The sequence below is a fragment of the Bombyx mandarina genome, chromosome 06, assembly GCF_030267445.1.
Source record: "Bombyx mandarina strain Sakado chromosome 06, ASM3026744v2".
NCBI lineage: Eukaryota > Metazoa > Arthropoda > Insecta > Lepidoptera > Bombycidae > Bombyx > Bombyx mandarina.
The window spans coordinates 14,850,186-14,985,750 of NC_143213.1; the positions used below are offsets into that span (position 1 = coordinate 14,850,186).

The window sequence follows — 135,565 nt, forward strand, 5'->3', positions numbered from 1 at the left end:
ATTGAGAACTTTAAAGTGTTCGTTAGTGTTTTAAGTTAAATAGAATTTAAATTTATACTACACTAAAATTTTATTTATCACGAAACCCAGCGCGTAACAATAGGTTACAGTTATAATCATAAGTACCAGTTATCATCATAAGCATCACAATCAAAAAATCATATAAAATAAAGCTTTGTGAAGCCGGAAACCCTTAGCTATGGATACATGCCTTTTCGAGATAGGTTAAAGTCAGCTGCGGTAGCTCTCGTTTCTCCTAATCACCAGACGGTACTCCTTCACTGCATCCCCTCAGAGAAGTAAAGGCAACCTTCAATCTGATAACAGTCTGCCAATAGCACGTTCTACTATCCTCGTTCAGGTTCCAGATAGTACTGTATGGATGTATGTCGGTCTTAGAGTCCCCAAGTTTTATTAATTTATTCTTGATTGCACACAGAAATATTACTGTCATCTCTCAATAAAACTATCATCGTACATATCTTCCAAGGCAATAAAGCAACTTACCATATACCCTAGAAGCTCAAATATGACCGATATTTGAATTAATTGTTGATTTACCATGGTAGTCAAAAATCCAAATCGCGTGATAGTTTTCAAATCCTAAAAATACACATTTATTATAAAAAAATTATATAAAAATACACATTTATATAAAAATTAATTGCTGTTCGTTAGTCTCGCTAAAACTCGAGAGCGGCTGGATTGATTTTGCTAATTTTGGTCTTGAATTATTTGTAGAAGTCCAGAGAAGGTTCAAAAGGTAGATAAATATGAAAATGCTCGGAATAACATAAAAAAAAATTGTTTTTCCTTTGATGTGTCCCTCGTCGGACGGATTCCTTTTGTTTGTTTTAAGTTTATTTAATACTAGCGACCCGCCCTCGCTTCGCTTCGGAAACATTAAAACACACATGAAATCAAAAAAATAAAATTAAAAAAAAATGAAAAAAAAGTAGCCTATGTTCATCAGGGACAATGTCGGCTTCTAATGGAAAAATAATTTTTCAAATCGGTCCAGTAGTTTCGGAGCCTATTCGAAACAAACAAACAAACAAATCTTTCCTCTTTATAATATTAGTATAGACAAAAGTTTAGGTCTTTTATTTATCGATTTAGGCACTACGAAGTCTGCCGGTCAGCTAGTTAGAAATATATTATCTAGAGCGATGAAAAAGAAACATATTTCTTACTTCGAGTACCTACCGGTTTGAAGAGTGTGAAAGCTTAAGCGTTATTTCAAGGCAATCAAATTTCGTTCTTGTATCAGCATGCGGGTTCCTCATTATTACGTTCTATTTTAGTTAGGCCATGAATAAGATACAGTACATATAATATACATACATATACAAATTTAAATAACGCACATATGTCTGTAAATATTTAAATATATATGTGCTTAATTTCTGAATCTTTTTTTTCACTACACGACATGAATGAGCAGTGAACGAAGTCATAGAAAATCTTCTAATTATAAACTGACCTTAACATTATTAAGCAAGTATTTTTAAGCTATTGCATAGCTTTTATCGCGGGCTTTGAGCGCGGTGACTGAATCAAGAAATTCGGTAACGAAAATTAAACCTAACACCCTCTACTCCGCTCTCTCGCGAGGTCTAGCTTATGAGTGTGAAGGGGACAGTTAATGTTTGCTTTAGCCAATATTTATAAATAAATATATATATATATATATAAATTAATTTCGAATCCCGCCAAGGGAAGATATTTGTATGATAAATATAAAATGTCTTTTCCAGGGTTATGGATGTATATTAAATATGTGTATGTGTATAATAAAAATCTTACATTTATTTCCGTTATCTGGTACCTGTAATACAAGTTCTTTACGAACTTACCACGGGACCAGTTAACGTGGCGTGATTGTTAGTAAATATTTATTATATTTATATTTATAGCGTGGTCTTATTTTTTGTTCTATGTTTTAGTATTCAATTGTTGTTGTCTAAATAAAAAATGCTATATCTAAATAGCTTTACCTAGGCAGTGCCGAGTGCCACACGTGTTTTTTTACAAACATTATAATAAAGGGGTCAATTACCAGTCGTGAACATTGCAACAGCAACAAGCATCCAACCACTTGCTGGAAAGCGTAATAGATGAGGACCGCCAGACCGTACGTCTCAGACATTATGCGAACAAATCTAAAATGATATAAAAAAATTGGCACTGTGAAAGAAACCAATAATTTCAAAAAATGTTTTTTCCTTAAATAAAAGTATAGAAAATAAAGTGTGCTTAAAGAAAATAATGAAGCTAGCAGTGAACACGACAGAGCCACTCCGTAGGCGGCTCATTGAAATGCTCCACGGACCTCTATAACTGCTAAACATCTGATTGTGATGTCAATTTGTCTAAACCTTCCTTTTATGCTTCCTTTTGACATGTCCTTCTTCAAACGAGGCTTGTGGAGAGTATTAAGCGGTAGGCAGCGGCTTGGCTCTGCCCCTGGCATTGCTGAAGTCCATGGGCGACGGTAACCACTCTGAGGGCCGTGACTCCCCCGCAGCATCGTTCTCTCATGTACAATTGTTCTCCATCTGCTGCGATCCTTGGCCACGTGGAGGGTATCGTAGGGCTTGATGTCCAGACAAGATCGAATTTGGTCCGACCTTCTCGAGGGACTACATCTTCTAGGACGTTGGCCCTCTATCTTGCCTGTCACTATCAGGTATTCAAGATTGTGACCCTCCTTAGGAGCAGCAATGTGTCCAAAGAACTCCAGTACTCAGCGAAGGCATAGTGCAGAAACTCTAGTCTAGTCGGCCAGTTCACTGGAATAATTCACTTAATTTGTTTTTTACACGCTAATTCTCTACGCTGAGGAAACGACACTGAAATACACACTTATATACGTTTAAAAATATATAAATCCATCCATCCAGGAGTGTGCTGTGCTGTAAGCGATCCTCGGTCCAGCAATCAGGTGTGACAACTAATGCACCACACAGCCAGTCGATGGTTATCTTCGCTCATGAAAATATTCGCATCGGAACATGAACTAGAGATATTGTCTCAGTACACAGGATATTGTCCTACCTACCCTATTATTAAAGTGTGGTGTTGAATGCACTTCTTCAGCGTATTATCCACTTCTTGTCTCTCTTCTCTTGTGTACTCCAAGGAGTTACGAGGCGCCGGTATGTGGTTCAAATTGTGGATAAAGATCCGGATATGACCCCACAAGTGTATTATCATCATAGACAGTAATAAATCAAATAATATAAACAGTGAGGTGCAGAAAAATGTTTTCTGTACGTTAAAGATGGCCACCAGCATGTACCACTTGAAATCTCCCGTGTAGTCAAAGGGGAGTGCGTAATACACGCATTGCTGCAAGGTCACGTTGTCTGGTCGGGGGTTCTTGTATGCACCCGACCCGATATTGTTGAAAACCGGATTCAGGTTAAAAGTGACCACACAGACGAAAATGGAAAAAGAGAATATGTAGGTCATATTATTTGATATCTTGTGCACAACTTTGTAAGTCTGAAACAGATCAAATTACAAGAATTCTGTGTGATGGATGTAAATTCTTTTTCACTGTAAGTGCGAAATAGTTACTATCATAACATTAATGCCACCCTACACCTTCAGCATTAAGGTCTTTTATTTTATTGTCCCTGTAGGCAGACGAGCATAGGGCCCACCTGATGGTGATTGGTTATTATCGCTCATGGACGTCAACAATGCCAGCGGTAGAAACAGTTAATTTTCAGACTTTACAGCACGAGCAATTCTCGGCAGAAGTGAACAGGATGATGATATCCGTACGGGTATCCAGCTAACTTCTAAGGACCTAGACCAGTGGTAGGACCTCTTATGAGTCCGCACGGGTAGGTACCACTACCCTGCCTTTTTCTGCCGTGGAGCAGTAATGCGTTTCGGTTTGAAGGGTGGGGTAGCCGTTGTAACTATACTGAGACCTTAGAACTATATCTCAAGATGGGTGGCGCATTTACATTGTAGATGTCTATGGGATCCGGTAACTACTTAACACCAGGTGGGCTGTGAGATAGTCCAACCATCTAAGCAACAAAAAAGGACCGCCAGGGGCCGCGACCATCTCAGTCAGAAATGCTTTTTCTAAACTTTTCTATATCTTATTGAATAAGATTATTGCTGTGCGATAAGGACCATCGATCTCTACCTACAACAAATAAACACACCGATATCCAATTTCGAGAATATTAATATCGAATCACCTTCATGGAATATTCGGAATCGTTTCTGTAATGGTACAGATGAATTTTGTTAATGAACTGTTGTCCGACGACATCGTATTTTTTAAAACATCTCAGTATTAATCTGCTCTGTAAAGTGAAAGAAACAATAATTACACGTTTAAATCGTATCGTAATCGTGATATCTGAGACAGACACAATATTACCTTGATAATTTTATCTAGGATCGATATTTATAACCTTGAAGTAAGAATAACATTTTGCATTAATACTATTCACTGAAACCGTTTTATTGTAAGAAAATACTTTTGCATCAATTTTAGAAGAGTAATATATGCACGCCCAGTGAAGAGAAACCAACTCGACGAATTTGGCAGAATATATTATGATGGATTATTTCCTTGTGTTTTTTCTTCTGAACTTAAACTTATTTAGGTAATGTTTAGTTGTGCACGTATATATGTCACTCTCAAAGTCAAACATTGTTCTGCGTCGTTCTCACTGGAAATATGGCTATGTCATGTTACAGGAGTAAGTGCCAGTTGAATTTACAGCCGATTGTTGACGTAAGATAACATAGAACACGGAATGAATTTGTTAGAGAAAGTCTGAAAGTAGCACATGTGACAGAGAAGCTGAGAAGTGCGCGTTTGGGATGGTATGGACATGTGATGAGACGAAATGAAAATGAGGTTGGTAAGAGAGTATTAACTATGAATGTGGAAGGATATAGAGGAAGAGGTAGACCTAAAAAGAAATGGATGGATTGTGTGAAAGACGATATGGGTAAAAGGGGAGTGAGCGAAGAAATGGTATATGATAGAAGAGTATGGAAGAAGAAAGCATGTTGCGCCGACCCCAAGTGACTGGGAGAAGGGCAGGAGAATGATGATGATGGTGTTGACGTAAAATAAATAACTTACGACCGAGACGACGTTCATGACAACAGTTATGATAGTGTGGCCGAGGTCGTAAAAGGTCTTTTTCCCGAAATTGTTCTTCAAGTAAAGGACGCCCGCGACGAGAGTGAAACAGAACTGCAAGACCAGGATGTACCGAAGCCTGAAAATCCTCGTTTTACTATTCTTCTCTTCTCTTTCGGGCCAAAAGTCCATTATCTTGCAAAAGCTTTTCAAAAATTTCATGTATGTGAATTCTTCCACATTGTTAACCTTTCTGGCGAAGGAAGGATTTAATGCTATAAGATACCTTATGATCACAATGTTTTTCTTAGCAACGTTAGTCTTGAAAATTTCTAAATATTTATTGGGTTTCCTTTTGTGTTTGTATTCACATCTCCATAGAAATTTGTTATCAATCTAGGTTAATAATGTTTCTGTTTGTCCTTAATGATTTACTTCTTGACTCCCTAGTATCATCGTCATTCATTGTAATGACTATTATTATTATTATTTTTTTTTAATTGCTTAGATGGTTGGACGAGCTCACAGCCCACCTGGTGTTAAGTGGTAACTGGAGCCCATAGACATCCACAACGTAAATGCGCCACCCACCTTGAGATACAAGTTCCAAGGTCTCATTTATAGTAACGACGGCTGCCCCACCCTTCAAACCGAAACGCATTACTGCTTCACGGCAGAAATAGGCAGGGTGGTGGTACCCACCCGCGCGGACTCACAAGAGGTCCTACCACCAGTAATATTACATTGCGTTATATTGCTAAAGACCTCAGAAGACATCTCCTACTATCCCGGGCAACACCGATGTTCTGCTTAGAAATATTTAAACCTTATTTGTACACCAAAGCGTAACAGTAAGCCGCGTCCGGACTGAAGAGGGGAATTTTAAGTATATTTCAAAGACAATCAGTAAAGCAGTGGACTCTGGAAAGGGGCCTTAAACGCAAAGTGGCTTCAAGATTATTATTTTCGTTTATTCCACTGATGGGTGGTCATCGAGCACCAGTTGCTGACAGGTAAGTGCTAACAGTAACCCATAGACAAAACAGACATGAGCTTTCTTTTGTACTGAGTAACGACTGTCTCACCTTTCTTCAAATTAAAACACAGATGCAAGACAAATAGTATAAACGCAGGTTGTGCAGACTCTAATACCTCCTACTACCGATCAGATCATCTATTTAATCCTAACTTAACATTAGGATACTTACTCTTCAACTTGAGTATTTGGATGGTATAGAAGCATGGTTGAAGCTTAACGATTCAGATTCAAGGAATGAATACGTCGAAAGAAAAAATTATTGTGCATTTAAAGGACCGTTGAAGGTATAATTAAAGATAATTATTAGTCAACTTTAATTATACACTGTACAGGAGGCGCAGGGTTGACTTGGAGACTCTCGGTGTCAAACAAACGAAAACTCAGGTGTGCCACGTGCACTGGTAAGAAAATATCAAGTGAATCGAATGTACTTTAACACAAAGAAGGGATTTTCATAGCGCTGCAATTGCAAGAAGTATCCTCCGAGCGTCCTGGAGCTTTGACATTGTTAAGGTAGACGTGGTATATTTTTAAAAGGCTTTTGTAAAATTGTTATTGGCTGAATGCACTACTAGTAGTTTTATTTAACAAAATATGTTTAACTGTTGGTTTGCCTATAAATAGCTCGAGCGGTGTTCAATATCGGACTCATGTGGTAGGTAAAGGAAAACTGGCTTCGAAAACGTCGGTAATTCTCAACAGAGCTTACTTCACGCCTCATCAACGACTCGTGCTCAGGCGTGAAGGTCGTTAGAAATTGAACCTATTTATAGTAGTCACAGAGCGTTCAAAATAATAATAATACGTGTCACCAGCTCATTATACCCAAAAGAATAACAAAGCGGTATCTTGGCAGCACGCCACTTGGTGCTATTGACGTGTTCTCTATGAAACTAGAAGAAAGCCATACGCGCCAAAACAAATTCACATATCATCTAGTCGAAGGTTCTAAATCGTAACTACAGCTGAATGACTGACTCGGTGATGCCGTGGTTAGCGTCTCTGACTGCTGCGCCGAGGGTCGCGAGTTCGATTCCCACATCGGGCAAACAATGATGACCGTGTGTGACGTTTCTCTGGTATATTATAGCCTTATCTGATTTGTGGGTCTAAGGTTGCTTATTATTGCTATGATTTGGTTGTTAACAATTGATTAGCAATTTCGATTAGTAAGAATACGGAACACGTGTTTAAAAACGTATATAATTTCAAAAGCATTAAGTCCTTACCCACTACTTAGCACGATAATTGCATTAAAAAACTATCGTTGAAAAGTAACTTAAGCAGTCGATAATTACCCCGTTAATTCACGTTTCAAAATCGATGAGTAACAATTTTTTTTTCTCCTACTTATGCTGATAGCCTTGATAGGCTATTTCAGCCTTAACCTGTAGGTGGTAAGCTCACGGGGCTCAAACCGAAGTGTTGCTAACACTGACCCTAGCAAGAGCAGTGCTTCACAGAATCTACCACCGGATCGGAAACGCGACCCACTGAGAAGATCCGGCGAGAAACTCAGTGGGCTGTGTCTATGGGTTAATTTACTCGTCGAGCCCTTCGACGCAAGAGTAACAATAAGAATTAGAGGACGAACTACATATTATTCCTGCTAGAATAAGTAAAGATCACATGAATAAATCATATGGAATTGCCTCTAATATTCATGACCAGAATCTGTAGCTACCATCCTGTGTATTTTTAGCGAACTACTTATTATGCAGTCATCGTGTGGTATTAAATGATACAACGGGAACGTAAATTAATAAATCGTAATTGCGTGATAGAATAATACTGAGTGTTCTTATCCACAAAAAAAACATTTACACGTTCCGATTTTTAAGATTTACCTATCTATATCCTAGGTCTTAATTCAATTGCCACTATTGTTTACAGCTGTCGTACCTCACAGGTTTGCTGTATTGCCAATTTTCAACAAGCAGTGACCGCGTTTGGTCATGTCAATAAAAACCCCAAGTGGGTCGTCGGTCGTGATATTAAATTGTTAAGAACCTCATACACAAGATGAATAGATTCTCACCTGAGAAATACGATCAAAGTCTCAGTTCTACTGGGAGCAGTTAAACTCATAAACATATTGAAATGTAGGACGTACTTAATAGCCCTCCAGTTCTCATTACAAGTAAACGCTTCGCCACTAGACTCCGCGAACGTTTACTCAGACAATAGTGCGCGTTCAGAAACGATAACAATGCTCCGTATCTTCCATTGTGAAGGAATAGAGCTGTCGACAAACCGGGCACATTTTAATATGAATTAATGTTTAATTAACAAACAAAATCAAGATTATTTCATATAAAGGTCATTTAATGACTGCTATACTGTTCTGTGTAATTTTGTCTTAAACCTCGACCTCCTCAAAAAACTGTTACTAGTTTTCTTTAATACTTCCAGAAAGTCGACACCTATTTTTCTATTTAGGAACATAATTTCTAATCCCCTACTTCTGTTCCAGATTTTAATAAAGTTGCCGTGAGTATAAGACGCCCGATGTTCCCATATCGAGTGATGCAACTTTGCCAATACTAAATCCCTATGTAGTACCCTACCTAATCGTAAATAGGTGGGTACCAATTTTTCTAAGGAAATGCAATGTTTGAGAGGAGACACAGTCGTCGTGACTCTGATAACAGCCGAATATCAGTTGGGTAAGTAATATAAGATATTATTCATACGATCATGAGAAACCACTAGTAAAAGATGGTGGATCCACCAATTTCCTTTTTTCTGCATCAAAGCAATCATCCGTTCCCGTTTGAAGTTTGGTTGAAGGTTGGTTGAACATACACTAATTAAAGCTGAATCTCATGTCTAAATGGCGGTTGCAGTGATCACACTGTGGCGTATGAAAAGTCTTAATTTGTAGTTCAAAAAATTGATAGGATTTTTTCGCAAAAAGCATGGAGTTAATTTATAAATTGCGATATGTTAAATGTAGAGCGAAGAAAATATTTTTCAACTCTTCCCGCTCATACAACGCCGAAATAGACATTGACGTATTAATGTCGATTTGTAACTGTTGTCTGTTTGCTCAGGGAGGATATTTAAATGAACAGAACGATTTAATGTACATATTTGAGTGCTAATAAATAAATATATGTAGGTATGTATGGATAATGAAGCAGTTAATACTGACTATGTATAAGAAATTACATGTTTAGAATAGCAATATAGAAAGATTTAAATGCTTCTACAATATCTCCTTCTAAATTAATGATATTTCATTTTAACTTCAATTACATTTACCTTGTGTCCTTGCACCTGTTACCTTGTGTGTCTCCGAATCCTGAACACGCAGGAGCAAGTCACCGTCGTCGCCCTAGACATGTCCTTACGGATCCATGAGATCCAATACCTCCTGCATTAGATACCTTGAGCTCTAACACTAGGAGCAGGCTTAAGAATCCCGGTAACCGTACTCGTCGAACTCGGCAAATAGTTCGACGTGTAACCTAACCCATGCATCAGCCCGCTGAGTTTCTCGCCGGGTCTTCTCAGCGGGTCGCGATTCCGATTCGGTAGTAGATTAATTCGTGAAGCAGCTAGTCTTGAGTTGTTAGGTCTTCTTCGGAGGCACTCGGGTAGCTGTTAGCAAATCCCACCCCTCTAGGCTGAGCCTTGCTCGCCCACCTGTCCTGGTGAAACTGGAAAGGCCTCGGGGCCACCAGTAATACTTCAATAAAAAAAAAATAACCTTGTGTGTGTGTGTGTGTGAGTTGATAAACTTTAACTTTGCTTCTAGAACGTACGAAAAAATAATATAGTTACTCGTACTTTACCAAAATTTAATCTAAAATTACAAATCAATGACAAAGCATGAATAAAAAAAAAACAAGTGTGGCACTCGGGGGCTGTCGCGGTAAAGCTATTGCATAGCATTTTTTATCAACTTATGCAATTATAATTAGACAATAATAATTTAATATTAAAACTATAATAATAAAATAAGACCACGCTATATTTATAAACATTAACAAAAGCAAAACATCAACTGTCTCCTTCACACTCATAAGCTAGACCGCGCGAGAGAGAGATGGGTAGACTTTTCATGATGCGCATGCAATGCGACGTCACGCCGCGTGCTTATTCACAAACACTACACAAGCGCAACGTGTGAATGAGTTGAACGCGAGCTACATGGTAGGCGAAGTGGAGGGTGTTCGGTTTTATTTTCGTTACGGAATTTCTTAATTCGGTCGCCGGGCACAAAGCCCGCGACTAAAGCTATGCAATAGGTTCAAAAAATCACTTCGTTAATATTATTTTCGTCGTCTTTATAAAACAATCAAGCGTTGCTATTTTTGATATTAATAATTTCTACAAACGAATATAAATCGGTGTGTAAAATCTGTCCGTCCCTACTACGGCGTGGTGCCGGCAGGTGTCGGTGAATGCATGGCGTTCTGGGTCGAGCCCCACTTCACATTGCGGCCGTAATGTGATTGCGACGATACAGAAATGCTTGAAATGAAATGAAAAGTAATTAGGTACTGCTGGTAGGACCTTTGAGATGTGAGTCCGCCCGGGTAGGTACCACCACCGTGCCTATTTCTGCCGTGAAGCAGTAATGCGTTTCAGTTTGAAAGGTAGGGCAGCCGTTGTAACTACACTGAGACCGTAGAACTTATATCTCAAGATGTGTGGCGCATTTACGTTGTAGATGTCTATGGGCTCCAGTAACCGCTTAGTACCAGGTGGGCTGTGCGGTCGTTTAACCATCTAAGCCGGTGATTCCCAAAGTGGTCTATATCGACCCCTAGGGGTCTACGACAACCTGCAAGGGGTCTACGTCAGCGGAAAAAAATTTGGGGGTCCACGATAGTGGATCTCAACACATACACTGATAGTACCTATTTACTTACATCATACTATCTTATAATATCAAGACATCATTTGCCGAGGAGATTTAAGATTAATCCTTACAAAATTGACGCCAAATGTTGATAATTTATTATTAAAGCATCAGGTTCATCCTTCTCACTAAAAATATTGAATTATTGCTTATGTTATTTTATTTATAGTTTGTTTTATGTTTATTTTATGTTACGTATGTTTTACATAACAGATAAAAAAAAATATTTTGAGTAGTTTTAATTTAAATTCAATTAATAAATGTATAAATTAACATGTGTTTTTACTTTAAGTTTTTAACACTAAACTTTACTACAGTTAGAAATTTACAGGAAATCAATATCAGGTAAGTAGGGGGTCTACCCAACACGGAAAAATATGGCAAGGGGTCTACGACACAAAAAAGTTTGGGGAACTCTGATCTAAGCAGTAAAAAATAAAATATAAATAAATATAAATATAATAAAGATAAATAGATAAACCATACATTCGCGCATTTTTTTTTAATTTTTTTTATTGCCTTTGTAGGCAGACAGACGAGCATACGGCCCACCTGATGGTGAGTGGTTACCGTCGCCCATGGACTTCAGCAATGCCAAGGGCAGAGCCGCTGCCTACCGCTTTACCGCGCATACACTCATAGAGAAGTTCTTGATGATGGGCAACAACTGGTTTGTCAAATAGGTATGTTCTGTACCCGACACAATGGTACAAGCCAGCCAGTTCAATTTTCAAATTTGCTGCACACTTTGCGAAACTTGACTGAGCACAGCTTTATGATGTAAGACTTTTAGCCGACTTCAAAAAAGAAGGACGTTCTCAATTCGACTATAATTTTTATACGTTTTTTTTTATTGCGTAGATGTGTGGACGAGCTCACAGCCCACCTGGTGTTAAGTGTTTACTGGAGCCCATAGACATCTACAACGTAAATGCGCCACCCACTTTGAGATATAAGTTCTAAGATCTCAGTATAGTTACAGCGGCTACCCCACCCTTCAAACTGAAACGCATTACTGCTTCACGGCAGAAATAGGCACGGTGGTGGTACCTACCCGGGCGGACTCACATCTCAAAGGTCCTACCAGCAGTACCTAATTACGCAAATTATAATCTTGCGGATTTCATTTTTATTACACGATGTTAATCCTTCACTTTGGAAGTCAATCGTGAACATTTGTTAAGTATGTATTTCATTCGAAAATTTGGTAGGTACTCGATAGCGGGATTCGAACACCGGCGCATCGCTAGATACGAGTGCACCAGACGTCTTATGCTTTAGGGCACAACGACGACACTTACGTGGGATTCCTTTGCTATGACAACACTCGCTTGAAACAGCTGAACTTCCGCATTACTTTAGGCGATGCTTGAGAGTGGTCCTTAGTCTTGGCTTTACCCCTGGCCTAGACAATATCTATAAGCGACGGTATTAACTTGAGGCCAGATGGTCCATAACACTGTGCTCTTCACGTTAGTACAGGTTTACTATTTTTATAAATACTATCGGCAACTATTTTTATAAGTAGGTTCGGAAAAATTCGCCTACATACAAGAGAGTTAGCTACAGCCGACATATTGTGAGTGCTAACGCTGTTTGAACTAAAGACTTTATTACGTTACGTTACGATATAAAGTAAGAAAAACAGAGACTCATGCTATCTCGCTTGTTCGCACCGGGTACGCATCATGGCGCCCACGCATCAACCAATAGCCAATGAAAACATTTCGCGCACTTACTATTGCGTTACGGTTAGCTTCTTTAAAAAAGATTACTTCTGCGCAATTAAATAAGTGGAAAACCTGTACCTATAGTATACGAGACAAATAAATAAACAGATAAAATATCACCATTCATTTATTATCTACAACTACGAAACAATTCGTAACAACAGATCAACAGCATAGTATAACATATAATTCAATAAATATTCCTTTATAAAATATATCCATTTTTTGTATTCATAAAACATTCACATGTCTAACAATTCCCTTACAATTATTCAATAAAATCTAGTTTAAGAAAACACTATATTTTTTGATCGATTGGCGAAGCCCTCGTCGGGCCAAAAGCACAGATTAAACAATCATTTGGTTTTTTTTATTCTAGCAACTTTTTTTTTATTTCAGCTTACCTCACCAGAAAGACAGGTTTGACGCAACAAAACAATTCCAATGAATTACTAAAAGTGCAAAATCCAAGACGTCATGAAAAAAAAGCTTCATCGTTCTCGCTGCAACGACCGGTCGACAATTTCATTTCATTTTGTTGCTCGTTTGCAACTGAACCCAACACAACCACTGTCGTTTCCTACGATATAGCGTATATCTGTTCCGGTATTCGCGAACCGATTACAATGGTTGCTGCTTCGAAGTCTAGTTTTTGATCGATGAAAAATCGTTGCGTTTTGTTAATAAAAAAATCGGTAGCGTTCCACCCGTATATTAAAACACTCGCATCTAAAGGTAGTATCGCCAAACGAACAATACACATTTTGGTAGCTTAGTTAACAATATAACATAAAAATTGTATAGTTTTCATAATACTTTCGCAAGCACCACAAAATCTTTAGAAGACGTATTCAGTTTTATAAAACGTAATCATAATTAGATATTGTTAACTAAGCAAAGATATGCTTGGCCCAAGATCATTATTATGACTGACTGACTAATTGTGAATCTAGTTAGCCCGGAGCCCATTCTTTTGACTGTAGCATGGCCAAACGGTAGCTACTTTGGAGACAATAATTTCAGGCCTCACAACAGTTTTCCATTGCTTGCATCGTCAAATCATTGTGCAAACTATTATTTGCGTTATCATCTTACGAATCGCAAACCCATCTTTTTATCGACAACGAATTTTCACACCCTGTATAATGTAATTACGTAACACAGGAGACAATACACAATCAATATAGTTCAAAGAGTTTTAATCGGACACGTAATTTCTAGAATGCGTCTATAAATTAAACACGATTCAAAGTTGAATTGTTTTTGTGGAAATCGTTCTTATTCGACAATAATATTCATATCAAACAAATATTCTTTACATTTTGTTTGTATAATCTGTGCGTAAATAGTGATGTCAAAAATAAAATATGCTACAAATTGTCACAATTCTATATCTAGTAAAAAAAAGGTCAAATAAATTATTACAAAAAATAAATAAATATTTTAATGTTATTATTTAAAAATAAATCATTTTGAAATGCAATTATCCCGTTCTTATTGTATTTAAAATAATTTAAAATAATAATAGTAATATTATGTTGTCACCTTTTTTGTTTTCGGCTTTTTGACTGTGTTCATGCGATATTTTATAGTATCTTGATACAGTTACCTTAACTACAGTTTTAATTGATTAAAAAATATTTTCTACTCGAATGTCTTTGTTTCAGGTCATATTTCGATGCTTCCAATGAACACTACGCTAACTCCAAATTCGTAGATTTACAGGAGGAGCGTTTAAACGAAAAAAATTGATAAAATCTTTATTGTAGATATTATATTTATGGTTTTTTTGTGTAACTAGCTGATTTACTCTTGCTTCGAACCCCATCAATAATGATTAATTGTAATACTTTTAACATAGTGAAGCGATTTGCAAAAAAAACGAAAATTTCAAAATTTTGAGTTAGAGTAGTGATCATTGGAGGCATCGATTTGCTTTTATTATCGTAGTTATGACGAGAGTTTATTGTTCGATTACTTTAATTTCGATTTGATAGAAACACATGTATACACAGGTATGTCTTTAGAAAAATATAGTCATGTGAAAATTATTAATGCTTCATAAATTATAAATGGGAAAACATAATGTAAATATTGATAATCTATTCTTAATTTTAAGTAAAACGCATAAAGGAAAAATTGAAAGAAGAACAGTTATTGCAATTTTAATTTCAAATTATTTTTCTAATTCCTCATTTGACGTTAATTTAATTACGTCACTATTTGGTACCGTGTCGCCTGATATTATATTATTATCATCTTACGAAAGATACAAACACGACCAACGAAGGCAAAATAAAAATTGCTTCAGAAACAACAACAATATAACGATTCTAATTTCAAACTGGACTGAGGGGACTGTATTGTACAGTGACGTCAACGTTCAAGATTACGATTCAAAGAGTATACCAACATTCGCGTTGCGGGCAGTCCGTTTGATTTATTTACAACATATCAATCATCACTTCAACCTATAGCAGTGATTCACAACCACTGTGCCGCGGCACTTTTGTGTGCCGCCAAATTTTACAAATATATAATAATGTTAATAGTATTAAATTATATCATTTAAAAATAAAAATATTTTTAACATGAATAAATCCACAAAAAAATTAATTATTTTATTATTTGCTTTGCAACGCGGTTTTTCTTAGTGCCAAATTATGATGAAGCGGCGTGCATAGCAATAGGAATATGTCTCAAGTCGGCGCACACTTGCCACTTCTGCGTACGAAACGTGTTGTTTTAGTGATAGTTGGGATAAGGTGTTGCATAGTAGTTACTGCACCTTTTCTTTCGTTAAAATTGGCAAATGTATGTGATTCGGTAGTAAGTAAATAATTTTTATCTTTTTCTTTGTGTGCCGCCAAATTTTGAAATCGTTAAATATGTGCCGCAACAAAAAAAAGGTTCAGAATCACTGACCTATAGTATCAACAGAATACTCGCTATATTTCACGAACAATTTTTAATAACCCTGAAACATGCCCTAGTATTTTAATCCTTCACAATAATAAAATTTTGCTACTATATTTTATCAAGATGTAAACATTCAAATAAATAAAATATTTATCTAATAAGATATAACAAAGGTAACATGTCAACAATCAACTTTTAATATAAGTATGTATTTTGAATACATTATTTTAGTACTATGATATTATGTCGAGTTATGGAAGATTCGTTTTAAGTGAAATTTCGTCAATTTTACTGGACAATAAAGTTTTTTTTATTGCCCTTGCAGGCAGACGAGTATACATACGGCCCGCCTGATGGGGAATGGTTACCGTCGCCCATGGATATAAAACCTATCATCTCATTCAACTCGTTTTGAAGTATTACAAGAAAACTGGGGCCCTCTGTTATAGTTATATATAAACTACAAGCCTCCAACAAATCCAATTGTTGTTTAAACAATACAATTTTAAAGTTGACATAATTTCACCTAAGTCTTCAATATTACAAAGACCAACAAAAAATGACCTTGTCACTTTTGTCATTCTCAAAACAACTTAAAAAAAAACAATTTCGTTATCACTCAAGGCAACACTAATAGTTAATTGACTGGTAACATCGTAACTAAAGCCCAGAGTGTTTTCTTAAACTAAAGTGACGTCATCATTGGCTTTTCTTTTCTTGGACCTCTTTAGGACCTTGGATGTAGTGGTAGTTTATAAACCTGGCTCCTTGGGTGAGCTGAGCGCATTCGTTCGTAAAATGACAGGCGAAGAGCAACAGGTTCCTCGGCTGGACCTTCCAAGCGAACCTCATGAACATCAGCGAGTAGAGAGACAGGGCTGGAATTAAAGAGATAAATATTAAAATTGGTGAAGCATTAGTGTATTTTTTATTAATAACTTTTATTAGCTTCAGACGTATGTATGTTAGTATGTAACATGATTTTGACCCCTTACAAAACGTCGGATTATTGGTATACTCGAAATTTGGTATACTTATTAAGGACCGATGACAATTTAATATAAAAAGGAAAAATTGAAAATGAAGAATTGAAATTCAACTAAAAAATTAAAAATTAATAATAGTTTAAAAAAACTAACAAAATACGCTTTTATAGAAAATCCAACGAAAAAATAGAAAATAGCTTTTAATAAGTTTGAATTAAAATAGTGTAAGAAAAAATGATTTTATTCTAAAAAAGCGTGGGGTGCTTTTCAGAATATTATCAATATAACCCTTCTACTCATATATATACTACTCATATATTCATAAAATATTTATAACTACTGATACCATGCACGCCGCGCTTTTTTTTTTAAATAAAATCATTTTTCTTACTCTAGTTTTAATTCAAATTTATTAAAATTTATTTTCTATTTTTTTATTGGATTTTCTTTAAAGCGTATTTTGTTATTTTTTTAAACTATTTTTTATTTTTGCATAGCTAACGATCGATCACAGCCCGAGTAGTCTTAAGTAATAGACTTAGACATACTTAAACCATTAAAAAATTAATGCTCTGTATCTTATTACTAATAATGTAGATATATATTATTATATATGTATATACTTCTTCTTCTTCATTTTCTTTCTTTCCTATTACCCTCTGCTGGGGTGTAGAGCTCGAATTAAATCCTTCCATATACATCGGTCTTGGGCAGTCTGTTCAATTATATTTATTCAATTAATTACATATACATAATTATTTATCAATATTTTTGAGCCATTGGGGCGGGAAATGCGAGATACAGGAGCAAAGTTCACCAACAAAACTAATAGTTGCTTTATTATATCTAAGGCTGGGTGAGTTATCATGTCTTTTATGTTTTCTTATCTTACGAGATTATTCAGAACTTCTGCGCGTGATATTTAATGTCCTCCTTAATTTGAGTTTTATTTTATTTATATTTGCTGTTCCGAACGTTGAACTTCTAGAATAATCTGTGGGAAACTAGGTCAGGATGGGTACATAAATCTCCAGGAGCTTTTATGTGATTTTATCCATGCTACAGTCCTTGTCTCTGACCCTCACAGCGAAATCTGTCTTCGATCTGGGAAGAACTGTCAATTTGATTCAACTTAATATACTATTTATGTATGTTTTGGTTCCCTAACAACAGTATTAATAAATTAGAACATAACTTGTTTTACATGTGTTTGAAACGACTCTACTGTTCAACGTAAAGTAAATATCTGATGTGACAGCTATTGCATTCCACGAAGACTTCCTTTCAAACCTTGCATAAAGAAGAACATGTCAAAAGGCTCAGGAAACACCGAGAAGGGGCATCCATGACTGAGCATGATGGTACAGAAATGCACTGTCAATTAACACAAAGGTCCCAGAGAACAAGAATAAACTCTGATAAAGTGGTGTGATAGTGAAAAGGTGATACCAGGATCATCTCAATCAGGAATTTCTCAGAATTATACATATTTATATCAAGCTGCCATCAGTGATATGAATATAAAATATAGGTCTATTACTAAAATAGGTTACTGCTTAGATTTAAAGAACAGCATATTAATATAGTGTTTATACACATAATTCAATATATTAATATAAAGATTACATTTCATCTCAAATTCTTAAAACAATAGACATAAAAAATACATAAACCATTGTGTATCGTACAGACAAAATTATCTCATGATAAGACACAATATCTACTAAGAGATTATACAATCAAAAACACTGAGATAAAATAAAGTAAACGCCAAGATTTATTTATGTTTTTGTAAGTTAGTCCCTTTCATAAGACTATTTACTAACAATCACTAACAATCACGCCACGTTAACTGGTCCCGTGATAAGTTCGTAAAGAGCTTGTGTTACAGGTACCAGATAACGGAAATAAATGTAAGATTTTTATTATACACATACATATATTTAATATACATCCATAACCCTGGAAAAGACATTTATATTTATCATACAAATATCTCCCCTTGGCGGGATTCGAACCCGCGACCCCCTTGTGTAGTGACCATGTCACTTACCACTACACCAGACGGCCGTTAGTAGCCTATTGATAGTAGCAAGTCATCACTTTATGTGCTTTGTTAGGTAATGGGTTTATTTGGTTTGCTATTTGTTCCTGATAACATGTTATGAAATATTGTAAAGCATTTCCTAGAGCTAGTGGTATTTTCTTCGCTGAAATCAAGAGAACGAAAAGATCACAAACTTGCCAACTAGTGGCGAAATTATCCTATTTTCCTATTCCTATATTTTCAGAACCCAACATAAATAATTGGGTGCTCATTAATGTTACGGAATGCTTGTGTCTCCAATATCCTAATAACACAGTGAATGCAAAATATGATACTGAGAAATTGATGCAATGTCCTATGGTTTCACACCAATGCGGATACCCCACCACCTAGGTGTTACCACTGTAAAGGAGGAAATCCATAAAACACCAAAGACATATCAGGGAAGGCTGAGGAAACATTCAAATAAATTGGTTATTCAATTTACAACATGAAGCTATCCTAAACAGCTAAAACTAAAGGATATTTTATCATAAATATATATATGACCTAATGACAAGTTGCCCTTACTGGAAAACATACACAAACTGCCACATCATACAGCATGACTGCTTATAGCACATCCGGGCTAATTGCAGATAATAATAAAAAATGATTTCTCAAATATTTCCTGAATTCAGATGGGCTGATAACCTTTTAGCAATATATACCTTACTTTAAGATACCTACCTCAGAGGGTAAAAAATGCACAAAATTGTATACACTTTGAAGTTTGACATTCTGTTTAAAGAGTAAAATAAAATTATTAGAGAGAGATAAGAAAATAAAAACCTTTAGAATATCACTGTACATAATGTAAATAAAATAATTAAAACATATTTATATAAGAGACAATGGCAAACGTGTCTCTTATGGTTCTTTTTGGCAGCAGTAGCATTTAACAATTTAAGTTTATTAATTTCCCCAACCCCCAATTTAAAATAGGTGGCCCCTAAACTAATGCATGCAACTTTACAGATGGTAAAGTGTTTAAGATTTAATGGTAATTGTAGTAGTTCATATTTGGTCACAGTGCCAGTACTTCCACAATAACTTGTCTGACTGTGCCGCTTAAAGTACATAGTAATTTAGCAAAATGAAAATGATTTAAAAAAGTTAAATGTGGGATATTACAAAATACTACACTATAGATAATATCGAAGCTTATTGCTTCGATATTATCTATCTTTCTATCTATCAGCCCATGGACGTCCACTGCTGGACATAGGCCTCCCCCAAGTCTCGCCACAAAGACCGGTCCTGCGCTGCCTCCACCCAGCGGATCCCCGCAAACCTCAATAGGTCGTCGGCCCACCTTGTGCAAGGCCTACCCACGCTACGTCTCCCAGTACGATACTGGAGACAATATAATAAGAATATGCTATTAAATAGAACTCACCAAAAGTCATTTTTCCACTTATAAAATTTGGATCCTTCCTTGTATCTGCTATGGCTGCTAGTGGTATACCCCAATTGGCAACAGGGCCCCAGAAGTGTGTGCTAGAATTGATAATAATGCTTATACTATCTACTACAGAATCTAATTTTATTAATACTTTAGATGGAACAGTTCATTGTTCATCTGGCGTTCAGTGGTAATTGGAGCCCATAAACATGAAATTGTTTTCACCCACAAGTCTGTGTCTCAATTGAATATTATCACAGCTGTCTCCCTCTTTAAAGCAGAATGATTTGATGTTTTGCAGCAAAAATTGGCAGGCAGTAGTGGCGACTCGTTTGGGCTGAAGGAAAAACTCACCTCATTAAATAGTCCCTGAACTCCTTGCTTTTCAGCTGGTTCACTAGTTTCCTTGCTAAAGCACTCATTTTAAACTAAAAAGATAAGAATTGTTAATATCCTCGATTTATATTCACAGAAGTGCTATAAAAACTAATGAGTTGAATAAGTTTCTTTCAAGAATGTTACATTTGCATACGAAATATATTCTTTTACATTAGTTCAATTAAATTTACGTTTGGACTACTTAAATAAATTAGTATGAAACGTTTTCAAGGTTATTTCATTATCACATAAATATATTTTAAATCTGTTGTAATAATGTATCGTTATAAACATTAAAAATGTATTTCATGTATTCACCTTTTTGAACTTCTCGGTATCCTTTAATTTGGAAAATAGGACTTTTAATTTGAAGGCAAAGTTATACCCTTCTCAGGCAGAGACTAATTACTAGAGATACTATAATGGATACTACCGCACTGACTAATTAGGGATGTTAAAAAGTCAAATTATCAATTAAGAACTACCTACCTATGTCGTAAGTGTTATGGGATGCCAAACTACAAGGAACTCAGAAATAATTAATGGCGGCTTTGCCTTGCCCCGTCGCTTAGGTCAGATATGAGTATGGCTATATGGTTGTATGTGATATGAGCCAACACTCCACTAGCAAAAGTCATAATCGGATTCATGAATACATTCAATATTTTCATGCACCCAAGATTAATTGGAAATTAACTGTTTTCTTAGTGAAACGGAAAACAGCGGATTTTGATTTCTAATGTCGGAGATTGATAAGTTGGACCGATTAATTGCTTGAAATCTAGTAGAATAGTATTTAGTCGAAAAGTAGATTTTTTTATAATTCAATTTCAGATCGATCTCGAGGCCAACTCCTAACCTATACCTAAAACCTTCTACCTATCTCTAATCTTTCATGTAGTCTATGTTTATGCATCTCTCCGACATAGATAAAACATTTATTACAACATTTACATTTGTACATCTACGTCATCTACTTATTATATTAAACTGTAGAACAAACAAGATTATCGATAAGAAATACACATGTTATAACACAATAAACATGCCTTAAACTACACTATTTTTATACAACAACATATGATATAATATCAAATTAATTTAGTTGATGAAAAATCAACATGATCTTAATCAACATTTAAACAGTTCTAAACAAAATTTTCCCCTACAATAAACAAATGATAGTTCTTATATACAATTAGTAAAAATTTTAAATGGAGAAATCTAAAAAGCTTTGCCGAGCGTGCCTTGGTGTAGAAAACCTAAAGAAAATTGAAAACTCGCAACTTGAAGAAACGTTCAGATTATTAAGTGGTGACCAAGTGAGATACATATAAATTTGCAACACTGAAAAAACCTTATTTAAAATTAGAACAATTTCAGTCTTAAAATTCCCTTTAAAAAATACTTAAACATAATATTACAAAGATAGTGGAAGAAACAAAAAGAATTAGTATATTACAAAGCAAAAGAAATCAAATTATTTATTTGCAAATATTTTGTTAATTAAATTTTTTTGCTTGCTTAGGTGAGTGAACTCGCTCACGGCCCATCTGGTGTTAAGGGGTTACTGGAGCCTGTAGACATCACAACATGGTTGCTATCAACCTTGAGATGGGTTTTGAACTCTGGCATAATCACATTTCTCAATATGAGTACACCAGGCATCTTATCCTTAGCCACAACAACTTCCACTTTACTTGTAACTATACTGAGACCTTAGAACTTATCTCAAGGTGGGTGGCGCATTTACGTTGTAGATGTCTATGGGCTCCAGTAACCACTTAACACCAGGTGGGCTGTGAGCTCGTCCACCCATCTAAGCAATAAATAAAATAAATAAAAATGTGATGTGATATGAGCCCAAACTCACTCGAGAACGCAAGCCCAAACATGGATACTTCAAAAGATAATCTTCTAGTTGTAAACTATAAAGAAACAATTTATTTCAGGTGTTCTCATCTAGAAAACCATATATCTTCTGCCATGTATGTCATGCACAGTTGTTAATATGTCATCGATTCAGAGAAAGATGCCAACACTCAAATGAGGTTCTGGAACAAACATTGAACAGTGAAGTGCTTGATAGTGTAAGTAGATGAGTAAACGAGTCAAATAGAGTCCTTAACAGTATGTTTATGTTAGCTTATTGTAATGCTTTTAAATGACTATAAAATGAGCAGCAGATAATACTTTTTGAGGTGAATCTGTATTAATCCTCTTGCTGGCAAAGCTTTTTTACATAGAGCCACTATCTGCAAACTTTGCGAAATATTCCGTTCATAGTTCATTAGAAACCAATGCGAGCCTATTATAACTCAAAACGCAATAAATGATTTAACATTCCAGGATGATATCTCAACACCCTCACATGTTAAAACCACAGCAGAAAAAGTTGAATATAATGAAAGCAAAAATCCTATTTTAACTGAAGTCTACATTGAATCTGAAAATAAAGAAAGAGATGATACAAACATTAAAGATGAAAACATTAAAGAACTAGTCAATGTTAATATAAAAAATGAATTAAATGACCATGATTGCAAAAATGTTTTTGAATCTAACAAGGGACTGGATGATTTGGATACAGAAATACACAAGAAAAACACCTTAACGAAAGAATTGGTGGAAAATGAAGAAAAAACATTGGTAACCGAATTAAATAATGAAATAAAAAAACGGACACGTAAAAAAAAATTTAAGCAGATAGGAAAATATTTTGAAACAAAACAGAACATGGCCAATTTTGAACATACATATGATTTGAATATAATAACTTTGAGTACCGAAGATCAATACAAAGAGATTTTGAAACGTAAAAATGGCTTTTCGTATCCATTCAGATGCAGCCTATGCTACAAAAGCTATATGGACGATGATAACTTGAATAAACATTTTAAAAAGTTGCATGATCCTGTAAGTGTTAATCGTATGTATTTACAAGCTGTTTGTTACAGGGTATAATATATATTATTATACACACGCAATGAATACCAATCGTTGTCATATGCATTTTTGATGCCAAATTATTATCAATCTAAAATTTTAATCATTATTTTCTTTCCCCCTAAATAAGCTGATAAGCTTTCTGTTTAAGTCATGTAAATAGTTAGAGAACCACTAGACAACTCAACACACAAACAACAAATTTTTAACCCATTTTAGGAAAAGTTTCTTAATTCAGACCACTTTTTACTGCTAGTAGGACTAGTACTAATGAGCCTTTACAGGTACCGCTACCCATTGTTACTGCTGCGTAACCATTGTCAATTCCTTGAAGGGAGGGATAGGTGTTATCCTTTACAATTCACTTATATGTGGGTCATTCACATAGTGCTGTCTATGTGGTCCGGTAGCTACAAAGGTCAGAAAGGCCGTGAACTCTTTCACTTGTTTAAGACATGCCATTTTTGCAGGGAGTAGCTTGGCTCTGCTGAAGTTGGCATTGCGTTGACCTGGCATTGCTGACGTCTATTGACCGTAACCGCTTACCATCAGGTGAGCCATACGCTCGTCTGCCTGCTTGGCAATAAAGATATTTTTTTTGTGTCGTATTTGAGGTTGATATATCGATTACATAAAAAAATTGAGTATATTGTATGAATCCAATAGTTGTTTTCAGAGTCGAGGCGATGAGGTGTGTGATATATGCAAGACACGTTACAGAGACAAGAAAATGTTGAAAAGACACATGAAGACTCATCGCTTGAAGTTCGCCTGCAGACAATGTAAACATGTCTCTATACTTAGGTAATATTTGTGATTCTTTATGCGGTGTGTGAAGTTAATCCAATCAATCAATCCAGGGAAATACAGGTGGACCAGTGGTTCTAGGTTCTTACGTGATCTGTACAGTTTCGTATTGAAGCACACTTGCAGAAGGTCCAACATGAGATTGCTCAGGTCTGTACCATTGGATGCGAGCACTGTGGACGTTAGTATCTACTTAACAGTTTAATTTAACTTGTGCCTTAATAAAGATCATCTCACTCAAATCTTTGTGACCCGGCTGCTTAATTACTAGAGATGAAACGGATATCCGGTAACTATCCGGTATCCGGCCGGAGTTATAGTAAAATTTAAGAAAATCTCATGGTTATACAAAACGGAAATAATACCACAATAGGCTATGGACAACTTTTATTTTTATCATCGCACGTCAAAAGTGATTGCTTTATTAATTAGTTTGTTTATTACTCAAAATTAACAAGTGGCAAATTGTGGTAGAATGAATACTAAATTGTCGTCGTACCGAGTCGTCGCGACCTCCGCCCACGTTTTTTTTATGATTGAAAGATTACTGGTGGCCCGGAGGCCTTTCCAGTTTCACCAGGTCAGGTGGACGAGCAAAGGCTCAGCCAGGAGGCTCCGCCCACGTGCGACAACACCTGAACGCGCATGAATATCTCCGAAAGGGCCGAATATCCGGTGCTCCGGCCTCGCAGCTTGCCAAATATTCGGTATCCGGCCAAACCACTATCCGTTTCATCTCTATTTACTCACCAACTGAATGAAACATTAGCTAACCCGTGTTATCATTTCTCTCTTATTCAAGTTGTGTACTCATTTCAATATTTCAGCTCACAAGCAGTAGAACATTACAACATGCACAGAGGCCAGGTGTACAAGTGTCAAAACTGTGATAAGACTTACGAGTGAGTATGAACATTCATAGGGCTCATAACGACTCACATAAATAGACAGACAGCTGTGTTGACACAAGTGGTGGAACCATTGTATGCTATTAAGATATGATGCAAGTGCTCACTTTTACTGGTACGTCTTGTGAGCACATGGGTAGGTACCGCCACCCTGCCTATTTCTGCCATGAAGCAGTAATGCGTTTCGGTATGAAGGCTTCATGTCTCGAGGCTTAGTCCACTGAGTTTCTCGGCGGATCTTCTCAGTGGGTCGCGTTTCAGATCCGGTGGTAGATTCTGCGAAGCACTGCTCTTGCTAAGGCTAGTGTTAGCAACACTCCAGTTTGAGCCCCGTGAGCTCACCTATACGCTAAGGCAACGCTGATATAGCTCCTCACGGCTATCAGCATAAGTAGAAAAAAAAGTGGTAGGTGGCAGCATTTACGTTGTAGATATCTCTGGGCTCCGGTAACTTTTTAACAGCAGTTGGGGTCTGCCCTTATAGCTGGCGTCGCCGGTGACTGGTGCTTTTTACCGGTGGTAGGACCTCTTGTGAGTCCGCACGGGTAGGTACCACCGCCATGCCTATTTCTACCGTGAAGTAGTAATGCGTTTCAGTCTGAAGGGTGGGGCAGCCGTTGTAGCTATACTGAGACCTTAGAACTTATATCTCAAGGAGGGTGGCGCATTTACGTTGTAAATGTCTATGGGCTCCCGTAACCACTTAACACCAGTTGGGGCCTACGCTTGTACCAAGCGTCGCCGGTGATTCAAGTTGTGTATTGATTTTCAGCAAACAAACCACATACTTAGCGCACATAAGGTACAGTCACCCGTCGAAGTGCATCTGGTGTGAGCTGTGCGGCGAGTCCTACGTCTCCGAGACCGGCCTCAAGTGTCACCAGAACTTGGTCCATAAGGAGGTCAGTTTGTAGGGTGTTTTATATGAACCAAGTAACGCTGATTCGGTGGAGCAGTAGTCAGCGGCCCTGACTGTTGGGTGGAGGGTCGCGGGTTCGATTTCGGGATCGGACAAAAATTATGTGCGATGAACAGATTTGTTTGTTCCTTGTCTGAGGTGTTTATTATCTATACGTGAATTATATCTATTATCTGGGGACTTTTTGGCGGGAACGCGAGGAGTGAAGTGGTGTGATTTGCTTTATTTTTTCTATTTAGTGTTTTTTGAGGTTTAAATGTGTAATAACGGTGGTTTATTAACTGTTTAGTATTTGTGAAAGTGTACAAATGTGGGAAAATGAAACAAAACCGCTGGACGTAGCTTCTCGGGGTCCTTCAAAAAGCTCACTGGAAAAGTCTCAATAAATGTCCACCATTTTACTCAGATTATATTTCATCCCATGTCATCTCATTTCATTTAATTTCTTATCAGTTGATTAATGTCTCAAGTTAATCATCTTCATTTCATTCACTTCATAATATAAAAATAAGAATATAAATTAAATTAAGACTTGACCTAAAGGTCTTAGTTACCAGGTCATAAAATACCTTAAAGAAAAATAAGTGTGTATGTCAGTCTCCGGTACCCATAACACAGAGAATGCTAAATTGGAGCCGAATGACCGTACTTGATTTGTTCCCAGTTATTATTTATTTGTTTACCAGTCCCATTTTTGTAAAACAAATAAATATTTCGACTTCTATCTTTAAACAGAGACGGTTTTTTTTATCTTAAAAAAAATAGATATCAGATACTTTGGCTGTAAAATTTATAATTTAATTGAAGTAACATTTTGCCACAAACCGAATACCATATAAAAATGTTTACAGTTGAAATACCCACCGAACGCTAAATGCGCAAATTGTGAAACACGATTCCTGAATAACGAAGCCTATCGGACGCACAGCATGTCGTGCAACAAGTCGGCGAGCATGCCGGGCGCTGCGTGCGCTCACTGCGGCCGCAGTTTCGACAGCAGGCCGTCGTTGCGCGAACATTTGTTAGAAACTCACGGGAATAAAAAGAATGATAAACTGTACCCCTGTACCAAGGTGAGTCGACTGCGGATTGATGCATATGTGGGTTGAATGTGGAGCAGCATATTCTCTTCTAACTAATCCATAGATACAGCCCACTGAGTTTTTCGTCGGATCTTCTCAGCGAATCCAATTCGGTGGTAGAATATGAGTAGCACTGCTCTTGCTAGGGCTAGTGTTAGCATATTCTCTCAGGTTGAGCCCGTGAGTTCACTTACCCGTCTATACGTATCTGGAATAGCCTCATACGCTACCAGAGAAAAGAGAGAAAAATAAATAAACAAATAAATAGAAGCATACATTCTGGTGTGCAGGGCGACGCTTATGCATGAGTACTGACCAACTACACTAATCTTAATATGTTTTTTTATTGCTTAAGTTAGTGCACGAACTCACGGCCCACCTGACGTTAAGTGATTATAGGAGCCCATAGACATCTACAAATGCCGCCACCCATTTTAAGATATGAGGTCTAAGGTCTCAGTTTAGTTACAACGGCTGCCCCGCCCTTCAAACAGATATGCATTATTAAATATTGCTTCACGGCAGAAATAGGCAGGGTGGTGGTACCTACCCGCGCGGACTCACAAGCGGTCCTACCACCAGTAATTACGTAAGTCTGACCGCTAAGGCTACGTTCACACATAGTCTCCGTGTACACGGTACCCGTTTTAATGGATACGACAAAAAAATATGCTTTGTTCACACATAGGCACCGTATAACGTTCAACCTATCCGTTATTACTGGATACGATGTTCACAAGCAAATTCGTAGTATACCACCGCTATTCTATCAGGATGAAACTTGTTTGTCTAGCTGCACCGCCCGCCAGCCCCCTCACCCCCGCACAGTTTCTATCCGGGAAAAATTATACGGATACGTATTCCGTTCATCCAGTATTTGATAACAAAACGGATTGTCGTAATTTACGGGACCGTTTTTTTTTTACTGTATACTGAATACTGTACCATATGTGTCGCTCATACAACTGCATGCTCCATCGAAGGAAAAAAACGTATCCGACAAAACGGACCAGTAAAACGGAGACCGTGTGTGAACGGGCTCTAACGGGTGTTGCTCGCTCCGGGCATTTCAATATTGCAATAATTGTTACGTTATAATACTCATTGTAAAAATTAATATAAAAAAAAAACTAATATTAAAAAAAAACGTGTGGCACTCGGGAACTGCCGCGGTAAAACTATGGCATAGCATTTTTTATCAACTTATGCAATTATAATTAGACAATGATAATTTAATATTAAAACAATAATAAAACAAGACCACGCTATATTAAACATTAATAAAAGCAAAGCCTTAACTGCCCCCTTCACACTCATAAGCTAGACCGCTCTAGAGAAAGAGAGAGAGATGGGCAGACTTTTCATGATGCGCATGCAGTGTGACGTCACGCCGCGCGCTTATTCACAAACACTACACAAGCGCAACGTGTGCATGTGTTGAACGCGAGCTACATGGTAGGCAGAGTGAGGAGTGTAAGGTTTTTTTCGTTACGGAATTTCATGATTCCGCTCTCAAGCCGCGCTCAAGGCCCGCGATAAAATCTATGCAATAGCTTAAAAAGAAGAAAAAAGACATGCCCGCTGAGTTTATTTCCAGTTCTTCTCAAGACGGAGGCTAGTTTTTGCGAATTGGCGGTAGTTCTTTTTGACGTTCAACAAGTATGTACTTTCATTTATGTTGAATAAAGTTTTTTTGATTTGATTTGCTGTCGGCAGTGCAAGAAGACGTTCGCGCGCGCGTCGCGGCGCGGGGCGCACTACCGGCGCGCGCACGCCGCCCAGCGCGCGCCCGCCGTCGTGTGCGAGCGCTGCGGGAAGGCGCTGCCGGTACCCACCCGACACTATTTACTAAGTTTTTTTTTCTCCTAGCTATTGTAGTAACGTCGAGAGATTTTTTTTTTTTTTTATTGCCCTTGTAGCCAGACAAGCGCACGGCCCACCTGATGGTGAGTGGTTACCGTCGCCCATGAACTTCAGCAATGCTAGGGGCAGAGCCAAACCGCTGCCTACCGCTTAATACTCTCTACAAGCCGCGTTTGAAGAAGGACATGTCATAGCGCTCGGGAAACACCGTGGAGGGGAGTTCATTCCATAGCCGCATGGTACGTGGCAAAAAAGACCTCTGGAAAGGCACCGTAGAAGACCGCAGTAGCTCCAGATAGTACGGATGAACTCTACTCCGGTTATTATAGATTAACCGAGCTAGTAGGTACGCTCACGGGGCTCTCATCGGGAGTGTTGCTAACACTTTCCCTAGCAAAATCAGGGCTTCGCAGAATCTACCACTGGATCTGAAACGCGACCCGCTGAGAAGATCCGGCGTGAAACTCAGTGGGCTGTGTCTGAGGGTTAATTTACTCGCCAAGCCCTTCATGGCAAGCGACAGGTTCGACCGAAGACCGGTGCTTGAGATACCTAAAAGCACCGTTAATGGATCGAGAGGATCCGTAATGACGTGCTTAAGACTATTTACTATACAATCCACTTCTAACTCACGTAGAAGAGTTTCAAAATTGTGGCTTTATTAGAACGACTAGTATTGTAAGCCCGCCCCGGTCACCGTCCTCACGGATCCACGACGAGCGAACTAACCCATAGGGGTTCCATGATCATCCATCCATGACCCATGTCTATACACAGCCCACTCAGTTTCCCGCCGGATCTTCTCAGTGGGTCGCGTTTCCGATCCGGTGCTAGATTCAGCAAAGCACTGCTCTTGCTAGAGCCACTGTTAGCAATTCTTTCAGGTTGCCAAGAGCTCGTCTACCGGTTAATGAGTAGTTGGAATAGTCCCTTAGGTAGGGATGTACAAAATAGGTTGCTACCATGACCCTGGCCGTTTTCATTGGGTAACAGTCGTATATTCTAGTTTGAAAGGTGAAACCGGCCTCATGTCCCAGGATTGCGCGGCGCTCGCGTCGAGATGTCCGCGGGCTCCACTAAATACTCACCGTCACTCACAATCAACCCTCTTTCAAAAATTTTGTTTTTTAAATTTTGATAAATTAAGGATATTAGGATATGACGGATTTGGCTAATTCCTGGGTTTTTTTTAAATGATTTCTAAAAACGTCAGCGTTGTTGACGCCATTCTCTTCATCATTATCATTGCCTTTAATAGTAACAGTAATTAAGACTCACTTTCCCAATAAATTCCATTTATTACATTTCAAGTGTACAACGATAACAACAGAGAGCTCCGCTCCGTTCGGCTGCTCGAGTCGGAATGTCTTGTGCGTTTTTTTTTTTTTTTTTCCTACCTAAGCTGATAGCCTAGAGAGGCTATGTCAGCGTAACCCTAACTTTAGTAGGTGAGCTCACGGGGCTCAAACCTGACGATGTTGCTAACACGAACCCTAGCAAGAGCCGTGCTTCGCAGAATCTACCACCGGATCGGAAACGCGACCCACTGAGAAGATCCGGCGAGAAACTCAGTGGGCTGTGTCTGAGAGTTAATTTACTCGTCGAGCCCTTCGTCGCAAGCGACGGGTTCGACGAGAACGGTGACCGGTGCTTGAGGTAGCTAAAAGCACCGTTAGTGGATCGGGGGGATCCGAGATGACGTGTTTTGGGCGACGTCGACTGCTTTCCATTCTGTCCGCAGGATCGGGAATGTAGTTACCGGCGGCCACGATGAGAGGGTTCTCGTGTCGTGCCGCTTTATCGAAGTGGCGCATGGACGCCGACTGCAGATACTTACTGATGGACTCTAAGTCCAGGTCGTCATGGAGGTCGACGTTCCTGACGAACCACGGGGCTCCGACGGCTATCCTGCAAAAACGGGATTGAATGATTTGGAAGGATTTTAAGTGTATGCGGGCCGCGTGAGCGAACACTACACTTGCATAGGTCATGACGGGGCGTATGCAAGTTTTGTAGAGTGTCACCTTATTTCTAAGGGACATTTTACTTCGCCTACATATCATCGGGTAGAGACGTCCTAGAATGAAGGCGGCACGATCGCGTACCGTCTTGATGTGGGGGCGGAATGTCATCCTACTGTCGAGGGTGACGCCTAAATATTTGACCTTCGGGGCCCACGGTATGGGCTGGTCGAACATCGTGATTGGGCGAACGGCGGGGGCGGAGGTGTTGACGCGCCTAGTCGGGAGGGGGATGCTCAGCGTGGTGTTCGGAGGGCGACCCCTTTTGAAGAGCACCGCTGTGCTTTTCGTGGGGTTGATGTCGATGCGCCACTTCCGGAACCACTGTCCCATGGTGGTAGCTGCGGTCTGAAGTCGTCGATGAAGCAACGCCTTCTTCCTACACGAGTAGTAGATGGCGGTGTCATCGGCGAAGAGCGCCAGATGGGTCTCCGGAGACCGGGGTATATCGTTGATATACAAACTGAATAGTAACGGGGAGAGGGCGGAGCCTTGCGGGACTCCGGCTGTGACGTGACGGGGCCGGGAACGCGTTCCCTCGACTCGATATCGGAACGAACGGTTCGACAAGTAGTCTCGTATGATGAGCACGAGTCTGTCTGGCACTCCCATGTTATACAGTTTGTATATCAAACCGTTGTGCCAGACTTTGTCGAACGCCTTCGCTATATCGAAGAAGAGGGCTCCTGTCGGAATGGGTTTCCGCCTGTTCAGCCCTAGTAAGATATGCTCCGTGAGGCGGTGCACTTGATGGACGCACGAGTGTCTGGCGCGGAATCCAAACTGCTCGTCTATAAGAATTTTATTCGCGGATACGAAGTCCCAGAGGCGTTTACGAAGGAGCCGTTCGTATAGTTTGCCTATCGCCGGGAGGAGACTGATGGGGCGGTAACTCGCGGTTTCGTTCTTTGGTTTGCCCGGCTTATGTATGCCGATAACGTCCGCTTCTTTCCACGCCGCGGGAAAGATGCAGTTCGTCATAGCAGCTTTTAGTATGGTGGCCAACATCGTTATCAGTTGGGCTGGTAACAATTTAAGCGCGCGGTTGCGGATGCCGTCGGAGCCGGTCTTGTGCGACAATAGTCACTCGTATTTATAGTAGCTTAGTCATAAATTGTCTTGACTACCGTCTCAAATAGTTGTTGACATAGCCTAACTGCAGTGCCTAAGACTAACAGTGCCGTGCGCCGATCCGATGTTTTACCATTACCGAACATTACCCCGGTAATGATTGTGACTCCGTTACGTTTCGTTTGTAGAACACGACCATACTGAGGTACCACATGCGCACGCACACGGGCGAGCGACCCTTCCAGTGTCCGGACTGCCCCAAGGGCTTCGTCAAGCAGTCCTCACTCAAGGTGAGAGACGGTGTGCTCTGTGGCCCTAATCTCAGAGTGTATTGTGTGAAGTCCTGCCCCCACCCTACAGACGTAAGGAAAAAAAAAACTTACACATTCAAACCCAACAACAACATACCTCCATGTCTTCTGCCTCAAGCCAAGTAAGCTCAAGTCAAGCAAAGAGTATTATGTAGAGAATATTGTATATATTAATAGTTTTGAAGTCGTCGCGGCTTATAAGATAAGACGCCCGGTGCATTCGTATCGAGCGATATTCGGATTTCTCTAATGACATACGTACTTAACAAATGTTCACGATTGACTTTTAAGCCGAAGGAACAATACCGTGTAATAAAAATCAAAATTATATGCGTAATTACTGGCGGTAGGATGTTTTGTGAGTCCGCGCGAGTAAGTACCACCACGCTGCCTGTTTCTGTCGTGAAGCAGTAATGCGTTTCAGTTTGAAGGGTAGGACAGCCGCTGTAGGTACTTTTAAAGTCCCTAAATTTCATTTCGGCATTTACCTTTATGTAAGCAACAAAAAAAGTTTGAATAAAGGGTAGTGATGGATCAAGCAGACTCATTAGAGCCGCCGTCAGACACGCTACCTTCATATCAACGATTACCTTTTCGATTTAAAAGCAATCACAGACGTGATTCCGTAAAACTCATGGCAACATGTGTTGGTACGTAACTCGGAGTGGTCCCTGGACAGAGCCACTCGACGGTGCACACGAGCGAGCGATCGTTCGCCTGCGAGCTCTGCCCCAAGACCTTCAAGTGGCGGTCCGGTCTGCGCACCCATCAACAAACCGTACGTAACAACATCTCTAGAATCGTTCTTCTAATTTCAGCGTAACAATAACACTATTATTTATTTACTAGCCGTACTCGCCCAATTCGCTGGGCATTTAAAATTAACATTATTATTTATTGTCATTGTTATTAGGGAGTCCAACACTCATATAAATATTGGCCTATCCATTAAGTACATGTATTTTCTACATGGACACACAATTAATTGTAAGATACTGTTGATTACTGTTGCCGATAAACGGCGACAGCTGTCTTAAAAGAACTCATTTTGCCGATATTTTTAAATTTCGAAAATAACTATTCAATATCACATTTATTTCGTTATCTTATACACGAAGGGCAGTTCGGTTTTAGCGACCTTTTTTTTTACTTTTTTTTTATTTTAAATATCTTTTAAACATCATGAAATAAATTTAATAATAGCTTAAAAAAACTAAAGAAATACGCTTTATAGAAAATCCCACTAAAAAAAAGAAAATAAATCTTAAATTATTTGTATTTAAAAATAGTGTAAGAAAAAATGATTGGATCTTTTTCAGGATATTATCGAAATAACCCTTCTACTCATATCTGTTCATAAAATATTTATAACTACTGATACCATGCATACGGATATAAATTATGGGCACCTTTCCTAGACCACGCGACGACGGTAACAACTATAGTATACTATACAGTATACTATAAGGCACCAAACTATCTTAGAATTATATTCTTAGTGTCGTCCATAGCTAAGTCGTCTCTCTATCTTTTTAAATTCATCATCTAGCTAAGCATAATCATATTTAATTTATATGTAGCAAGTAAATAGGAAATACCTTTATTACCTTACAATAATGCTACGAATTGATTATAAATTATTATCCAACAGGTACATTTGGGTATAAAACTTCCCGCTAGAAGAAAAAACCAACCTCAAGTCGCAGTTCCAACGATTTTCTGATTATGTTCGACTCATTAACTTAATGTAATTAAAAATTAAATTATTTCATATCAGTCTCGTGTTTTATTTCTGATCGATTTATCTTAGTTCATACGCAAGTACTATCTGTGAATGGGATAGAAACTACACAGCAAAACTAAACGTATTTACGGCCCATATGTTCGGGGCCCACCTGGTATTAAGTGGTCACACTGAGGTTGGAGTCACAATTATGTCGTATGTCGCCCGTCGTTGGTGGAGATAGCTGCGACGGTCGTGTCTACTTTGAGAGCTCGCAACACCACACCACTAGTGAGTCCTACACATATATATGTGTATAGCCATTGCAGACAGCGCGTCACTTCATTTTACTAGAAGTACATTTTCCAATAATTGAATTATAAAAAACAAAAAAGCTAAGTACAAAAGTGTCACCTTACCTTTAAGCGTGTTTCTTTATGTTTTTTTTTTGTAGCTCTATCCTTTAGCTTTAGAGTTATAAATAGAAAAAGTTAGGAATTGGCTTTTTTTTTATATGGTAAAAGACAAACCGGTGAAGTACTAATTTCTCTCCCGTTCGCCAACCCATTCAATAAAAAAAAAATGGAAGGAAGTGCTTAGTTTTCCTTCATTAAGGCCAAAAATTAAAATATGATTTTATTACATAAAATAATTATAAATCTTGAAATGCCATCGATTATAATCAATTCACAATCATAGACTTTTAATTTAATTAGACCCAAAGATTTTTTTTTTTTTTATAAGAAACTTCACTGTTACATTTATTTTGACAGTTAACAAACCAAACTCAAGCTTCAACCACATTCCGCGCTTACAAAAAAACAAAAAAATAACCCAAAATGTAATACTATAACCAATTTCAAATACAAAATGAACGTTTTCAGAGGCCTAGTAATTCTGTACATGTCGCTATTCGTACTGATATACTTCGGTTTTGTCGGAGCCCTGTTGTATGTTAGGAGCACATTCTCGGATGAGTACGTAGATATATTCGTATAAGGTGCCTTTCAGGCTATTCACTTCGGCACCGCCTTATGTTGTATGCTTTAGAGTTCCTTTTTCTATGCATAGAGTGCATTTTTTTTCTATTTAATGCACCTTTTTTCTTTCCTACCTTAGCTGATAGCCTTGAGAGGCTATTTCAGCGTAACCTTAACTAGTAGGCGAGCTTACGGAGCTTAAACCTGACGACGTTGCTAACACGAACCCTAGCAAGAGCCGTTGTTAGCAGAATCTACCACCGGATCGGAAACGCGACCTACTGAGAAGATCCGGCGAGAAACTCAGTGGGCTGTGTCTATGGGTTAATTTACTCGTCGAGCCCTTCGGCGCAAGCGACGGGTTCGACGAGAACGATGACCAGAATGCACCAATTGCCCATCTGCTTTCGAAATTTCATCTAATTTAATAATTTTTCATACATTGATCGAATATAAAAAGTTGTCTGAAGAATAATTTCATTTAATTTAAATCGCAAAGTGAACAAAACGTGACTGCATCATAACTGGCACAATTGCAAGAACTACTAACGCCATCTATCTAGTGTCAACGCATTGATAAACTATAAACTTTATTCTATTACCATTTCGAGAAAGCGGCACGACACGAAAACCCTCTGGTCGTGGTCGCCAGAAACTACTTTCCCGATCCTGCAGACCGAATGATAAACAGTCGACGGCGCCCTAAACCCGTCATTTCGGATCCTCCCGGTCCACTAACAGTGCTTGTAGGTACCTCAAGTACCGGTCATCGCCCTTGTCGAACCCGTGGCTTGCGACGAAGGGCTCGACGAATAAATTAATCCATAGGAACAGCCCGCTAAGTTTCTCGCCGGATCTTCTGTGGGTCGCGTTTCCGATCCGGTGGTAGATTCTGCGAAGCACTGCTCTTGCTAGGGCCAGTGTTAGCATCGTCCTCAGGTTAGAGCCCCGAGAGATTAGATAAGAAAAAAACTACCTTCATAGATTTTATGAACAGAAATTGAATTTCATCTTTCTTTTCAGCTTCCAAGACGAAACATATACATGAGTAAAACAACGCTTCAAAATACCACTTTATTTTAATAAAATGTAAAAAAAGGCACGTAATTAATAAAATGTAAAATGGACGGTTCATTCAGAGGTATATCTTTGACATTCTTAAACACGAATTACATAATTGTCATACACAAAGATTTATATACATCGTGTTTCTTTTTCTTTTTTTCTTTTTGTTGTAAATATTCTCAACGATTTATATACAGAATCAAATAGTTGAAGACATGAGTGGATAAAGGAGATATTATGATACAATTTTTTATTTTGAGAAAACGGGTAACAAACTTTTGTTACTTATTTTTGAGATATTATGGTGTTTGTAGCTGTTATTTTTATTATTTTAAGCGGGAAATTGTAGTACTTCCATATCTTTACCAATATGTAGGATATTGTTGTTTAGAATCGTTTAAAATTAAAGAATACGTTAAGTGTTTATGTCACTTTCATGTGATAATATTTTTTCTTCGTCCATAACTACTTCATCACATGCAATTCCTAAAGATAGCCTTTAAGCCCGACGTTTAACATCTAATATGGTTTATAAGCACAGGACACCTTCATTCAATATCAAAACTCAAAAATCTAAAAAACGGTACTTATCCCCTTCATCCACTTGTGTCTTCAGTTAATAAAATAAACTTAAAGTCTACCATATGTTACTTAGCATTCAGTTAGTCGAAACTTTTACATCGAGAAATGAAAGGCTATGTGGTTTAAACGACATCTCACTGAACACGCGACATTTATTTTTGTAATTAAATTTGCGTTTTATTAGGTACTAACTGATCCGTCAGACTTCGTAGTGCCTAAATAAAAGACCTAAACTTTTGTATAAAATAAACTTGAAACAAACAAAAGGAATCAGTCCGACGGGGGACACATCAAAGGAAAAACAAAATTGTTATTTTTATTTATTTCCGAGCTTTGTCTTAATTATCTACCTTTTAAAACTTCTCTGGACTTCCACAAATAATTCAAGACCAATATTAGCCAAATCGGTCCAGCCGTTCTCGAGTTTTAGCGAGACTAACGAACAGAAATTCATTTTTATATATATAGATAGATAGATAGATAGATTACTATCAACAATTCGATGTTTTTAATTTAACTTTAACTAAGTTTACTTCATTCAAATAGCTGAAGAAGTTTTTTTGTTATGATATTTTTTTTCCAAATTTTAAGCCATTTAAGGCTCTCCTGTAGATTTGCAAAATGTCGCTTAAAAAAACCAAACAGCCTCTCACCTCTCGATATAATTATACAAATAAATGAAACATTTGTGATGTTGAAATAAATACATTAAATCTGGTTATTTTCAAATTTAATTGTTTTAAGAAACATATAAGATTCGTGCGTGTAAATAGAAAATAATTGGGAGGCGCCTCCACTGTGGCCAATCCTAGCTACTGCTTCCTGAATGACTAATGTGGACTGTCTCAAGTACTAACACATTGTACACTTTGCGACCCACCGGTGGGCCTAGCATACCATACCGTTCGGGCCAAGCCAAAATCATAGAATCAGTACCTAATTTTTATCAATTTGAGATTTGATAATATTTATAAAATGCTCTAAATTGTTACTGAAGACAAAAATTAGCGACTTTGATCGTTTCGCTGAGATATTTTAAAAGGCTCACGGGTGACCCTCGCGGCCCGAATGGTTCAGTAAGATAAGGCTCACCGGTGAGCACCGCGGCCTGTATGAAAATACTCAATTTTAATACGCTTTTTTTCATATGGCGTTCAACGTGTTAAGTGGACAACATACAATGTCATGTGTGGAGTATCATCTCATCTCATTTTATCTGAATTGATTAATGTCTCAAATTAATCATCTTCATTTCATTTCATTTCACTCCTTATTATCATTTTTCATAAAAATAAGATCATAAATTAAGACTTGACAAGGTATTAGTTACCAGTTCATAAATTCCCTTTTAAAAAAAAAGTATGTGTGAAGCACAAGTACGGTACTGTTTTGACGTTTCCCATACTCTGACAAGTGACATTGTCAGTCTGTGCTATTGTCTATGACAGCCCAGTTTGCTGGCACGCGGGTGGGAGCGCCGCGAACTATCAATATGTTCCAGAGTCATCTATATGTTTGTTGAAATTGTTATTCCGTAAATCAGAGTTACGTAGCGTGCGTAACATGTCTCAGCATTACAAATAAAACCAACGAATATTCACACAACTATCGTGCTAATTATTGTAAAATTATTGTTACGTAAAATCTAAAAGTACTTATACGACAATACTAAAATATAATATAAATATAAAATGCAATGTAACAAAAAAATGGACGGAAATCTATTATACATTAGTACTATTACTTAAAAACATATTGTTTTTATCCGAAAATGACAAGATTGCAAATGGTTCTAAAAGATTTGACCGAATACGATGGTATTCGGTCAGCATGACGTTGCAGAGCGACGTTGCAGCATGACGTTGCAGAGCGTCATTGCAGCAAGACGTTGCAGAGCGTCATTGCAGCATGACGTTGCAGAGCGTCATTGCAGCAAGACGTTGCAGAGCGTCATTGCAGCATGACGTTGCAGAGCGTCATTGCAGCAAGACGTTGCAGAGCGTCATTGCAGCAAGACGTTGCAGAGCGTCATTGCAGCATGACGTTGCAGAGCGTCATTGCAGCAAGACGTTGCAGAGCGTCATTGCAGCAAGACGTTGCAGAGCGTCATTGCAGCAAGACGTTGCAGAGCGTCATTGCAGCATGACGTTGCAGAGCGTCATTGCAGCATGACGTTGCAGAGCGTCATTGCAGCAAGACGTTGCAGAGCGTCATTGCAGCAAGACGTTGCAGAGCGTCATTGCAGCAAGACGTTGCAGAGCGTCATTGCAGCAAGACGTTGCAGAGCGTCATTGCAGCAAGACGTTGCAGAGCGTCATTGCAGCATGACGTTGCAGAGCGTCATTGCAGCAAGACGTTGCAGAGCGTCATTGCAGCAAGACGTTGCAGAGCGTCATTGCAGCATGACGTTGCAGAGCGTCATTGCAGCATGACGTTGCAGAGCGTCATTGCAGCAAGACGTTGCAGAGCGTCATTGCAGCAAGACGTTGCAGAGCGTCATTGCAGCAAGACGTTGCAGAGCGTCATTGCAGCAAGACGTTGCAGAGCGTCATTGCAGCAAGACGTTGCAGAGCGTCATTGCAGCATGACGTTGCAGAGCGTCATTGCAGCATGACGTTGCAGAGCGTCATTGCAGCATGACGTTGCAGAGCGTCATTGCAGCATGACGTTGCATAGCGTCATTGCAGCATGACGTTGCAGAGCGTCATTGCAGCATGACGTTGCAGAGCGTCATTGCAGCAAGACGTTGCAGAGCGTCATTGCAGCAAGACGTTGCAGAGCGTCATTGCAGCATGACGTTGCAGAGCGTCATTGCAGCAAGACGTTGCAGAGCGACGTTACGACGTTACGTTACAGCATGATGTCACCGCGCGATGTTACAGCATGACGTCGCGACGCCGAAAAGTTATCGGAAAGTTATGGTTAGTACATAATATTTTCTAAGCGTATAACGTAGACACGCCTGTGGTACAATCTAAATTAACACACATAAAAAGTATGTATCAATTTGATGTACAAAATTAGTCTAAATAATGAATAACAGAGAATGTAACACTGTACTGTTGGTGCGACTCTGGGTTGCTAACCAAGGTGAGACCGGCTCATTGAAACATCGGCGCAGAATTCGATTCGCCTTCTTGCCTTTTTGTCCCTACCTCCTAGACTATAATTGAAATCTAAATCCAGTGTCCGCGGGCTACTGGACTACTGCACGTGTGACAGTCGCTCTTGTTCTGTGCGCTTAGTGCGAATTTCTTAAAGTTCTCGATAACGTAAAAGTTAAGCTAAATTTGTATGCAGTTGAAACAGCGCCCCTAGCGGCAAACGTATGCAAACGATCCCATTCCATTCAAATATGAGCTAACTTTTACGCTATCCAGAACGTTAAAAAACTAAGTACACTGTTGTAGTGATTGCTTTTAGAATTAATTTTTAATATCAAGTTAGTACCGTTCTAAAGGGTACAGCCGCTTCAGTCGAAGGTGAGCGTGGGCACTACCGCAGGCCGACCAGCGTGGCCACCAGCGCGAGCAGCAGGGCGGGGCTGAGCCCGAGGGTTGCGGCGCCGGCCAGGCGGCACTTGAACATGTCGATGCGCGTCTCCTTGTCGAGTATGATGTTCTGGAACTCGGCCTCCACGATCTGCCCGTCGTAGTACGTGGTGGGATCCTCGAACGGGTACTCGAAGCCCTGCAGGCACTCGCACTTGTACCCGCCCGCCTCGTAGCCGCGGCCCAGGATCGGGACGCACTGCAAACAGCAACACGTCAGTACGGGACACGCACGGGGCGGGGGCGACCCCCTAGTGCAGCGGTCGGGGAACCGGGGTAAATTACCCCAAATGGGGTAAAATGAAATTTTGGGGGGTGAAAATGAAACTTTTGTGAGTAAAAAGTATATATTGAAGTGAAACATCTTTAAAATCGTTAAATTTTTAAGCTATTGCATAGCTTCTATCGCGGGCCTTGAGCGCGGCGACTGAATCAAGAAATTCCGTAACGAAAATAATCTGACACCCCCGCTGCGCCTACTATGTAGCTCGCGTTCAACACATTCACATGTTGCGCTTGTGTAGTGTTTGTGAATAAGCGCGCGGCGTGACGTCACACTGCATGCGCATCATGAAAAGTCTGCCCATCTCTCTCTCACGCGGTCTAGCTTATGAGTGTGAAGGGGACAGTTAATGTTTTGCTTTTGTTAATGTTTATAAATATAGCGTGGTCTTATTTTTATTATTGTTTTAATATAAAATTATTATTGTCTAATTGTAATTGCAGAAGTTGATAAAAAATGCTTTGCAATAGCTTTACCGCGGCAGTCCCCGAGTGCCACACGTCTTTTTTAGTTATTGTTTTCTTTTCAAAATTATCATGGGGGCTATAATATGAAAGATGCTAAAAAGAAGCGATTTCGTTTTTTTTTTGTTCTTCGCCATGGGGTAGTATCAACTTACACAAAAATATTTTGGGGTAATAATTAAAAAAGTTTCCCGACCGCTGCCCTAGCGCGACCCTCTCACGGGGCGGGGGCGACCCCTCACGCGCGGCCCTCTCACATATACTCACATAAGACGAGCTCCTGTCGCATTTATCCGTTCCCTTGAATGCGTTGGACACGTAGTACTTGTCCGGGCACTGGTTGATGTCCAGAGACAGCAATGACATCGTCACCGCAACCGCACCTCTATAAGCAATAGATACCATATTTAACGGTAAGAAGACATTGTTTTGTGAATGAAGGAAGTGGCAGGCTCGTCACTCCCGACGTGGAAGCAGTATCAAATGTCGATCGAAAACATATTAATAATGCTCTGCATGCAATATAACTCAATTAAAGATCAGGGGTCAATGTCTTTGCTATCCATTGCCCGTTTAAGAAATATTATATATTTACTGCAGCATGTATATATACGATTTACCAATAATATTTAATAAAGTAATTTGCTTATATTAAGATTTATGGATAGCACTTTCCCGACTTCAGTAACAATTGCCTTGCCCCCTATTATATAGTAGATATTCTTGTCTAGTGGACGTGGAGGGTCAAATCAGAAACTATGAAAGATAACGAAATTAAACAACTAAAATCGTTTAATAAATGATTACCATGCTGTAATTTGCTTTTTGTTTTAATGCAAACTAGTGGTCCCGCAGTAGTCGAAATTCGACTGTAATTAATTGAAATTATAAGTTTGATAATTATTAAGGTTCTATTGTCAAACACTAATAAACTTCTATAATCACAGATTTCGCCAAGACTACACTATAGACAAATCATATTAAAGATTAGCCAATAATAGCCTATTTTCTATTTGACCACAGACTCTGAGCAATAACAAAAGTTTGAAAATAAACATATAGCATATATATGTGTGTGTGTGTGTTAAATACACGGTAGTGTGTGTAATGTCTTTTTTATTGATTTAATGTACTTTTTTACTTTAATTAAAAAAAATTAGCATTTTGCACTCCTTCTCGACATTCTCTATAAGTGGAAAATTCCATACTCCTCCGCGCAATTTTCGTAAAAAGGGGTACAAAATGTTTGCTTCACGTATTAATATATAGATACGAGTTTAGAAATAACGATATTATATATTTATGTCGAGACAGAGGGTGAGAGTTGAACAATGACGTCATTGTTTAAGTGCGCGCGTTTGTCGGGAGAGTAGCAGAGTACTAACTTGAACTCGAGTTTGACTTTGACGCTGTCCCAGCCGAAGAAGGGCGCCGCGTAGGTGACGGCCCACTGCGGCACGCGCCCCCCGCAGTCGTAGTAGGGCTGCGTCCAGTGCCCGTGGCGCAGCGCCGCCGCCCGGTACCGGTGCGGGAAGCGCTCGTAGTGCTTGAGGTACTTGCCGGCCTCCGAGTCGCGGATGTTCATCTTGAGGAAGTATTGCTCCAGGCTGTCGAAGTTGCTCGACCAGCGCTGCTTCAGGAACTGGAACCAGGGCTTGTTCGTGTACACTTCCTCTGTGCACGCGAACACAAGGGAAAGTTAATACATGTTTTCTTTTTAAAGTACAACTTAAGCATTGCTATTCGAAACCCAATCAAATGAAATAATACTTGAGCTAGCTTTAGTTTGAAAATATCGTCTACCGAATGTTCATTACGCTTCTTTAACATCGCGCGTGCGTCTTCATTTTTTTTTTTTTTTGCTCCAACACTGTTTGTGCATTAGCCAGCGTCAAGTAACAAGATTTTTATAATTTCGGCGTTTTAATTATTTACAGTTTATGAATGTGGCGGTAGCCATCAAAGAACACAAGATATTTGACAGATGCCTGAATCTCGCTTACGACATTTTCAAAATAAGCTTACATATATACAAGTTCCGAACAATAACATTCGGACCGTCGGTCTACCGAGCAATATCACCCGCTCGGTGGAAGATCTTCCCTGCGTCAACCTTCCCAAAATGAATAATAAAGAACTAAGGAAACTTAAGCAATTGGCATGAAATTAAATTAGATGACACGTTAAGGTATGGTATTATCTCAGTAAAATTGTGGTCATTTACTGAGATTTTTTCAGTGGACTTTTTGGAGGATCCCGAGTAGTTACGTCCAGCGGCTTTGTTTCATTTTCCCACATTTGTGCACTTTCACAGATATTGAACAGTTAATAAACCACCATTATTACACATTTAAACCTGAAGAAACTCTAAATAGACAAAATAAAACAAATCACACAACTTCACTCCTCGCGTTCCCGCCAAAAAGCCTTTATCTATATATAGGTTTATTTATGATGGGATGGGGACACAAATGAGAGACCTGTGGAGTTGAGTCGCGCCAGGTCCTCGAGACGGAACTTCCTCACGTTGAGCTCGGTCTTGTAGGCGAAGGGCGCGAAGTACGTGCGGTTCGGGAACTGCTCCCGGTCCCAGTACGTGCCTGCAACCAGCACCGGCTCAGATTAACCATCATTACAAAAATTTACATTATGAAGTCGTCGTGGCCTAAAGGATAAGACGTCTGGTGCATTCGTGTTGAAGCGACGCACCGCTGTTCGAATCCCGCAGGCGGGTACCAACTTTTCTAATGAAATACGTACTTGACCAATATTCACGATTGACTTTCACGATGAAGGAATAGCATCGTGTAATAAAAATCAAAACCTACGAAATTATAATTTGCGTAATTACTGGTGGTAGGACCTCTTGGGACTCCGCACGGAAAGGGACCTGCCTGTTTCTGCCGTGAAGCAGTAATGCTTTTCGGTTTGAAGGGTTGGGCAGCCGCTGTAATTATTCTTGAGACCATAGAACTTATATCTCGAGGTGGGTGGCGCATTTACGTTGTAGATGTCTATGGGCTCCAGTAACCACTTAACATCAGGTGGGCTGTGAGCTCGTCCACCCATCCAAGCAATAAATAAATAAATAAAACATGAATCATAATTAGGAAAATTTATATTAGTTTCATTGAGACTTCATGAGTTCCGTAATAGCATGCACGTCCCGGAGAGCCGCCATGCACATCTCAAAGTCGACAACATTTACGCTATGCGGTCCATGGACTCCACCTACCACCGCGTGCTCGCACCACTAAAACTCAACAAAGAACTCACCGGCGGACCAGATCTTGGAGTCTCCGAGCACGATGGCCAGGGTCTCGCCTATCATCTGGTCTTCGGTCAGGGGTTTGTCGGCGACTCGGTTCCCGCTAAACACTTCTTGTGGATCCGACACCTGCAAGCAACGAGAACAGTATGTCAAACACGAAAATCTATAGAATTCATAACGAAAACGAATCATTGTGTAGAGCGTGGACTGTAATTTGTACTGGACGCTTCAATAATTTATACTAATATTATAAAGAAGAAACATTTGTTTGTTTGTATTGAATAGGCTCCGAAACTACTGAACCGATTTGAGAAATTCTTTCACTGTTTAGAAGCTACACTATTCCCGAGTGACATAGGACATCTTTTTTGAAAAAATTAGGGATCTTTACTAAACCTCCAATAATGTAACCCAAGGTTTAAAAAAAATACCTAAAATATTCTTTAAATCGCGTGCCCTGCGAAAACTATTGATAATGAATAAAATAATGTACTACGACTTTTATTATTTACAAAAAGTATCACGATAGCATATGTCTAACTATTATAGTTATGCCGCAATAAGTGTTCTTTTATTTAAAAAAATAAAACAACGTCAAATATGGTTGAAGTTTTTGTTAAAGACCCGAGCGGAGCCGGAGCGAGCCGCTAGTTAGATATATTCAGAGAGAAGGTTATTTTTATTTTATTTTAATGTAGTTACAACACGTGCACGTACGACCTGAATTTTTGATTGACTTACAATGAATGTTTTGCCACAATTATTATTGTTTCAAAATTCAAAAAAACAGTCATAAAAACTTCGGTTCGGTTTCGGTTTGAAGGTTGAGGCAGCCGTTGTAACTATACTTGAGACCTTAGAACTTGTATCTCAAGGTGGGCGGCGCATTTACGTTGTAGATGTCTATGGGCTCCAGTAACCACTTAACACCAGGTGGGCTGTGAGCTCGTCCACCCATCTAAGCAATAAAAAAAAAGAGAGAGAGGCGACATCTAGTGGCCGGCGGCTACCTGCAAGAACGCGCTGATGAAGTTGGCCAGCCTCAGGGCCATCTTGGCTTGGTTCTCCAGCTGCTTCTCGACTCCGAACGCCAAGTCACCGTTCAGGACCAGGTCGCTGGGGTTGTACCTGAATTATTCATTTAATTAGACGAAGGCTTGCTGATAAGAGCTACAAGGTTGTAATCTTACATTCGAAAAAACCAATAAAAATATGTCAGGAGATAAACCTCTATTATTATTTTTTTACGCAAATTAAATTTTGCGGGTTTGATTTTTACTATTCCTTCACACCTTGGAAGTCAATCGTGAACATTTGTTGAGTATGTATTTCATTAGAAATATTGATACCCGCCTGCGGGATTCGAACACCGGTGCATCGCTCAACACGAATACACCGGACGTCTTATCCTTTAGGCCACGACGACTTCAGTGTAGGCTAGGCTAGGCTGCGAAAGAATGAGATATCATATTTCTGAAGGTTTCATTTTACGTTATGTAATGGAATACAATGGTGAAGAAAATTCTTATATACAGGCTGCTTCACAAAGGGTATATCAAACTTGTAGATAGTGTTGTATTCGATTAAGAGATTAATTGATATGACAAAAGTTGCCAAATAAATAGTTTCGGAATAAACAAGTATTTGATCGTAATTAATAAATCAAAAGATGCGAATTTGATTTTTTGTGTTGTAAGCTTGTCCGAATCTGCTGATAGGTTACTCTTGGATCAGTCTCTATTATCATACACCGCACAACACTGATGTTATCTTCAGTCTTCGCCGTAGAAGGTCGTCCTTCACGGAGAGCATCGTGGAGATTGGTGCGACCACGTTTAAGCTCATTAAACTAGTTATAAACAGTGGCCCGAGAAGGGGCTTCATCGTGAAAGGTCAATTAAAGTCTGTCATAACATTCTTGTTGACTTAAATGACACCGAAAGTCATAAAAAATCATAGTACGAAAATTTTCTTGCGTTAAATTAATACTGGCTTGACATAGACAAATTTCAATTTGCAAATCGTAAAACAAATGACAAATGAATGAACTTAGTACCCAATAATATTAGCAAAGAGTTCTATTTTCAAAATTTAAACTTATTTTTTTTTATATTCTTTAAAAGTGGCCAGTTTTAAACAACTATCAGTGTCGCCCTCGTAGCGATCCCCTTCGCGAGAGCAGTGTGGACTGACCGGGAGCAGTTGTCCGGGCGCACGCCGCGGATGAAGTTGAGCATCTCGTAGACGTTGGGTCGCGGCGCGTGCAGCGCGGCCGGCCCGGTGGCCGCCTGCACGTACTCGTGGTAGCGGTCCCGGTACACCGCGCGCAGGAACGCCGGCGCCTTCTCCAGCTCCGACGGCAGACCCTGGATCCCTGGGGACGCACGACGCCACATTAGCGTTCACCTTTTTTTTAATTTTTTTTTATTGCTTTGCCGGGTACCGCTTCTCGGGTTCCCGCCAAAAAGTCTAGCAAGGCCTAGGTGGTAGGACCTCTTGTGAGTCCGTGCGGGTAGGTACCACCACTCTGCCTATTTCTGCCGTGAAGCAGCAATGCGTTTCGGTTTGAAGGGTGGGGCAGCCGTTGCAACTATACTGAGACCTTAAAACTTATATCTCAAGATGGGTGGCGCATTTACGTTGTGGATGTCTATGGGCTCCAGTAACCACTTAACACCAGGTGGGCTGTGAGCTCGTCCACCTATCTAAGCAATAAAAATAAAAAAGTGAAGTTGTGTGATTTATTTTATTTTGTCTAATTAGTGTTTCTTCAGGTTTAAATTTGTAATAACGGTGGTTTATTAACTATTTAGTATCTGTGAAAGTGCACAAATGTGGGAAAATGAAACAAAACCATTGGATGTAACTTCTCGGGATCCTCCAAAAAGTCCACTGAAAAAATCTCAGTAAATGACCACCATTTTATTGAGATTATATTTAGTCCCATATCATCTCACCTCATTTCATTTAATTTCATTCCAGTTGATTAATTGTCTCAAATTAATCATCTTCATTTCATTTCACTTTATATTATCATTTTTCAGAAAAATATGAATGTAAATTAAAATAAGACATGACTTAAAGGTCTTAGTTACCAGGTCATAAAATCACTTAAAAAAATAGGCCTTGCTGATCTAGATTGTGTATGTACTACATGGGCAGTCTTCAGGCAGTGCTCAGGTTTTGATGTCTATGGACTCCAGTAATCACTTCAGGTCATTAAAAAATCTATAAATAAAATAAATATTCGTTGTGTTCAGTTTAAGTCATAATAAGTAGGTAAAATAAGCTATTGCTTTATCAGATTTAAGAGTTATCCGTTTAAAACCAAACAAATATATTATTTTCCATACATATAAATGCAAAAATAAGTATATTTAGTTATTTTTTTATATCTAACTACTCTACCGCTCTTCATGAACACATCTGCACATGCACATGCACACACCTCATCAAGGATATAGAAAAGGACTTACAACACTTTTTATCGAGTAAAATTTTCTTCAAAGGAATATAATTTATTATGTACATCAATCCGAGTTAAGCAGCGAGTGAATCTTATATAAGTTAAGACTCACATCCAATCTTGGAGCAGTCGAAGTTGTTGTAGTACTGGTCGGAGGTGGCCCGCTCGATGATCTCCCCCAGGTAGGGGCGGCGCACGATGCTGGGCAGCCGGTACCCGGGCCGGCAGCGACACTGGTAGCCGCCGCGACGGAAGCCCCACCCGTCCAACGGCTCGCACTACGCGAACAACAATTCAATATGTATATCCAATATACTCATAATATTGTTAAGCCGGTAAGAGCAACGCCATCTATCGTAGAATCGCAGAAACGAATATTAAAAGAACCGAGAAAGCTTGAGAAGCACAACGCCATCTATTGTCAAATTGCGGAAACGCATATCGAAACTACTCGACTTGTCAGGAATGTTCTTGATAATTCTAGGGATGTCGTCTCGACTATAAAATTCTGCAGGGATGATACGAAGGCCGTTAGTAATCGGATCTACTCGAAGCGAAACACCGAACGGATCACTTGAAACGAAGTGGAAGAAGTAAGTAAGTGTAATTCACTTCTTCCACAGTGAGTGTTCTAAGTTAAATACAGTTTTAAGTTGTAACAATGTGATACCTTTTGATTTGCTTTACAAAATCACCGGTACATAACATCTTACATACTTTAGCGCTATTTTCATACTTCAGGGGTAAAATTCCGAACAATTATCCATTAATACTAGTAGAATATTTCAGGGTTTTTTTTTAAATTAAATACGAAAATGAATGATGTAATTTTTTGGATTTAAAATTAATTTTCGAAATTATTACATACCTGTTTTATTTCTAAACGGAAACAAAATGGTCGTGGTAATTGTTTTTGTTTTTTTTTTAACTAAGCTGATTGTCTGAGAGACCATTTCAGCGTAACCGGGCGAGTAGGTGAGCTCACGGGGCTCAAACCTGATATTGTTGCTAACACTGGCCCTAGCAAGAGCCATGCTTCGCAGAATCTACCACCGGATCGGAAACGCGACCCACTGAGAAGATCGGGCGAGAAACCCATTGGGCTGTTGCCGCCTCGAGGCCCAATCTTCGAATCTCACCGACAATAAATACAAAACGTTGCTGCCAATAAGAAGTTGTCTTTTGCCTGCAATATCAAGGGCACCGCCATGCCACAGCCTACCACTCACACCTACTGTCCACAAACCTCGTTTGAAGAAAAATGGATGGATGGTCTGTATCTGTGGGTTAGTTTACTCGCCGAGCCCTTTGTCGCAGGCGACGGGTTCGACGAGAACGATGACCGATCGTGGTCATGACCGCCGTCTCACCTCTGTTGTTTCTTTGCATCGAGCCGTCGATGCGAACTTGTTCGGTCGGTCGTTGCCCGGACTCGGAGGACACTGGTTTATGTCGATCCTCTCATAATCCATTTCCATCACCACGGCAGCTGTGTAACTGTTTAAGAGTAGCATTATTAGCATCTTCCAAGGATTTTTTATAGAAAATATCGTTTGTTTATTTGTTTATAAAGATTCGGATCCTAATCCATTGTGTTTGTTGACTCGGGTGGCCATAACAGTTTTCATTTGTAACAAGTGCGTGCTTTATTTGACTGTATAACGTCTGAAGGCACACGCAAAACATGCTTGTAATGGTGATTTGCCCCTGATGCAGATGAACATATGCTACACAGGGAGCAAATAGGTAGGTTTTCGGTAGGCAGTGGCTTGGCTCTGCTCCTGGCATTGCTGAAGTTCATGGGCGACAGTAACCACTTACCATCAGGTGGGCCGTATGCACGTCTGACTACAAGGGCAATAAAAAAAACAAAGCTAAGCTGCTGCCAACCGCTTAGTACTATTTTCAAACCTTTCCTTTCAAAAACATGTGAAAATAATCAGGAAATACTGAGGCTAGAGCCATGAGGGAGAGAGAGAGGTAATGGCAAAAATATCTCTGAAAGCAAACTATGGAAAGAACAGTCCGACAGTAGTAATGAGCTCTGCTGCTCTTGAGGGTGGTAACATAGAAAGGAAATGACAGAATCATCTCAAACAATTTTATGGACTTCTATTGACACAGTACCTTTACGAGGCTCAGCTGATTAAATAAAAAATACAGATCTATTTTATTACTAACCGAAAACTACCATTTAGATTTTAAATTTAAATTTAGATTTTACCATTCAAAAAGCATATTCCTATAAGTCTAGTTATTATTTAGGAATGTCAAATTACTGGCTGGGAACAGCATTTTATTCATTTTACCACGTAATGTACAGTATGTCTCATAAAAAATCTTATAAAACATTTAATTAAGGACTGAAAGAACATTTCAGTAGGATCATTATTAACACCAAGAAATGTTTAGACTATCCATGTCACAACATGTGATTGGTAGTTGATTGGTATCCAATGTACACAACCTAAGTATCATGTTGACTAATGTTATGAAACTTCAAACATTATGTAGAAGAATAGCATAGCATAAAAGACCTAATGATGAATATCCAGTTTCAACTTTTCATATTGTAGTTGGCTGTTGTAATCTATATCTTATGTAAATAATGAAACCCGGTCACATTCCCCTGTACTATTACAAATTGCAAGAAAAACATTAACTTCTTGAAATTTTAATTTAAATGACAGAATATACCTTGAGGTACCAACAACAGCTGTACTATGATACATCATAATCAGCTGAATGGTTTAAATATGCATATAAGAGAAACAAATATTTATATGTATATATAGATACTCTTGTAAGTGTGTTTGCCACTGAATTACCACATAACGGCTGAACCAATTTTTGTAAATAAGAAATAATAAGTTTGGGTGTGGTAATTTTTTTTTTTATATACTTACAGCCATTAATTTAATTAATATATTTGGAGGTAGTATTCTATTCTATATATAGCTTTGTTTTTTTTTCTACCTAAGCTGATAGCCTTGAGAGGCTATTTCAGCGGAATCTTAACTAGTAGGTGAGCTCACGGGGCTCAAACCTGACGACGTTGCTAACACGAACCCTAGAAAGAGCCGTGCTTCGCAGAATCTACCACGGGATCGGAAACGCGACCCACTGAGAAGATCCGGCGAGAACTCAGTGGGCTGTGTCTGGGAGTTAATTTACTCTCGAGCCCTTCGTCGCAAGCGACGGGTTCGACGAGAACGGTGACCGGTGCTTGAAGTACCTAGAAGCACCGTTAGTGGATCGGGAGGATCCGAAATGACATGTTTGGGGCGACGTCGACTGCTTTCCATTCTGTCCGCAGGATCGGGAATGTAGCTATCGGCGGCCACGATGAGAGGGTTCTTGTGTCGTGCCGCTTTATCGAAGCGGTCAACTTTGTATATACTTGTGATCAGCACTCACTCAACATACCCACTAATGACAATTTTTGTTCTTGAAACTGGGATCTCATGAATCTCATCAAGTTTGGTGCAGTATTCATTATTTCTAAAAATGGTAGTATAAACTCACGTGGGGTATTCAATATGTCTGAATTGCGTGTGTCGAGGGTATATATCAGCAACAGGCGAAACCGCACCCACTAACCACTTGCTCAGCCGACCACAATCAAAGTATGGACGGGTCCAGTTCACTGGACCAGGAGTCTGTGAAAAAAAGACTATACTTTGAGGAGTGGAGTTTGACAACTCAAAATATTGACTATGATGTAATTAGTTATACAATATTCAAATTAAAATATGGAGATAATGATAAATAGTATGGGATTTTTTTTTGATGCACAAAACAAATTACAACCATAGAAATTATAAGTTTAAATATTTAACATAACAATCTGGATTGTAATTCCAAACACTATTAACTTAGTTCTATTAAATAACAAATTATAGCCAATTTCTGGCACAATGGCAAACCTACATTACGGTTTAAAGCATTTGATAGCATTGACTCTAATCTACTGAACTTATATTTTTAAGTAGGCATCAGTATTAACGTGCAGTTGAGATTATCCCTAAAGATTGAAAGATTGTAAAAATAAAGTAAAAGTTACTAATCAACTGGGATACTCAGAAAATTTGTACTTGGAACAATTACTTTAATGAGTGCCAATCACAAAAGATTATATCCTATTCTATTCAATCAGCCCACAGACGTCCACTGCTAGACATAGGCCTCCTCTAAGCCTCTCCACAAAGATTGGTCCTGCGCTACTTCCATCCACCAGGTCCCTGCAAACCTCAATAGGTCATTGGTCCATATTTAGTATTAAAAAGAATATATCACTGAAATTATAACAAACCTCATCATTCCCTGGTGGACCATGAAATGTGAATGTTTCGTTTGTATTGTTAGCATATCTGATCTCTACTTGATATGTAGTCTTAGTATCGTGACGTCTTTCCACTCTGTCAGGTAACCACACCTTATACCACTCATTGGTCCTATAGAATTCTGACGTATAGTCTTTCGATAAGCTATCTGGTTCAAAAGCACCTAAATCTTCAATTATAAAAGTGTTCATAGTAGATATTTTTTGTAAGTGTACAGGATCGTTGAAATCATCAGCTCGGAATGCTCTGGGAGCAAAACGCGGCAGAGTCTTGTTAAAGAACCCTCTGTACGACGAGGTATACGACATATTTGGGGAGAAATATATTGCACTAGCGTTTATGTAGGGATTGGCAGCCACATCGGCAACGGCTGAAAGGAAATAATACATCATACCAGGATCGTAGGTATCATTGATAGCTGGTCTAATAAATCTGGTTTGGAGAACGAAGCTCCAGAAAAAAGCTCTATTCATGGCCATATTGTGCAAATGCAGCATCGCGGTACGGTTTGGGAATACCGGGTTGATGTTGATCTCTTTCACGTCGGGATGGTGAGAAACAGAATCTTCGGAGAGGTACAAGTCATCGAGGTGACTAATATAACAATTTTCGCTATTAATCTTGTCCATCTTCCCTCGGACTTCGTCAAAAGCATCGCGTATTTGCCATTCGTACTGACCGGCCACACCCCACAACAATGCACAAAGCGATATTGCTAACAAACTGCAGTTTATTTTCTCCATTTTCTCTTAAACTATATGCTTCTTTTGTAGAATTATAAATTCAATGCAATAACAAACACATTTTAATACATAAACGCTTCTGCTTTCAGCAGTTAATATTCCAATGCAGTGACCAATTTTACTGCTTTCGCCGCAAACCCAACGAACATTTTGTTTGGTTTTGTTGTCATTTCATTATTTCTTTGACCGAAGTGAACAGGTACAAGAACATCGCCCATAATGCCAAGTTGCTTATAGTTTTCAAGCAAAAAGTTTCAAGAAAAAATAACATGCAACCTTACACTTTTTATTTAATTTTTCACTTTACTTTATTTTATATTCGTGAATAAATATTAGACGTGCGTATTCCCTTAGAACTGTTTGGTGTCTGACTGTGTTTTATTATTTTTTGTAATTATTATTTCGTCTATTTAGTGTTCCTTCAAGTTTAAATGGGTAATAACGGTGGCTTATTAACTGTTTAGTATCTGTGAAAGTGCACAAATGTAGGAAAATATGCTCCATTTAGTAGGATCCTCCAAAAAAATCCACTGAAAGAGTCTCAGTAAATGACCATCATTTTACTGAGATTATATTTCATCCCATATCATATCATCTCATCTCATCTCAATTTCATTTCATGCCATTTTTCATATTAATCAACTTCATTTCATTTCATAAAATCATATTTCATAAAAAAAACTTATAAAAGATTAGACTGTATGGTGTGATATCCTTGCCTTTCCATTTGGAAAAATAAAACGACTACTACATTATGGTTAACCTGAAAAACTAAACAAATTATTTTAATAAAATTATTAAAATTAAAAAGTACACAACATTGGTTCCATAGATAAATTTGAAATCATATAAATAAAATCTGCTTAACCATGGCTGGGACTATTTTCCGTACGTTTAGCTTTTTCTATTATTTAAGTGAATGTTGAGATGTTTTGGGTAAAAAAACATTTCTTTTTCAGGTTTGCTTTTGACCAATACCACTTCAGGCCACAAAAATATTACAACTATTGTAAGTCCCAACATAACCAAGTAACCTTTTATTTTATTTAATCAATAAATAAATTAATGACTATAGGGCTGCTTAGATTCTCTGGCTAGACGTTTTTATAGAGCCTTTTTTGTGATTAGAAGGTTTTTGATAAAGTCCAGCAAAAACATTTTTATTTATTACATAGATAGGTGGACGAGCTCACAGCCCACCTGGTGTTAAGTGGTTACTGGAGCCCATAGACATCTACAATGTAAATGCGCTACCCACCTTGAGATATAAGTTCTAAGGTCTAAAGAATAGTTACAACGGCTGCCCCACCCTTCAAACTGAAATGCATTACTGCTTTACGGCAGAAATAGGCAGGGTCACCACCGTACCTACCCGTGCGGACTCACAAGAGGTCCTACTTCCAGTAAAAACTTACTGATAGTTATGTGATACCTACTATTGCTCGCTCTTTCGGTGTGCTCCCCACTGAGACCTATGCATGCTTATGGTTGATGATCTACCACAAATTCGACTTATAATATGTATAAGCCCATTACATGACCTCCAGGTTGAAATAAATGATTATATTCCCCTATTATATTGAGCTAATGTAAAGATTTATGTGTTATTTTGTCCTTGATTGATAACAGACTCAATAAACCACTCAATAAAACAAAAAGTTATGGATCAGTGTGAGGCCCTCAAAATCAAACTGGTTTTTATTCAAATGACCTTTACAGGTACTTTTAAATTGTCTCATAACTTACAGATTTAAAATTATGTTTCACTGTCAGAAATAATTTCAAAAAACTGTGTGCATTCTGTCACATTGCATAATAAATTATATAATTTTTAGAGATCCATAAACACAGGAACGATATCCTATGCAGCCAGGAAAGGTACAAGAGCTAAGGCACGTGCAAAAAAAATTCAAGTTGAAGTCACAAAAGTTGGTTTCATTCCGCACAATCAAAGAGGAAGAAAGTGAGTTTCTAATTTAACTGCAAAGCAACTGTGAACATAGATAGGTAATGTTAATACAATATAAAGCTGCCAACCATTGGTTAATATATAGTTTATTATTATTAACATTATATATATTAATATTATTATTATTAAAAAAACAAACTTGCTTGCCAGCAGCCATTTATGTCACATTTACAATATTCTAGACCGCTCCTGCAGTTCATATTCAACTCTGTATTAAATGCCATTGGATGGATTAAATTATATTAAAACAAAAAAACTAAAGTCTGGACTAGTAATATCTTGAAACAACACTAAAAGTTAACCATGGGCAGCTCGAGCTTTATATTTAACAAATCACACTGATGATCTAAACATTAACTTGACATTTAAATACTTTGAATTATTTGTCCTCACACTGACATATAGAGACAAATAGAGAAAAGATGAAAGAGAGCTATGAATAGAAAACAGCAAAATCAGCTGCTATAAATTCATTCATTCAAAATATATTCATGTGTATAATAGTATTATAATAAAATTTTAGGGTAGTTAAAACAGTGGTGAACAAGCATTTCAGCGATGAGCACAAAGCGATACCCATCGACGATGTGTATCCTATGAAGTATTACAAATGGGTGGTCTACACGGCTGAGGATGCAGTCAAAGCCCACCAGGAGACCCACCACCCGACCATGTTTAATGCACCTGATGCCTTCATCTTTGCAAAAATTGAATTTAACATGACTGGTATAAAACAGGTACTGTGTTGAGTTCTTTTGTTCGAAACAGTAATGATAGTAGTAATTATTACATGATTATATTAGGGCTGTAGAATATTAAAGCTAGAATATATTTCTATGCGAACCCAATGTTTGTGAACACATTACATATATTTAAATCAAAATAATGACATCCTGTCACTTACGTAGGGGATGGAAATACACCAGATTTATTTTATTGCTCTTGTAGGCAGACGAGCATACGACCCACCTGATGGTGAGTGGTTACCATCATTTAATGCCGGGGCTGAGCCAAGCTGCTGGCTAGTGTATTGACAATATCAAATGTGGCATATTTTGATTGACAAGAGTAGATTTTAAATAACATTTACTCAAGCATGACAAAAGCAGCTGCAAGTAGTGAAACATAAAAAAATCCTATTTATATTTACGAAATTATTTGAAATATGTAATTTTTTTCATAGACTCGATTCATGGATAGTTTCACTCGTTTGTCCTTGCTGCCTCATCCTTTCCCAAGAGAAGAAGAACGCACTATTCTTGCATTCTGTAAAGGAGCAGAGTTAATCAAAGAATTACAAGATGCAGGTGCTACAGTGGCTGGAGGCACAGATATTGTTAAGAAGATACAGGTTAGTTATACCCATAATAAGTTAAGTTTGTATGATAGAAAATGATGTTGTTGTAGATTTTTTGTTCACCTCGTTTGAAGAAAGACATGTCATAGCGCTCGGGAAACAGGGGAGGGGAGCTCATTCTAGCCGGATGGTACGTGGCAAAAAGAAGATATCTGGAAATGCACTGTGGATGACGACAGTGGCTCCAGGTAGTATGGATGAACTCTACTCCGGTAGCGGGCGGTGCGATGGTAAAAACGAGATTATGGTATCATCTCAAAGAATTCCTCAGAGCACTCCCCATGGAACATACGATACAAAATACAGAGAGAACTGAAGTCCCTCTGCAGACCCCGAGTTTTCAAATGATCTGTGGCAGAAATAGACTGAATATTTCTATAATATCAGTAATAGTCCATGCCCCATGCATGTTTATACTTTTGGCATTAGTAGATTATTCATCTGATTGTAATCAGTGTTTTGGTATAATGAGGTATGCAAGTCATTTCAATAAATGAGTGTTTCCAATAGCTTATTGATAAACACAGCGTGACACAAAATTGCATGTTAGTGACGGTAAGAATATGGTAAGAATTATTTAAGTGAACCAAGTATTTGTTTCCAGGATGGTCAGATCAAATTATTTGAATATGATTACGTTGTAGCCCATCCAAACATATTGACGGATTTAGTGCCAATCCGTGGTCTCATGAAGAAGCGGTTCCCTAACGTGAGGTCTGGAACCCTGGACCCTAATCTGAAGGAGTTGGTGAAAAAGTTTGCTGGAGGTATCCAATATAAAGTAATAAAAGACGAAGCGCAACCGAGTTTTGGATCTGTAGAAGTACCAGTTGGCCGGGTAAGGTCTAGCTATGGAAATTAAAGAACTATAAGTATGAGTAATGAGTTTAAACTAATTTGATATTTATTTTAAGTTCATCTTAAACTAATACCCCTATTTGTGAGTTAACTAGTTTGGTGCAGTCTATGAGGGAACTATCCATATCGTGTGACTTATCCTCTTTGAATTATAGTATTGTATTTTTAATAATGTAGTATCTTTTATTATTTATTTAGAGTATTAAGCGGTAGGCAGCGGCTTGGCTCTGCCCCTGGCATTGCTGAAGTCCATGGGCGACGGTAACCACTCATCATCAGGTGGGCCGTATGCTCGTCTGCCTTCAAGGGCAATAAAAAATAATAATAATAAAAAAATAGTATTCTTCTTCTTCTTCTGGTCGTTCCCTTAATGCTGAGGATCGTGACTGTATGTCAATCTTCTCCTCTCGGTCCGGTTCTGCGCCATATGTACCGCTCCCTGCATCCGGCCTCCAGTCACCTCCTTGAGTTGGTCCACCCATCTAGCGGGCGCTCTTCCTCTAGCGCGCTTCCCCTCCATTTGTCCGAGAATGATGAGTTTCTCCAGGCCGTGCAATGGGGATCGCATTATGTGCCCAAGGAAAAATTTAATAATAATAAAAATAGCATATTAGTTACTTAATCTTCGTTTCACGGTGTATAATCAGTGCATTTTTAAACATTTTCAGTTAAATATGGAACCAAAGCAAGTAGCTGAAAATATTGGAAAATTGCTAAAAGACGTGCAGGCTGTCCGCCCCAAGAGAGATGGGCTCTTCGTAACAAGGTAATTCATTACTAATAAATAATTAAATTAAATATAAAAGTAATATTTGATGTGAGGGCAGAAATTGATCTTTTTAGTATACATTCACTACACTAAACAGGAGAGTTAAGAGTGAATTTTTATTTATAAAAGAATATTGTATGAAAATTTAGTGTCTATAACCAAATTAAAATGAAATTAATGTAAATCTTGATACGTCACTGATTATGGTCGAACTTTGATAATTACGTTAATACTAGTAATAATAAATTACGGAACCTTCAAAATTATACACCTCTATGGCACAGTGGCGCCATCCTACTTTAGACAGTAATCAAAATTGTTCAGTAGCAAACTTGTAGTAATTACGGCCGTCTGGTGTAGTGGTAAGTGACATGGTCACTACACAAGGGGGTCGCGGGTTCGAATCCCGCCAAGGGAAGATATTTGTATGATAAATATAAATGTCTTTTCCAGGGTAATAAAAATCTTACATTTATATCCGTTATCTAGTACCTGTAACACAAGTTCTTTACGAACTTATCACGGGACAAGTAACTTGGCGTGATTGTTTAAAAAAAAAAAAAAATGAAAAAAAAATATTTATCGACGCAAAAATTGAAAACAATTTATTACTTACAGATGCCTGTTGGTAAGTCCTCCATCTCCGGAGCAATTAATGATTGATCCGTTCGTGTTCGTAGATAGAACACTGTCGAAAGAGGTTCAAGATGATAGCGATGACGAAGACGAGCCCGTGGCGGCTACAGCGTAATGTTATTATTAGTCTAGTCTGTAGATATGTAGATTCTGTGTAAAATAAAATGCTATTTGTAATTTTCGTTTTATTGCAAAATACGATTATGCTGTAGGGTTGACACGTCATTTCGGATCCTCTCGATCCACTAACGGTGCTTTTAGCTACCTCAAGCGCCGGGCCTCGTTCTCGTCGAACCCGTCGCTTGCGACGAAGGGCTCGGCGAGTAAATTAGCCCATAAACACAGCCCACTGAGTTTCTCGCCGGATCTTCTCAGTGGGTCGCGTTTCCGATCCTTTGGTAGATTTGCGAAGCACTACTCTTGCACAGTAGCGGATTAAAGGTCCAGAGCACCCTAGGCAACATTTTATCGGCGCCCCTGTACCGGCCATAAATGGCCATCATAATACCTACTATAAATTTTAACTAGTTGTTTTTGCAATTACGATGACGTTGTATCATCAAACCCTAGACTTTAGTAGAGCAGGACATTTAGTTCTTAATCGTCGATATGTTATTTTCTATTTAAATTTCTATTTCTATTTTCTATTTAAAAATTCTGAGCTCGCGCGCCCCTTGTAACTACACGCCCCTAGGCACGTGACTAGTTTGCCTTACGGATAATCCGCCTCTCCTCTTGCTAGGGTTAGCGTTAGCAACGTCGTCAGGTTTGAGCCCCGTGAGCTCACCTACTAGTTAAGGTTACACTGAAATGGTCTCTCAAGACCATCAGCTTAGGAAAAAAAGGTGCATAGATTATAGGTACACTTAATAAAAGGTGCTTGAGGAGCCTAAAATCACAGATAATTCGGGCGACGGCTGCTTTGCCTTGCCCCGTCGCCGGGGTCTGATAGTTTTAATTAGCGGCGGCCACGATAAGAGGGTTTTCGTGTCGCGTCGCTTTGCCGAAGTAGCTTTTTGACGCTACTTTATTATATATTGGTATCATTTCCATTGGATAACCGGGAGAGAGTTATGTGCATACGAGCCGCGTGAGCGACCACTACACTTACATAGGTCATGACGGAACGTATACAAGTCTTGTAGAGTGTCATCTTGTTACGTAGAGATAATTAAGTTCGCTTGTAGATCATGGGATAAGCAGATTGGAACGAATAGGAACGCGCCTCGGTCGCGTATTGACTTAATGTGGGGATCGAGTGTCATCGCTCTGGGGGGGGTGACGCCTAAGTAATAGGGGTATGAAATTTCTATTTTAATGGTTACTTCGAACTGACATAGAACCTTCATGGTTCGAGATTTTTGAGTGAATCTTTTTTGAAATGGTGGTATGAGGTTCTTCTTTTAAAAATATGCAACATTCGATTAAGTATAAATTTTCAGTGGTTTTTTATTCAGCTTAGATCAGAAAGATGGATATTTCGAAAATTCGAGTGATTTTTTAATACGACGCGGAACTAACGCTGCTTACGCTGCAGAAACAGCTCGCAATATCAATGTTGCGTTTGGAGAGGGAACTGCTAATCAACGCATCGTGCGATTTTTGTTTAAAAGATTTCGTGATGGAAATTTTGATTTGAAGAACGAACCACGTGGAAGACCGCTCACACATGTGAATAACAATGAATCGAAAGAGATGGTGCCAAATGAAGCCAAACTACCCAGGAATTAGCGGCATGGTTTAGCGTTACCTTATCAACAATATTGACTCATTTGCGTCAATAAAAAGGTAATGGTAACTGTTTGGTGGTCTCAGCAGGATGTTGTTCACTATAGCTTTCTCTGATCTGGTCAAGCAATAACGGCGGATGTTTTCTGTGCCAAACTCCAGGAAAACTTGCAGTGAAACATCCCTGACTCTTGAATTGATCTTCACTATTATTGCTCCATGATAACGCGAGACCTCATAACCTCCTAACCTCATAACCTCATAAGTTTTAACTCTACATGCAATTAAAAACCATTCGTCACCCTCCATATTCGCCAGACCTTGCTCCAACGGACTACCATTTTTATTGTGATTTGGACAATTTTCTACGTGATAAAAAGTTTTCTTTCCAGGAGGCCGTACAAAATGCTTTCACACAGTTTGTAGAATCTAGATCAGCAGAGTTATATCGCAATGGCATAAATGACCTTCCTATTATGGCAGCAATGTATTGATAATAATGATAGATATTTTGACTAAACATATATTATGTTATATGAAAAAAAAAAAAAAAAATTCAAATTTTCAGTTCAAATCGGCAATTTCATACTTTAACCCCTAATACTTAGCCTTCAAAGTCTACGGTACTTAAGGGCTGGCCAAAAAATTTAATCGCGAGAATGGAGTTAATTAGCACGCCTTAAGTATGCGTGACTAGATATTAGCAGTGGTGTCGGGAGGGCTGATAACATTAAAAAAAACTGTCTTCGTCCACGGGTCTACGGTCAACGGTTTGCATTCCAGGACAATGTTCGTGTTCGGTATTCATGTGTATGTGATATTGAATGAACAAATAAAAAAAATTGCAAACGATACCATTACAGAGTACTTATTACATCCTTTGGATTTACTAATGCCGGCCACTCACATGCGGGCAAATATTCGTATATTGTACGAATGTTTGCGCGCATGTGAAGGGCCGTCAAACATTCATTCGCAAACTTAGCAGCTGTGCAAATGGGTTCGCATACTCAATTTGCGAACCCGTTTGCGCTTCCTCCCACACTTGTTTACGAATGTCTCACGAATTTCTCCTCCTTTTTAATTCGTTAATAGAACATTGAAGAGAAAAAGAGTTTTGAATTCTTTCCCAGACATCATTAACAGACATGCTGTTTTTATGGGATTCCTTTTTATGAAGATACGCTACACAGTAGCACGAACTATGAAAATGGCGATACGTCCGTTACCTTCGCAATCGTCAGCGCAACTGGGCAAGCGAATGTGTGGGAGACTACGCGAAGGTTCGAGGTTCGCGCGCTTTGATGTCTGTTAAAAAACCGACACAGCTTGGAAAACCACGAATGCAGCGAAAACTTTGAATAATTATTTGCAAATATCGTCCTACAGTTGCGGGTTTGCGTATTCGTGCGCATGTGAGTGACCGGTGTTAGTTATGCACTCGAAAAACATACCAGATAGACCAAGATAGGCATGTATTTTTTTTATTGCTTAGATATATGGACGAGCTCACAGCTCACATGGTGTTAAGTGGTTACTGGAGCCCATAGACATCTACAACGTAAATGCGCCATCCACCTTGAGATATAAGTTCTAAGGTCTCAGTATAGTTACAACGGCTGCCCCACCCTTCAAACCGAAACGCATTACTGTTTCCCGGCAGAAATAAACAGGGTGGTGGTACCTACCCGCGCGGACTCATAAGAGGTCCTACCACCAGTAAATATGTCTTAAATATTGATTGTGTTATCTGTGATTATGGAGTTGTACGGTCAAAATGGGACTTTTTGGCGGGAACGCGAGGAGTGAAGTTGTGTGATTTGTTTTATTTTTATTAAATAGACATTTAGTGTTTCTTCAGGTTTAAATGTGTATTATCGGTGGTTTATTAACTGTTTAGCATCTGTGAAAGTGCACAAATGTGGGAAAATGAAACAAAGCCGCTGGACGCAACTTCTCGGGATCCTCCAAAAAGTCCACTGAAAAAATCTTAGTAAATGACCACCATTTTACTAAGATTATATTTCATCCCATATCATCTCATTTCATTTAATTTCATCCCAGTTGATTAATGTCTCAAATTAATCATCTTCATTTCATTTCACCCCATATTATCATTTTTTATAAAAATAAGAATATAAATTAAAATAAGACATGACTTAAAGGTCTTAGTTACCAGGTCATTAAATCCCTTAAAAAACGGTCAAGATGTCCAAATTTTGACACTTCTGACAGCTGATCCGAGTTATGTCAGAATAGAATTCTCACAACTGATTTACGTTCGAAAATTTATTACATGAAATTTCAATTAAATTTAATATTTTTCGAATTTTCGGTAAAAAAAGAATGGATATGCTAGTAGTGTAACAATTTAAAAATAAAATATATGGATGAAACTTTTGGCAGTAAACATTTTCAAAAAATTAACTTTTACACTTTTGGGAACTGTTCGGAAATCGAACGTACCCGAGGGGCGTAAAACAATCCGCCATTTTGTCCCTACAACAATTTAGACTTTTATTATTTCGATAGGTACATGATAGCGCTTTCAATCAAAATAATCACAATTAAAAAGTGATGTTAAAAGAACCGTGCATCGTTTTATAAATCTGTGATATTTGTGTCCAATATTATTTTTATTTACGGTCATCTTGACGTCTCGAAACTGACCGATTTTTGACGTCGACTACAGAGCTCCGGATAAACCAAAATGGGCACAAGAGAGGATGAATATGATTATTTGTTCAAAGGTAAGACTTTTACTCGCCTGTTTCTTTTAATTAATTTTCGCAGTCAACGGAACTCTATGTTATTTTATAACTTATAAATGATGAATCCCATTGTTTGTAATACTATAGTGACGTAGAAAAAATGTCTTATTTAGATTTCTCCTTTGTTTTGTGTTTTAATTCTCAGTACTATATTAGAATCAAAATGTATGCATCAAATCAATTATAATTTCAATCTCAGACCAAAAATAATATTGTATTTTAACATCAGCTGATTGTATGAGTCGATCGATTTTTTTGTAATTTCCCGTTCTCATGACTCATGTATGCCTCTTTTGTAGTCTAATAAAGAAAATGATTGTTCTATTTTTCGATTATGTTAACAATAATTTAATAAAATATAGCATTCTATAACCACTAACCTATAACGAATTGTCTTTATTAGTAAAATAAAATAGTAAACACGCTATTATAGCTTATGATCATCAGCATCGCGACTCGCGATAATCACCTTGAGTTTAGTAAATAAGTAACTTTATTTTAATTTTAGTTGTACTCATTGGAGATTCTGGTGTGGGTAAAAGCAGTCTTCTGTCGCGTTTCACTAGAAATGAATTCAATTTAGAATCTAAATCTACCATAGGTGTGGAATTTGCAACAAGAAGTATAGAGGTGAGTATCGAATTCCATTAAATAATGTAATTGTTCAGAAATTAAGAGTCATTAATTATATCTGTTATGAAATAAAAATAGGGGCGGCAACTAAAGTTTTAATGTGAATAGCTTAAAAACGATGTCTAATATCTCAAACACCAACAAAAGTAAACCTATTTTGTTTAAAATGTACTACAAAATTACATTATTCATATTTTATAAACGGATGTTTTTCTCAAATTCACATAATATATCAATATATTCACAGATATAAGTGTAAGTACCTATCATTTCAATAGTGTGAATTCTTTCAGCAAAACATATTTTGACAATATGAACCCTCTTATGGTCAATATTAAGTATGTGTGACAAATATATTTTTATGAAAATGGCTTGTCTTATCTTTAATCAGTGAACCTTGTAATTCATTAGCAAAAAACTTTAAATTTATTCAAATATAACAGTAGTTGAGATGAGTCATCTTTATTTAGAATAATTTCAATAGTCATTGTATATACAGCTGTTTACCCTGCTACAAATAAAACCAAAAATCACTGTTGTAATAGTAATTTTAAATCATATTTTCCCTTAGTTCATTGTATGTACTAGTTTCCCTTTTTGTGAAATTATTTCCAATACACACATATTTATATTAGTCATGAAAAATGTAGTAAAATTTTGTTGGACTGGTTTAAAAAAATGAGATGTCATAGAAGTATATGGACAAATTAAGAGACTCCCTGACCTTTGTGTTAGTTTTCAGACTATTTATGTTTTTTATGTTTTCTGTATAAACTTTAAATTGTTAAACAAACAATATAAATTCTTAAACCTACAATGTTTTCACTATTTAGCTTCTGTCCCACTGTCAAGTAAATCTTTCTTAAAACTTTGAAAGGCTTAAAAAAAACAAGATTTTATTCTACTTGTGTACCAATTGCAATCCTGTCAGTTGTAAATGATAGAAAAGATGTTGGTTAATTTTAATTTTTGTTATTTATTTATGGAAGTTCCAGTTTCCATCTCAAATTGTAGGTGTCAAAGAATGTCAATATTATCAATATTATGAATCACAAACATGAGAAAAGCTGTACAAAATGATTTATATGTAACTCTCATTATTTTGTGAGCATGTGAGAGAGATCATAAGATATTCTCGTCCCCTATCCCTTTTCTGTATGACCATTTCAAAAATATTTTAATAATTTTTTTTTACATCCAATTTTGTGGGTGTTTTAAAAATGGAGATTTCCTTTTACGTAAATATTATACATCTTATTGGATTGGAGCATAGATAAATTGTGGTATGTTCACAGACTGGACAGCTTTGTGAAGTAGTTTTTGTGAAACTCAACATTTCCACTCATATTCAATTCTCAGGTCTGTCAAGTGGTGGTAGAACCATCCTGTCTATTTTCTGCTATTATTCCAAGTTAAAATATGACACAACTATGACACAATTTAATCGAGACTTTTTAATCACATAATACATCTAAGGAATAATAAATAAAAATATCATGTTTTGATTCTTCCTACTGCCAAGGGAACAATGTTGAGTTGTAAATTCGAATTTATAGTTGTAAGTGAGCCTTTATTTAAAATCCTGAATCGTGATGGCAAGGAAATAATTTATTAAAGCCCGCTGGGACCAATGAACTAAGCTTTTTTTTATTGCTTAGAAGGGTGGACGAGCTCACAGCCCACCTGGTGTTATGTGGTTACTGGAGCCCATAGACATCCACAGCGTAAATGCGCCACCCACCTTGAGATATAAATTCTAAGGTCTCCAGTATAGTTACAACGGCTGCCCCACCCTTCAAACCGAAACGCATTACTGCCTCACGGCAGAAATAGGCAGGGTGGTGGTACCCACCCGCGCGGACTCACAAAAGGTCCTAACACAATTAATTACGCAAATTACAATTTAGCGGGTTTGATTTTTATTACACGATGTTATTCCTTCACTGTGGAAGTAAATCTTGAACATGTGTTAAGTACGTATTTCATTAGAAAAATTGGTACCCGCCTGCGAAATTCGAACACCGGTGCATCGCTCAACACGAATGCACCGGACGTCTTATCCTTTAGGCCACGACGACTTCAAAATCGAAGGCTATATCTTGTTGTTGTTCACCAGGTCGACGGTAAGACCATAAAAGCTCAGATATGGGACACGGCCGGGCAGGAGCGGTACCGCGCCATCACGTCGGCGTACTACCGCGGCGCGGTGGGCGCGCTGCTGGTTTACGACATCGCCAAGCACCTGTCGTACGAGAACGTGGAGCGGTGGCTGCGCGAGCTGCGCGACCACGCCGACCAGAACATCCTCATCATGCTGGTTGGCAACAAGAGCGATCTCAGGCATCTTAGGTACGTCTCTAGTTACGTCCAATCTAGACAACACTAGCGAGCTCCAATCTAGACAACACTAGCGACCTAAAGGATTAGACGTCCAGTGCATTCGTATGTAACGATGCGCCGGTGTTCGAATCCCGCTGGGAAGTACCAATTTTTCTAATTAAATACTTTCTTAGCAAATATTCTCGATTGACTTCCACAGTGAAGGAATATCATCATGTAATAAACATTTAATCCGCAAAATTATAATTTGCACAATTACTGGTGGTAGAAACTCTTGTGAGTTCATACAGGGAAAATTAAGTAACCCCGCCATCATCAAGACATGAGATCGAAATAAATCACTCCAAAATTCTAGATAATCCCTAAAGGCATCGGTTTTAGAAATATGACAAGTTTGTTTTTTATTTAAAAACCAAACTTCATTGGAATTCATACTCATTGAAATACAGAAACAACTTGTCACCTAAACATCCGTGATTTTAGATGAGATTTCCACTTATATTGTTATCTGCAGTCTCTGTACGAAAATATTTACTTAAAAGATTCTAAAACAAGTACAGCAGCTAACATGAAGGTCTAATAATATAGTCTAATACAATAATATGGTTTTTTAATGAATCTTTTTAGTAATGTTTAATTATTTTTTTGGCTATATGTCTGGTCAGGGTGTGTTCAAGTGTCACGAAAGCAGAGTCAGAGGGCGAATGTTTATTTTCTTTCTTTATACGCTTACTAGCGACCCGCCCTCGCTTCGCTTCGGAAACATTAAAACACACATGAAACCAAAAAAATATAATATTTTTTTTTTTTTCATTGCATGTTCTCGAAATACGTATTTATTAAAACAACTAGCGACCCGCCCTCGCTTCGCTTCGGAAACATTAAAACACACATGAAACCAAAAAAATAAAATAATAAAAAAATTTAAAAAAGTAGCCTATGTTCATCAGTGACAATGTCGGCTTCTAATGGAAAAATAATTTTTCAAATCGGTCCAGTAGTTTCGGAGCCTATTCGAAACAAACAAACAAACAAATCTTTCCTCTTTATAATATTAGTATAGACAAAGAGAGCGGCGTTTATTATAAATCTTATGTAAAATAAAAAAATAAAACATTAATTCGAGAATTTACTTAATATTTAATATTCGTTTTTTAAACATTGAGAGTCATTCAATAATTGAAAGGTTTCTTACGATACCGTCCAATTACCGTCCAATGTTCCCCCTCAACCGATTTTATTAACTGTGATATTTATATCACACATATTCCCAGTGGATGGTATAAAATTTCAAGGCTAATAAATATTTGACAATAAAGAGATTAGGTGTGGTTAAACATATTATGTTCCCATTCATTTCTAATATACTTAAGTATTTTCATTCGATTAAATGAAGAAAAGCACAAACAATGAAGCCAAATAAAAGGTTTTTTTTTGCTTAGATGGGTGGACGAACTCACGGCCCACCTGATGTTAAGTGGTTACCGGAGCCTATAGACATCTACAACGTAAATACTGCCACCAACCTTGAGATATGAGTTCAAAGGTCTCAGTATAGTCACAACGGCTGCCCCGCCCTTCAAACCGAAACGCATTACTGCTTCACGGCAGAAACAGGCAGGGCGGTGGTACCCACCCGCGCGGACTCGCAAGAGGTCATACCACCAGTATCACTTGATCCCAAGCGGTCCTACACAGCTAAGTGTTGCGGTGCGCGTTCGCAGGTCCATCCCGACGGAGGAGGCGAAAGCGTTCGCGGAAGCCAACGGACTTAGTTTTATCGAGACGTCGGCCCTGGACTCCACCAACGTCGAGCCGGCCTTCCAGAACATTCTGACCGGTCAGTACCCACGAGTGACGTAGTGCTTATCGAACGTTTTACATGATGGCGGCGGAGGACATTCGTGCCCTTGAAAAACACTTCGCAGGTTCGAGACATGCTTAGGTACGATGAAATGTACATTTGTACTAACTAGTGGTCACCCAGTCGAAATTCCACTATAATTATTTGAAATTAAAGCTTGAATAGTATTATTGATTCTATTGTCGAAGACTATACTTCTTTAATCACAGATTTCACCAAGACTACGCTATAGACAAATAATATTAATCTATTCCCAATTTGACCACAGACTTATAACAATAACAAAAGTTTGACAATAAATAAAGAGTATATAATAAATGTGTGTGTTGTGTCAAATACATGGTAGTGTGTGCAATGTTTAATTTATATTGATTTAATTATTATTTTTGGCATAAACAAAAAAATATTAACATTCTGCACTCCTTCTCTATATTCTCTATAACTGTGGGAAATTGCATACTTTTCCGTCTGCGTAATTTTCATAAAAAGGGATACAAAGTTTATGCGTCACGTATTAATATATAGATGAGCGCAAAAGAAAGCTGTACAAACTTGATATCTACATCGATTTGGTCTATAACTCTGGCCAACACCAAGTGGCTTAAGCAAGAAATATATTTGTAGTAAATAGAATTCTGTGTGTACTGTCAACGTTTCTTTTAACGGTAGACTGGCTCTGCTCCCGGTATTGCCGACGTCCATGATCGACGGTAACCACTCACTCCCAGGTGGGCCGTATGCTCGTCTGCCTATACGCCAATAAAAAAAATATAAGCCGGACTGTGCCTTAATTATCCTTACTTAAAATTTTACGATATTTAATTACTTCTAATATATTAAAAATATCATTTTATTTATTTCTATATTTTCATATATTTTGTGATTAATGAAAACACGTTAGTTTACAGGGAGTCTATTTTAATTCTTATACTTTTCATAATTTACGATTACGATTTCGATTTGAATATACCTGACGTTCGATTGACTATGATGTGATACGCTGAATGACTCATTAAAATATTAGTGAATATTTCGGAACATCGATAGAATGAATATTACATTGTAATGCAAATTAGCGATACCGTTACGAAATCGTTCGCTTTGCTAATGTCAATGAACGCCCACACTGATGTCATATTATATGTATTCATATATTAGTTGTTTGAAGGTTAAAGGGACGCACAATTTTAAAATGAACATATTATCGTAACTTAGTGTTCAATATATCGCACCCTTAGAATTATAGAGACCCAATTGGAAATTTTTGGATTTCGAGTTTAATTAAATGGACATTTATTTTTCACTGGTGGTAGGACCTCTTGTGAGTCCGCACGGGTAGGTACCACCATCCCGCCTATTTCTGCCGTGAAGCAGTAATGCGTTTCGGTTTGAAGGGTGGGGTAGCCGTTGTAACTATACTGAGACCTTAGAACTTATATCTCAAGGTGGGTGGCGCATTTACATTGTGTAGATGTCTATGGGCTCCAGTAACCACTTAACACCAGGTGGGGTGTGAGCTCGTCCACCCACCTAAACAATAAAAAAATAAAAAAATAAAAAAAATATGGAAATGGTAGTGCAAGATAGAGGGGGAAGAGGTCAACCGAAGAAGACATGGATGGAGTGTGTGAATGACGATATGAGAGAGAGAGAGAGAGGAGTGAGTGTTGAGATGACGGCTGATAGAAGAGAATGAAAGAGAAAAATTAACTGTGTAGACCCCGCATAGTGGGATACAGTGGAAAAAAAGAAAAAGAGACTTTAATTAAAAAATGGACCTACCCTTTTCAGCGACTCTTAATAATCAAACGACCAAAAATAGATCAATTTATCAATGTAATGCCAATACCTAGTAATACATAACGGTAATAATAGTAACATATGTAATATACAGTTGAGGAAAAAAATCGCCTCCACAGAAAATTGTAAGTAAATGATAATTTCTTGTTATTTTATAATTCATATGATATTTTTATGAGTTTGGAATCACAACGATTCTAAAGAAGTTTCACTTCAATATATATACATTTTACTCACAAAAGTTTCATTTTTACCCCCCAAAATTTCATTTTAGCCCATTTGGGGTAATTTACCCCAGTTCTCCGACCGCTACTATAATTCTAAAAGTTCGACATACACCAGTGTGCTTAGCGCGAATTTTAACTTCTCGATCGCGTAAAAGTTAACTCAAATTTGTATTGAGATTGAAAAGCAGGGTACGCAAATCTACCCTATTAGATTCGGTTACCTGAGACTGAATTGTCCAATGACTTCGATATCCAATTGGTCCAGTCCAATTTTTGTGGCGGTAGGACAGAGTTCCGAATACAATTTTAAAAATGGTATTCTTAGTACACGATTTTACTTTCTTCACCGTCCGAAGTCGATCGTTAACAATCGTTACGAGTACATTGCGCGTTTAGTTGTCGAGACCACAACGAATGTGGAGCTCGAGCGACGTTAAACACGCAACAGCATCAATAAATCATAAATTCAACGAGCGCTTTGTCTCGTAACGGTAGTGGTCGGTGCAACGTCCCGCCGGACACATAAACTCATGGTCAGGAAGTGGACAAGTCGTGATCATAAATACATTTCTACGGAGACGGAATTCGAGTACAAATTGTAAATAGTATGCGTTGCTCTTGTCTCATGGGCAACTCCGGGATGTCGAGTGACGCGATAATGCAGAAGCTCCAATCTTAAAGGCGGGAAACGAATTTTTGTTAATACATACCTTTCTAAAATATGATTGGCTTCACGATGAAGGCAAATAGGCAGCGGCTTGGCATAGCATTCCTAATGTCCATTACCGACAATAACCACTTACCATAAGGTGGGCCATATGCTCAGCTAACTACGAGGGCAATAAGTAAAACTGTTATATATAAGATTTGACATGACACTAGGGAGTGGGTAGTAAAATATAGGCCGACATTGTATTTTTTTTCTTTAACACCTTATCCACACCTTACCTTACCCACAGTTACAATTTGTTACTAATGTTATATATATAATTGATAGATTTTGATGAGAGCTGACGATTAAAATTTAAATGAACGTTGTACTTTCACCGAGTCAAAAGCTTTACTAAATGGAAATTTCAATACCCAGTAAAATGGCCTCCAAAATGGCGGGGCTGTCCCCTCCCCCGCGCGCGATTTGTTTTTCAGTCCTTACTTACCGTAATAAACTCTTTGATTGTTTATCTATCCAGTGGTATAATTGAAATGTGGGTGGGGATTATAGATATATAGCTACAACACGAAACTGTATCCCCCGATTTTGTTATCATTCGTCTCTTTGAATTGTGCCCCTAAGGAAGCAATTTTAGAGACTCACTCACGTCAAAATAAATATGTAGTTATTCTGTATGTTTGCGTATTGCGTATTGTAATAATTGTGTGTGTTTGTGTGCAGAGATCTACAGGATCGTGTCGCAGCGGCAGATGCGCGACCCGCCCGAGGGTGACGTCATCCGGCCCGACGCCGAGCCCGCCGACGTGCGGCCCTCGCAGGCCGACAGTGTGCGGCGCCAGTGCTGCCAGTAGAGTCAGTACTTACACCAGCGAACAACTCGCTGATGACGGCATTGATATGCTAAATTCTTTATTGTTTTTAAGTGAAACCTCTTTAGAATCGTTGTGATTTCAAACTCGATGAAACGAAAAATAAGTACATAGAGACACAAACACATAAATGTATAGGATTCAGCCGGCGAGAGAATGAGATAGAACACATTAGAAGTTGTCAGTGTAGTGGTTTTTTATTACAGCGCCATCTATGAGATTTTTAATACTAACGTGCGTATGAAACCTCTTGTAGTGAATTTTAATTTAGGATTATACGTAAAGTTAAAATATAAATTCATACCTCATACTATAAAAGATGATTTACAATTATTTACTAATGACAAAATTTTACATTTTTTATTATTGCTTAGATAGGTGGACGAGTTCACAGCCCACCTGGTGTTAAGTGGTTACTAGAGCCCATAGACATCCACAACTTAAATGCGCCACCCACATTGAGATATAAGTTCTAAGGTCTCAGTATAGTTACAACGGCTGCGCCACCCTTCAAACCGAAACGCATTACTGTGGGGTGTGCAGGGTGATGGTACCTACCCGCGCAGACTCACAAGAGGTCCTACCACCAGAGATATAAGTTCTAAGGTCTAGAGTATAGTTACATATACTTAGACATTTAGGATAGTTGTATTTTAATTTTTGAAGGTTTCACTTCTACCACGTGTGAATTGCACAGATGTTGTTTTATTTTTATTTTCAGAACAGAGTCCGATCACCGTCAGAGCCGGCGTGAGAATATCCAATGGCTGAAAATGAAAGAAAAAAAAATGCAATAATTTATGAATCATTCCCAAACAGTGGTGTTAACAACGTAACAGTGATGCCAATGCGAAAATATCTTTATACTAACGGTCGATTGTCGAATAAAGGTCTGCGATATTTTGAGCATGGCAACTTACTACGTCTTACGTGAAAGGAACGATGCTAAATGGATGTGTATTAAATTACGGACGTGGTAATTTGTAAAAAAAAAAACTTGCTTCACAATTCGCTTAAGCTCGTGTCGTTCACGTGGGACATTAAAAATTCTAAAGCGATTAAGAGTGGCTCATGTAGATAGCTTTGTTTAATTATTGATATATAGTATCCGACATAATAAAGACGATCATTCATTTCTAATTCATTTCTAAAGCAGTGTAAAATTTAAAATATTAACTTTTGAGATACATTTTAGTTTTAATTAGCAATTGAAAATTACTGGAATTATTATCTTAAACGTCAGTAGTATATACATTTAATTAGATAGTTTATATTTTTGAGATATGCCCTTTTCGAAATTGCATATTCAATTGGTTTATACAATACTTTTAAAGTTGAATGTCTCCCGACATGCTACAAGATATGTTGGATAGTGAATGTACGTCTTTATGTTGTTTCGTTGAGTGAAGCCCGATCTCTAGGAACATGCTTCAATCGTTCAGAGCAAACACAATGCGATTATACCTTGAACATATTTTATTTACACATAACACCTTATTGTTTCTGTAGAAAATAATATGTATTTATTTAGTAAAATGATTGAATCGACGGAAAGTTGATTCTTTGTTGATTAAATACACAATGCAATACATTGAAAAGGTTATATATTGTTAATGAGTGTTTAAATACTTGCCCTGCAGTTTAAGAGCTTTAACCGTTGCTATTCCAATGCATTCAATATTGACAATTTGTGGCATTTACAGTTTGCATTCAATTGTATGTCACCGAGAAGACATTAGTTGTGACCAGTCGAATTCACGCTATTCTTAATTGTATTGTATTGTGTAGTGTTACGTTTCATATTTGAAAAACCCGATAAATAGCAATAATTTAAAAAAAAAACGAACGTTAAAAATAGCACACGATCTTAGCTTCGTTAAAAGTAACGTGTTCTTTTATAATAAATATTTACTTTAGTGTAATAATATGTAGTTACTGTAATAACGAGATAGCTTTTTTAAAAATGAAAACAGTTTTTTTTATTATTATTATTATTTTACTTTACGGATATATTATTATGTGCCTTCTGTAAAACCGGCGTTACATAGGTATTTGAAAATGCTTTGTTCTTGTGATTATTATTTTTTGCCTAGGGTTAAACGTGAATGCATCGGGGCTGATAACGTTATCGCAATACTCAGTGCGCGTCACCCGCCCCCCGCGACCCCCTCGTCCGGCGGGGGGTTGGGGGGCGGGGCGAGGCCGCGTTCGTTGTATCGTGAATGCTCTCCCACACAAGCACGCCCTCGGCACCGCGCCTGCGTGGGAGTGCACCCAGAAATTATATAATTGTATTATGGTCTTACATATGCATGGTTATTTTTAGTGCCTACCTGTAATTACTTTATTAAAGACAAAGATAATAAAATAAAATAAAATTTATTTTCGTTTTCAATGTCTTGTCCGATTCAAAGTTTAACTTATGTTATTATGGTTATGTAATTCTATTGTGTCTTCTACTGTGACTGTCGAGGAAGTGTCAAGTGGTCGAGAGTAGGAGGAGTAGTAGCGAGAAGTAGTCAAGTGCTATTCGTAATCGTAACATAGGGCCAAAACTTTTATTACCAGTGCTACAAAGTTGAAACTGCTGGCACATTAGATTTAGGGGAATAGGGACTAGAGGTAGGATAGGGGCAAATCTGGGATGTTACAATACTGTCCGATTGTTAGAGATTTAACTTTGTTGAAATCCTAAAGTTAGGTACCTACCTAACAACTAAATAGTGCCAGCCCTATCGAAAAACTATTGTCCCCATAAGTAACCCGATTCACCCCAACGCCTATCCCTATTCATCCAATAGGGGCAAGTAAGTTTTTGTAACTACAGCTCGATCAAGCTAAGTTTGCACCTCGCATCGATTACGTCACGATGCCGCTTAGGTACGGTCTGAAAAAAGGATTCGCTATGACTTTAAAAATGTAAACAAATGTTTGTTAGATTTTACTTTGCATTTATTGTTTTTAACAATATATTATACATGGGTACATTAGAATATAGCGATATCGGGTTTTTGTATTAAGACCACCCGGGGTTCTTGCACTTTTTAAATTTGTATCTCAATTGCTCAGTAATAATTTTCCTTTATGTTTCTTTTTCAGGATTATGTTTCTCCTTTCACTATGTATCACCTTTCCTTTCATTTTGTTTACCACAACAATCCTCTCGAAGTAAAAAACACACAGGAGCTGACAATAGTTCATCCAGCTATAATTCTACAGATTGGTATGCGAACCCGACCCGAGTTGGCTATGTTAAAACCTTGTGTATGGTGAATCGGGATGTGTATGCTGCTCTCCACTTTGTTGTTTGATGAGAACTTTTTTTTTATTGCTTAGATGTGTGGACGAGCTCACAGCCCACCTGGTGTTAAGTGGTTACTGGAGCCCGTAGACATCTACAACGTAAATGCGCCACACACCTTGAGATATGAGTTCTAAGGTCTCAGTATAATTACAACGGCTGCTCCACCATTCAAATCAAAACGCATTACTGCTTCACGGCAGTAATAGCCAGGGTGGTGGTACCTGCCCGCGCGGACTCATAAGAGGTCATACCACCAGTAAAACATCATAGTAAAACCTTAGTACGATAAGTGGCCCTAGAGTAAGATGCATCATAATATGTAGCTACTTCAATGAATGGCTGTCACAGTATTTCGTGGGGTACTTACAAGAGTAAACTGCAACATTAAAGCTGAAAAGATATCAGATAATTTACATTCGATCGCGCAACACGCATTGATCGTGAAATGAGTGTGTTGTTCAAGGTTAACGACCTCCTCAGATAATTGACGTATTTCACAATTTATCATTCGCCGGCCGCTTCCAACAGTTCCAACCAACGCAGCGCAACTTTTTGTAAGTAGGTACGTGTCACTGTGTTTTTGTATAAAAAAATGAACTTTATTAAACAAATTTTCATAACAACTTTTTTATTTATTTATTAGTATTTTCTTCGGCTTTCGTGAGTCTTAGAAATAATTAAAACTATTTATATGTACTCGTCATATACTTAAATACCCACGTCGTGTAATACAGCAGTATTTAAATAATGACTACGTTCGAAACTACGAAAATTGAATTAGTATTGGATTAGTATTGGTAATTGGTATGTTTTGGGGGTATTGGTATTTTAGTATAATAGATGGAAAATAAAAAAGAATTATTATTAAACGCGAGATTAAACAATAAAAGTGAGTTTCTAGTTTAGTTCATTGATAACTATTACAAATTGTTAAAGAAATATGCCCAAGTAGTAGGTTTGGTGATAGTCAATTAATTAAATAAGTCTCAGGTGATTAAAGGTTAGATCAGGGTATACATATAAGTACACAGTACACCCGATACTTTGATTACGATTAAATACGTAATCAAAGAACATGATGAGTGATTATAATCAAGAAGGTCCTTCACCTACTACACTGCACTCACTACTTTTAAAGGACAGTGTATGTATTCAAAATCATTTCATTTTGAAGTCGTCGTGGCCTAAAGGATAAGACGTCCGGTGCATTCGTGTTGAAGCGATACACCGGTGTTCGAATCCCGCAGGCGGGTACCAATTTTTCTAATGAAATATGTACTCAACAAATGTTCACGATTGACTTCCACGGTGAAGGAATAACATCGTGTAATAAAAATCAAACCCGCAAAATTATAATTTGCGTAATTACTGGTGGTAGGACCTCTTGTGAGTCCGCGCGGATAGGTACCACCGCCCTGCTTATTTCTGCCGTGAAGCAGTAATGCGTTTCGGTTTGAAGGGTGGGGTAGCCGTTGTAACTATACTGAGACTTTAGAACTTGTATCTCAAGGTGGGTGGCGCGTCTACGTTGTAGATGTCTATGGGCTCCAGTAACTACTTAACATCAGGTGGGCTGTGAGCTCGTCCACCCATCTAGGCAATAAAAAAAAAAAAAAAAAAAAAAAAAAAAAAATCAAAAGTAGGTAAAATAAACAAGGAATCCCCCATACAAAATTAAATTGTTTTTGTATGGAATGAGATCCGAAGTTGTGACTAAGTGTATAATCTATGGTTGTGACACAACACAGTGTTACCGAGCTAATTGGTTTAACAGAGTAATAGTAATTTTTATCAATACGTGAACATTAAATTTGAAAACAAACCGTACGTTCTCTTTACTTATTTTTATTAATAATATCGTTTTCTTTGCATTTCTGTAATGCTACTGCCACTCCGGCGTCTTAACGCGTTAATTAGTGCGCTAAATTGGCATTACGCACCTAGCTGTAGAAAAATGTAAATTTCCTGTGACAGCACTAAACAAAATGCCATGCCGGTTGGGCTTTGTTGTTTTTTGTTTGTTTTCGTTTATTCATTTGGTTTTGATGAACATCACATTGAGTTATTTAAAAAACTAATGGCATTTTAATTTTTTAACATCGCTTATAAGTTCACGTTGATGTTTTTCGAGAAAAGACTCTGTTTACAAAATTATTTTGGAAACGTGTTTTTTGTCCGTGTTAATTTAAATATTTGCTGTTAAGAAATTTACTCCTCCTGTTTGGTCTTGTTTTTATTTGTTAATTTTAAGTTTTTGTTGTTTAATTTTTGTTGCGTCTTTTGCTAAAATTTTATCATGCCCGATACTCATCGTACTTGTGAAGTTTGTGGTATCAAAGAAAGACATCTTAATGAAAAACGGTTTTTCGCAAGGTTTCCTCTGGATGTCAATAGGTGAGTAAGTGAACTCCTTATTTGAATTTCTTTAGTAGATGGGTTGCGAGGGGTTGGAAGGGGGGATGGAAGTATCTTCGTTTTTGAATCTAGAACGATGAAACTTTTTGATGATGATTGATGATTTTTTTGCTTTTAGTCATACATATGTAAATAATAATGTAATTTAAAGTTTTTAAATCTTCACCCTGGAGGTGGTAAAATAACAATATGGGATAAATGTATGTATGTAAATATACAAGGTATTGTGGGCACAGCTAGTAAAAAATACTTTAATAAATAATAGATACTTAAATTTGAAAAATGTATATATTTTAGTTGATAACAAGACCTATTTTAATTTAGTAGTAAAACTAATATTCATTTTAGATGTAAAGAGTGGGTAAAAATAGTTGGCAAAGAAGATCTGGCTTATCTTCAAGTACATATGCTACATGATTTAAAACATGTTTGTGAAGTACATTTCTCAAGGCGAGACTTTACAAAATCAAAGAAGCGCTTAAAAAAACGAGCTGTACCCAAACTGAACTTAACACCGCCACCATTGAGAGATGAAATTCTTTTTCAATTTTTGCAACTTAACTCACAAGGTAATTGGGTACATATTTTCCATTTGGCACATTTTTTGCAGGCTTGAAATTTTTTTTTGTGTATAAAAATCATTTCCAAGGAAAAAAATTATACTGTGTAAATATTAGTGTTAGCTCAGTTGCTACCTAAAATGCTCACTTCTCACACACATGTCTACTGCATGGACTAAAGATAGTTTGTAAGTCTATTTATATCTAGACCACACTTTGAAATTCAACATGCTCTTGAGTGTAGAATAATTCAAAGTAAATTAAAAAATGTATGTTTTATATCAGCGGATGTCACCCCACAAGGCCAGTTTGAGGTTCAGGCAGTTCCTAGTGCTTCAATGCCAGCATCCTCAAGTCAGCCTAGCAGTCTAGAGAAAAGTAAGAATCAAGATTGTTTAAATTTATATCAGCAAGAAAAGAAATTCTAAATTTTAATCTTAATAGACTTGTGTAATAATTTAAAATAATTAATTTTATTTTTCAGCGGATGTCACCCCACAGGGCCAGTTTGAGGTTCAGGCTGTTCCTAGTGCTTCAATGCCGACATCCTCAGGTCAGTCTAGCAGTCTAGAGAAAATAGAATAAGAGTAAGAATCGATTTCATGAAAGAAATCATAAATTTTAGTTGTAATGAAGATCTGTAAAAATAGCTAAAAATTCCTACTAATATTATAAATGCCGCTTGTCTGTTACGCTTTCACGTCTAAACTACTGAACCGATTTTGATAAAATTTGGCACAGATGATTTGTAGACAGAGAGAAAGGACACAAAAAACCCGGTATTATGTTCTCAAATGATAGTACGGGGACACGCCATACAACTGAATCCCATGCGGGCGAAGCCGCGGCCGGAAGTCTAGTTTAAATAAATGAATATTATTTTTTCAGTGCATGGTTCTGGTTGTGTTTATTTAACAACACAATATGTTTGGTCACTGTTTAGCTATTTTTTTTAATATTATTTGTTCGTACTGTACTGTTGATTTCCCAAAAAAATAAAAAAAAATAAACATAAGATTATAATACATATGTACTTCATATATTTTTAACAGACGTCACCACACGAAGCCAACAGAAGGAAAGTGAAAGTCAAATAAGAAAAAGAAAATTAGAAGATGTTGGTGAGTTTTGTATTTGTTATATATTTTTAACGCTATCTATTTGTAGCACCACTTTTTACGATTGGTCAATTAGTATTCATGCAATTTTTTGTTTTAGATGTAACACCACGGAAAAGGAGGCTCTTAAGTGAATTGAGAAAAACAAAGTGCACATTGGCATCATTAAAAAAGAGCGCGAAACTAATAGACAATTTATCGTCAGAATTTCTAAAAGAAATTGTCACGTCCGCGTTGAAAAATCAAAAGCGTAAGTCAAACAAGGTAAACGATGGACTATTAAAAATAAAATATCAGCATTAGCCATCTTCAAGCGTTCACCAAAAGCTTACCGATATCTGCGATATCTCGCACCATTTCCGAGTATCAAAACAATGCAAAAGTTAATGACAAAAATACCTGTTGAGCCAGGTTTAAATACAGCTGTACTTGACTACCTGAAAAAACTAGCTCCCTTTAAAAAAATAAGAGCAAAATTATGCTCGCTAGTCTTTAACGAAATAGCGTTAAAAGAAAGATTAACTTATAGTAAAGCCACAGATAAAGTGGAAGGGTTTATCGATTATGGATATGAGAGGAAAAATGAGCTAGCAAACCATGCCTTAGTCTTCATGTTACAAGGTATTGGGAGAAAAATTAAACGAGTCGTCTTAATAGATGATAATTCAAAGGTGGCAATCTGTGCATTTGGACAAAAAAATGTTATTGATATGTCAGTATAGATTTATTTGAATATAATCGTCTCCTTCAAAGAATTCGGTTCAAAACCTGCATTAAATAAAGGTTAATACTTAACCTGTTATTTATCTAAGATGTCGTTCAGAAGAGTTTTGTGACTGCCAATGGAAAACAAAGTCAATAATTCGTTTTTCTGATTTACCAATAACTGTCCAAAAGTCACATTGCCGGCTTTGATAATAGACGACTCAAACAACCCCCTGCATTCTATTTTGTAAGAGGCACAGTATCTTAGAAAAATTACCAGTTTTAATTAAAGAAATTAACAACTCGGGATTTCAAGTTTTATCAACAATATGCGATCAAGGGCCCACCAATATGGGAGCGTTAATACTGTTAAAGGAGTGGAACAATGGTGGGCATAATTATTTTGAATTTGAAAATAAATAAAAAATATAATTTATGATATTCCACATTTATTAAAATCACTGAGAAATAACTATTTAAAACAAGGATTTCTGAAAATGGAAGTTTGGGGAGTTTACGACGAAAGGAAAGATCTTCCACCGAGCGGATGATATTGCTCGGTAGACCGACGGTCCGAATGTTGTTGTTCGGAACTTGTATATATGCGCTTTATCTTGAAAATGTCGTAAGCGAGATTCAGGCATCTGTCAATTATCTTGCGTTGTATGATGGCTACCCGCCACATCACTCCCCTCCGAGACTGGAGGTCGTGTCATTTTTAGTTAGCGTTGTCCGTGCTGAGATTAGCTTGCAAGGGCCAGTGCTGCTCGAAGCCTGCGGTGAGTCGAGGCTGAGCTTGATGCTGCGTGCCTGTCGCCAGTGCTGCTCGAAGTTTGCAGTGAGTCGAAACTGAGCTGAATGCTGCGTGATTGTCGCCAGTGCTGCTCGAAGTCTGCGGTGAGTCGAGACTGAGCTTGAATGTTGCGTGCGTGTCGTGCGTAGTCCATGTGATGCAGAGCTGCCACGCCGGAGATGTGTGACCCCAAGCGTTGATGATCCGGTCGTGGGCTGCGATGAACTGTAGCGGCGTGATGAGGCAGTGAAGTTGCGTGCCGTAGGACCAGGAAGCGCGGTGAGTCGGCTGCGATGGTCCTGTTGAGCCTGCGATGCTGGCTTGCTGTGGGACGACTGTCAATGACGTGCTTTTATCTGCGAGAATGCGGGGATTGTGGTAGCCGACTTTCTTTGATGCGCTGAAGATGAATCAGAAGGTTGCGTGTTCACATCTCGTCGCAGGTCACCAGTTTGGGAATATATATACGACAAAGGGAAGATCAAGCAGCATCAAGCTCAGCCTCGACTCACCGCAGGCTTCGAGCAGCACTGGCCCTTGCAAGCTAATCTCAGCACGGACAACGCTAACTAAAAATGACACGACCTCCAGTCTCGGAGGGGAGTGATGTGGCGGGTAGCCATCATACAACGCAAGATAATTGACAGATGCCTGAATCTCGCTTACGACATTTTCAAGATAAAGCGCATATATACAAGTTCCGAACAACAACATTCGGACCGTCGGTCTACCGAGCAATATCATCCGCTCGGTGGAAGATCTTCCCTTTGTCGTATATATATTCCCAAAGAAGAATTGAAAGGTCAATGGAGCCATTTAGTTGAGGTAGAGGAACGAAATAGAGTTTTTTTATATCTTAGCAATCTCAAATCAACTCATGTACAACCAAAGTACAGAGCTAAGATGAAAGTTAAATATGCCGCACAAATATTTAGCTGCCACTGTTCTTAAATGATTAGCCACAAATGTGGAAAATGTTCACCGATCAGATGAAATATTATAGACTGCTTTGTTAATTGAAAAATTCAATAAACTTTTTGATTATACAAATGGACCATCAGGGGATGCTGAAGTAAAAAAAGTTATACAGGAAAACATATCTGCTAAAACAGACCATTTCTGTTTTAGCAGATATGTTTTCCTGTATACCTGTATACTGGTTGGACAGAATTTAGAAAGCAACTGTTTACTTTAACATTTTTCAACCATAATGGTGTGGAAGCAAAAAATGTAAAATTTGTTCAAGGCTACACATCATATCATTAAAATCGCTGCGTGATATTTGGCTGGAAGTGCAGGATTTAGGATATAAGTATTTGAATCTACAGCAGTTAAATCAGGATACATTAGAAATTTTATTTGGATTAATAAGACAGCATGGTCAAACAAACAAGCATCCGACGTGCTCTACTTTTATAGCTGCTATGAAAACCTCTATAATATCAGAACTTACCGCCCCTCACAGCAAAAACTTCAATTGTGAGGAGGACAAAAAGAAACTCATGACGAATTTTCATGATTTAGTTTTCGGCTTTAAAGATGGAGACAATCAAGGTCAAGATATTAATGAGTCTTCTAGTAAAGTTTCCACAGAAAATGAAAATGAGGTTCTGAGTATACCTGAAGAAGAAGAGTATAAAGAAATAGTATGTGACCTAGCAAAAATTTAAAATCAACCAGTGGTCGATATAAGTGGATATCTAGCTTCTGTTATTCTAAAAAAAATGATTGCCAGGTTTGTAGAGCAACTTTGACAGCTGCATATCCAGAGGAAAATAAGATTAATGATTTAATTAAATTAAGGGAGTGGTGGCAAGATAAGAAATGTTTGACATCCATCATTGCAGTTGTGTCAAACTGTACACACTGCGGTTACAAATTTTGAACAGTTTTGTATCCCTAACCTACATAATAACAATGCTTGCCAGTGGACAATTACTATATTTTATTCAAATTGTAATACAGTGTGGTTATGCATTAATCATCGTCAACAAATGTCAGACATATTGTTTACAAAATTGGCTCTAATGCTGATTCGGCGACAGTGCCAAATAATTAATTTAATTCAAGTTTCAAAAGTAGAGGCTTTGGCGGACGCGTACAAAAGGGGTCAACAATATGGTGTTTCAAAATAATTACATAATTAGTTTTTATTTGTTTCTTGTAGAAAGAAGTAAACTTCGGGTTTGAGTTCAAAAAAAGTATACATGTAGAGATTTTCAACTTTATTTGATACTAGCGACCCGCCCTCGCTTCGCTTCGGAAACATTAAAACACACATGAAACAAAAAAATAAATAAAAAAAAGTAGCCTATGTTCATTAGGGACAATGTCGGCTTCTAATGGAAAAATAATTTTTCAAATCGGTCCAGTAGTTTCGGAGCCTATTCGAAACAAACAAACAAACAAATCTTTCCTCTTTATAATATTAGTATAGACTATTATAAAAAATTACTCTTGAAATGTAAATAGAAACGAATCGTTTTTTATTTATCACATAGATGTTCAAAACCTAGTTCATTATAACATTATAAAACAAGGTTGAGAATCTCTACATGTATACTTATTGTACCTTGCATAAAATTAAGTAAATATTGGTTTGTATTGTAAAATAAAAATTAAACATTACCGATACAAACTTTACATTTTTTGTAAGCGTTAAAATTCTACTTACAAATTTCATTAAAATTATACTAAGTAATAAAACATTGTTTTATTTCTTTTTAAAAAATCATGTTTTAATTTCAATATGCAATCCTTGATATCGACAAAAATATCGATAATATTCGCATCATTATTTATTGAACGTCGATATTAATGGTCATCACTATTTTTGACAGTGGTAGGATTTTTGTTGTCTGTGGTTGTTTTGATGTTGCCACCAGATCGGATCTGATCCCATACATTTTCATTTTGTGACGTTTTCTATGAAGTGTGGACTCTTAAAACGTAGTGATTATTATACTCTTTGATAGCCCTTTATCCCCCCTCGAACAAGAAAGTTCCCGTGTTAGCCTAAAGGGCGTGTTTTTAAACATATAAGGGCTTTTCCAGCCCTTAAATTTGGAAATTAAGTGTAGTAGCGCCATCTATTGTCGAGATTTGAACTTTATTCAGAACAACTATTATTTGGGTTGCACTTCGAAAGGCGCTGCGAGCAATTGCAGCATGTGTAGTAATGGCGCGAAATTTAAAATTCCAATTTCAATAAAGTCTTAAATTACATTTGTTACTATAATAAAGTTATTAAATTTTGTGTATTTATACAGCCGTAGCTAACTTATATTTTGGAGTTAAAGCGACATAATTTTAGTTATTCAAATTAGTTCTGAAAACATTTAAAATTTAAGTTTTTAAATTTCGAGATTTTACTACGTATGCTACAGCTGCAGAACCTATTGTTACGGTGGACGATAATGTCGAGAAAATTCTAGAACAGGGGTTCCCAAACTTATTTCGTCTACTGCCCATTTTGTAAATAAATTATTTTTTAACGCCCCCATCTTTTCACCTACCTACCTACGTATAAAAACCACTATGGCGAGAGCTCAGTCGGTGTCTAAGTCTTCCTAGATGAAATCACAAATCGCCTCCCAAGCCTCTACATAAAGCCCTCATTTTTTTTTCTGGGTCTCTTACCGCCCCCTTTTACGCCTGCAGTGCCCACAAGGGGGCGTTATCGCCCACTTTGAGAAAGGCTGTTCTAGAAGGTGTGACCAAGAAAATATTCTCAAACTTTCTTGAATATCCTAGAGCCTAGCTCTTTGAATATATAAGAGCCCGGTGTCGCCCGCTAGAGTTAGTTCGATTTGAACAGCAAAACAAGCGATTTTAAAACGAAAAGAAAAGAAGTAATTCTTCATAAATTTCTCCACAATAAACACCAAGCAGAAGCGTAAATCCTAAGAGTATTTTTAAAACTCATACAATAATTTGTTGAAGAAATATACATAGGTAAGAAGCTATCGATACTAATATATAAATCTAGAGTGGTTTTTACGGATGTTCCGTTATAAGTACTGAACCATGCATCCGATTGACTTCAAACTTGGTATCCATGTAGAAAATAAATGTACTTAATGGATAGGCTAATATTTATATGAGTGTTGGACTCTCTAATAATAATGACAATAAATAATAATGTTAATTTTAAATGCGTAGCGAAACGGGCGAGTACGGCTAGTATATTATATATATATATAGTATAGAAGATTGGTTGAATGGACCTGTAATATTACGGTGTTGTCAGTTAAAGAGGTAATGGCTCAAAAATTCGCTATAAGCTGAATTATCTATTTTCTTTATTTTTTAATGTAACAAATACATACACTTAGTAAATATATGTCTTCTTTTAAACCTGAACTGATACTTTGACATGGTAATAAAAACTAATTTAATATTTATAAAATAATTTATTAAAAAATAATTTTCTATAATTGTCATTATCGAATTCCCTGAACTAAAAAATTCCGTGATTTTACCACTGAAGTATGAAACCTATGAAAATGAAACCTCAACAAAAAATGCGTGCCACTGTGACGTCATCTGGCCGCAAAACACGGCGGTTTTAGTGCTGCCTAGAAGATTTTAATGCTATATACTTTAATAAGACGTAAGTATATTGTTAGGTGCAAAGATACTTTGATTTAGATGTGTGAAATCGAAGACAAGTTCGTGTTTCTGCCAAGTAAACGATATAACGATTTTTAAAAGTTGCTACACCGATTTTATAATGTTGTGGTTTGACAACTCAGAGACCGCAAAACATAAACATATGGCCATGGAGTTAATAAATACCTACAGTAACTCTATGCATATGGCGTAGTACAGTGCCATCTGTCCATCTGTAGCATGCTAAATTTTATCGTCGTTTCTTACACAGTCCGTCAGCTTTCTAGCAGCCAATGAGGTGAATGAAGTTAGCCCCTCAACAAAATTTTTTTTTCCTATTTTATACTTATTTTCTATTAATTGGTTTGTTCATCATTTGTTCATGATTGTTCACTGTTAATAATTGTTTGTTCTGCATTAATTTATTTAAAAATATACCTACAAGTTAGCCCCTCTAATGCAATCTTTAATATTTTTTCATCCTTAATGACTCGTAAATATTCATTTTCGATTGTTCTTATATAAAACACTATTGTTCTCTTTCGAAATTACTCGTTTTTTGTTTAATTTACTATTTTTATTAGTTGAATAAATGTATGCAAAATATGTGTACTGCGCATGCGTCAACTATAATGCCTAAACTTTCTACGCGGTTTTAATCGTAAAAAAAAAACAAATATAAATCCTGAAGGAGCAATTAATTGGTATACAGTTTAATTAAAAAACTTAAAAAATAAATAAATGAAATAATGTGCATTGGCGTTAAGTTAGACCAAATACGTTTTTTCCATCCTTATCGTTATGAAGGTATAAAAAAGGTAGGGAGTTCACATAGGTAATATAAACAAATAAGTAAATATGTTCATTATTTATCTTTCAAGAGATAATGTAGGTATACATTATAATAACTTTTTTACACAGTCGAAATTATATTCCTAACATTAGTAAAATAACATTTTAATAGGATAAGTAAGAGGATGGAAAAAATGTATTTGGTCTAACTTTCAGGATTTATAATTGTTTTTTTTTTCACGATTAAAACCGCGTAGAAAGTTGAGGCATTATAGTTGACGCATGCGCAGTACACTTATTTTGCATACATTTATTCAACTAATACAAATAGTTAATTAAACAAAAAATGAGTAATTTCGAAAGAGAACAAACGTATTTTATATAAGAACAATCGAAAATGAATATTTACGAGTCATTAAGGATGAAAAAATATTAAAAATTGCATTAGAGGGGCTAACTTGTAAGTATATTTTTAAATATTTTTTTTAAATAAATAAATGCAGAACAAACAATTATTAACAGTGAACAATCAAGAACAAATGATGAACAAACGAATTAATAGAAAATAAGTAGAAAACAGGAAAGAAAATTTTTTTTGCGGGGCTAACTTCAGTCACCTCAGCCAATGCTAACAGTGGCAATATCTGCGAAAATGAAAAAGCGCTCTACAAAAGAAGCAATCAACTATCATTTTTTTAAGGGATTTTATGACCTGGTAACTAAGATCTTTAAGTCATGTCTTATAAAATTTTCATTTATATTATATTTTTATGAAAAATGATATTATGGAGTGAAATGAAATGAAGATGATTAATTTGAGACATTAATCAACTGGGATGAATTTCATTTCAGTCCATATTATTATTTTTCACAATAATTAGAATATACATTATAATAAGACATGATTTCAAGGTCTTAGTAACCAGGTCATAACATCACTTTAAAAAAAAAGCGCGTTTCCCGAAATTGTGGAGTATATTATATTTTTTTAAATTTAACCGATTTTTACGTACTACCTTGATTGATTGTTACTTTCCACGACATTTAGGCTGTTGTACTTTGCCAAAATATGGTAGGGAAAGGAAGTGTAAAATGCTCAAAATGCGGCATAACATCAAAAGAAGATTTTTCCTTAACCTTCCATAGGTTTCCTCTTCCGTCCAAGCATGGGTCTCTGAGGTAAGTAGATCAAACATTTACTTTAGATACACGTCCTCCCGATTTTACAAGTTCTCAGTTTTTGCACTATTCCGACCTGAATTATGCAAAAAGTGTACTTATTTAATATTATTTTGAAGATTGCTTAGAACTTTGTTTTTTAATTTAAAGTAAAATAGCTTCATACTTTATACCTGTGTACAATAAAAGCATTATTTTTTTAGGGCTAAAGTTTGGGCTAAATTTTGTTTTCCTGATGGTGATTGGACATCCAATGAATCATTAGAAAATTTGAACGCACAGCATAGGATGCTATGTGGCAATCATTTTGATGATTCTTCATTTACCAGCAGCAACAGGAAAAGACTTAACAAGTTTGCTATTCCATCTGAAGCTCAAAGTATACTTTCCCAATTAAGAGAAGAACAGTGTTGTCCATCTAGAGCAAGTCATGACATCCAAGTTAGTATTTACCTAGTTTACTTTATAATCATAAAAATATTGCTCTAAAAATTATAAAACAGTTTAAGGGCATTAAACTTCTTGTCTCGTGATATTATTCCATAACAAATCAAAAGAATATTGATTTGTATCTTTTTCATATTGAAGGAAGTCTTCTCCCAAGTAAAACGTATTCACTGAACCTATATAGAATAGGTATATATATTAGGATACACTTGAGGGATGTAGATAATGAATTTATTCTGATTATTCTGATCACATTGGTTATCTTGACATAGTAATTGATTGAATTTCAAATTGTGAAAAAAAAAGAAACATCACTTTTAAGAAAATATTTTGTTCTAAAATAATAATAATAGCATGTAAAGCTACATATTCGATTGAAAGAATTAAAGTTACCAAAAAATTACTTTAAAGGAATTAATTTTCTGAATTTTTGATTTAAATTTGAAATTTGTGATTTAATTATTTTTGTATATTTTCCAGGAGCCATCAATGAGCAAAGGTATTTTGAAGGACTTGGATATGAAAAAGTTCACTGAACTTACACCTAAAAAGCAAAAGCTGCATAAGAGATGCAGAAAAATCTATCTGAAATAATGAGGCTCTGAAGAAAGTATAAAGGTGTTAAAAAACCCAAAAGATCTATATTAAGTGTACTAACATCAAATGAACCTACTAATGAATTATTAAAAAGCAAATTAAGTAGGTCATTTTATTTACTATTACAAAGCCAACTGAAAAACGTTCTAAGAAAATTAACTGGACGGAGATGGACACTGGATGATAAAGTGTTAGCCTTAAGCATTTGTAAGAAATCAAACTTTTGTTATAGATTATTGAGTAGGTTATTTTGTTGATCCAATTCATATTTTATGTGAAAGTAATGAAGAGCTAGGAGATATGCCTCCTCAGTGTTTTGGTGAAATGCAAGCATGTGCTAATGTTTGCAAAAAATTAAAATGAATTTATATACTTTATTAACTTGGAAAATTTGGACAAAGATTGGCTAATGGGATGTGAAGAACATTACGCAGTCAATATTGAAACAATTATTAAAAATTCAATTGCTATCTGTAGGCTTAGTGCGAGTTTCAAAAATGGAATCGATTGACTCGCATCGAGTGTACGCTCTTCACGGTGAAACGTGCGGAGCTCTGTAGGCTTAGTGCGAGTTTCAAAAATGGAATCGATTGACTCGCATCGAGTGTACGCTCTTCACGGTGAAACGTGCGGAGCTCTGAGTGCGAGTTACTCGATTTGCAGGACGTTTATTCATCTTGAGAAGCGATATTTTTTTCTTTTATATTGGTAGCACGCAAGGTTTTTTTTAAGGCGTTTAATTGAAATGCCAAGCTTTCTAACGATATTTATAATTAGTCGGGTAATGGGTAATGTACCTGTGCTTAGTGCGAGTTTTTTTAATTACTCAGTCGATGTTAATGTTATGTTTAATTTGTGTGAGTTTGTATCAGTGCCACCTAGTGGTAAGCTTATGAATCTCATTTTGTGGGAGAGAGAAGGTTTGTTTATGTTGCTGTCTCATGTATCGAATAGCTTTACCGAAGTGAGGCTCTCGATTATTGTATGCGCGAGTGCGAGTTGCAAATTAATGGATTTTGAGAGTATTTCTTCACTTTCAAGCAAGTTAAGTAGTCACTAAAAATTTTGCCGTGAAACCAATACAATATCAAGATTTTTTCTTTCGTTTTTAATAATAATGTTGTTTTTTAAGGTTTTATCTATTCTAATGGTTTAGACACATATATTTTTTCGGTTAGAAAATTTTATAGACGTCTAGCTAGTTGTAAATACATATTAATTCTTTGCTTTTTCATTTAATTCTTATTAAATCATTGCTTTTTTTTAAAGAGTTGTTTGATGAGAGAGAGAGAGCGAGATAGAGTTGCTTTTTTTTTATTGCTTAGATGGATGGACGAGCTCACAGCCCACCTGATGTTAAGTGGTTACTGGAGCCCATAGACATCTACAACGTAAATGCGCCACCCACCTCGAGATATAAGTTCTAAGGTCTCAGTATAGTTACAACGGCTACCCCACCCTTCGAACCGAAACGCATTATTGCTTCACGGTGGAAATAGGCGGGGTGGTGGTACCTACCCGTGTGGACTCCCAAGAGGTCCTACCACCAGTGAAAGAGTATTCTTTATTGTACACAAAATGAATAAATATTGTGAAACATTTTTTCTTGGTCTTATCGCTAAGAGTGATCTCTTCCAGACAACCATTAGATGGGCAAGAATAATTTCGAAATGAATTGCACACTGTGTATCTATCAATTATAGATATATATACACACACGCACATACACACGCGCACACACACACACACACACACGCGCGCAATATACATATTTACAGGTACATACGTACAGATTTATATTTATAAATTATATAGAAATTTGAACAATGTAATAATAATTTTGCTTCTTTACACATTTATAAATAAGGATGGATGCTCGTAATAATTTTAGTATATTTGGGCCACCTAATGAAGATTATCAACACTATTACCGTAAATACAATCATTTTATACACGTTCAACGGGTAAAAGATTAAACCTATGTAAAACATAATTTCTTTAATTAAAAAAAGCTGAAATAATTACCTATTCCAAGATTAATTATGTTAAGTATGTCTCAATATGTAATTACAATTAAATAAATTCTATAATAAACTTCTAATTCTAATACTTCTATTAAAGTTACTAAAAAAATATGTTTATGCTGGGCAGTTTTCGTGTATTTTAAAGGTTACGCCATTACGGCAAAGTTTGTTTACGAAATTGCACCCTTAGAATGGAAGTGGTATAACTAAAAAATTTAAGATTAGTTTTATATTTCAAAACACTTATGTATTATTATTAAGAACCTACATTTTAAGTAGGTAATACGTGCAGCAAAAATGTTGGACTCCTTTTTACGAAAATTGCGCGGACGGAGAAGTATGAAATTTCCCACACTCATAGAGAATATAGAGAAGTAGTGCAGATTGCTAATTTTTTTTTTTAATTGTGCATAAACAATAAAAAAATAAACTAAATGAATAAAAAAACCTTACACACATTACCATGTATTTGACACACACACACACATGCATTTATACTTTTTTTGTTTATTGATTTATCAATCTGTGGTCAAATTGAGAATAGATTAATATTTTTTGTCTTTAATATTATTTTTCTATAATGTAGCCTTGGCGACATAGAGCAATGATTATTATAGAAATGATGATAATAGAAAGGTGACAATAGAACTATAATAATGTTCAAACTTAAAATTTAAATAAATTATGGTCAAATTTCGACCACTGGACTACCATTAGTAGATAATAATAAAATCATTTATTGCCTTTCACACAGATTTAGATTATTACAGGCAGCCTACAAGGAAACAACAAAAAAACAAAACACGATTATATCATTTCTGGCAAGCAGCTCAACATTTGCACTTGTATATTATTAATAGGAATTTTATTAAGAATATTGACAATTTATGAGGAATTTGACAAGTACGGATTAGTTATAGATATATGTAGTTACATATTGTAAATTAAATTAGTTTTATAAGTGCAATATAAAATAATTTAAATGATAAAATGATAAAGCCATACCTTTTTCCAATGTGACGATTAGAGGGTATCCTATTATTCTTTTCTATATTATTCTATCAGCTTATAAAATTAAACAGTCTCTTTTAGTCTAGAAAAGGACAAAGTACTCTTTCTGTCTTTTTCAAATAAAATGGCATGCCTTAAAGTGTTTAAACCGAAAAACTAAAAAAATACAACAAAACAAATAACAAAAATACAACAATAAAAAAAAACAATTATTGTATTACAATATTGAAGTTTACCAGAAACTAAGAATTTTGGGTTGAGCCACTTTAATTCTAAAGGTACAAAATAGTATTGAACACGTGACATTACCCGAATAATTTTGAAAGTAGTGGTTCCCATTAAAATGCTGTTAAAATGCGTTGTATTTCATTTAGACGGTCTAATGCCAAAACATCACGTGCTACCAATATACGAGAAATAATATTATTGCTGCTCTCGGTGAATAAACGCCCTGCGAAGCGAGTAGCATATCTCAACTCACACTCACAATTCTTCATTTTTCACCGTATAGAACGTAAACTCGATTTGATTTTGATTTATTCATTTACAATTGAACAACTAGGAAAAAAAGATGAAAAGACATTTTGGAGGGACCGCGAGGAGCTAAATTGTGTGAATTGTTTTATTTTGTCTATTTAATGTTTCTTAGTTAATGCGTATTTAATATTTCTTCGTGTATAAGTGTAATTTTGAGACCGTCCTGGCCTAAAGGTTAAGGCGTCCGGTGTATTCGTATCTTGCAATGCACCGGTGTTCTAATCCCGCCGGCGGGTATCAATTTTTCTAATGAAATACGTACTTATCAAATGTTTACGATTGACTTTCACTGTAAAGGAATAGCATCATGTAATAAAAATCAAACCCGCAAAATTAATTTTTGTAATTACTGGTGGTAGGACGTCTTATGAGTCCGCACGGGTAGGTATCACCACCCTGCCTATTTTTGCCGTGAAGCAGTAATGCGTTTCGGTTTGAAGGGTGGGACAACCGTTGTAACTATACTGAGACCTTAGAACTAATATCTCAAGGTGGGAGGCGGCATTTGCGTTGTAGATGTCTATGGGCTCCGGTAACCACTTAAGATTAGGTGGGCCGGGAGCTCGTCCAACCATCTGTGCAATAACAAACTAACGTGGGTTTATTAACTGTTTAGTATCTGTGAAAGTGCGAAAATTTTAAAAAATTAAACAAAACCGCTGGACGTAGCTTCTCGAAGTCTTCGAAAAGGTACACTGAAAAAAATCTCAGTATATAATCAGCATTTTGCAGAGATTATATTTTATCCCATATTATCTGATCTCATTTCATTTCATTCCATGCCAATTGATTAATGTTTCAAATTAATCAAATCCATTTCACTCCATATTATCATTTTTCATAAAAAAAGATTAGGCTCTATGGCATGATATTTTTGCCTCTCTAGTTGGAAAAATAAAACTACTAAAGAAATACTCGATCGAAACGTTAAAATCCACTAATTTGTAACACGCACTCGCACAAATGTCATTCGTAGTACTCATTTCGGTAAAATTACTCGGTTACGAGATCACAATGTTAATATGAACTCGCACTCACAAAATAACACCGAGTACGTTTGCCGCTAGGGGCGCTGTTCCAATTGCATACAAATTTGAGCAAACTGGCTCGCTAGTGAGAACGTTACAAAACTCGCACTAAGCACACTGAGTGCGAGTTACTCGATTTGCAGGACGTTTATTCATCTTTAGAAGCAATAATTTTTTCTTTTATATTGGTAGCACGCAAGTTTTTTTTTAAGGCGTTTAATTGAAATGCCAAGCTTTCTAACGATATTTATAATTATTCGGATAATGGGTAATGTACCTGTGATTAGTGCGAGTTTTTTTAATTACTCAGTCGATGTTAATGTTATGTTTAATTTGTGTGAGTTTGTATCAGTGCCACCTAGTGGTAAGCTTATGAATCTCATTTTGTGGGAGAGAGAAGGTTTGTTTATGTTGCTGTCTCATGTATCGAATAGCTTTACCGAAGTGAGCCTCTCGATTATTGTATGTGCGAGTGCGAGTTACAAATTAATGGATTTTGAGAGTATTTCTTCACTTTCAAGCAAGTTAAGTAGTCACTAAAAATTTTGCCGTGAAACCAATACAATATCAAGATTTTTTCTTTCGTTTTTAATAATAATGTTGTTTTTTAAGGTTTTATCTATTCTAATGGTATAAACACATATATTTTTTCGGTTAGAAAATTTTATAGACGTCTAGCTAGTTGTAAATACATATTAATTCTTTGCTTTTTCATTTAATTCTTATTAAATCATTGCTTTTTTTTAAAGAGTTGTTTGATGAGAGAGAGAGAGCGAGATAGAGTTTTTTTTTTTTTATTGCTCAGATGGATGGACGAACTCACAGCCCACCTGATGTTAATTGGTTACTGGAGCCCATAGACATCTACAACGTAAATGCGCCACCCACCTCGAGATATAAGTTCTAAGGTCTCAGTATAGTTACAACGGCTACCCCACCCTTCGAACCGAAACGCATTATTGCTTCACGGCGGAAATAGGCGGGGTGGTGGTACCTACCCGTGTGGACTCCCAAGAGGTCCTACCACCAGTGAAAGAGTATTCTTTATTGTACACAAAATGAATAAATATTGTGAAACATTTTTTCTTGGTCTTATCGCTAAGAGTGATCTCTTCCAGACAACCATTAGAATGGGCAAGAATAATTTCGAAATGAATTGCACACTGTATATCTATCTATTATAGAAATATATACACACACGCACATACACACGCGCACACACACACGCACACACGCGCGCAATATACATATTTACAGGTACATACGTACAGATTTATATTTATAAATTATATAGAAATTTGAACAATGTAATAATAATTTTGCTTCTTTACACATTTATAAATAAGGATGGATGCTCGTAATAATTTTAGTATATTTGGGCCACCTAATGAAGATCATCAACACTATTACCGTAAATACAATCATTTTATAACCGTTCAACGGGTAAAAGATTAAACCTATGTAAAACATAATTTCTTTAATTAAAAAAAGCTGAAATAATTACCTATTCCAAGATTAATTATGTTAAGTATGTCTAAATATGTAATTACAATTAAATAAATTCTATAATAAACTTCTAATTCTAATACTTCTATTAAAGTTACTAAAAAAATATGTTTATGCTGGGCAGTTTTCGTGTATTTTAAAGGTTACGCCATTACGGCAAAGTTTGTTTACGAAATTGCACCATTAGAATGGAAGTGGTATAACTAAAAAATTTAAGATTAGTTTTATATTTCAAAACACTTATGTATTATTATTAAGAACCTACATTTTAAGTAGGTAATACGTGCAGCAAAAATGTTGGACTCCTTTTTACGAAAATTGCGCGGACGGAGAAGTACGAAATTTCCCACACTCATAGAGAATATAGAGAAGTATGTAGTGCAGATTGCTAATTTTTTTTTTTTAATTGTGCATAAACTATAAAAAAATAAACTAAATGAATAAAAAAACCTTACACACATTACCATGTATTTGACACACACACACACACATGCATTTATACTTTTTTTGTTTATTGATTTATCAATCTGTGGTCAAATTGAGAATAGATTAATATTTTTTGTCTTTAATATTATTTTTCTATAATGTAGCCTTGGCGACATAGAGCAATGATTATTATAGAAATGATGATAATAGAAAGGTGACAATAGAACTATAATAATGTTCAAACTTAAAATTTAAATAAATTATGGTCAAATTTCGACCACTGGACTACCATTAGTAGATAATAATAAAATCATTTATTGCCTTTCACACAGATTTAGATTATTACAGGCAGCCTACAAGGAAACAACAAAAAAACAAAGCACTATTATATCATTTCTGGCAAGCAGCTCAACATTTGCACTTGTATATTATTAATAGGAATTTTATTAAGAATTGGTTACGCGCGGATTAGTAATAGGATGCTAATGAATTATTGGGATGGCGCCACCTTTGGAGTTTGTCAGTAACTAATTACCGCGACTATCCAAAGCGGGGTTCTACCCGATCGATCACGCTTTACCGCTAGCTGCCTAGATGGCGGCACTTGTATATTGTGTGGTGCTTGTGCTTACGAAAAGCTACGTGAGCTTCGTCACCCCCTCCCGCCGCCCGCGTGCATCCATCGCCGACGCCCGCACGACAGTCACTGGCAAGGTCTACAGGTGAGTGCAAGTTCTTTTAATTTATTGCCATTTTATTGCTGCTTCCGTGTAATCATTCGCCCGCCCGCTCGCTTATGTGTATTTAATTTATATCTTTAGTTTGATTACTAGCTTTTGTTTACCGCTATATAGTTTTACCGCTCCGCTAATTATAAGTGACAAACATTTGTCACATACCGCTTAGGACGGCTATTTACACGCCTTTCTACAACCCCGCTATATATGCTCCCGCCGCAGGAGGGCTATTTACACGCCCCCTTGCTACCCCATAGTTTGGTCCTGCGAGCCTGGATTAGATCCAGCTTAAATTTTAATTAAAATTAGAATTAATTTATGATTACCCCCATTCGTCATTTTGTTACAGTATTGTATTGTATGTAAAAGTTAATTACATTCATCGCTATTAGTAATAATAACTCGTAACCGCATATTGAATTATATTTATTAACGTAGTTCATTTAGTGTTATTTTTTTAGTCAGTTATTTCATAACTTCATTATGGAAAATAGACAACTAAAGAAACTTATCGCGAAGAATAATTTAGTATTTGCACAAATTAATGATTTATATAATAAATCAAAAAATATTTCGGAGTTTGATTCGGAATTAATTGAAACTTTTCTTGCCGAATCAGAATCGATTGATGACATGCGTGTTAGATTTGAAAGCAATTTGGATGATATCAATGATTTAAATTTAAAGCAAAACCCCGAAGTTGAGCCTGAATACGCAGCTTTATCGTCTTTTGACACGTTATATAATTACGTAAGACGCGCTCGTAACAAAATTACAATTGGTGATTCGTCAAATGTAATGAGAACTACCGCCGCCATAAATATAACATTGCCAACAATTTCACTTCCTTCCTTTGACGGACGCTCTCTTGAAGGATGGGAAACATTTTACCAGGCTTTTAAAGCTAACATTCACGATAACCCGCAACTGTCTGATGCGCAACGTGTGCAGTATTTAATGGGCAAATTAACACATAGTGCATTAAAGTTAACCGCTGGTATAATACCCACAGGTGAAACATATAATATTATTTGGTCGAATCTAATTAGTAAATATCAGGATAAACGAGCTTTAGGATGTCATTATCTGAATAATATATTAGATTTAAAAAATTGTTCACCTACCGCAAATAGTTTAAATATGTTCATTGAAAAAATTTCATCTTCGATTGCCGCTTTAAAACAATTAAATTTACTCGATTTAACTGATTTTATTTTATTACAATGCTCACTGAGAAGGTTGGATCCTCAAACGTTACATTCTTTTGAAGCATCGGTTCGTGGTATTGAAATACCCACAACTGAAATGTTTATTAAATTCATACAGGATCAGATAAAAATATTAGAACGCTCTGCACCGAAGTGTAACATAGAGAAATCTAAAAATCACAAATCGTTTATTTCTAGTAGTTATAATGACCCAGTCCGCACTGAAAGGGTTAACAAACCGGTTTCGTTATCTACGTGCGATCTTTGCTCGAGCTCGCACCACACGCAGTTATATCGTTGTAATGAATTTAAAAATATGATTTCACCGCAAGCACGTTATGATTTTATTAAATCGCACAAGGGTTGCATTAATTGTTTAAGCTTATCGCATACATTAAAAGCATGTCAATCAAAGTTAACATGCAATAATTGTAAGAAATATCATCATACTTTGTTGTGTTTTGGTAATAAACGGGCGAATCGAAAAAGTAAAAGCGTACCCAGTCCATCGGATGACTACGCTGATATGGACAGGCAGGTCAGTCGGTCGCAGGTACATGGAATTCCGAGTGATGCCGCGCGGCCCGATTACGGTCGGTCCCAGGTTCAATCTCAACCTGTTGTTCAGAGTTACGATCATCATGATGCCGCTTCGAATACTTGTTTACACTCTAACAGAACGATACAACAACAAAATAATACGACCGCTACCACGTTGACTCACAGTTCGGAAATAAAATCGAATAGTAATATTTTATTATCAACCGCTCAAATATACGCTCACTCGAATAAAGGGGAACGTAAAATAGTTAGATCTTTAATAGATAATGGTTCCCAAAATAATTTAATAACTGTCAATTGTTGTAAATTACTTAAATTACCGATTATACCTTTAAATAATTCTTATATTAGAGGTATTGGATTAACCGCTCGCCCGATTCACGGATATGTTTATTTAAATATTGAATCTAGATTTTCTCCTAATAAATATTATATTCACGCTTTAGTAGTAGACTGTATTACAGATAAATTACCCGCTTATTTTATAAATTCCTCAAATATGAATCATATACGTAATTTACCGCTTGCCGATTCAAATTGGAACGTTCCAGGTGTGATTGATATGGTGTTAGGTGCTCAGTTATTTCCATATATATACTTAGGTAATCGTATAGATACCGGCTCACTAGCGCCACCTGCCGTAGAAACAACCTTCGGTTATGTTCTTATGGGTGACGTACCTGAAGTGAGTTACACCGGCATTATGAAACCGCAACATGATAATTTTTCTGTTATAAATGATAATAATACCTCTTTGTGACTATCTAGTACAGTTTATATTGATAATCCACCCGCTTTCGAAAATACTAAAATTCATTCTGCATTCACTTTAAATAAAACTTTTTCATCTATAACGCATAAAGACCTTGAGTCATTTTTACATAAATTTTGGGAATTAGAGGAGATTCCTCATGAGCGTCATCTTAGCCCTGAGGAAGCCGAGTGTGAAAACAAATATATTTCTACAATTACCCGCGATAATGATGGCCGATATACGGTTGAGTTACCATTTAGTAGAAATCCCGCTGACCTTGGCAAGTCTTATACTGTTGCTCACCGCCGTTTTCTTTCGCTCGAACGTAAGTTTGTTCAATTACCCTCACTCCGCGATGATTACGATATCGTTATACAGGATTACATTAGTAAAGGTTATTTAACTGAAATTAACGACACCGCTAAGGAAACCGATAACGGTTATTATATACCGCACCATGCAGTTATCCGCCCAAGCAAGACTACCACTAAACTACGTGTAGTTCTTGATGCTAGTGCTAAAACATCTAGTGGACTGTCACTTAATGACGTCTTGCATACTGGTCCAAATTTACAGGCAGACTTATTTTTGCTTTTACTACGCTTTCGTTTGTTCCCTGTGGCACTGTGCGCTGATGTGGAACAAATGTACTTACGCATTAGGGTGACCACAGACCACCATAAATATTTAAAAATATTGTACCGCTTTAAAAATGATAAACTTCGCATTTTCGCTTTTAACTGTCTGCCCTTTGGTTTAAAGTCATCACCTTATTTAGCAATGCGTACTATACGTCAATTAGCATCAGAAGAATGTTATCGTTATCCGGAAGCCGCTAGTGTAGCTGAGTCTCAATTATATATGGATGATCTCGTCACATCCCTACACGAAGATATTTCAGCTATCAAACTATCGAAACAACTAATTTCACTCTTTAAATCAGGAGGTTTTAATTTAACAAAATGGGCAAGTAACTCCACTGCCTTTCTTAATAGCCTTCCAGAAACGCACCGCTCTTCTGTAAGCTTCTCTGATGATGCTAATAATACCATGAAAGTTTTAGGCCTTGCGTGGCTTCCCGCTAATGACTCATTTTTTATGACGAGCTCAAACACTAATGAAAAGTGCACTAAAAGAACAATATTATCTTTAGTCGCACGCTTGTTCGACGTGCTTGGTTTAGTTGCTCCAGTTATACTGTTCGCTAAATTGCTTATTAAGGAACTCTGGAATTCTAAAATAGACTGGGATGATACACCTCCAGATACAATTATTTACCGCTACTCTTCACTTGTGAAAGAGCTTCCATTGCTTTCAACTATAGCAATACCGCGCCATATTGGAGTTTCCAAAGACTGTGAAGTAAATATTGTTGCATTTTGTGATGCAAGCTTGAACGCTTACGGTTGCGTTGTTTATTTACACATTACAGATCCCACAGGAGATATTACTTTAAGATTATTGTGCTCAAAATCAAAGGTTTCTCCGGTTAAAATAACTACATTAGCTCGCCTTGAGCTTTGTGCCGCTCTTGTTTTGTCAAAATTAGTTAAACTTATTTATAACGCTTATAATTCTTTACATCCTATCACCGCTATATACGCTTTCTCAGATTCTACAATTGCTCTTTCTTGGATTAAATCTTCCCCGCATAGATGGTCAATATTTGTAGGAAACCGCATCGCTCAAATTCAGGAGAATTTATCACCTGACCGCTTTTTTCATATTAATGGTAAGGAAAATCCTAGCGATTGTGTGTCACGAGGTCTTTTACCGTCACAAATTATTAATAACTCGCTTTGGTGGCAGGGTCCTTCTTGGGCCTGCTATCCTATTTCACAATGGCCTATTGAACCTTTTGTACCTTGTAAATCTGGAAGTGACATACCTGAAATGAAAAAATCTGTAACACTTACCGCTTTAACTGTTGTCGAAGATTCCCCAATATATCAACTTGGGTTGAGAATTTCGTCATGGTCAAAACTTCTTCGCTGTGTTGTTTATGTACTTCGATTTATAAGAAAATTACCGCGAAACAAGTTTGTAACCGCATTCGATTTAAATACTGCTGAGAAAGCTATTATTCGAGCTCTTCAAGCTAAATATTTTGGTCATGATATTGCCAGCATTAGAAAATTAGATTTACCTTCGAAAAATATTCGTAAACTTAGGCCATTTATTGACGAAGATGGAATTTTACGTATTCAGGGTAGACTTTCGAACTCTGATTTACCGTTTGAAACGCAACACCCCGCTTTATTGCCAAAACACGATCACATAATAAATATTATTGTTGATTATTTTCATAATACAAACTTGCACACCGGTCCGGACCTTTTGATGTCCATTATTCGTCAACGCTTTTGGATATTGTCCGCTAGAAACGTTATAAGAAAAAGAGTGCATATGTGTAAATCATGTTTTCGTGTATCACCTTCACACCCAACTCCCATGATGGCTGACCTTCCGTCAAGCCGTGTAATGGAGGCCAAAGCTTTCTGTCACACGGGAGTAGATTACGCGGGCCCATTTAAGATAACGCTTGTACGCAAACGTGGTCATCATTCACAAAAGGCTTACATTTGCCTGTTCGTATGCTTAACGACAAAGGCTATACATATTGAGTTAGCCTCGGATTTGTCAACGGACTCATTTCTTGCCGCTTTCAAACGTTTTATATCTCGTCGAGGTCCAGTTTCTTTCATGTATTCAGATAATGGCACTAATTTTGTTGGCGCAAAGGCTCGGTTAGATGAAATGTATAAACTTCTAGTTTCAAATAATTTTATATCCGCATGGAATGATGAATTAACTAAATACCGAATCATTTGGAAGATGATCCCGCCTCGGGCTCCACATTTTGGAGGTTTATGGGAATCAAACATTAAATCCGTTAAAACTCATTTAAATAGAGTAATAGGCGCACAAATTCTCACTTACGAAGAGATGTTGACTGTGTTGAATCAAATAGAATGTCTTATGAATTCCAGACCTTTATGTCTTTTATCCGCAGATCCCAACCCCGAAATTCTCACACCCGCACATTTTTTGATGTCCACTCCTTTGCAGTATTTACCCGCGTCTGAATTGTCCGCAAATCAGATGAGTCTAACTAATCGCAAAGCGTTGTTAGATAGTTTGGTTAATTCCTATTGGAGGAAATGGAGATTAGAGTACCTGCATACGTTGCAAGTCAGACAGAAGTGGTGTACATCAGATAACCCCGTGAAGGTTGGGACAGTAGTTCTTATTCATCAAGATGACATTCCACCGCTCCGCTGGCCACTTGGCGTTATACAAGAGGTGTATCCAGGTGCCGATAACATTATACGCGTTGCTTTGGTAAAAACGAAATCTGGATTTCTTAAACGTCCAGTTGTAAAATTATATCCGCTACCGCTAGAATAAATTAGAGTACCGCATGTCATCAACCGCTTCAACTCTACTCGTAAACATTCATGATGGCTTATTATTAATTAAAATTTGTTTCTTTTCAAATAACTTCCCGCTATTTAAGCTTTATGCTTCCTATCTTAATATCTTTATATATTTGTTGAAAGTCCTGCGAACTTTCAAGGCGGGCAGGATGGTTACGCGCGGATTAGTAATAGGATGCTAATGAATTATTGGGATGGCGCCACCTTTGGAGTTTGTCAGTAACTAATTACCGCGACTATCCAAAGCGGGGTTCTACCCGATCGATCACGCTTTACCGCTAGCTGCCTAGATGGCGGCACTTGTATATTGTGTGGTGCTTGTGCTTACGAAAAGCTACGTGAGCTTCGTCACCCCCTCCCGCCGCCCGCGTGCATCCATCGCCGACGCCCGCACGACAGTCACTGGCAAGGTCTACAGGTGAGTGCAAGTTCTTTTAATTTATTGCCATTTTATTGCTGCTTCCGTGTAATCATTCGCCCGCCCGCTCGCTTATGTGTATTTAATTTATATCTTTAGTTTGATTACTAGCTTTTGTTTACCGCTATATAGTTTTACCGCTCCGCTAATTATAAGTGACAAACATTTGTCACATACCGCTTAGGACGGCTATTTACACGCCTTTCTACAACCCCGCTATATATGCTCCCGCCGCAGGAGGGCTATTTACACGCCCCCTTGCTACCCCAAGAATATTGACAATTTATGAGGAATTTGACAAGTACGGATTAGTTATAGATATATGTAGTTACATATTGTAAATTAAATTAGTTTTATAAGTGCAATAAAAAATAATTTAAATGATAAAATGATAAAGCCATATCTTTTTCCAATGTGACGATTAGAGGGTATCCTATTATTCTTTTCTATATTATTCTATCAGCTTATAAAATTAAACAGTCTCTTTTAGTCTAGAAAAGGACAAAGTACTCTTTCTGTCTTTTTCAAATAAAATGGCATGCCTTAAAGTGTTTAAACCGAAAAACTAAAAAAATACAATTATTGTATTACAATATTGAAGTTTACCAGAAACTAAGAATTTTGGGTTGAGCCACTTTAATTCTAAAGGTACAAAATAGTATTGAACACGTGACATTACCCGAATAATTTTGAAAGTAGTTGGTTCCCATTAAAATGCTGTTAAAATGCGTTGTATTTCATTTAGACGGTCTAATGCCAAAACATCACGTGCTACCAATATACGAGAATTAATATTATTGCTGCTCTCGGTGAATAAACGCCCTGCGAAGCGAGTAGCATATCTCAACTCACACTCACAATTCTTCATTTTTCACCGTATAGAACGTAAACTCGATTTGATTTTGATTTATTCATTTACAATTGAACAACTAGGAAAAAAAGGTGAAAAGACAATTTGGAGGGACCGCGAGGAGCTAAATTGTGTGAATTGTTTTATTTTGTCTATTTAATGTTTCTTAGTTAATGCGTATTTAATATTTCTTCGTGTATAAGTGTAATTTTGAGACCGTCCTGGCTTAAAGGTTAAGGCGTCCGGTGTATTCGTATCTTGCAATGCACCGGTGTTCTAATCCCGCCGGCGGGTATCAATTTTTCTAATGAAATATGTACTTATCAAATGTTTACGATTGACTTTCACTGTAAAGGAATAGCATCATGTAATAAAAATCAAACCCGCAAAATTAATTTTTGTAATTACTGGTGGTAGGACGTCTTGTGAGTCCGCACGGGTGGGTATCACCACCCTGCCTATTTTTGCCGTGAAGCAGTAATGCGTTTCGGTTTGAAGGGTGGGACAACCGTTGTAACTATACTGAGACCTTAGAACTAATATCTCAAGGTGGGAGGCGGCATTTGCGTTGTAGATGTCTATGGGCTCCGGTAACCACTTAAGATTAGGTGGGCCGGGAGCTCGTCCACCCATCTGTGCAATAACAAAGTAACGTGGGCTTATTAACTGTTTAGTATCTGTGAAAGTGCGAAAATTTAAAAAAATTAAACAAAACCGCTGGACGTAGCTTCTCGAAGTCTTCGAAAAGATCCACTGAAAAAAATATCAGTATATAATCAGCATTTCGCAGAGATTATATTTTATTCCATATTATCTGATCTCATTTCATTTCATTCCATGCCAATTGATTAATGCTTCAAATTAATCAAATCCATTTCACTCCATATAATCATTTTTCATAAAAAAAAATTAGGTTCTATGGCATGATATTTTTGCCTCTCTAGTTGGAAAAATAAAACTACTAAAGAAATACTCGATCGAAACGTTAAAATCCACTAATTTGTAACACGCACTCGCACAAATGTCATTCGTAGTACTCATTTCGGTAAAATTACTCGGTTACGAGATCACAACGTTAATATGAACTCGCACTCACAAAATAACACCGAGTACGTTTGCCACTAGGGGCGCTGTTCCAATTGCATACAAATTTGAGCAAACTGGCTCGCTAGTGAGAACGTTACAAAACTCGCACTAAGCACACTGTTTAAAAAGATTTTGTAAAATAAAAAAATGATGAATTTATGAAAGTAGCATCCAAAAATCACGGAAGACAAAAATAAGTATATTGAAATACGTTTAATATTAAGTTGTGATGATGTATGTAAAAGTGTAAATCGATTAAACATTCAACCATTTCATTAAATTATAAAAAATGCATTAATTTTATTGCGATTAACTTATATTGCAACTTAACTATTAATTGCAGTCCTAGTGATAAAACAATTACAGTTAACTCAGATTGATGTCAGATTGCTTCGTTAGAAGTAATAGTGTTCTGTGGTTTCGTATGTTGCCGTCTCGCTCGCACTTGCATATATGCCGGAAAGGAATGAAAGTTTTATGTCGGCGATAAAACTTTAGCATGCTAGCTGTGCTGTTTTGGATATCAAAATAAGAGTACTTGTTTTTCTTAGACTACTTACCTCTCAATTACAATCTATTTTAATTGTGTTGCTGACTCTAAAGTTCGTAACATACTACCGCATACTACCGTTCGTAACATTTATTTAATTACAAACTTCATTCCTTGTGATCATTTATTATGTCTTATCATACATTACATTGTAAATGCAAACTTGAAAAAAAATCAATTTTCAGAAATCGATCTTTTGGACCTCGATTTTTTTGTGAATCGATTTATTACGGTTACGATTCGAATCGATTTTAAAATCGATCTTTTTTGTCAATTATCGCCATTCCTAGATAATCTACGATCTAGAGTAAATTATACTACTACTGTCTACTAATGGAGTTCCTTAGTAGTTTTATTTTTTCAACTGCAAAGTAGTAGGAAGGCAAAGGTGTCATACCATACAGCCTAATCTTTTTTAAATTAGGTCCTCACATATAATTCATATAAAATTAGTGTTTTGTCGTACTGACCAGTTTGATCTGAAATATCTCCTCTTTTGTTGTTTTACAGTAAATCCTGTAGAAATGGCAATAGATCTATACTTCACCGCGGGATCGGCGCCGTGCCGCGTCGTGCTGCTAGTGGCAGCCGCTTTGGACCTACAGCTCAACCTTAAACCTCTTAATTTGTGGGAGGGAGAACAGTTGCAAGCCGATTTCTTAAAGGTAAACAAATAAACTCCGAACATATCTTCCTTATTGATTGCCTGTAAGTGGCCACGGTCTTAACTATACTATTACGCTGGTAAGAGTAACGTCACCTATCGCCGAATAGCCGAAACGAATATCAAAGGTACTCGTAACATCTAGAACGCTCGAGAAATGCAACGCCATCTGTTGTCAGATAGCGGAAGTACGCATTGAAAGTGCTCGACTTGTGAGGAATGTTCTCGACCATTCTAAGGATGTCGTATCGACTATAAAAGCGTTGCAGGGTGGCACGTGGTCAGTTGCGATTCCGATCCGGTAGTAGATTCATTCGCGAAGCAATTGCTCTTGAGTTGTTAGGTCTCCTTCGGAGGCGCTCGGGCAGTTGTTAGCAAATCCCACCCCTCCTGGCTGAGCCTTTGCTCGCCCATCTGTCCTGGTGAAGCTGGAAAGGCCTCCGAGCCGCCAGTAATCTTTCAATCATAAAAAAAAAACGCGGTCAGTCAGTAATCGGAACTACTCGAAGCGAAACAGCGAACGGATCACCTGAAGCGAAGCGGAAGAAGCGAATTGAGAATTTTAAAGTGCTTGTGAAGTGTTTTAAGTGTTCTAAGTAATAAATACAGTTTTAATTTATACTTCAGTGGAATTTTATTTATCGCGAACCCCAGCACGTAACAATACTATAAATTTGTTAACATTATCTTCCAGTTGAATCCTCAACACACAGTCCCTACAATAGTGGACGAGGGCTTCCCTCTGTGGGAGTCGCGAGCGATAAGCAGATATTTAGTCAACAAGTACGGAGGAGACAGCAGCAGTCTCTATCCGAAGGATTTGATGGCAAGGGCCCTCGTCGATCAGAGACTTGACTTCGACATTGGAACTCTGTACCCTAGATTCGCACAATATTTTGTAAGTTACTTTTTTAATATAAGACGTTTTTATAGCATTCAATGGCAGAAGGGCATAACCATTGAGTCTATTTTTACAGTACAACATCTGTCTCACCTTTCAAACCAAAACGCAATACTGCTTCACGGCATAAATAGGCATAGTGTCCGCACGGGTAGGTACCACCACCCTGCCTATTTCCGTCGTGAAGCAGTAATGCGTTTCGGTTTGAAGGGTGGGGTAGCCGTTGTAACTATACTTGAGACCTTAGAACTTATATCTCAAGATGGGTGGCGCATTTACGTTGTAGATGTCTATGGGCTCCAGTAACCACTTAACACCAGGTGGGCTGTGAGCTCGTCCACCCATCTAAGCAATAAAAAAAAAAAAAAAGATTAAGTTATTAGGTGGCTTTTTTGTCTTTTAGATACTGTGATGTATGTTAGTTGAGAGAGAGGTCAGTAGACGGATCCAACTCGGCTGGGCAGCGTTCGGTAAACTGCACAACGTCTTCTCGTCCAAAATACCTCAGTGCCTTAAGACAAAGGTGTACAACCAATGTGTGTTACCAGTGGTGACTTACGGCTCGGAGACGTGGTGCTTCACTAGGGATCTTTTTAGAAGGCTCAAAGTCGCGCAGCGAGCTATGGAGAGGGCTATGCTCGGCATTTCTCTACGTGATCGAATCCGAAATGAGGAGATCCGTAGAAGAACGAAGGTTGCTGACATAGCCCGTAGAATTAGTGAACTGAAGTGGCAATGGGCCGGCCACATAGCACGCAGAGAGGACGGTCGATGGGGCAGAAAGATCCTGGAGTGGCGACCACGTACTGGCAAGCGCAGTGTGGGACGGCCACCTACTAGATGGACCGACGACCTAGTAAAAAGCGCTGGGTCTCGTTGGATGCAGGTGGCAATGGACCGGTCGCACTGGAAATCTATTGGAGAGGCCTATGTTCAGCAGTGGACGGCGATAGGCTGAAATGATGATGTTAGTTGAAGTGAGCAATATTATTAGCCCCTCAAAAGCAGTGCACATCATTTATGGGTGGTCTACAATAAAATAAATATGAAATCTTAATTCGTATGCTATTATTACAGCAGAATTACCCGTAGTCTGTTATAGCTCCCAAGGAGTTGATAGATACTATTTCGGTGTGTATATTTACTAAGTGGATCCTTTCCATTTCAGTATCCTCAAGTATTTGGCGGAGCGAAACCCGATGCAGCATCCCTTAAAAAATTAGAGGAAGCTCTAGTATTCCTCAACGCTTTCCTGGAAGCTCAGAAGTATGTAACCGGAGACGTATTGACTATCGCCGATCTCAGCCTTGTGGCTACCATCTCTACTATTGACGCGGCTGATATCAGTCTGAAGAGTTACCCTAATGTGGAGAAGTAAGTCTGTCTTTACATTTGTCTGTTTGATGAGGAATTGTGCTTGAGCAAGTAGCAAGTACTGTGTTTTAATTAAATTTTAAAGACACTGTAGTGTGTGAAATAAATAATTATTGCTCTTAAGATCGATAAAATTATCGTCACTACTCGTCCGAATGGCAGTGGTGAAAGAGGTGGAGGTTCGTTTTTTATTTTTTTATTAAATTTTTTTTTATTGCTTAGATGGATGGACGAGCTCACAGCCCACCTGGTGTTAAGTGGTTACTGGAGCTCAAGCATCAACAACGTAAATGCGACACCCACTTCGAGATATAAGTTCTAAGGTCTCAGTATAGTTACAACGGCTGCCCCACCCTTCAAACCGAAACGCATTACTGCTTCACGACAGAAATAGACAGGGTGGTGGTACCTACCCGCGCGGACTCACAAGAGGTCCTACCGCCAGTAATTACGCAAATTATAATTTTGCGGGTTTTGATTTTTATTACACGATGTTATTCCTTCATCGTCGAAGTCAATCGTGAACATTTCTTAATACATATTTCATCAGAAAAATTGGTACCCGCCTGCGGGATTCGAACACCGGTGCATCGCTACATGACATACGAATGCACCGGACGTCTTATCCTTTAGGCCACGACGACTTCAAAACTATACTATACTGAGACCTTAGAACTTATATCTCAAGGTGGGTGGCGCATTTACGTTATAGATGTCTATGGGCTCCAGTAACCACTTAACACCAGGTGGGCTGTCCACCCATCTAAGCAATAATAATATAATAATAAAAACCGACCAAAGATAATCTCATGTTTTTTTTCAGATGGTTTGAGCTCATGAAGACAACTGCTCCAGATTATCAGAATGCTAATCAAAAAGGTATAAATGAATTCAAGAAGTTGATAGCGCAAATGAAGGCCAAAACCGAACTTTGAGTATTAGGTGTAATTGTATGGTACTTATGTACACCAATTTATAATATTTTACCTGCTTATATACAATTGAACATGCCCAGAGTTCACCAGAGTAAATAGGGGTACTTTTTATAATAAATATATACTATATAAATGTGATTTTTTTTTCTTGTTGTTATCGCAGGATATCGGCAAACTAGCACATTGTTTGGATGGAATTCAGTGTTTAAGATCTTCACAGCGTGAAACGAAAAACGCTTTTTTTTTCATATCTGTGCATTTTTCACTCACTCATGACTTTGGCCCCTTTTTTATAATTTTCAAATTTTTATCAAACTTATTGTCGGACTAAAAATATATTACTTCACTTCCACAAACCGACTTCTGATTTGTCCCGAGCGTAGACATTCAAAATTCAAAAAGAGGGAAATTCTTCTAGCATACTACGAAATGACTCGAAGTTTTTGTGAAAAGACTTTTTTATTTACAAACTTACATAATACATATTATGCAAAATAGGAAAAATACTTGCCCAAAGTAAATGTACAAATGTTGATTAAATAATCCACATTTGTTAAGCTATTATACCGAGATATGAATGGCGGCGCATTACTGCTGCATCATAGAGCGATAGTAGCCACTTAAGACCGTGTGAGATCTAGAATCTTTTGCCTTAGAAGGTAATAAAAGAGGTATATAAACTTTATCCAGTAACTTAATATAAGAGTTGCTTAGACCGTTCGATTTGGTAAAACCATACAGTTAGTAGTTGTAGGTACTTAATAATTCCATGGGTTAAACTCAAAGGATGCAGATGACAGTTTCACACAGACACAGCCTACTGAGTTTCTCGCTGGAGCTACTCAGCGGGTCGCGATTCGGATCCAGTGGCAACACTTCTCTTGCTAGGATTAGTGTTAGCAAATTCTCTCAGGTTGAGCCCGTGAGCTCACCGACCCGCCCGGACGTAGAATAGCCTCTTAGGCTACCAGCGAATAGGTACAGAAAATAATAGAGTTCAGCGATATTTTTATTCCTTAAGGAAACCACTGTCTCACCATAATCGCTAAGGTAGAAATAAGAAGCATGGTAGGTAATGAATAAAAAATGCATTTTTCATTAATAGTTTTATTTGTGCCTTAAAAACTATAAACTTAAAAACGAAAAAAAAGAGCATCAAAACCATTCGTGACTTGAACAAACATTGTGAACGTGATAGTGGAATATTGTGAAATTCAATAATACAAAGTCAACTGGAATATCAAAATGGGTATCACATGACAAAAAACGAAACGTATCGATAAAATGCGAACAGATCATATTAAATTTATTAATTTACTTTCAGGCAAAGGGCGACTGTTAAATTCAGCCTAATTTAATAATGTATTATTTTAAAGAATATTTTTAATATAAGCAAAGACGTTTTAATTCTGCCTAGTTGGTCAATTTTAATTCCAGCGACGTTATTTTGAATAAGTTTTCATTTCGTGTTGATAAGTGTTCACTTTTTAAGCATGCTGTTGACAAGTCCCTTGAATGCCTCCAGTCCTTTCTCGTTGGCCTCCTGGTATCCCGGAGCTGTACTCTTAACCGTCTCGTACCATCTGCAAAACAGTACATATTAATTGAATTGAATATTCATATAAATTAACATTAATCATTTCATGTGGTTTTTTATTTTTATTGCTTAGTTAGGTGGACGAACTCGCGGTCCTCCTGATGTTAAATGGTTACCGGAACCCATAGACATCTACAATGTAAATGCCGCTACCCACATCGAGATATGAGTTCTAAGTTCTCAGTTTTAATAGTACAACGACTGCCTCACCCTTCAAATCGAAACGCATTACTGCTTCACGGCAGAAACAGGCAGGGCAGTGGTACTTACCCGAGCGGACTCACAAGACGTCTTCCCACCAGTATATGCATTTCTTTATTAATATAAAAAAATGCTATGGAAAACGGGAGTTTTTTATTTATTTGATTACTGGGTAGTTGGTATGGAAACGAAATCATAGACAAGATGATGTTAAGGGGATACTGGAGGCACCCAACTTGAGGCATAAGATCGAATGCAAAATGCCGATGCCGCCTGTACGACTATTACCCGTCAAACTGGAATGCAGTCCTATAAAGCTACCAAATAATATTACACCAGTATTCGTCTAATACATAAAGCTATGAATCATCGTTATCTCAGACACGTCTATCACACAATATCCATGAACAGAAAAAAATTATCGTTGTTATGAAGGTTATCGAAATAAAACAAACTACCTCTTAACGTTGGCGTATTTCTTGAAGTCAATGTCAGAGGCTTCCAGGCTGGAGACACTGGCGATGAGACTCAGGTCGGCGACTGTGAGGTTCGGTCCGGCCACGTACTTCTGACCTTCGAGGAACTTGTCCAGCAGCTGCAGGGCTTCCTGGACCTTCTCGTTCTTGGCCTTGTCGGCTGGGGCACCGGCGAATACTTGGGGATACTGGGGACAGTCAAATAGTGTTGGAACAAGATAGAGACAATCTACCTTGACCGGGTTCGATCTCGAGCTGGGATCGGACGGTTGGGCGAGAGTGCTGGGAAACTCGTTTAGTGTTTGGGCCTTTACTGCAGGCGCTTATGATCTATGTTGTCATACGGATGACCCCGGACAGAGATCGGACGTCGGGTGTAAGGGTGTAAGGTGAGTCGTTTAGTGCAGTAGGGCCCTAAAATTTCTTGGGCCCGCAGTCTGCTCCCACCTGTAGATCGCCAAGTCCCACATACCCTAGCGCACTCTAGGCGCGGGGACCTCGTAGGAGGTTCGGCCTCTAACCCGAAAAAAAAAGACATTTCAAGGAGGCCCACCCTCTCGGCGCGGGAACATCGTAGGATAGTCGTTGTCAATTTAAACAAGATTCCACTTAAGGTGGATAAGATACTTTAGAGTTATATATATTTTTTTTTATTGCCCTTGTAGGCAGACGAGCATACGGCCCACCTGATGGTGAGTGGTTACCGTCGCCCATGGACTTCAGCAATGCCAGGGGCAGAGCCAAGCCGTTGCCTGCCCTATGTCCTGGTGTACTATAAGACTTTCGTTTGAGTAATGCGAACAATAGGAAGCACGAGATTCGAGACCACATCTAGAACCACCATTCATCCTCTAGTATTCGCAACAGCGCATGATACTTACGAAATAATCACTGAATCTCTGGTACAAAGTTCCGATGTCGAAATACAACCGTTGGTCAACAAGGGCACGAGCTTTGGGGTCTTCGGGGTACAGACTGCTGCCCTTAGCGTACTTGTTCACCAAGTAGGTGATGATGGCGCGGGACTCCCAGATTGAAAGACCATCGTCGACTAGGGTCGGGACCGTGTGTTGAGGGTTAAACTGGAATAAGAACATGATTTCACTCAATTGCTTACTTCTATACTAATATATAAATCTACAGCTGTTTTTATGGATGTTCCGTTATAACTACTGAACCATGCATACGATTGACTTGAAATTTGTATCGATGTAGAAAATATATGTACTTCATGGATAGGCTAATATTTATATGAGTGTTGGACTCCCTACACCAGTGGCGGGAGCGTTAATGATAAGAATCTTTGTTGAAGAGAAAAAATAATGTTAATTTTAAATGACCAGCGAAGCGGACGGGTCCCGCTAGTTGCTAATATAAACAGAATATTTAGGTAATTGTTTCTGGGTAAGCATTTGATTAAATCTTAAACATTTTTTTATTGCTTGTTTGGGTGAACGAGCTCACAGCCCACCTGGTGTTAAGTGGTTACCGGAGCCCATAGACATCTATAACGTAAATGCCGCCACCCACTTTGAGATATGAGTTCTAAGGTATAGTTCCATATTTGATGGTAATAATCCTAAACCTGCGGCACAGTATTGCCACATTTCTAATGCAAAAAAAAGTCGGACTGTGATGCGAACAGTTTATTGTACACATTACAAAATGTAACTATTCTACGAATTCAAGTTTCGAGAATTTTATGACATACCGGTCGTCCGGAATTTGTTTGACGGCTATTAACCAGTTTATACCGATAACAATATACTTTTTTTATTTCTCAGATGGGCGAACGAGCTCACAGCCCACCTGGTTTTAAGTGGTTACTGGAGCCCATGGACATCTACAAGGTAAATGCGCCAACCACCTTGAGATATAAGTTCTAAGATCTCAGTATAGTTACAACGGCTGCCCTACCCTTCAGACCGAAACGTATTACTGCTTACGGCAGAAATAGGCAGGGCGGTGGTACCTACCCGCGCGGATTCACAAGAGGTCCTACCACCAGTAAAAATGGTTACCGGTTAAGTGGTTACCGGAGCCCATAGACATATACAATGTAAATGCCGCCACCCTCCTTGGAACATGAGTTGTATGATCTCACTTTTAACAGTACAACTCCTGCTCAACACTTCAAACTGAAACGCATTACTGCTTCACGGCAGAAATAGGCAAAGTGGTGGTACCTACCCGTGCAGACTCACAAGACGTTCTATCACCAGTCCATTTTCGTTCATCTTAGCGAGCTATCGTAAGTTTAACTTAAAAATACCATGGGCCAAAGTAAATGCCAATTTAATACTATAACAATCTAGCTTTTAAGTTGAAGATTAATTCATCCAAGGTCTAAGATAGATAAGAAATTTTAAAAACAAAAATGAAAACAAACAGCTCTATTATTCAAGTACTTAGTTCATGGAAACTTTCCAAATATGCATGGCTTTCCCATCGATTCGGAATACACGTTACTACCGAGAAGAATCGGTAAGAAACTCAGGACTTGCTTTTTCCCAAACATACTAACAGAAATATACAAAATATCTTGTATGCGAAATGTGATAAGTAGGACCAGAATTAGATGAAACAGGTTTTCATTGTTAGGCGTTAAGCATGGATTAATTCAGTCCTGTTCCTACATAAAAATGGAGAGGTTTAAATAAAAATATGTTTAATAATGCGACTTTCTTAGCCCAATCTACGCTAAAACTCTGACACATTGATTTTATAATAAAATAGATAAGCAAAATCTGAACCTTCCCGATGCCTCTAGACTTGAAGCGCGCTTGCGCAGAAACATACATTGGGTCATTAAATCCGCTATAAAACATATACGATCGCTGGTGTAGTTGAGAATGAAGTCATGAGCCCGTGCGGGTCGATAGTATAGATTCCAACTTAATTCTCCAGCTTGATTCCGCAATCGTTCGTGGTTTGAATTAATATTGAAAGGAAATTTAGAGCTGAATTTGGGTAGCGGTTTACTTGTGATTTCTTTGTCAATGAGCTCAATAGCCGAAGAGATTTCAAAGTAAGACAGTACCTGTAATTATGCCTACCATATAATATATACCTAACAACAGATACAACCTGCGGCTAAATTAAAAAAAAAAAAAATTTAAACATAGTTTGACCAGTTCTCATGGAACAACTGCGACCGCCTTAAAGTTCATTCAACCGACGCCATTACATCACTAGCCAAATTGACCTTCAGATCTTAAATATGGGAAATTCGGTTTTATTGCTATCAACATTAAGTTTATACCTCTTCGTGGCCGTTCGTACGGATACTAGTTAATTAAGGAAACGCTGGCGGCATGCCATGCATTCTGTACTCGAGTATTTGTGCCTTTAAATAAATGAGTTCGACTTTCACAGATTTATGTTCAGTATGCTTAGTGCGAGTTTTGCCCACTGAGTTTCTCGCCGGATCTTCTCAGTGGGTCGCGTTTCCCATCCGGTGGTAGATTCTGCGAAGCACGGCTCTTGGTAGGGTTCGTGTTAGCAACATCGTCAGGCTTGAGCCCCGTGAGCTCACCTACTAGCCCGGTGACGCTGACATGGTCTATCTAGACCATCAGCTTAGGTAGAGAAAAAAAAGGGTGTTTTAAAGTTCTCGATCGCGTAAAAGTTAAATCAAATTTGTATGGTTAGAACAGCGCCTCTAGCGGCAAAAGCAGGCAAACGTTCAAACTACATACGAATTTCAGTTAACTTTTACGCTATCGAGAACGTTAAAAAACTCGCACTAATCATACAGTATCCTAGAAATCTCTCGATCTAGATAACGCAGGTTCGAAACCTTCGTAACGTGTTCTAATGGAAAACTTTTTATCAGCCTTTGTTGATTATCGATCGGTTATTGAGCAATCGTTCTCTATTTCATTATCAGTGTTATTGAATAGTTACTCAATTGCTCGGATTAGAGATAATTTTTCGTTTAGTACATTTGGCTACGGAGAAATTAAAATCATTAATACCAACGATGATACGTGCCTAGTGTTGTGATGTCTGCAATTTAATTGACTTTGTAGACAGTCTATATGAAGCTGTGTAGTCGCCGTCGCTCATGGCTATCAGCAATTTGAGGGATACAGTAAAGTCACTGTCTACACATAGACAAGGACATAGTGCGCTAGTGAAAGAGAATTAATTCCAGAGCGGTTTTATTTATTTATTCCTACCTATTCTAGTAACCGCGAGGAGTTAAGGATGGTCGGTCTACTTAGTGAAAAGGATTCATGTCATTGAGCGCAGTGGTTATGAATGAACCTTAATTTATAGACCAAACTTCAGTTTGTTTCCATTAGTCCAATGGGCGTATACTATTTGCGGCCAACGACCTTCAAATATTTCTCATTGAGTTTCCGCCCGTAGCTTCGCCCATGAGAACTACACTGTATATTCTTTCCCAGACCTCAAACTATTTTCATACCGAATTTCTTCAAAATCATTTCAACAGTTTAGACATGAAAACACAACAGACCTTGATTACGTTGCTTTCATATTAAACTACATAGTATAAAACAAAGTCGCTTTCTCTGTCCCTATGTAGGTATGCTTATATCTTTAAAACTATGCAAAGGATTTTAATGTGTTTTTTTTTAATAGATGGAGTGAAGAGGAAGGTTTATATGTATACTAACATCATTAAAAAGTGGAGAAATACTGTTATTTTTGAGGTTTCTAATGTGATCTCGTAAATAATCAATAATAAAATTTCATGTTTCCGAAGCGAAGCGAGGGCGGGTCGCTAGTGCTTGATATTTAACTTTTAATATTTAACAATATTTTAATAAAACCTTATATTCTGCTCCAAATTAATGCGTGTCTACTTTGGAAAACTAGGTACACGAAAATCGGTTCTAGAGAAGTGCGAACATACAGACCGACAAAAAAGAAATCTAAAATCGCCGGCTTATGTTGTATAACTATATATTTTTTATTGCCCTAGTAAGCAGACAAGCGTACGGCTCACCAGATTGCGAGTGGTTACCGGCACCCATGGACTTCAGCAATGCCAGGGGCAGACCCAAGCCGCTGCCTAACTTTCTTCTTGTAACTCTACTTATAACTTTCTTTCTATTTTTATTACTTTACTTCAATGTACGTACAGACACACCGGATTCTACTGTTTTATTATGTTACAGAAGAAGAAGGAATGTTACAAGGAAATACACATAATTAAGTTGACTAATTAAATGTTTACTGTTTGATCGTTGTAATTTTCCTTACAAAATTCAAAACAAATAATCATTGTAATTGAGTAAATCAAGCTTTTAACGTTGAACAAGTTAAATATCAATAATATACCTATTTACAAACTTCTATCTATATAGGTACTTTAAGTAATTGATTCGTTATGTTATTGTATGGTAAACAGGAAAAAAATTACAAAGAAACTTAAAGTAGACAAGGATGCTGAACAATTAAAACAAATTATACAATAAAAAATAATACTGTAACATATTGATTGAATAATCTTTTTGCCCAGAATTTACCTAAAATCGCCTTTTCGCATTAAAACTGTACAATTTCCAAAAATATTTGAAATTGAACTATGCGGAATCATTTAGTATCACCAGTATTTTTCTCATAAATACTGTCAAACAAGCGTAGTTTAGTATTAGTTTTTTTTAGTTTATCAGTGTTTTGACTACTATAACAAAATTAATATTTAATTTTAAGTTACTTTAAAAGACAGATAATGTAACTGGTAACAAATCTATGTATAAGTATATAAAAATGAATTTCTGTTCGTTAGTCTCGCTAAAACTCGAGAACGGTTGGACCGATTTGGCTAATTTTGGTCTTGAATTATTTGTGGAAGTCCAGAGAAGGTTTAAAAGGTTTAAAATTAGATAAATATGAAAATACTCAGAATTAAATGAAAATAACAATTTTGTTTTTCCTTTGATGTGTCCCCCGTCGGACGGATTCCTTTTGTTTGTTTTTTCCAAAACTTTAGGTCTTTTATTTATCGATTGAGGCACTACGAAGTCTGCCGGGTCAGCTAGTAAAAAATAAATGTTGCAAATATGATTAGTATTAAAAATAATACATGTTAAACCTTTAAACCCCTCTCCTGTAAAATTAGTAAATTTTGAGATTATACAGTTTTAATGCAAGAAGACGAAATGTTACCAAAATTGTACGTAATACTTCAGTAAACATTGTCATCAAGTTAATACCAGGATTTTAGTAACGCGATTTCAAAGCGCGTAAAATAGACCTACCTTCAAATATTCTGGTTTGAGCTGTTCCCCGTGGTGTAGGTCTACCAGTTTGAGGTTCAGGTTTAAGTTGAGCGCCTTCGCCGTCAGCAGTACAGCCCTGCAGGGTGCAGAGCCGGGAACGTAGTACAGGTCGATGGTCATCTTACTGTGGACATGATAAGAATTAAATAAACGATGAAGGAGATTTAACGGGACGAACTCGGACATGCAAGAACTAATAATAAGAAAGTAGATCTTGATGAGTATATTTACTCTGTCCACTTCGTGATCTGTGCACTACTCTATGCTAATATATGTGTTGTTAATTATGTGTCTGTAAAGTAATGTATGATTATTGTATATATTTTACTGGTGCTAGGACCTCTAGTGAGTCCGCGCGGGTAGGTACCACCACCCAGCCTATTTCTGCCGTGAAGCAGTACCTAATGCGTTTCGGTTTGAAGGGCGGGGCAGCCGTTGTAACTGTACTGAGACTTTAGAACTTATATCTCAAGTTGGGTGGCGCATTTACGTTGTAGATGTCTATGGGCTCCAGTAACCATTTAACACCAGGTGGGCTGTGAGCTCGTCCACCTATATAAGCAATAAAAAAAAATCTACTGGAGTCCACAGACAACAACGTGAAGGTTAATTGATACTTATGAGATCGAAGACTTGTGGACTTATTGTCATATAAGGTTGGATTTATTGTCATCCTACCTTCTAAACAGAACCCATGCTTGCTTAGTGGAAGAAATTAATAATTTAATGTGATACCTACTCATACAGACTGACAAACTTTCTACAAATAGTCGTAACAGAAATTAGGAGTAAATTTAGAATATTATATTTTTAGGATATTGCTAACGAATGACGTGCTATCCTACCTACCAGGCATACCTAAGTTATGACATAAGGATCTATACTCTATACCTATGAATATATTAGAAATACGATTAATCGAACGAATAACTCTAATAATAATTGTAACTATACTGAGATCTTAGAACTTATATCTCAAGATGGGTGGCGCATTTACGTTGTTGATGTCCATAGGCTCCAGTAACAACTTAACACAAGGTGGGCTGTGAGCTCGTCCACCCATCTAAGCAATAAAAAATAAAAATAAAGTCGGACAATTAATTTTCAGATTCATGTCGGATACTTTGTCAGAACTGCTACAGCTTGTAACAGCAAAGTTTTAATATTTTTTCTCGAGCGACGTGCGACCTCTTGACACACAAACATTTCGATTTCAAATGGAATCCAAAGTCGTGGTCAAAGGTGATTAAAATACTAATACTGCCGACCTCCAGTATACAAAATAGAGTAGACTAAATTAAAAGAAAATAATTATTTGCCCTTTCCAGGAAACAAGATTAGACGTTCGTTTAAAAATCATAACATTATCACAGGTACATTCACAGGTCAGTCTTTTGTTGAAAAGTAATCGAATAAACATTTTCGAGAGACAATTTTCAACGACATGTCAAGGATTTGTTTTGTAACGATGCCGGAAATTGTAATCGAAGGTAAACACCGAAATAAAAAAAAAAGGTAGCCGGCAGTAATTTACTTAGGTTTCTGTAACTTCGATTTGTCTTTTGATTAATTTTTTTTATGATGTTAGAAAAACTCCTTAGTTTTTTTACTATCTCTGATTATGTTGTTGTATTTCACCTGGTTTAGGTTAAGGTAGTTTTGACGTTAATTTTGTTTTTTTTTGTTTTATTATTATTATCATTATCATTATTGCTTTTGTTTTATTCCGAGATGGTAGTTATTGTTTTTATTTAATTCTTGTATACTATATGAAATAATAATAATAATGGATGCAAAATCTGAATTAAATGAAATAAATAAATAAAATAATATAGGGTATATAGATACTGTTGCATTTACGTACTTCATAGTTTATACGTAGCATTAGCGAGCTAGGGTTCGACACTAAATGAGGAATCCCGAAGTGTGGAAGGTACCTAATTAATTAATCATAATTCGTGGAAATAAAAAAATTGTAGTTTCCGGGCCGATTTTTGCGAAAACGATTTTATATAGACAAAAACTCAACACAGGTGCCTAAGTTCATACTTGACCCACTAAACAAGGGGAAACTAATCCTATGCGTCACTTGCAATTAGATTCGTTGAAGGTTTAAGCCATGCTAATAATAATTAGCAGTCTTCTGAAGTTCTTTGAGATATTTGAAAACGTTATCTAACGTATTTTCATATTATTATATTCTTGGCGTGCTATTAGCACATCAGTTTCAAGTGGGAATAGTTCTCAATCATCATACAAATATGGTTAGTTAAGCTACAGCTGTATCAGACGGACCAAGATACGTCCGACATTTCACAAAGTTCTTTATCTGAAATACGACTTTAAATAAATCTGTATAATTCCATCGAAAATCTGAGATAGATTGTTACAACCTCCGATTCGGGCCCTCGGCATGTGTAAATGCTTTACCACATAAACCAGGCTGCATATACGTCTCCGCTGTTGTCCGGCATGCTTCCATATCCTTCTATCTAAAACCGGTATTCAGGACGCATTTAGCAGAATTTCTCGAAGGTTCTACCACTAGTAAATTGAATTTGTAACAAAAACTATTATATAAGTTTGGCTGAATAGACTGCAATCATATTGTTTGTCTTTAGACAACAGGTTTCGCGTTTAGGTAGTCTGGTACGTTCTAGTGACCAAATGACCTTCAAGTTAGAACACGACTTATGTTCTATACCTACATACAATATGTAATCTTAATAAGTAATAAGTATACTTAATTTATTTAAAAAAAAGATTTTGTGTGACTTATATAAAAATATTTGTATTTTTAATTAACGGTAAAAATGTTATTACAATGAATTTATTGCAATTATTATATTTTCTATATTTCGCCTAGACAAGAAAAAAATATGCCTTCGAGCGAAGCTATTCATACAATGGATAGGTTGTTTGGTTGGCTGACAGAGTGATTTACTATGTTTTTTTGAGATCTGGTACACAAATAGTATCAGATATGTATAACAAACACGAAAAACCATGACTCGTCAAACGATTCGGCATTATTCTTCCATAATATCTCACACTGTTAGATCATGATTATTTTAATAACATTACATTGCTTATAATTGGAAACTACAAGTCATCTTTGAAGACAACTACCAAGTAAAAAAAGGTTACCAGAAAACGCCGCGCCGTGATAGACTTATTTGTTTTATTTTATTTTATTACCGATTTCAAATGGCTGAGTTATCTTTTGAATTTAAATAGACACACTTTACTGTGATTAGTGATGTATGATACGAATGATGAATGTAAGCCCGTTTAAATTTAAAAAGAATCATGTGAAAATACCGGCCGGCGGTTTCTGTAGCGAATTTGTTTGTGTTACTGATAAATATACAGTTATCAGCTCAACACGAACAAAATGTTATGATTTGATTATTTCAATAATATTATTCCAGGCTCAACAAAGCAATTGACCTAAAAGATCGATTAAAAACACGTCTAGACTGACGGTGATACTGAATTCACCATATTAAAAACGATTCCAAATTATATTTCAGGTTTAATGTTTGTTAATATTTCAATTTAAAAACTGGAACGGTTCTGAAGAGTTGGATGAAAAGAAATTCTAATAGCTTAACAAGGGTTATAGTCTGGTTAAATTAGTTTTTCCACAATTTTTCTTACACATAGCACGCAAAAACCCTGGTAACCTGAAAAGGCTCAACGGTATAATAAAAGGGCGAATACGTAGAGGCCGAAACCCAAAGCGGTGTTTTTAGCAGCCGAAAAAGCTTTCCAACAAAGCTCTTCACGAGACAAAACATAGGAATAGGTGGAGAGAAACAGTGAGAAAACTATAAAAGAGTCACGATTCTCAACAACGAAGGAACGACAGATTAAGAATACATTACAATTTCGTTAAATGGCACTATGGCCACAGATCCCACGGTCGGGACAGAGCATCTCTGAAGCCGCGCGCGTCTCCCATAGGGTGCGGTCACAGCGTCAAATACTAAATCGACGATACGACCTTGTTGCGGAGGTATTTTGTTGTATCGGGACGGTGAAGGTGGCAAGTTTACTTTGTGAATTCTATCGGTTCTGCCACTCACTGAATACCACGTGGACAGTGAGCTCCTCTGCTCACCTAGAGTAACTAATATAAAATAGCAGTGGACACGAAACTTGAAATTGTAGGGAAATTTCCGTAAATCAGAGTTACACACGAAAATACAAATTCGTTAAAATAAAATAAAAAAATACCGATATGTTATTAAAACTACGTTTAATTTTGAGTTTGTTTTTGTATTTATATTATTTCTAACGTTTCTAAAGATAGATTAAACCTTAATGTATTTTTAATTATGTCTACGTTTCGGAGAAGTCGAACAAAATGCAACGCATTGCTCAGTATCAAAATAACCGGATTTTCCGGTGGTAGGACCTCTTGTGAGTCCGCGCGGTTAGGTACCACCGCCCTGCCTATTTCTGCCGTGAAGCAGTAATGCGTTTCGGTTCGAAGGGTGGGGGTAGCCGTTGTAACTACTGAGATCTTAGAACTTATGTCTCAAGGTGGGTGGCGCATTTACGTTGTAGATGTCCATGGGCTCCAGTAACCACTTAACACCAGGTGGGCTGTGAGCTCGTCCACCTACTTAAGCAATAAAAAAAATAGCGCAATTAACGTATTTCAATTTTATTTATGTTTGAAATCTGAAGCGAACTTGACAATTAACTAGTTGATAAAAAATATACATTTTTATAAATCATGAACCAGTTTCGATATCCGTTATTCTCTTTGCATGTCGACCACTGAAATCGGTTCATTTGCTTTCACTTCCTACAAACACGAATTACCAAATAATATATCGTACAGCGTGGGTACAAAACTGTATCTATTAAAAAATACAATTGGAAAAAATGAGCATGGGCACGAACATATTATTCAATTATTTTTAGGGTTCGCTGTGTAATAAAATAAAAAATTAAATTCTACTTTTCTAAAACTAAATCGTTTCAGAATAAAATATCCAAAGGAAATGATATAATAAAAAACTTACGCAAATTTGTAAAATAACTTTTAAAACTTAACAAACACAGGTCCGTTAATGGCGGCGTCTAAAAACTTAATAAACGCGAGAGTAGGGATACCATGTTTTATAGTTACGAGCGAATGCATGACGCATGGCGAAGGACGTATTCAGTAAGTGTTTCCCCCAAAGAGGTTGTAGTGACTTGCATATTTCCAACAAAATGATATCAACAGCAATTGTTGACTATACTAAAACTTGGTTTAACTATTGTTTACGTGAGTTTTTGGTGTAGTTTATAAAGCAATATTTTGTTTTCATAGTAAATTATATCTATGAATATCTCTTTGATAATACGTTCCATTCAGCAAACAATATTGATGTTAGTTAAGTCCTTAAGGCAATGAAACAAATCTATATAGTTTATACAAATGTATGTCCGTATTTCTAAGTAAAAGAAAGGTGAGTAGTTTATGGAATATTATGGTAAATATAATATTCGCCCTATTGTAGCTTTGTACATCAGGAACGGTTATGAATACCGTAATAAATGTATTTTATAAAATAGATCGCTTGGTAATGTATAAAGACGTAAAATTGAGAAAAAAAATGTAGGTAATTAACCTTTCTTTCCTCTGAATGTTGTTTAAACTGAATATTGTGAATATTATATATATATTTGTATATACAATTTACACTTAGAGTATGTTTTTTTGTGTTTGTGTGTTTAACTTATATTGCAATGCACCTACTATTCTATTATTTACTTTTTTTTATATTATTATATTGCTTAGATGGGTGGACGAGCTCACAGCCCACCTGGTGTTAAGTGGTTACTGGAGCCAATAGACATCTACAACGCAAATGCACCACCCACCTTGAGATATAAGTTCTAAGGTCTCAGTATAGTTAAAACGGCTGCCCCGCCCTTCAAACCGAAACGCATTAATGCTTCACGGCAGAATTAGGCGGGGCGGTGGTACCTGCCCGCGCGGACTTACAAGAGGTCCTACTACCAGTGTGGATTACTTATCATTCTGCGTTACTTTTGGTTGACTAGTAGAGTATGCCTTAGGGATTAGGTAAGTCCGCCAATGTACAATAATACGTGAAGTGTAATGAATACAAATAAAATCAGTTTACTGTATAGTAAATTTCCGCACTCAGGCACCTCGCTCGTAAAGTTAACACAGCAATATAGATTAAATGATTACGACACTAATATCGACCGTCAGAAAACTACCGATTTTGCTACGTCACGTTTTATTCATATAGAATGAATGACATAAATTTTTAACTACGAATACCATGAAACGTCTTTTTTTTCGTTTACGGAAAAGCTGAGTAAGCGACTGATAGTGGATCGTATTATATGATAAACTTGAAACAGGTACTCGTTGTTTTAATAAATCCGTATTTCGAGAACATGCAATGAAAAAGGAAGGTGCTTCACGGACGCAACCCGTGCTGTCTTGACCTAAGGACGGCCCGCGTCACGAGAATTAAGTCTGAGGGAGTCCGTATAGAGTCCCTTCTTTATTTCGCGGGAAAATCGTGTTTCTGGATCACTCGTAATTAACAACACTAACGGAAACTTACCCTTAATGACAGGTAATTACATCTGCTAATAGCGTAAGCGGTACTAGAACCTAGTACAGACTCCAGTGTGCTTAGTGCGAGTTTTTTGCGAAAGGGAAAAAAAACAGGTTGGTCTTGGCGTGATATTATATAGCCTATAGCCTTCCTCAATAAATGGACTATCTAACCCCGAAAGAATTTTTCAAATCGGACCTGTAGTTCCTGAGATTAGCGCATTCAACCAAACAAACAAACTCTTCAGCTTTTTAATATTAGTAGTAATAGTAGTATAGATTAGAGAGTAATTAGTTAGCTGCCCTACCCTTCGGTCTGAAGGGTAGGGCAGCTGTTGTAACTATACCCTGATCTTAGAACTTATATCTCAAGGTGGGTGGCACATTTACGTTGTAGATGTCTATGGGCTCCAGTAACCACTTAACATCAGGGGGGCTGTGAGCTCGTCCACCCATCCAAGCAATAAAAAAAAAAAACAATAATCCAATGTCACGTAATCATCTCAGTCGTATATAAAAATAATAAATGTGAAATTAAACCAAAAAAGTTGTTTTAATTATATCTACGAATCACAGAAACCGAAGAAGATACTAAATCATCAGTTTATTTACCTCGACTAACAAGACTTGTGGTGTTTTCGTTCCCCTGTGTATTTATCTTATTTACCTCTCGCATTTATTTGATAATATTAATCAATGTGAGGATAACCTTATTTTGTAATCTGTTTGTGATCATATACTTGAAGTTCAAATAAAATAAACCGATAGCCGCGTACATTCGCGTATAAAATAAACTGAATAAAAACTGAACTACGCTGGCAAGAATTTCTGGAAATTTTTAATTTAAGGCTATTTTTAATTAAGTTATTTTTAATTTAAGGTATTTTTCATTCACTAGTATACATCGTTGGAACAACGGCAACCGTAAGTTCCAGCGGACTCATAACATCTTTACCCTTTGCTAGAAATAACAGGGTTCTGTGTCTTCACCGTATACAGTAGAACACCGCAGGTTTATTATTAGAATATTTGCGCTTATAATGACTTATTTTTTATTATACACAGAAATCAGTGGCGTAACTATAGGGTGGCAGGGCTGACAGAATGGCACGGACCTCAAAGCAACGTAACATCTATACAAATATGTAAATAAAATTGAAGTGTCTGTTTGTAATATTAAGTTTTTTACTACATGCAGATAAACGGAACATATATGTACCAAAATAACTTTTTTTACAATTTTTGTCTGTCTGTCTGTTTGTTCCGGCTAATCTCTGGAACGGCTGAAACGGGCGATTTTGATGGGACTTTCACTGGCAGAAATCTTATGTAATGAGGAGTAGCTTAGGCTACTTCTATTCTAGAAAAAATCTAAAATTATTATAAGATGTAATGTTTTGTTAAATTCCACGCGGACAAAGTCTCGGGCATAGCTAGTTTTTAATAAAATTTAATTAATAATTAGTAATTATAAATCTTAAACATATTTTATTTATTATTTAACCCATGCTTTTGAAATTAAGTTTATGAGATATTTAACTAAATTGCACACAGTATTAATAATACTGTCGGGTAACTCCTTCACTGATACGTTTAAAATAACAATTTTACAACTTGACGATTTTGACTGGGGCCCCATCCAATGAATTTGTATGTGAATTTGTATTTGTATGTATTAAGAGCAAACTATATTAAACAGTTCATTTCATCAAGCGGTAGATTCTGCGAAGCACTGCTCTTGCTAGGGTTAGTGTTAGCAACGTCATCAGGTTTGAGCACCGTAAGCTCACCTACTTGTGAGGTTACGCTGACATAGGCTCTCAAGGCATATGTAGGAAAAAAAAAAGTTAATGTCAAGTGTAAAAACTTTGAATTTATTTTACATACCATATTTAATTGCATAAATTTACAAAATATAGGAAACACTTTTATGGTTTATAAAGGAGGCGACATACATGAGTCTTAGTTATGTTATCAATCCAAAAAACGCTTGTCATTCATTTCTTACTTTATGTCACTTTATCACGAATTCGAATGTTACATAAAGGTTATATACATTTCAATGCAATTCGATGTATGATGTAATACAGAGATTAGTAGTTTGATACTTCTCGAAAATAAAAACCAGGTGTCTGATAAAAAAAATGGAAATCGATCGTAAATGTTCATGGCAGTACTTTTACTACTAAGAATGTGAATATATTAAGATTAAACGCTCTATTGTGTTCCATGGTGCCATTGGATTACATTTTTTTTCGAGGGTCTGTTTTGGTTTTGCTGAACTGACAGTTGAATTCATATGGTTCAGCCTGAGACAATTTGCTCTTTTTTTATTGTCATATAGACGAGCATGCGGTCCACCTGATGGTGAGTGGTTGCCGTCGCCTATTGACGTCAGTAATGCCAGGGGCAGAGCCAAGCCGCTTCCTACTGTGCTCACATCTACCCTTTTTCAGGAAAAAATCGTCGGATCCCGCACGTGGGAGTTGAACCTCACTAAAAACTCCTGCCGCTCACAGCCGGCGCCCTACCCCAGACCGGGCCGGAGCCCAGTCGGGGCTATTGAGACGGCGGAATCACATCTACCCTAACAAGAGTAATATTTCGCTGAATATATCACCGAATCGGAATGATGACCCATTGAGAAGGTCCGGTGAGAAACTCAGTGGTTTGTGTCTGTGGGCTAAGTTGCACGTCGTACTTGTGGCAATCGACCAGTTCGATTAGAACGCTCACCGGTGCTTGGAATGCCTAAAAGCACTGAGAGTGGACATTGAGGACTCGGAATGACGTCCTTGAGGTTTATATTAAGTACTGGCCTCACTGTTGAAACCCTGCGACTCCCATATATGAACGCCGCTGCAAGAAGTGCACGTCCATAATTGGTCTACAATAAATGGTCTGTGAAATCTTATGTGAGTCTATCTTGAGTCGTCGTGGCCGAAAGGATAAGACTTCCGGTGCATTCGCGTTGAGCGATGCACCTGTGTTCGAATCCCTCAGGCGGGTACCAATTTTTCTAATGAAATACGTACTCAACAAATGTTCACGATTGACTTCCACGCTGAAGGAATAATATCGTGTAATAAAAATCAAACCCGCAATATTATAATTTGCGTAATCACTGGTGGTAGGATCTCTTGTGAGTCCGCAGGGGTAAAAAATATATCTTAAGTCGTGTGTTATTACACTTGAATTACCAAAAGTACTTCTGCAGCTCCAAAGGATATTATAGTGCTACATACTACCAGTGTATTATCTATGCTAAACACCACCATCTTGTCAATTTTGCAACCATTATATGCCTATTTGAAGGGTCAGAGTCTTAAAATACAATGAGACTTTAACCCTGTGCGTCAAGGCGGATGTTAGCTTTCACATTATTTAAAATTTATATTGAGAGATCTAAGAGTTCTATGAGACCACTTAGCACAAAAAGTCTTGATGAGCTTTTGTGGTTTTAGGAGTTTCAATGTGTTTTTAGATTTGCGGCGCACAAATCGTAGACAGCCTTAAGTCTACTTTTATCTCACTACCTATGTTTTGCCTACAATTTTATTTATTCAATAGAACAATGCTTCCCAATTTAAAAAAAAACCTAGAATAAACAACAAAAGAAACGTAAATTTTTTTCATTATTCTTTTCACACCAAAGGACAATGCGTTCCGGTGGCTGCACGTTCCTTGGACCCGAAACATCCCGTCATCCTTGCGGGAAAGGTCGCGGGATATATGATATCCCGAAGGCATTGGCCACGAGAAGGTTGTCAGTTGTTTACAACGATCTTTTTGTGAACCGGTCTGATGTTTTGAAATACAATAACTAATTCTAATGAGTGAAACGGTTAGAAACGTTTTACCGTTTACTTTCGTTATTTTAATTGGTAAATAAAGGTTGTGAGTAGTTCAAACTTTTTACTCACGTGAATGCTTGGGAATGGGAATCGAATCCACGATCGTCAGCCCAGCATTCTGAGCAATCACCACTGCCCCACCGGATCAGTCAATAATAAAATATTTAAAATACCGATCCATTAAAGTGTTCATTTATTTTCGGAAATCCCATATTTCTTTCTTGCCCATACACTAGCTCGACAAAATAGCTACACATGTTTTGATTTAGAACTAAATGTAGCTCTCCTGAATTGCAGAACCTGATAGATCCAGAATTATTGACAAATCGGTTAACGGTTGAAGTGTTATGTTGACTTCATTTTACTTACGGTTTTTATTATTTTAAGCTGATCGAGGACTTTTTAGTGGGAATACTAGCTGTTGAGGTGTGTGATTTGTTTTTTTAATTTAGTCTTCTTCAGGTTTAAGCGTGTAATAATGGTACTTTATAGTATCTATGAAAGTGCCTATGTTAGTAAAAGCCTAAGTAAAATCGTTAGTGGTGACTTTGCTAGTTCTTCAAAAAAATACGTTAAGTTCTCAGTAAATTGTCATCATTTGATAGATTTAATTTAATTTTATCTCATCCAACAGTTACGGTGTTATCTCATCTCATCTTATATAGCTGCATTATATTAATTTGATTTCATTCCATGGTCAAATTCATTTCCATTATCATTTCGTTTTATTATTTAGTTTGATTTTACTTTTCATGCAACAGGCAGACAGTATTCCTCCTTTTTACAATAGATTTAAGTTAAAGGCTGCTTTGCTTACTCGATAGACGAATAAGATAAGGAGGGAACGCGAAGAGCGAAGTTGTTTATAAAAGATTGGTTGTATGGTGTGATCCTTTCGCCTTTTCAGTTGGAAAAATGGAACTACCATTACCATCAAAGTGACAGTGTCAATATGACAGTTGCTGGATTGTTCAATGTCGATCTACATTTTAACTTTCTTCAACAAAACAAGAGTCTTAATTACTATATAATGTGATTTATTAGATGTGCATTATTTTATATATAAATCATAAAGTTTACTGCACAAAAAATGGGCGACAGCAGCGATTCCGAGGAGTTTTATGATGCTGAAGAGTTTACACCCACCAAGGGCTCGAAGTGAGTTTGTTTATTTTTACGTTGTTATTGTTATTACCTACCATTATTTTACAGCTTAAAATATTCTACCACACAGTTAAGTATCTCTAAATTCTAAAACAAATTTGTGTATAGTTTTAAAAATACCTTGAATGTTACTGTTAATTGTTGTCACACAGAAAGTCATAGAAGTATTTAAAAAGCAATTTGTATGTGTCCTTGGTGGGGCGAGCGGTGTGGTAGTACGTAGAAAACCGAATTGATCATCGATGCGAGACATACATGACAGTATAACAATGAATTATTGGAGCGAAGATCAATTGACTTATTATATATAAGGATTGTATTAGCATATTGTCACATGCAACCATGTTAGACCTCAGATTTAGTACAATTAATAAATATCTAAACATGTTTTGTGTTTATGTAAAGAATACCTTCTAATTTTTTTAATTTCAAAGATACTTCTTATAAGAAAATATCTTAAAATCAAATAATTTACATACAATTTAATTTAATGATAGAAACTCATATTTAGAACCATGTAAATAATATTGTAATAACACTGTTATAAATTGTCCTCACCATAAATGAAACATATTCTGTCTTTAAGAGTACATATGTATGATGCTTAAATTTGTAGTGATTAAGTAGAGGTGTAGTTAAAAACGAAAACAACTTCAACATATTTAAGTAATAAAAAGAAAATATATTTGATAAAAATAGCTATTTCTATGAAAACATTTCACTTGTTGTCTGTGTCTGTGTGTTGTCAGAGAACGCTCTTGTAAATATGTGCTGTTAGATAACAGATGGATATATTTTTCTTTTTTTCTTTAACAAAAATTAGTATAGCAATAATAAATTAGCATATTTTACTTAAAAAGTAATAAATTATCAATAAAATGAACATAACCTTGTTCATCATCCTGATTCCATCAAAACAAACACCAAATATCAGCTGATCATCTAACCAAATACATACGTATGTCATTGACCATTTATTAATAGGTTTGTATAATATTTTTCAGAAGGTCATCTCTGTGTAAAAGCACCAGTGTGACAGAGAGTTCTGATGTGCCAGTTCAGGACAAAACAAAAATCACAAACACTGATCAAACATTGTCCGTTGGAACCAGTACGCCTACAGCCGAAGTCACTCCCGAAGATGATAGGAATTCTATTAAAAATGTAAGTCTACCATAAACAAAATCTTAAAAATATCAGTGGAATTTTGTTATATATTTACTTAGTAATCATTGTCATTCAATAATTAACCATGTTTATTTATCATGAGTGTAATGTTTCCTTTTTTTTGCTTATTTGGGTAGACAAGCTCATGGCCCACTTGGTGTTAATTGGTTACCGGACTCCATAGTCATCTACAACGTAAAGGCTGCCACCCTCCTTGAGACATGAGTTCTAAGGTCTCGCTTTTAACAGTACACTGGCTGCTCCACTCTTCAAACCGAAACGGATTTCTGCTTCACGGATTCCTTAAATTATTATTTGTAAATATCTGTGGGAATTTGTTTTGTGAATTTCTTAATTTCATTACTAAAAGTTACAAATTAAGAATACAAAATTTAATTAAAGGTGGTGCAAGGTAGAAGACGATTTCAAGAGTTACGCCGTTGCATGCAAACTGAAGAGGATGATGAAGGGATTCCTGAATTAGACAACGATCAACAGACATATACATTAGAACATCCATTTAAGTGAGTGTAGAATTCCGTTTTCTTTTGTAAACTGTAATAATGAGGGATCATATTACTTACATTGATACTTGGGGATCCTTTGCTTCTAGTAATAAAGTCTGTACAGAAATTACGTCTTACTAAGACAACTGTTGGCGTCTGGTGTAGTGGTAAGTGACATGGTCACTACACAAGGGGGTCGCGGGTTCGAATCCCGCCAAGGGAAGATATTTGTATGATAAACATAAATGTCTTTTCCAGGGTTATGGATGTATATTAAATATATGTATGTGTATAATAAAAATATTACATTTATTTCCGTTATCTGGTACCTGTAACACAAGTTCTTTAGGAACTTATCACGGGACCCGTTAATGTGTCGTGTTTAAAAAAAAAAAGTTTATAGTTTTAATTTGAGTTCTATAAAAGGTACATAATGTCACCTACATAAAATAGACTCTGAACTAGATATGTTTGTGAATTTATATGTCCACAAATCCAGTGAAATTCTCTAGAGGAATATTCTATTTTTTTTGCATTAAGTGTTATCTCTAATTTAAAAGAGGCAATAAATTATTTTTAATCATTCTATTCAGAATGTCAGTGACAAGCAGCACTGACCTAGTTTTCGTTGAAAAGAATAAAATAAATAATGAGTCACAAGTAAACCATTTTGGTCAAAGCTAATAAAGAAAAAATTAAGATTTAATGAGGTTTTTTTTTTTACTGCCCTTGTAGGCAGACGAGCATACGGCCCACCTGATGGTGAGTGGTTACCGTCTCCCATGGACTTCAGCAATGCCAGGGGCAGAGCCAAGCCGCTGCCTACCGCTTAATACTCTCCACAAGCCTCTTTTAAAGAAGGACATGTCATAGCGCTCGGGAAACACCGTGGAGGGGAGCTCATTCCATAGCCGGATGGTACGTGGCAAAAAAGACCTTTGGAAACGCACTGTCGATGACCGCAGTGGCTCCAGGTAGTATGGATGAACTCTACTCCGGTGGCGGGCGGTGCGATGGTAAAAACGAGATGCCGGTATCATCTCGAACAATTCCTCAGAGCACTCCCCATGGAACATTCGGTACAAAATACAGAGGGAACCGAAGTCTCTCCGCAGACCCAAAGGTTCTAAACAATCCGCGAGAATGGAATCATCGACAATCCGAACGGCCCTCCTCTGTATGGAGTCAAATGGAATAAGCTGGTATTTGGGAGCCCCGGCCCAGAGATGGGAGCAGTACTCCACGCGAGGCCGGACTTGTGCTTTATAAAGCAAAAGTCTTTGTCCAGGCGTGAAATACCGCTTCGCTCTGTTGAGGACTCCCAGCATTTTGGACGCCAACTTGGTTTTGCCTTCCAAATGACTCCGAAATTGGACATCACTCGAAATGTCGACCCCAAGTATCCCGATACTCGCAGAATGTTGCAGGGATACTCCTTGGAATTGCGGCGCCATGACATGACATGAGGTTATTCATTTAAGTATGTTAAGCTAAATGTTGCCAGCTAAACGACAAACAGACAACCTAGATGATCAGCAGTAGAAATAAATAATAAATTATTTGTTTGTATTGCAGAGTAATAGCCCACGACACTATGAGCTTGCAGAGTATGACGTCACTCGGCAGAATTGGAAGGATACTAAGCGGAGCTGCTGAATCTCAACGTAAGAAAAAATATATATTCTAATGAGAGTTTTATTGAGAAATTTAATTACTTTATTTAATGGAACAACACTCATAATATTATCCTAGGATAAGTTCTTTCGTCCTCCTCTCATTGTATTCTTCAACTGTGAGGGTCGTAACAACACTTTTGTATCACTTTCTCTCACACAATTTTTCTCTATCTCTTTCTGTATCTGGCGATTGGGCTGATAGGTTCTAATAAACTATAAAAATTAAACATCAGATTAATAAATAAATAAACCGGCTATCTTCTATGATAACAATTGTGGAACTGGCCCTGACCTTCTTAAGCTTGCAAGTACCCTCATCTTGATTTGTACAACCTACCCTGCCCCAAAGTTCAAAGATGTTGCCTCCTGGACCGAGTGCAAGCCATAACCCTGTAACAAAAGTTAATCAAAGAACAGCATCGGCTAGCTGTGCACTAGGGGAGTATAAATATGTATTCGTTTTTTAAGTAATCATGTTCGTAATGGGAGTTTATGCACGTGCTACATTGAAGCCGCAGTACGTTCGGTTTGAAGAATTTGATAGTCTTTATTCTAGTGCACTTAAGGTTTGTTCCAATTTAGGCCTTTTTATTATTTGCACAATATTACAGTGATTTTTTTAACCATAACGTCATACATGGGTCTCTGTAGAACTGTTCTCAAGTACAATGCCTTTGTTGGGGGTCAATGTTGACCTCTGTGATGTCAGCATATATTTTATTTAGCATATACTGAATATTTACTGGTAGTAAGACGTCTTGTGAGTCTACACGGGTAGGTACCACCAGGCCTGCTTCTGCCGTGAAGCAGTAATGCGTTTCGGTTTGAAGGGTGGGGCAGCCGTTGTACTGAGACCTTAGAACTCATATCTCAAGGTGGGTGGCAGCATTTAAGTTATAGATGTCTAAGGGCTCTGGTAACTTCTTAAAACCAGGTGGGCCGTGAGCCTATCCTCTCAATTTACCAAAAAAAATGTTCTTTTATGGTGGTAGGAGGTCTTGTGAGCTCGCACGGGTAGGTACATAGTTTTTTTTGTTTTTTTTTATTGCTTAGATGGGTGGACGAGCTCACAGCCCGCCTGATATTAAGTGGTTGACCAGATGTCTATGGGCTCTGGTAATCTCTTAACACCAGGTCGGTCGTGAGCTAGTCCATCCATCTAAGCAATAAAAATAATGCTTTTAATTTGCTTTCTAATGTCTCTTTTCTTTTTCCCCACCTTACCCCACTAGGTGGGGTCACAACAGCTAATTTTTCTCTTCCATTCTCTTCTATCAGCCGTCATCTCAACACTCACTCCTCTCTCTCGTCATTCACACACTCCATCCATGTCTTCGACAGTCGACCTCTTCCCCCTCTACCTTGCACTACCATTTGCATACATATCCTAGTCACATGCATCTTCTCTCTTCGCATCACATGTCCATACCACGCTAACCGTCCGCTCCTTAATTTGTACTCTGATATACTCATTGCTTTCTAATGTCTGCTTTATAGCAAACATTCGCGATTCCACGGCTGGTCAGTGCTCGTCGCGAGAGCCTTCCACCATATCCGACGACCCCGTCCCTACAGACTGTCGAACTCGGAACGGTAAGTTCAATAACAATGTTTCACGGTCACCCTATCTAGTATTGTCGTGAACAAAAACACAATAGTATGACTTTTTTTACCTATGCTGATGCCTTGTGAGGCTATATCAGCGTTACCCTAACGTGTAGGCGAGCTCACGGGCTCAAACCGAGTGTGTTGCTAACACTGGCCCTAGCAAGAGCAGTGCTTCGCAGAATCTACCACCGGATCGGAAGCGCGACTCACTGAGAAGGTCCGGCGAGGAACTCAGTGGGCGTGTGACTTATTCAATGCGTTCGTGGTTCAGCGGTAACGAGATTGCCTCGCGTACGTAGGGTCGCAGCTTCGATACAGAAAACATATACGTGTAATTTGTGATAAACGTCAAAATCAAAGACATTAGATAATATACTCCTGGAGCACAGCTAATGGTCGCGGGCCACTGTCGGAGATTCCTTGTGTACTCACCCTTGCCAATCAGCACTGCGCCACTAACATTATGGAAAGCGTTTAAATTTAAGACGTTTTTGGACTTGCGAAAATAAACGAACAAAAATCCGATCATTTTATTAAATCATAAAAAAATGGACGCTCAATATTGTTCGTAAAATATTCACGTTATCATATTACTATATGAAACTACCGTCTTTATTTTTTCTATATAGTTACACGAAATTCAAACAGATAAATCAAGCCTTAGTCGTGACGTCACCACGAAAACTGAAGTTAGTAAGGTCCGAAATAAGAAACACGAGATTAAACCATAAAAGTAATAATAATTGTGTCCGCGACTCGTGGAAACCGTAGGAAATACTATAATCATACATGATAGTCTAGCGCACGAATGTCCATGGGTCAGACACATTCACGATCTCCTGGACTGGCGCCAACACGCGAGGAAATAATCACAATTTATCCTATAATATTGCCATCTGTAATTGATTTAAAAAAAGCTTTTACTCTTTAATCTCTAATGCGCGAACTACCATCTTGTTTTTTTTTTAAGTTAGCACAATATTAAAGTGTCAACGAACAAAACGTGTGTTCACGAATGCTGTAAAATATTTGAAACGTAGGAAATGGTAAAACGAACTGTCTTAGTTATTTTTACGATTTGCGAAAATCAATAAAAATATCTCTTATCTATTGAAGCTACCATGACTCCAGATATGTTGTAGCTAACCGTTAAATATAAAGGATTCCGAACCGAACCGTCAGACAACTTGCCGGGCTCCTGAAAGACCTACAGATAGAATCCACCGCTATGACTGCTGCGGGTAGGCACTTGGGCAGAAAAATAATCACTTTTGTGCCTACTATGGTTCTCACGAAATTTCGCTCTAGCAACACCGTCACTTTCCTTCCAAATCACGTGCCGCACTCGTGTATCTATTTTTGAATTTCGATAATTTAAAAACACGTTCGGATACACTATGTTTGTATGTCGTCTGTCATTGATCGCTTCACTTCTATAGCACTTACTTACCCTATTATGTACACGCACGCACAGAGTTCCAATCTCGTGAGCCGGTCGAGGAAAGGGGTTTTGATTTTATTTGTTTGTCTATGATACAAAAGACGCAGCATAGAAACGCAGTACTTTTTGGTACATAGAGTGTAGTAGATATAGACAGGGCCGCTGGCATACCGCTGGGTCACGATCGTTGGGTATGAGTGGACGGGTATTGAGGGTGGGCTGGTCTGTGACAGTTCTGGCCGAGCCCGACGTGATAGCCAGTACGAAGGCGAACAGCCTGAAGGCGCGGGGAGGGGGCGTGGCGACGGCGAGCGGGGCGCGGGGCGGGGGTGCCGCCGTAGTGACGCCGAGCGGGGCGCGGCCCGTGGCGCCGCCCCGGAAGAAGAAACGAAGTAAAACATCATTTTCATTTATACTTAAATGCATGACGATTGCGAGACATTATGCACATTTTACATTTAAATATAATTAAAAAAGGCAGCGGCTTGGCTCTGCCCCTGGTATTGCTGACGTCCCTGGTGACCACTTACCATCAGGTAAGGGCCCTATGCTCGTCTGCCGACAAAGGCAATAAAAAAAAATAAAAAAAAACAGTTCACATTCACACAGGTCAATTGTTCCCAATCTCGTTACCTGGATTTTTTTACTCAAGGTTCTAAGTTAATAGTTGTGCTAACATAGTGCTCCGAAATTCTAAAGATTTTGACCTCTTAACTATAAAAAGCTTCAATCATTTTTTTGTTTCGATTTCATCAAATACGTACGTACCTGTTAAAATGCATTGATTGTGCCTTGATCCGTCGAAGGATACCTGAATCGACCGGGCGGCGTCTAAGGGTCGTGCCAGACACGCTCTTTCACTGTACGATCTTTGACTGGTTTACTCCTCAGCGACTTGTTACGAAAGACTGAAATCTATCAATATATCCTGCAGCATGTCTGTGGGAACTTAGCGCATGGTCATTGGGGACAGTTCCCACATAACGGCAGGCTCAGTGCCGGGACAACTGTGCAAGGCAAACGGTTTTAGCATTAGCTTTAAAGCAACAGCATTAGCTTGTTGA

General features: G+C 37.4%; 9 protein-coding genes and 1 long non-coding RNA gene across 30 annotated transcripts in view; 6 read left to right on the forward strand and 4 right to left on the reverse strand.

Moving 5' to 3' along the window:
• Or-7 (olfactory receptor 7) overlaps positions 1–6,419 on the reverse strand; it is a 10,473-nt gene extending 4,054 nt beyond the window's left edge. The window contains exons 1-6 of the mRNA XM_028188297.2: positions 6,334–6,419; positions 5,126–5,378; positions 4,224–4,331; positions 3,062–3,507; positions 2,060–2,162; positions 508–603 (exon numbers count right to left, since the gene is read on the reverse strand). Of these exons, the coding sequence (XP_028044098.2) occupies positions 508–603; positions 2,060–2,162; positions 3,062–3,507; positions 4,224–4,331; positions 5,126–5,378; positions 6,334–6,368 (1,041 nt within the window). The 5' untranslated portion in view covers positions 6,369–6,419. The remainder of the gene's footprint in view (positions 1–507; positions 604–2,059; positions 2,163–3,061; positions 3,508–4,223; positions 4,332–5,125; positions 5,379–6,333) is intronic.
• A 6,456-nt stretch (positions 6,420–12,875) lies between these two features.
• On the reverse strand, positions 12,876–20,996 carry Mpc1 (mitochondrial pyruvate carrier). The gene is made up of 4 exons (XM_028188427.2): positions 20,857–20,996; positions 20,515–20,588; positions 20,155–20,255; positions 12,876–16,561 (listed from the first exon to the last, which is right to left on the reverse strand). The coding sequence occupies exons 2-4, from the start codon at positions 20,580–20,582 to the stop codon at positions 16,383–16,385; spliced, it is 348 nt and encodes a 115-aa protein (XP_028044228.1). The 5' UTR covers positions 20,583–20,588; positions 20,857–20,996; the 3' UTR covers positions 12,876–16,382.
• Positions 20,997–21,435: 439 nt separating this feature from the next.
• Positions 21,436–34,242, forward strand: LOC114253568 (zinc finger Y-chromosomal protein 1). 5 transcript variants are annotated; one of them, XM_028188493.2, is made up of 11 exons: positions 21,436–21,860; positions 22,491–22,628; positions 22,888–23,454; positions 24,161–24,288; positions 25,119–25,193; positions 25,972–26,101; positions 26,970–27,191; positions 28,917–29,027; positions 32,344–32,445; positions 33,146–33,244; positions 34,118–34,242. In XM_028188493.2, the coding sequence occupies exons 1-11, from the start codon at positions 21,753–21,755 to the stop codon at positions 34,187–34,189; spliced, it is 1,752 nt and encodes a 583-aa protein (XP_028044294.2). In that variant the 5' UTR covers positions 21,436–21,752; the 3' UTR covers positions 34,190–34,242. The 5 variants fall into 5 exon arrangements, 4 of the variants coding, with proteins under 4 accessions (XP_028044294.2, XP_089584548.1, XP_028044296.2 ...); XR_016323267.1 differs by having other exon boundaries at positions 21,438–21,860; positions 33,073–33,244; XM_089728422.1 differs by lacking the exon at positions 33,146–33,244 and having other exon boundaries at positions 21,438–21,860.
• Positions 34,243–34,961: 719 nt separating this feature from the next.
• LOC149502864 (uncharacterized) lies at positions 34,962–36,373 on the forward strand. The gene is made up of 2 exons (XR_016323269.1): positions 34,962–35,166; positions 36,193–36,373. It is a non-coding gene; the product is annotated as an uncharacterized LOC149502864 (long non-coding RNA).
• On the reverse strand, positions 36,230–53,108 carry LOC114253466 (uncharacterized). The gene is made up of 11 exons (XM_028188346.2): positions 52,164–53,108; positions 51,377–51,510; positions 49,222–49,348; positions 47,964–48,129; positions 46,579–46,759; positions 45,396–45,513; positions 44,391–44,511; positions 43,595–43,714; positions 42,500–42,788; positions 41,382–41,499; positions 36,230–40,566 (listed from the first exon to the last, which is right to left on the reverse strand). Exons 1-11 carry the CDS (start codon positions 52,935–52,937, stop codon positions 40,312–40,314), a joined length of 2,403 nt encoding a protein of 800 aa, XP_028044147.2. The 5' UTR covers positions 52,938–53,108; the 3' UTR covers positions 36,230–40,311.
• A 576-nt stretch (positions 53,109–53,684) lies between these two features.
• Positions 53,685–58,703, forward strand: mRpL1 (mitochondrial ribosomal protein L1). The gene is made up of 8 exons (XM_028188347.2): positions 53,685–53,825; positions 53,897–53,946; positions 54,773–54,900; positions 55,430–55,643; positions 56,090–56,257; positions 56,868–57,101; positions 57,790–57,887; positions 58,509–58,703. The coding sequence occupies exons 1-8, from the start codon at positions 53,807–53,809 to the stop codon at positions 58,639–58,641; spliced, it is 1,044 nt and encodes a 347-aa protein (XP_028044148.2). The 5' UTR covers positions 53,685–53,806; the 3' UTR covers positions 58,642–58,703.
• A 3,777-nt stretch (positions 58,704–62,480) lies between these two features.
• Rab11 (RAS oncogene family member Rab11) lies at positions 62,481–73,813 on the forward strand. Of its 2 annotated transcripts, none has more exons than XM_028188371.2 (6): positions 62,481–63,004; positions 63,534–63,655; positions 65,775–66,007; positions 67,723–67,838; positions 71,283–71,414; positions 72,153–73,813. In XM_028188371.2, exons 1-5 carry the CDS (start codon positions 62,965–62,967, stop codon positions 71,411–71,413), a joined length of 642 nt encoding a protein of 213 aa, XP_028044172.1. In that variant the 5' UTR covers positions 62,481–62,964; the 3' UTR covers position 71,414; positions 72,153–73,813. The 2 variants fall into 2 exon arrangements, with proteins under 2 accessions (XP_028044172.1, XP_028044173.1); XM_028188372.2 differs by having other exon boundaries at positions 72,158–73,813.
• A 1,328-nt stretch (positions 73,814–75,141) lies between these two features.
• On the forward strand, positions 75,142–109,063 carry GSTd3 (glutathione S-transferase delta 3). 13 transcript variants are annotated; one of them, XM_089728426.1, is made up of 10 exons: positions 76,707–77,129; positions 77,499–77,719; positions 77,996–78,088; positions 78,195–78,263; positions 78,763–78,831; positions 78,929–79,078; positions 104,596–104,750; positions 105,444–105,647; positions 106,819–107,024; positions 107,848–109,063. In XM_089728426.1, the coding sequence occupies exons 1-10, from the start codon at positions 77,032–77,034 to the stop codon at positions 107,957–107,959; spliced, it is 1,377 nt and encodes a 458-aa protein (XP_089584552.1). In that variant the 5' UTR covers positions 76,707–77,031; the 3' UTR covers positions 107,960–109,063. The 13 variants fall into 13 exon arrangements, with proteins under 13 accessions (XP_089584558.1, XP_089584561.1, XP_089584556.1 ...); XM_089728424.1 differs by having other exon boundaries at positions 76,708–77,129; positions 78,195–78,287; XM_089728425.1 differs by having other exon boundaries at positions 76,708–77,129; positions 78,905–79,078.
• Positions 109,051–121,665, reverse strand: GSTd2 (glutathione S-transferase delta 2). The gene is made up of 5 exons (XM_028188414.2): positions 121,524–121,665; positions 116,467–116,611; positions 111,115–111,315; positions 110,216–110,421; positions 109,051–109,542 (listed from the first exon to the last, which is right to left on the reverse strand). Exons 2-5 carry the CDS (start codon positions 116,605–116,607, stop codon positions 109,440–109,442), a joined length of 651 nt encoding a protein of 216 aa, XP_028044215.2. The 5' UTR covers positions 116,608–116,611; positions 121,524–121,665; the 3' UTR covers positions 109,051–109,439.
• Positions 121,666–127,882: 6,217 nt separating this feature from the next.
• LOC114253480 (WD repeat-containing protein 44) overlaps positions 127,883–135,565 on the forward strand; it is a 25,882-nt gene continuing 18,199 nt past the window's right edge. For 2 of the 4 annotated variants that reach the window (XM_028188366.2, XM_028188367.2), the window contains exons 1-6: positions 127,883–128,097; positions 129,108–129,267; positions 129,673–129,794; positions 131,352–131,440; positions 132,950–133,045; positions 134,735–134,893. In XM_028188366.2, the coding sequence (XP_028044167.2) occupies positions 128,030–128,097; positions 129,108–129,267; positions 129,673–129,794; positions 131,352–131,440; positions 132,950–133,045; positions 134,735–134,893 (694 nt within the window). In that variant the 5' untranslated portion in view covers positions 127,883–128,029. The remainder of the gene's footprint in view (positions 128,098–129,107; positions 129,268–129,672; positions 129,795–131,351; positions 131,441–132,949; positions 133,046–134,734; positions 134,894–135,565) is intronic. The other 2 variants (XM_028188368.2, XM_028188369.2) reach the window with 2 other exon arrangements.

Bases quoted from the DNA above. Each gene is read 5' to 3' on its own strand.
- Mpc1 (XM_028188427.2), bottom strand. From the start codon at position 20,582: ATGAGTGCTTTAGCAAGGAAACTAGTGAACCAGCTGAAAAGCAAGGAG. The intron at 20,256-20,514 runs GTGAGTTTTTCC...TATCAATTCTAG, and splicing joins TTCAGGGACTATTTAATGAG to CACACACTTCTGGGGCCCTG. The intron at 16,562-20,154 runs GTGAGTTCTATT...CTTTAATTCCAG, and splicing joins AAGTGGAAAAATGACTTTTG to CCCTGTCTCTCTACTCGCTG.
- LOC114253568 (XM_028188493.2), top strand. From the start codon at position 21,753: ATGGAGAAATCTAAAAAGCTTTGCCGAGCGTGCCTTGGTGTAGAAAAC. The intron at 23,455-24,160 runs GTAAGTGTTAAT...AGTTGTTTTCAG, and splicing joins TTAAAAAGTTGCATGATCCT to AGTCGAGGCGATGAGGTGTG. The intron at 32,446-33,145 runs GTGAGAGACGGT...GTCCCTGGACAG, and splicing joins TCAAGCAGTCCTCACTCAAG to AGCCACTCGACGGTGCACAC.
- LOC114253466 (XM_028188346.2), bottom strand. From the start codon at position 52,937: ATGGAGAAAATAAACTGCAGTTTGTTAGCAATATCGCTTTGTGCATTG. The intron at 44,512-45,395 runs GTAGCCGCCGGC...CGTTGCTTGCAG, and splicing joins TCATCAGCGCGTTCTTGCAG to GTGTCGGATCCACAAGAAGT. The intron at 42,789-43,594 runs GTCTCTCATTTG...TCGCGTGCACAG, and splicing joins GGCGCGACTCAACTCCACAG to AGGAAGTGTACACGAACAAG.
- mRpL1 (XM_028188347.2), top strand. The intron at 56,258-56,867 runs GTTAGTTATACC...ATTTGTTTCCAG, and splicing joins ATATTGTTAAGAAGATACAG to GATGGTCAGATCAAATTATT. The intron at 57,888-58,508 runs GTAATTCATTAC...TATTACTTACAG, and splicing joins GATGGGCTCTTCGTAACAAG to ATGCCTGTTGGTAAGTCCTC.
- Rab11 (XM_028188371.2), top strand. From the start codon at position 62,965: ATGGGCACAAGAGAGGATGAATATGATTATTTGTTCAAAG. The intron at 63,005-63,533 runs GTAAGACTTTTA...TTTTAATTTTAG, and splicing joins ATATGATTATTTGTTCAAAG to TTGTACTCATTGGAGATTCT. The intron at 63,656-65,774 runs GTGAGTATCGAA...GTTGTTCACCAG, and splicing joins TTGCAACAAGAAGTATAGAG to GTCGACGGTAAGACCATAAA.
- GSTd3 (XM_089728424.1), top strand. From the start codon at position 77,032: ATGCCCGATACTCATCGTACTTGTGAAGTTTGTGGTATCAAAGAAAGA. The intron at 77,130-77,498 runs GTGAGTAAGTGA...TATTCATTTTAG, and splicing joins TTTCCTCTGGATGTCAATAG to ATGTAAAGAGTGGGTAAAAA. The intron at 78,288-78,762 runs TAGAATAAGAGT...TATTTTTAACAG, and splicing joins GTCTAGCAGTCTAGAGAAAA to ACGTCACCACACGAAGCCAA.
- GSTd2 (XM_028188414.2), bottom strand. From the start codon at position 116,607: ATGACCATCGACCTGTACTACGTTCCCGGCTCTGCACCCTGCAGGGCT. The intron at 110,422-111,114 runs GTAAGTATCATG...GACTGTCCCCAG, and splicing joins AGAGATTCAGTGATTATTTC to TATCCCCAAGTATTCGCCGG. The intron at 109,543-110,215 runs GTAGTTTGTTTT...ACTGTTTTGCAG, and splicing joins AAATACGCCAACGTTAAGAG to ATGGTACGAGACGGTTAAGA.